General features: G+C 42.6%; 6 protein-coding genes across 7 annotated transcripts in view; 5 read left to right on the top strand and 1 right to left on the bottom strand.

The window, feature by feature from the left end:
- Nucleotides 1-23,664: 23,664 nt before the first annotated feature.
- On the top strand, nucleotides 23,665-24,796 carry ier3 (immediate early response 3). Its single transcript, XM_079161099.1, has one exon. The coding sequence runs from the start codon at nucleotides 23,745-23,747 to the stop codon at nucleotides 24,189-24,191; it is 447 nt and encodes a 148-aa protein (XP_079017225.1). The 5' UTR covers nucleotides 23,665-23,744; the 3' UTR covers nucleotides 24,192-24,796.
- A 12,569-nt stretch (nucleotides 24,797-37,365) lies between these two features.
- Nucleotides 37,366-60,675, top strand: ddr2l (discoidin domain receptor family, member 2, like). 2 transcript variants are annotated; one of them, XM_079161081.1, is made up of 19 exons: nucleotides 37,366-37,603; nucleotides 49,033-49,131; nucleotides 49,227-49,329; nucleotides 49,467-49,542; nucleotides 50,282-50,434; nucleotides 50,623-50,770; nucleotides 51,334-51,439; nucleotides 51,777-51,966; nucleotides 52,143-52,389; nucleotides 52,540-52,629; nucleotides 52,737-52,876; nucleotides 53,424-53,535; nucleotides 54,091-54,207; nucleotides 55,776-56,020; nucleotides 56,145-56,272; nucleotides 56,523-56,720; nucleotides 56,895-57,129; nucleotides 57,231-57,380; nucleotides 57,649-60,675. In XM_079161081.1, exons 2-19 carry the CDS (start codon nucleotides 49,071-49,073, stop codon nucleotides 57,781-57,783), a joined length of 2,634 nt encoding a protein of 877 aa, XP_079017207.1. In that variant the 5' UTR covers nucleotides 37,366-37,603; nucleotides 49,033-49,070; the 3' UTR covers nucleotides 57,784-60,675. The 2 variants fall into 2 exon arrangements, with proteins under 2 accessions (XP_079017207.1, XP_079017206.1); XM_079161080.1 differs by having other exon boundaries at nucleotides 52,734-52,876.
- Nucleotides 60,676-68,721: 8,046 nt separating this feature from the next.
- Nucleotides 68,722-72,191, top strand: lox (lysyl oxidase; the record flags this gene model as incomplete). Its single annotated transcript, XM_079161092.1, has 7 exons — nucleotides 68,722-69,244; nucleotides 69,655-69,763; nucleotides 70,189-70,320; nucleotides 70,409-70,565; nucleotides 70,887-70,982; nucleotides 71,781-71,896; nucleotides 72,077-72,191. 7 exons carry the CDS (start codon nucleotides 68,722-68,724, stop codon nucleotides 72,081-72,083), a joined length of 1,140 nt encoding a protein of 379 aa, XP_079017218.1. The 3' UTR covers nucleotides 72,084-72,191.
- A 6,044-nt stretch (nucleotides 72,192-78,235) lies between these two features.
- sncaip (synuclein, alpha interacting protein) lies at nucleotides 78,236-88,210 on the top strand (the record flags this gene model as incomplete). The annotated part of the gene is made up of 12 exons (XM_079161079.1): nucleotides 78,236-78,355; nucleotides 81,225-81,313; nucleotides 81,457-81,529; nucleotides 82,163-82,806; nucleotides 83,070-83,241; nucleotides 83,429-83,703; nucleotides 83,789-83,968; nucleotides 84,421-84,534; nucleotides 85,212-85,337; nucleotides 86,115-86,284; nucleotides 86,508-86,597; nucleotides 87,301-88,210. The coding sequence occupies exons 2-12, from the start codon at nucleotides 81,257-81,259 to the stop codon at nucleotides 88,208-88,210; spliced, it is 2,811 nt and encodes a 936-aa protein (XP_079017205.1). The 5' UTR covers nucleotides 78,236-78,355; nucleotides 81,225-81,256.
- An 11,389-nt stretch (nucleotides 88,211-99,599) lies between these two features.
- On the bottom strand, nucleotides 99,600-104,897 carry rnf214 (ring finger protein 214). The gene is made up of 6 exons (XM_079161088.1): nucleotides 104,573-104,897; nucleotides 103,143-103,372; nucleotides 102,848-102,981; nucleotides 102,512-102,740; nucleotides 100,843-101,052; nucleotides 99,600-100,731 (listed from the first exon to the last, which is right to left on the bottom strand). Exons 1-6 carry the CDS (start codon nucleotides 104,694-104,696, stop codon nucleotides 99,922-99,924), a joined length of 1,737 nt encoding a protein of 578 aa, XP_079017214.1. The 5' UTR covers nucleotides 104,697-104,897; the 3' UTR covers nucleotides 99,600-99,921.
- A 721-nt stretch (nucleotides 104,898-105,618) lies between these two features.
- Nucleotides 105,619-116,007, top strand: part of snx2 (sorting nexin 2) — a 22,664-nt gene continuing 12,275 nt past the window's right edge. The window contains exons 1-8 of the mRNA XM_079161089.1: nucleotides 105,619-105,789; nucleotides 109,816-109,915; nucleotides 110,346-110,506; nucleotides 111,251-111,317; nucleotides 111,976-112,019; nucleotides 112,655-112,796; nucleotides 114,344-114,422; nucleotides 115,312-115,387. Of these exons, the coding sequence (XP_079017215.1) occupies nucleotides 105,691-105,789; nucleotides 109,816-109,915; nucleotides 110,346-110,506; nucleotides 111,251-111,317; nucleotides 111,976-112,019; nucleotides 112,655-112,796; nucleotides 114,344-114,422; nucleotides 115,312-115,387 (768 nt within the window). The 5' untranslated portion in view covers nucleotides 105,619-105,690. The remainder of the gene's footprint in view (nucleotides 105,790-109,815; nucleotides 109,916-110,345; nucleotides 110,507-111,250; nucleotides 111,318-111,975; nucleotides 112,020-112,654; nucleotides 112,797-114,343; nucleotides 114,423-115,311; nucleotides 115,388-116,007) is intronic.

Genomic DNA, 116,007 nt, shown 5'->3' with positions numbered 1-116,007 from the left:
ATGTTAGAGCATGTTAGAGCATGTCGGTGCATGTTAGAGCATGTTAGAGCATGTCGGTGCATGTTAGAGCATGGCGGTGCATGTTAGAGCATGTTAGAGCATGTCGGTGCATGTTAGAGCATGTTAGAGCATGTTAGAGCATGTCGGTGCATGTTTGAGCATGTCGGTGCATGTTAGAGCATGTTAGAGCATGTCGGTGCATGTTAGAGCATGTCGGTGCATGTTAGAGCATGTTAGAGCATGTTAGAGCATGTTAGAGCATGTCGGTGCATGTTAGAGCATGTTAGAGCATGTCGGTGCATGTTAGAGCATGGCGGTGCATGTTAGAGCATGTCGGTGCATGTTAGAGCATGTTAGAGCATGTCGGTGCATGTTAGAGCATGTCGGTGCATGTTGGAGCATGTCGGTGCATGTTAGAGCATGTTAGAGCATGTCGGTGCATGTTAGAGCATGTCGGTGCATGTTAGAGCATGTTAGAGCATGTTAGAGCATGTTAGAGCATGTTAGAGCATGTCGGTGCACGTCGGTGCATGTTAGTGTGTTTAGTGTGCAGACTGAATCTGTTCTAAAAGGAGTACGAGATGAAACCCACCCAGCACGTTCTCCTGTTTCTGCTGGTCGATCTGGTTCTGGAGCTCCTTCAGCTGCCGGCTGTGCTGCAGCTTCAGAGCCTCTTTGTCCTGTTGGTCAGCCTGCAGCCGGACCTCCAGCCGCTCCGCCAGCTTCTCCCGCTTCCCCTCCGCCTTCAACGCCACGGACTTCAGGTACTCGCCGATGTCCGTCCCGTCCGTCCTCAGCGTGCTGCAGCTGGAGGCCAGGTCCTGGTTCTGGAGCTCCAGCCCGTCACACCGGAGCTGTCGGCTGCAGGGTGAAGGTTATTACTGTGTTATTATACGTGAGAATCTAATGTGGTCTTTATTGGAAATACTTTAAAATACAAAAGTAACTACAGAACACGACATATGTATAAACACATCAAAGTAAGGTGGATTATAGTGGTTCTAGGAACCAGATGCTCACAATAATCCTATAACATATATATATATATAAATATATATATATATATAAATATATATAAATATATATATATATATATATATTTATTTTTAACTAAATTAGTTGATACACAATGTGCAATGATCTGCAAAAGAGGAACTCAAACTAAAGTCAACAAATAAATACTAATATTATAAAAGACCAAGGCTGAGAGCTGGAAGTAGATCTGAAACATAATAAATTCACGAATTAATACAGAATAAATAATTAATTGGCAACTATTTTAATAATCTATTAATAGTTTTCAGTCACTTTTCAAACAACAATGCCACACACTCGCTGGCTGGAGGTGAAGATCTGCTTTCCTTTGTCGTGTATAAAATACATTATGATAATAATATCTACAAATCTGCTTTTTAATTGATAATGAAAACAGCTGATTGTTAGTTAGGAGTGACTAGAGGAGCACATTTTGGGATTTATTGTATTTACTTTCACAATGTATTTCAGTATTAATTAGTTAGAGTTAGTTAGTTAAATGAGGCTCAGACACAAGTGTGTATTAGCTATAAATACATAATAACTAACGGCTAAATATTTGTATTATAGACTGAAGAAATATTTTAATATTTTCAAAAAAAAATACATTTGAACCACATTTAAAGTGTCACAAACTGGTGCTTATGTTGCTAATGCTAACGGAGCTAACATCAACAGAAGCTGTATATATATTATAAAGCACAACAGTAGAGCGCATACTCCCATGTATCTCCATGTTTGAGTACTTCTGTGTTTAAGTACACTAGCACGTGTCTCACCTCTCCAGCAGCTGATCCAGATATTGAATCTGCATCAAATAAATCGACTTCTCTTTCTCGCCGGAACTCAGTTTTTTCGCCATAATTATATATTTGTCTTTTCCCCCGTAGAGCTCTCGGCTTCTTGTTGTTTATCTCCACTTATTTTAATTTAATTATTTTGGAGCATTTTGTAAAAGAAAAAAAGATATCTTGTTGACTGCTGTGGTTGCTAGGGAACGCTGCCTTCAGGGACTGCTGGGAAAGTTGGAACTTTTTCAAAAAGAAACGGATTGACTCGCCTGAAATCATGTGACCACGATGTGACCACGACAGCAGACAGCAGATCTCTGTCATGTGTTGGAAATAAAGCATCTGAAGAGAGACGTTGTGTTTTATATGTTATTGTCATGACAACGCAGCAGCCTTAAAGTCACAGCTCAGGGTAAAATAACGTCTCAACACTACAGCCTGAAACATTCACCCGAATACTTTAAGATAATAATGAATAAAATGATGATATAATGAATCGTTACCAACAAATAATTCAGTGTTCGTGTCCGTTGGCAGTTTATTTACGTTCAATTGTGGGAAAGTGGCAGAAATACGACTTTATAACAGTGATTTATAATGTTCATTGTTTAGAACATTTGTTAAATTTAGCTCTCCGTTAATTGATCGCTGGAGACATTAAGATGAGGTAATAACCCTAAACTGACATTGTTCATTACACAACGTGAACAATGGAAAGTGAATTATACTTTGTGCGCTGACCGATACGACGCTGGTATCCAAAAGTAAATAAGGGCGAGTTTAACCTGGTTTACCTTCTTAAATAAATGTACTTAGTTACTTTTCACCACTGAAATCTGTTCTCTGAATGAGTCTCTTAAAGAGACAGTAACACGTATATTTAGCTTTGACTGAGTTTTAATGTGTTGCTTCACCTTCTGCACGACACTGAGGTTTCAGACTGAACATGTTTTAATGTGAGTCATGCACACACACACACACACACACACACACACACTCAGACCACCCAATCCACAGCTCTATTAATACCGAGCCTACACACATGCAGAGGTGTTCCCTCAGTCTGTAGCTGCCAAACCAAAGGGTTTCTCTAATTACAGTGTTTAGCCCAACACACACACACACACACACACACACACACACACACACACACACACACACACATACACACACTTAGGGTTAGGTTTGTTTGCAGAAAAGCTCCAGGCCTCATTTTCATGACACTTGGTGGAAGGATGAAGCCTGAGCTAAAGAAGAAACCATTTCATTCTCTGCTTTCTCTTCTGCCCTTCTAGTTCTTTATTTATTTATTTGAAAAACAAAGAACTCCAACCTCCTTGTTCTTTAAGTGAAGCCAAAGCTTCACGTGTTAAAGCTGCATTCTCTCTAGTGTCCACCAGGGGGCGACTCCTCTGGTTGTATAGAAGTCTATGAGAAAATGACTCTACTTCTCTCTTGATTTATTACCTCAGTAAACATTGTAAACATGAGTTTATGGTCTCAATCTCTAGTTTCAAGTCTTCTTCAATACAGCATGATGTTCATTTAGTAAATGATGGTCCATTTAGAGTCAAACAGACCATAAAGCAGGGGATGCTTTAGGGGCGGGGCTACACGGTGATTGACAGGTCTCTACCAGGTGTTGTCCTGTCTGGGAGTTGTCCGTGTTTTCGTCTTGGGGCTTTAAATCTTTCAGTTTGTTTTCACTTCATGAAAGTTAATTGTAACATTTCGGTCCTAAACATTCAGCATTCTTTTGTGCTTAGCTCCGCCCTCTTCTTTCACTCCAGAAACCAAACTGGCGCCGGCATCAAAGTTCAGTCTAACCACCAGGAATCAGGAGCTGAGTCATCTTTTCACAATCACAGCGTCTCTGACCTGACTGAGAGTTGAACCCGAGGTTCACCTGTGTGAGGATACCTTCAGGTGCACCAAGTCATTTTCATAGCTGAGGTTTTCTCGTCCGCTGCACGCTACCTCCGCCTCCACACATGCTGAGGCTCAGCTGTCTGTGTGTCACCGGCTGTTTTTCTTGGCCTCCGCCGTCAGAGTTCAGCCCGGGAGGAAGAAGATGCCTTTACAAACACAAATAATGTGCTCTTTGCACGGAAAGGGGAGAGAGCGGTATGTTTCCTCAGCAGGGAGGGAATCAGACAGAGGGAGGGCGAGGAGGTCGAGGAGGTCGAGGAGGTCGAGGAGGAAGACGAGCCGAGACCTTCAGCGATCCACCACAGACAGAAAAATAAGGTTTTGATTCAACCAAAACCCAAACTGTAGTCCTGAGATGAGTTAAAGAAGCTCATTTCATTTACCAATGTCTTCACGTGACGACCAGATGGAATCTGTGTTTTACGGATCATCATTTATTCTCCACATCGTTTCAGCTTTTGTACATTACTTCAACAACATCGTGACATTTATACTTTTTTAAGTGTGGAACAAGAGATCACAACAACAGCATGAACGCAGAATACAAATATCATAAAGAACATCTATGATGTCACAAAGAGCAGCCAGTATTTTATTTTTAAACATTTCAACAATAAATTACAAATAAATCATAAAGCAAACGAGGGTTTGGTATCTTTCTAGTTTGACTTCGTGTCCTCGTCATGTTTGACTTTTCTGCTATTTGTTCGACTCCAAAAACAAATATTCTGCTGCTTTCAGGTTCACAAGAATGTGTCGATAAAAAGGAAATTTAAAGTCTCTCCACCACAGTTTTAGTCCCGGCAGTACGAAGAAGACGTCACGCAGGAAGATAACAATGAACAGACTTAATGAAAGGACTTTATTTGGGTCTCTGGGGTTCAGTTAAGGACTCAGACTTCATTATTCGTGACGTCTGAACCTAGAATGTGAAACACACGTCAGGCACAACGAACGTAACTATAAGCGTAATAGTCAGCAATCGTACGGCAAGAAACACAAAAGAAAACCAGTCTGGATGTTTATTAAAGTCCCCACGACGCCTCCCGTGTGTCACAGCTGACATTCACTCACACTAATTACTTACTGATGAACAGGAACGTTTGTGGTGTTAATACAATCGCGTCAGAACAAAGAGTCCTGCAGCAGAGGTCTGACGGTGTCCTCACACAACCTTTAGTTGCGTGTCTTGGATCCCAGCAGCAGCAGCAGGCCTCGGGCTGCAGAGACCAGGGGAGAGGCCCGGATCAAAATAGCTCCTTAAATGATGCCGCCAACCATCAGCTGTTTTGTTTCCTCTGTTGTCATGTCAGTCTGCAGTTACACCTGCAGACACGCCGAGTACTCCGGTGCCACTCAACGGATTCAAACACCCTGCTGCTGCTGCTGATGCCCTCAGAGAGTCCGTCACCTGCTGGTCTCTGCAGAGATTGGTTCAGAAAGCTTCTGTTCTTATTCTTTTTTGTTCTTATCGTCAATGAATCCAATGAAATGTTTGACTTCCTGTCTGTCTCTCAGCTCCGAGCCCATTGGTTCCTGTTGAAGACGCAAATATACAGTTTCATTATTCAAAAACAACTTGCTGAACATGAAAATGTTTTAGTTTTTGATGCATGAATGAACTCGACCATGAGCTCACATCACATCTTTATGTGCAAACTAAAAACCAACGGTGTGTCTGCACAGGCTGGTCTCATGTAGCATTCGTAGCAGTAGCTACAAAAACCAATGCGCCGCTGAATTAGATCCAAGAAACACTTTTCAGCCAGGAGGCCGAAAGTTTGTTCCTCATGTGAAACAAGAAGTCAATGTTGACGTTGTTGTCGTGTAACTTGTGTCGTTATTTTAAAAAAGACGACCATTTCCTGACTGAGCAGTTTCCTGTGAAGACAGAACTTTATTTTGAAAAGACGCGTGTTGCTGGACTTTTGCTGGAAAAATGCACGAAAAACAAGAAGCAACGTTGTGTAGGATATCATACGAACTGAATCCACGTTTGTGTGAGGGATCGAGTCAGAATACAGAGTGTGTGTTGTTGGAACAACAGTTAGGCTCACTGATGTTAATGGAGCTCAGCGAGACATCAGTCTGTGATACACATGTGAAGACAAACCCAACCCCAACATGCTACTGCATACATTCCACCTCCAGCTGTAATTATCATCTCCGTGAGGAGGGTAATGCGATCGGTCCTGTGTGTGTGTGTGTGTGTGTGTGTGTGTGAGTGTGTGTTCACCCGTGTGAACAGCTAACAGAACTACCAGTACACTCACTGCTGGTCATCGGCCCACTCGGCTGCTGCTGCTCGAGCAGACAGCTTTGTGAGGTTTCGGTGAGGATGTACGAGTTTTATACGACGACTTCGAGCCGATTAGCTGCATACGCCGCCGCTCGTTTTTGAGTTTGAATGAAGTGTATTTCGGGACGCCTTACAGCCCATTAATGGGTTTTATTCATTCAATCACAGCAGTGATCGTTGCAGACACACCTGTTGGAGGCCTGCAGTCTCCTGAGTTCACCACTCTAGTATTAGTGTTAGGTTCCGTATCAGACGTTTAACATCAGAACCATCGTGACAAAGAAACATAAAACGGTCAGGAGGTTACCGCAACATGTGACCCAATCACTGAACACTGAAGTCGTCTGAATTCAATCTTATCCAACAATGAAAACACACAAACACACAAACACAGTTGTGTGTGCAAATGACCTCAAGTTAACATGTCTAAAGGTGACTCATTACAGATCTAAAGACCTGTATTTATACTTTCTTGTTAGGAAATGAAGCGCCTACAGTATCCATGTCAGGATGAACCCGCATTCAGTCTTCATGATAAAACATTTCACTGTTGAAGAAGGGAGCAGCTCTTCAAAGCCTTGTGGGCGTTTAATACCTGATGAAATCATTATGAAGTTCTTCAATTTAAATTCCTGAATGAGAATAATTGGTTTTGGCTGAATTCCTTCAGCAGGGTGTCAGCTGCAGCGACCGTGGCTCCGTGAAACGTGTTCCCATGTTACGAAGCAGCAACAACTGTGAACTTCAAGCCCCGACGTGCGGTCCGCCTCGCGTTCCACGCAGTCCAGAGGCCGAGCCTTTTTCCCCCTCGGAGCAGGAATGAACCGGCACGCCGGTAATTCTGTTGCCATGACAAATAAACAAGACGGCAGCAGCTTTCTGCAGCATCACGCAACACGGAGACATCGTGGCAGCAGAGATGTTCCCAGAACAGGGATGACACCGCATTAAAAGGCTTTAGAGCTTAAACAAGTCTTTGTCTCCTGCTCTGACCTCAGGAATCTGACTCGTCTTTTGATATTTAAAGTCATTACTTTCTTTTTAGAGATGTCGGTCACATCCGCTCTGAACAACTGATGTCCTGTTTGCATCTCTGGATCAGTACAGAGAACTCACAGATCTTTCCTCTGGTACAGCTACCAGCAGGAGCCTGGTACTTTACATTACAGTCATTTAGCAGACGCTTTTGTGAATTCAGATACTATCACACCGTGGGCACGGCTACGGGAGCAATTTCAGGGTTAAGTGTCTCGCTCAAGGACACATCGACATGCGACGAGCAGAGCCGGAGCCGGGAATGGAACCTCCGATCCTCTGCTCTCCACTTAGCCACGTTTGTCTGGTCTGGACTTCCTGATGTATTTGCATGCAGGTAAGAAACCAGGTTCACTACAGCGAGGTTTAACAATTTACGAAAGTAGATGAAAGGTGTGGGGAGGTGAGCTTACTCAGTATTTGACCTGGTTGTTCGTGTCACTAACTCGTCTTGTCATTTCGGACCACGCCTACCTGGCAAACAGAAGACAAAATGATCAACACCGTGAGCTGTGAAATCCTGCCTCACAGTATTATGGACCACATAACATATCAGTAACGTATCTGTTACTTAAAGTAGACTTCTAAACTGTATTTTGTACCTGAAGCGACGCAGACGCAAACAGAGGGACAAAGAGTCACTGCAACGTATCCGGCTCAAGCTTCAGCTGTGTGAAGTGTCACGAGGCCTGTTGTGTGAACAAAGGAGTGAAAACACAACACAACGCTGACGTACAACAGCTTTGACTGGATGTCAGCGGAGTGCTTCACAATAAAGAGCAGAAGCTGCTTCTTTCACCAAAACTCCCACTGAAGCAACTGAACGAACTCCAATGGAAACCCCGTCTACGTCATCGTCAGACGGAGCAAGTGACGTAGAATAAAAGGGAAGAAAAGTCTGCTTAGGGCACGAGGGAGGAGGGGTCACCTTGCAGTGTAGTCCTGGTCCTCTAACTGAACCAGTCTCAGTGTAGTCCTGATCCTCTATCTGAACCAGTCTCAGTGTAGTCCTGATCCTCTATCAGACCTCCATCAGTAGAGAGACCATCAGAGAAGATGGTCTATTTCTATAGAGCTATATAGTATGTATAACTATATATTTCTATAGAGCTATATAGTATGTATAACTATATATTTCTATAGAGCTATATAGTATGTATAACTATATATTTCTATAGAGTTATATAGTATGTATAACTATATATTTCTATAGAGCTATATAGTATGTATAACTATATATTTCTATAGAGCTATATAGTATGTATAACTATATATTTCTATAGAGCTATATAGTATGTATAACTATATATTTCTATAGAGCTATATAGTATGTATAACTATATATTTCTATAGAGCTATATAGTATGTATAACTATATATTTCTATAGAGCTATATAGTATGTATAACTATATATTTCTATAGAGCTATATAGTATGTATAACTATATATTTCTATAGAGTTATATAGTATGTATAACTATATATTTCTATAGAGCTATATAGTATGTATAACTATATATTTCTATAGAGCTATATAGTATGTATAACTATATATTTCTATAGAGTTATATAGTATGTATAACTATATATTTCTATAGAGCTATATAGTATGTATAACTATATATTTCTATAGAGCTATATAGTATGTATAACTATATATTTCTATAGAGCTATATAGTATGTATAACTATATATTTCTATAGAGCTATATAGTATGTATAACTATATATTTCTATAGAGCTATATAGTATGTATAACTATATATTTCTATAGAGCTATATAGTATGTATAACTATATATTTCTATAGAGCTATATAGTATGTATAACTATATATTTCTATAGAGCTATAGAGTATGTATAACTATATATTTCTATAGAGTTTTATAGTATGTATAACTATATATTTCTATAGAGTTATATAGTATGTATAACTATATATTTCTATAGAGTTATATAGTATGTATAACTATATATTTCTATAGAGTTTTATAGTATGTATAACTATATATTTCTATAGAGTTTTATAGTATGTATAACTATATATTTCTATAGAGTTATATAGTATGTATAACTATATATTTCTATAGAGTTATATAGTATGTATAACTATATATTTCTATAGAGTTTTATAGTATGTATAACTATATATTTCTATAGAGCTATAGAGTATGTATAACTATATATTTCTATAGAGCTATAGAGTATGTATAACTATATATTTCTATAGAGCTATAGAGTATGTATAACTATATATTTCTATAGTTATAGAGTATGTATAACTATATATTTCTATAGAGCTATAGAGTATGTATAACTATATATTTCTATAGAGCTATATAGTATGTATAACTATATATTTCTATAGAGCTATAGAGTATGTATAACTATATATTTCTATAGAGCTATAGAGTATGTATAACTATATATTTCTATAGAGCTATATAGTATGTATAACTATATATTTCTATACTGTTTTTTGTACTGCAGAGCACCAGCGAGGTAGTGAAGTAAAGTCTGTTCTAAATGATATTCTTGAGTTGAACACGGTCTTCATCAGAACACAATGCAAAGGAATCCTGCAGCTGCTCGTGTTGTCAGCGTGTGTTTATCCGTGTTGGTAGCATGACGCTGTGCAGGCTGCTGTCATCCAGCATTCTCAACAAAAGCTGCGAAAAAAATAGCTATTTTCCACGTAATCTTGAACGACGACGTATAAAGAAAGCAAAAGCACACATGGAGGGAGAGGAGGTCCACAACACATCCATTCAGTCAGAAAGCCTCTGTTCATCCTCCACGAGGAAGAAGTTACTTTATTAAACATAACTAAGTATTTCACCATCTTTATTAAACATAACTAAGTATTTCATCTTCTTTATTAGACATAACTAAGTATTGCAGGATGTTTGCTCATCACTGCTGCAGGCTTGCTGCTTGCTGCACGCAGCCCAACGTGACTTTAACTTCGCTCACTGCAGCACGATATGTGAACGTGAGGATGATTTACTGTGTTGCATGCAGAGAGAGAAGCAGGCGGACCATCAAAGCAAATCCACAACATTCCAGAAGATTCTCTGAGAGTTTCTGTGGTCGAAGCCTGAGGAGAGAGGAAAAATAAAAGTGAAGTCCACACGCAAGGAGAGGAGAGGAAGCAAGGAGGCAAGGAGACAGAAGGGAGGAGCCGTAGAGAGGAGGGAAGGAGAAGAAACAAGGAAAGGAGAAGAGGTGAGAGGAGAGGAAAAACAAAACAAAAGTCTACGTGCAAAGAGAGGAGAGTATACAAGGAGAGGAGAAAAGAGGAAACAATACAAACAGAGGAAAGGAGATGAGAGGAGGCAATGTGAGGAGAGGAAACAAGGAGAGGTGAGGAAATATGGAGAGGAGTGGAAAAGAGAGAAAGGAAATGAGGGAAGGAAAGGAGAGGAGACAAGGAGAGGTTAGGAGACAGGGAGAGGTTAGGAGACAAGGAGAGGTTAGGAGACAGGGAGAGGCTAGGAGACAGGGAGAGGTTAGGAGACAGGGAGAGGTTAGGAGACAAGGAGAGGAGCTGGAGCTTCAGCCAGATTTCATTTCGTCTTATTGAAAGTAAAACGATGATGTCACTCAGAGACAGAAATCCTGCAGCTGTGAAACGTGATGCAGACAGAAGAGGAGTTTCCTTGGGTGTGTGTGTGTGTGTGTGTGTGTGTGTGTGTGTGTGTGTGTGTGTGTGTGTGTGTGTGTACTAAAACTAAAAATAGTTTTCAAACCACAACAACAACACATCCAGAGGTGGGCGGGGCTTACCTCCATATTTAAAGAGCATGTGAGCAGAATGAAGCCGTAGGTGAGGAGATGAAGACAGACTGTCAGAGGAAACCAAACCCGACGGAGAGAACACGAAATACAAGAAAAGGAGGAGAAGAAAGACGAGAAGACGAGAAGCAGCCGAGGAGCAAAGTGAACCAAAGAGACGCTTTAAGAAACTCCATCAGAAGATCATCAAACATCCACCATGTCCTCCTCCTCCTCCTCCTCCTCCTGCTGCTCCTGCTCCTGCAGGCTGCTCCCTGTGGCCCCGGGGCCTTTGGAAACAACTAGCACCTTCATCTCCTCCTCGTCTTCCTCCCCCCTGCGTCCCCCCTCTCCTCCCCGGGGGCGTCGCCCCGCCCGCCGGGTCCTGTACCCGGCCTCCCGGAGCAGGAGGCCCCCGCTGAGGGAGGCCCCCGACAGGGCCCGCCGCTGGCTGCTGCTCCTCTCCGCTCTCGTCTTCCTGCAGATCTACATGGAGGAGACGCACACCTGCACAGGTGGGTCTGCACACACCTGACCTGTCAGGTACACATGTGAGGAGACATTAGCTTTGTAGCTTAGCTTAATGTACATATATGTATTTATACTGAAGGAGGTTATATGTTAAATATACACACTAGTTCTGACCATGTGTACCAGTTTATTTTGGCACTCGACTCATTAGTTTTCGTCAAACTTTTTGTTATTTTAAGTTTAGTTTTAACTTCCTGTTTTAACACCAGAACTGGCAACGTTGACACCTGCTGATTGATTTTAGTCGTCGATATCAAACATCGTATCTTGCTGTTTTTTGTTTTGTCCAAAAGTCGAAATTTAAACTTTTTGTTCTGTGAACTCTGCAGAGCTCCAGCACCGGTATCCGGACGCGGCAGCGTCTCAGCCCCAGGACGGTGAGGGGGGCCTGGGCACGGTGCAGGGATGGACGGGGGGGGAGGAGCCCTGGAGGGTCCAGATGGTGGACGGAGCTTCAGAGACTCAGCTGGAGTGTGTGGTGGCGTGACGCCATCTTGTATCCCCCAAAGAAACTGGGGATGACCTCTGACCTTTGACTTCTGCGCTGGGTTCCTGTAATGATGCTGGTGATGAGGCCTTGTTGACATTTGAGTGACGTTTCACTCTGGAGGAGAATCTGAAGCGCTTACAGTGCAGCGGCCGGCTCAGCCGATACGCCGACGATGACGCGCTCTCTCTTCGTAGAGGACTGGAGACCGAAAGGAACTTTGTCATTTCTGCAAAGAATGCAAAACAGAAACACGTTCTGTTGTATTTTAAAGATGATTTTTTTTATTGAGCAACATCGTTTTGCAGTGAACGACACATGAAATGAGAATTGTTTAACGTCTATATCACTTCTGACTTGTAAACGTTCCAATAAATCGGTTGTTAACTGTGTTTGTGTGTGCAGCAGTAGTAGTAAGTACATTTAAGTCCTTCAGTACAATTCTGAGTTACTTTCACCCGAGCTTTCAATCCTGTGCTACTTTACAGCTCCACTCTTTTGCATTTCAGAGGAAATATTGCACTGATGAAGCTTTTACACATCAAATATATAATCAGTTACAATAAATGATGATAGATTATTATAAAGTACATGAAGCTAAAACAGCTGCATCAGTATTGATGATCTAATAATAGAAAGTATGTTAACGTAACACCGACAGGAAGAATCTTTACTTTTAATACTTTAAGTACATTTAGCTAACAATACTTTTTGAATGAAGGACTTGTAGTAGAACTCTTTTTAACTGTGATATTGCTTTTTTAATTCAAGGTGAAGGATGTGAATACTTCTGTCACCACTGGTCTGCAGTATAAACTCAGTAAAATAAGACGATGATCGCTTTCTGGTTCAGCCTCCTCTCTGCTCTGACACCCCACAGCGCCGCCTCCGTCATCCACCGATAAAGACTCTGGTGTTTCCTGGTGCAGTCTATGTGTGTGTGTGCGTGTGCGTGCGCGTGTGTGTGTGGAGGGGGTGTTTACTTTGTGCACAGGGGTCTTTGAAGTGAGGCAGTGACTCAGAGAGTGGAGGTAATCCCTCGTTCAGCAGGCTGAGAAAACAAACACACTAATCTGAGACTTTGGGATTGGCCGGATTCTCTGTGTGAGAAAGTGAGTGTGTGTCTGAACGTGCCTCGGTATGTGTGTTCACTGTGTGTTCACTGTGTGTTCACTGTGTGTTCACTGTGTGTCACTGGTACAGGTGTAATATGCCATGTTTAGTCAGATAAGATCAGACTTTATTGACGCTCGGGGTGGTAATTCATCAGAAAAAACACTCAAAATTAAATAAATACACCTGAATTAAAATGTAATATTTGTGCAAAACAGTAGGTTGAAATGTTGGTCAGAAAGCCGTATTGAAGTCGTGTAGGTGTGTGTAGAATATATCAGTCTCGATCTGAGTAGTATAAAGATGAGTCATGAATAAAATAATGTGCAAATATATAGCTATTATGTGTGTTACAATAAAACACATCACAACAGAAATATATTATTCATAATGTAATGTACGATAATATATTGCAAATACAGAAATTCATGGTTGTCAAAACGTTAAATCTGAAAATGAAATAAATCAATAAGTCAAAGAAGTAAAAGTGAGCTGAAAACTCAAAAACTAGAAAAATATAACATTTTGGAAAAGCATCCCGACAAAACAACAACAACAACAACAACAATAGCAGCAACATTTAGTTACAGGCTAACAATATAAAACAAACAGAATGTGACATCATACATTCAATTGGAAATAAAACACTTAAAAAAGATTGAATCCAAGAAGAGTTAGAGAGAATAAATTAAACTCATCTGAAACTATCAAATGATAAATTAAAGACATTAGATTTTAAATCTGCATCAACGATTGAAAACCACAGAAGAAGAAGAATGTTACGTATCGTACGAGAGACACATTTGATGGAAGGTGGAACAGACAGAAAAGTGACGGCAGAGATCCATGAAGCAGCAGAATGATGTGATGATGTGTAACGCTGCATCGTGTGAAGTCGTTCGTTACACCGAACAACAAACACGACGTCGCTGCAAAAGAAGAAGTGTGACGACACGTCCGTCACTGTCTGCCTACATGTCCCAGCATGCATTGGGCATGAGACTGTTAACAGGAATTCAATGGCCGTTAGAACACACAAGTCTGTTTACAACCTTCAGCAAAAGAGACATCAAGATATATTCTCAATTAAGTACTTTTCATATTATCAAAGACTACGTTTACTATATTAATACTCATTTCCCACCTTTATTCCCAATATGACAATATTCAACATTTGATATGGTTCATGTAAACATCATGTTTCATTATTGTGAATGGATGACCTTCAGAGTAAAACCTGTGTGATATGTTGATATTGTTCAGGTTCTAGGATCATTCTTTGGACATGTATACATATATATATATATATATATATATATATATATATATATATATATATATATATATATATATATATATATATATATATATATGTACATAGTGAATGAGCTGTATATATTTATATAACCCTAATCCTACTTAGCAAAGGGACAATTACCTTCATTTTATTCACCAGGTTCACTTTCAGATTTGAATTGAAGTAACCAGCTGTATATTTTAAAGGCAGCAGTAAACAGACTGATTGATTCTTCTGTAGGATTGTGGTGCAGATAAACTAAAACATCTTCAATCGTTCAGAGTTTAGTCGTCGATGGTTTTAAACGTACATCAGCCGATCCTCACCACCTCCTGGGAGAATCACGCTGCTGATAGAATATAATATAATATTAATAATACAAGAGCCATAAACAGACGAGCTAACCGACACGGTGGAGGGCGGAGGTGCTGTGATGGATTCCGTCACCGTGTCAGAGTGAGTCCTGAGGTGACTAAAGGTTAAACTGTTTGAGAGACAAGAAGGAGACGTAACGTCACCTCAGAGCGGAGTGACAGGTTGGTGGTTCTATAAATGTGTGAAAAAATGTCAGAACAATTAGGGCGCATACTCACTGAAGGTGTGTACAGGTGTGTGTGTGTGTAAATGTGGTTCACACGGAGCTGCATATAAACTCAGTGAAGGTTTCAGAGTATTTGTTTCAGCAAATTTTCTTTAAATGTTGCAAAAATATCAAATATAATTTAGTCTCTTTGATGATTGTTGTGTTCAGTTACAACTTTATTGATCAAACAACAAACAAAACACCTTCATTTTCTCAAACTCTGTATTGAGGATGTTGGGAAATCATGTCGACAGATGTGAAAGAAATACTCAGATCTCTCACGTCAGTAGAGGTACTTGTACCACAGAAATACTCTGTTACAAGGAAAAATGTAAATGAAGTTTTATAATTTAAAGTCCTCCCTTTCAGAGTATTTAATTATGTCTTCAAGGACGTCAGCTGGTCTCAATTTTGCAATGTATCATTTTCATGAGTACATGACGACCTCCTGTAAATACCATCAGATCTTTAGAGCTACATAACTGACATAATGATGTGACTGAGGCTCAGACCGGAGGAGACCGAGGATCAGAACGAGTGTGTTTTAGGAGCCTAAACTGTGATTGAAACTCACGCAGCTCAGCTTCACATTTTTAAACCTGCAGCTGGAGGGAGGAAACATTCCACAGTGTGAAACTGAATCAGTAGGTCAGCTCAGGTGTGTTTCCTCTCCGTCCACCTGAGCCGACAACATGTCAGCATGCCTACCGACATTTACTGTCTAATCTTTTTTTCGGCAGTTTACCCCACTTATAATATTACAAAGACTACTATTGATGGTGTTCCAAGATGATAGACATTGATAAACCCGTGCACAGGCCAGAAATGTGTTTCCATCCTGGTTTGTTTCCTGGTTTGAGTGTGAATGTATTTTCCCCATCGAGCACCTCAAACAAAAATAAAAAAAGATAAAAATGATCATTGCTTTCAGTGTGAGGAAAATAAACAAATAAAGAAATTACGTTTACTAATTTGTTGCAATTTAGAAATAACTATCGTGGATTAAATGATTTTTTTTTTTTTTTTTACAAAATGTTGAGGAAACATTGACAATTGAGCTAAATGCTAAATGTAACTGTGTGCAATGTGAGACAATAAAAGTTGATTGACATTTGTAAAATGTTCACTGACAACATGTTTCATTTGTTTTATTTATTATAAATAATTAATCTAGCGATCTTTAGAAAAATGTAATTATATCACTTTGTTTATTTCTGGCATTTTCACAGCGGTTCTGTGTATTTGTATGCGATTACCTCTCTTAAGTATTCGTTGCACTAGACTTTTCCCAGGTACCATTGAAATGGCATTTGAAGGTTTTATTGATTACTTTATTACAGCCAGGACATTACGATTCTGAGTGGTCTACTATTAAAAGGGCTGGACAAAAACATGTCCTCACTTTGAAGGTATAAAATATAGTCCTCACAACGATAGGAGCACAAGACCTTCACACACACACACACACACACACACACACAAATATTCATTAAAAACTGGTATCTTTTCCAGACAAACGCACACCTTATTCAGACTGAACTTTTACGCTGGTTTAAGGTTAAAAAATGCATTTTAGGTTTTATTAATGTTGTAATGTTCTACAGAGAGAAGTCCCGCCCACTCCGGTTGACCACCATGGAATCTTATTTCAGAATAAAATATGTACAGTAGAGAGATAAATAATTATTTCATTCAATTTGAATTCTGCCATGAATTACACGTATGATGTTTGTCAACATAAATGATCATTTTCAACATCAATAAAGTCACATTTTGTCATAAAAGTGTTGAAGTATTAGACTGTGAAAACAATTACAAAGACTTGACATCCAAAAGTGACGTTTCTCTCTCTGAATCTGAGAAATTCACAGCACAATTCAAACAAGATCAAAAGATATTCATTTCTTTCTGTACATATTCTTTCCGAAATAAGGTCCCTAGTACAACACCAGGAAGGGGCGGGACTTCACCTCTCTACTTCACTCTGAAGCTCATTAAGTCTTCTTTAAATGCAACGTGTTGTATCAATAAATGTCCCTTTTTATTCATCATTCATACCAATCAACACATTCTGCATCAAGACAGAGATCACAGCGACAGGTCTGATGGAGCGTCACTGCTGATGCAACATAATAGAGAACGAACAGAGGTCTTTATGTTTTAGTCTTGTTTCTTTTAGATGTGACGTCTCACAGGAAGATGTGTGTGTGAAGAGGTTCACGCTACAAATAAATAATAAATGTTAAATAAATAAAATCAGTCACTCTTCCCTCTGTGAGGTCGTCATGTCCTGAGTAACGTGTTTGTAAGAGAAGCACCTAAAGTGCGTTTTATTTCCACGACAGGAATCTTTTTGTCGGGTCAGTCCTCTCACTCAGAGGTTCTCTGGGTTTTTCCGGTTGAGTCTGTAGGATTCCAGGAAGAGATAGAAAACAGAGATGGGCGGTGATCCGTGGTCATCAGGCCGCTGACGTGGACGTCAGGAGGTCACCGGTTACTCAGAGGCAGGAAGTCGTCTGTTTAGTTGTGCCGAGAAAAGCAACACGTTTGTGGACGGTTGAAAGAAAAAACTACAGCTCTCTATTTAAACCAAACACAGATGGGGTTAGTCAGGAGGTTCCCCCCCTCCCAGGCCCCTCCCCCCCCCCCCCCCCCCCCCCCCCCCTCTCAGAGCTGCTCGACCAATCACAGCGAGATGGAAAATGATGAAACAGCAGAGCAAACTTTCTGCTGTGGAGCCAGAGAGGCCAGAACCCTCTGCTGCTCACATTTAACCCGTTAATGGACACAACAGTGATAGAAAGTTAGGGCTTCAAAAATATCCTTTGGTTTGAGAAAAGAAACGAATCATAATACAAAAGATGTCAAAATAGAATAAACTCATTTTTTAAGTCCTGTGTTTTATTTTTCAGAGGAACTTTTTCTAAAGTTTCTCTTATTTTTGATGCCAAATGTTATTTTGAATTTCAAATGAATGAAGGATTTTAAGAATTATACATAAACTGTTTTTTACATTCAGTAGATGCAAAATAATTATAATAATTATTAAAGGATTATAGATTTCTATAAATCATATTTATGTACGTTTTATACAACAATGTATCCTTTGATATTTAGTGTTTTCCAAGATTTCACAGGACATATATTTGATGGATATTTCTGCAATATATTTGATCTATATTGTCTTTTTGCGCTTTACTTATTTATTCTACTTTTACTGTTTATTGTACATGTTTAGTTTTTACTGATATCTCTTGCTGCACTTTGCTTATATTTATAACAAAGCTTAATCTACTTCCAAAGACACAAAGAGACGCTTTTGATTTATTCTTTAGGTTCTACAACCTCTCTGACCTTTTGCAACTTTCAACCAGTCCTCATGGTCTTCATCTGTGTGACGCATCCGCTGATGAAGACGGTTTGAAGCTCTAGAAAAAGCTAACAGTTGGGACTGTTTTGTTAAATCTAGTGGTCTAGTTAAAGAAGAAGAAGCTCCGCCTGAATTAAAATGAAATATTTATATATTTTAAACCTTTTTAAGTCTTTAAGTTCTCAACTTTATGACTTTTCTTTGTAAAACAAAAAACAGAAAAATCTTTCTTTACAACTCAATGCTTCGACAATGTGCACAGCGTCTGTCCTCAAAGTCAACAACAGCAACAAAATGAATGAACAGGAACAATACGAGCGTTATGAATGTTATGAACGGCGGCGACAGATCATCCAGAATGAACATGTGACCTGGTTGTGGGCGGGGCCTCTGCGTGGGCAGACAGAGGCCGGCCGGTCCTGCACGTAGGCCCCCGTTCACACGGCAACGGCCCCGCCGCCGCCAATCAAAAGAGTCTTTGATCACAATTATTACCGGCAGTGACCCGCGTCGCATCACGCCACACATCACCGGCCACGCTGCCTCTCGGGTCGTCATGGCGGTCAGAAGGACCAGAGACAGTTACAGTAAAACGAGAAGAAAGAAAAGCCAACGCAGACCATGTGGTCAGCAGGAATAAACATGACTCAGCGTGAACTCACTCTGCAGAAGGTCTTTGCAGCTCTTACAGTAAATGTGGAAAAGAGACGACAGAGTTCCACCAGACTGTGAACCGTGTGGAAGTGCTGAACGCCAGACGAGTGAGGTCACACTAAAGCAAACACTCAGCAGCCCGACGCCGAGGCTCTGCTGCTCGTTCACCTTCAGATATCAGCCTGAGCGTCCTTTAGCTTTCTGTAACTGCTGAACACCAATAACACGTCAAGAAGAATCACAAGTACGCAAACAGAACAAACGTAGAGAAAGCAGCAGAGACGTCGGCATCGTTCAAACCTTTGATGATCTATTGTGTTCGTTCCCTTTGCTGTCGGATTCCTCACAATTTTTTCTTCGCTGACACGACCGGTTTCACTGATTTCTGCATGAATCATTACACAACTCTCACTCGCTGGGCCTGTGTGTGCACGTTGTGGACTAATAATACAACAAAACATCTGCATTAAAACGTCTTCATAGCGCTGCAGAGGAAAGGCAGCTGTTGTGTAGTTTTTTATGTCACTTTTTAAAACTAAATTATTCATCCAGTGGACTTAATCAATACTCAATATTAATCACTTTCTGTGTCGTCTCTCATTACGGCGGCTCGCCTCACTGCCGGCCTTATTAGGAAACACTGGTACAGTAGACTGTGTGTGTGTGTGTGTGTGTGTGTGTGTGTGTGTGTGTGTGTGTGTGTGTGTGTGTGTGTGTGTGTGTGTGTGTGTGTGTGTGTGTGTGTGTGTGTGTGTGTGTAGATGAATTTACAGAGTCAGGAATCTTACACCCTGCTGTGAGAAAAATGTTGAGTGTTTGTGACACATCTTCCAGCCACGTTCTTCTTCTTTGGCCTCCCGGACGCCTCAGTCTAGGTTCCCACTGCAGGGTGTGTGTGTGTGTGCGTACATGTGTGTGTGTGTGTGTGTGTGATGTCATGCTGATGGCGTCCTCGGCCTGCAGCAGCTTCAGATGTTTCCGATTCTTCCTGCAGAAGCTCACAGTGAAACCAAAGCATTAGAAACACGCTGCAGGTATTTAAAACACGCAGCGTGTGAAACGCCGCAGGTTTCACTTCAGGCTTCAGAGTCTTTGTCGGGACTGAAAGTGACAGAAAACACGAGAGAGACGCAGAAACATCACGGAGCACAACGTCCAACAAATATGAAACAGACACTTTCTGAGAAACAGACACTTTCTGACCTCAATCAGTCGTCCTGTTTACCAGAGCTGTGACGTTCAAGATGTCACATTCATTCATGTCGGCGCTCCTCAAATCCTCTACGTCAGCTGTATTTCTATTCTTTTTGTTGTTTTAATTTATTCATTCTTTTATAAATTGCAAGGAAACAACGTTGGCTTTGTGTTTCTTAATCTATTTGTTCTTGTTTTTCTTGCATTCAGTCAAAGCGAGTGACGTATTTTAACGAGCTGAGTGGAATAATGATGAGAATAAAAATCCACTCAGGATCCTTAAACAAACGTGTGTTCTGTGTTTATTTTAGTTACGTTACTTCACATGTTAAAATACTAAAATAAAGAATGACACATTTCATTCTGAAGGATGTTGAGCAGAAAGGTGAAGGACGTCACGTTCAGGTTCATCATCTTTCTGCAGAGAATCTCTGTGAGAAATGAAAGAACTTCTTCTAAGTTCTGCTGCAGCAGAAGTAACTCAGGACAAACCGGTTCGTTGTATTTTAACTTCACATCACTGAAGTGCCGAATGACTCCGGCGCTCTGCTGATGGAAGAACATTTCACAGCTGGAAGCAGAACCTGAACTGTGCTGTGATGGTGTTCATCGTCCTGCTTCACGCACTAAGTCGTGCTTCTTCTATTCAGCATGTCTGGCATTGAGCTAACCCAGAAGCAGCCAGAAGGCTTCAGAAGGCTGAATATTTACTTCATGGATTAGTTTTAAAGTCGATCAAACCGGAGGTCAAAGAACAACAAAACAACTTCTTTCATTTCTCTCTAATGTTGTTTTCATGATCAAATAATCAGACCTGAGATCTGCCCTCAGTGGCTGTGAACAGACGTCTTGTAGATGAAACTGATAATAAATATTTCCAGGATGCCGGCTGAACAGAACAGAAGAAGAGATATGAAGGAAGAGGAAGTTCTTTGTGGTGCATGATTCATTTAATTGTCTTCCTCCTTCATCGTTCCATTGAAAACCGTTCGACATTCATCAGGTTTCCCCAGTAAGAGAAGAGAACTGAGCCCGATGTCACGTAGCGGCTCTGTGACCTCAGATACCGTGAACCTGAAGATGAGCCAAACTGTCCATGAATCAGAGGAAGAGACTCCCACAGAAGCCACGAGTGCTTTCACTGAACACGGTGTCAGATAACTTCAGACGCTTTCTACCAGAGGTTTTATAACTGTTGGTGCTTTTAAAACCTTGAGCTCCCAACTTCGCCGATTAGCTTAAAAAGCTCTTCTCTGAGTTGTTACTCAGTCACACTGAGCACACGTGTGACGTGTCATATATACATGATGTCATCATCTCCAAACATGTCCCCATGGATGTGCATGTGTCTGTAAGCAAACAGGAGCTGATCAGAGATCATTCTGCGCACTTTTAAAGGTACAACGTCGGCGCGATGACGTCTGTTTGCACAAACTCGGCTCCGTGTATTCTGGTGCAGAAGACCTTCACCGGTCAGCCCTGAGCTCTGATCCACCTTTGTGATGAACCGGATCAGCGGCTGGTGTTTCCTTGTATGAAGTCAGAGGTTCGGGGAGGATGTGTTCTCCTCTCCCAGCAGTGCATGATGGGAGCAGATGTGTCCTAACTTGATCTGAGGTGAAACTCGACAGGCAGAGATTCCCGAGAACAACCAGATCAACGCTTTGATCAATTACACGTCAGTTATTCCATCATTTCAGCTACAAACGTCACTGATTATGTTCACGACCAGCAGGATGTCGTTTAGTTTGACTCCAGACCATTGTGCAGAAGCCTAATGTGTGAAATGAAGACGCTGCGTTGGTTCTCACAATGTTTTTTAAGTTGAAGAAGAAGTGAAGCAGCTTCTTTAACGACTACTCTGAATAACACATATCTTCATATTTTGACCATTTCCTCTTCATCAGAACAGTTTTTAATAAACTCACGGCTGAAAAGAGATTTTAAGAAACACTGAAATAGAAAATCTTTCATGCAAAATGTGATTTAAAAAGCATCCAATCCATAATGATACTCGTATAAACAGCGTCTCTGACTCACACACAGCATTGAACTCAAGAGTCTTCCTCTTTGGTTTAGGACTTTTCTAAATGTAACTTCCTGTGATTTCACCATTCAGTGACCGCAGAGCTCGGTGACAGAAGTCACATGTTGGAAAACTACCAAAAGTCCGACATTAGAGCAGAGATCTGATCAGGATCCGATCACATGACATCAAACAGACAAAGTCAGTTCAAAGCGTTGTATTCTAGCTGTCCACTGTGTTGGACTCACGTTGTCTGAAATGACGTTTTAGAAAATAAACTTCTGAAGACTTGATTGTGAAAGTTGAATGTTTTATTCTTTGAAAATGTAAACTTTAAACTAAATGTACAGATTTCTGTTCTTTTGTGTTACAGTCATCACAACCTTTTCCTTTTCTTCAAGTTAAACTATCACAAACTTTCAGTGTCATTTAGAACAGAACAGAAGAAATAACGACTTTATTCGTCTCCATATTCCAACATATTCACGTCGTCTCTTCAGCCAAAGGTTCGACCTTCACCTGAACTTCCTCCACAGGTTTCACCGAGTTTCATCTCAGAGCGTTGGGCTCATGAGCACTTTGGTAAAAGATCAACTTCTTGGTTTTTACAAGAGACCGAACATGAGCCACATTACAAAATGCTGTAGATGTCGTTGAATTCAATGGAAATACGTTCGTTATCAGGTTTCATCAGTTTCAGGCATGAAATCTGTCAGTCGACCAGCTTTCAGAGGAAACTCTGTCTTTATTGTGACATCATCTTCGTGACACACAGACCTGCAGGTCATCAGACCACGACAAGAACCAAGGAAATGAAAAAGTCCAACAAAATGACTCGAATGTCTTTCTGTCTTTCTGTCTTTCTGTCTTTCTCCATGACATCGTGTTCCTGAAGTCTCGGTGCATCGACCGCTTCAGACAAAGAAACAGGACGACGTTCACTCTGCGTCTGTGTTCAGTAGAAACAACGCTTTCCAGCAGAGGAGCTCTCACATGTGACTGTTTGAGTGTTTACAGTCAACCAGCTGCTCCTCTGAGGGACTTCTTATTATCATGTTATTACCATCTGAATATCACGTGAAGGTGAAGTGTGCAGCAACACGGAGTTATTATTATTGGAGTTGTATATTAGTCCATGAAGGATGTTTGATTTGGTCAAAACAGACACACGCACAGACTCACAAAGTATTAAAAGTCATAATAAAGAAAAAGAAAACAACAATGAAACATGAATATTGAAGCACTATTATGATCTATTGTCATATGTTCATACTATGCATTACATTAGGAATGATCTTTCTCTTTGAATAGATGACATTCTTTATTAGACGTGTGTCCTCCTGAGTGTAATTATTGCACCAAACCCTGATGATTCAGATCCACCGCAGCCCGGCTGCTCCGGGATCCGGATCCGCGGCCTTCAGACCGCAAACATGCAAATATTCCGGTTCTTTTCCCTTCTTGAGCAACAAGGTGTCGGTCAGGGAGTGGCCTGCCGTTCGTATGGGCGTCTCTAACAAAGCACACAACCTGGACATGAAGATATAAAGTGAGCGCTGCGCTCAGTCGGACACTTATCTGACTTTCTGGAACCCGAGACAGAAACACTGAAACCGAGAGAAAAAGAAATGTACTCGCGATCAAACAGCGTGACTATGACGGTGCAGCAGGAGAGCTTCGGCTTCTCCAGGGTGGCGCCCCGCAACACGGAGCCCGAGGTCTTCACCTTCGAGCGGGTGCCGACTCAGGCCACCGCGCTGCTCTCTTACGCGCCGATCCGACCGAGGAAGCGCTGCACCCGGGTGATGTACCCGGCTAAAGTCCGCATGCACCTTCCGCCCCCGGAGAAGAGCCCGGCCAAGCGCTGGCTGCTCATCCTGTGTCTGGTGGTGCTGTGGCAGATCTACACCGAGGAGCCCTGCGCCGACACGCTGCCGGGCAGCGCAGACGGCCCGGTCTCCGTCAGCGACTACCAGTGCTTCCCCTTCCACCACCAGTCCGCGGAGGAGCCGCAGCAGCAGCTCGCGGACCTCGGCGCCGGATCCGAGCTCCTGTCGGCCACACCGAAGATCTGAGCACTGCACGGTGGCTCCTTCGGTTGAACAAAGCCCGGAGAGGAGACCGGGAGCAGCCGGTTCCAGCAGGGCGCCATGGAGAGCTATACACGGCGGCTCTGCTGGTCCACCACACACCGGGTAGCGACAGCTGAGACACCCGGGACTGATCTGCTCGTCTAGGAGTCCAGTGCCTCTGGGATCGACGGTGAAACGAGCTGGAGTTGATCCCGTGCAGCCGCTGGAGATCAGCGGTGCGCACCGCGAGGCACGGCCGGGCAGAGAGCTCCATGCGCCGGCTTCTTCTCCTCCCTGCCAGCGGGGAGGACACAGTCTGGAACCGGACACAAGAAAGAAAGAAAGAAAGAAAGAAAGAAAGAAAGAAAGAAAGAAAGAAAGAAAGAAAGAAAGAACTATGAACACAAACACTGAAACTTGAACTAAAGAAAACTTGAACTCGTACAGTGTGATTTACACACTGACTGCACTCTAACTGGATGTTTTACATGTTTTAAAAACTGTCACTTCAACGAGCTGAAACTGACACTGTCTGTTGTCTAAATGTCTTATTTAGTTATTTATTCTATTTGCTATTTATTGATTCATAATTTAAAGAATAAAAATGTCTAAAAGAAGTTCCTGTTTGCTGCCTCATTCTTCTAAATGTTGTGTTTGATGTTTCTGCAGAATTCATTGGATCATAATCAAGATATCTGCATCAGTTGCAATATATTATTATATATATATTATATATTTAAAACCTAAAGATGTCAAACACGTCTTGTTTGACACAACTATGCAACACTTTAATGAACTTTAATGAACTTTATGCTCTCAGGCTGGGTGCTTTTTATAGATTTGGCTCATCAATCTCTGCAGAAAGCATCACAGTCTTTACCCATCATGCACTTGCATCTTTCATTCTAGAGGTGACCTGTAACTGATCAGCTTCATGTGAAGATGTTTATGACTGCAACACTAGAAACACTGAAGCCGACAGAGAGTCACATCATGGATGCAGAGAACAAACGAGAGAAAGTTCATGAACGCTGAGTTTATACTGCAACGATGCTAATACTCACATATACAATATATAATATATATATATATATATAATACTCAGCATCAACTTCTGCACTCACTTTCCTTTTTTCCACTTTTCATCTTGTGAAACGTGAAGTTGCTGAGTCAGGAGCTCGCCGGTTGCATCACTGATGAGTAGTTCAGGCGTCCTGCAGACTGTTGTTCTAATGACGACTCCACTCTTCTGCATTACCTCACAGAGAGGGCGTGGCGGTGTGATGGAGGTTACCATGGATGCATCCTGTTGTCAGTATACATTAAACTGGACAGGTAAGGAGACAGGCGAGGAGACAGGCGAGGAGACAGGTAAGGAGACAGGCGAGGAGACAGGCGAGGAGACAGGCGAGGAGACAGGCGAGGAGACAGGCGAGGAGACAGGCGAGGAGACAGCTGTGGAAATGGTCTGAACTGAGACTCTCTCGTCCTGCAGGAGTCTCAGCATGGAGCTTTGCTCTTCAGATGTATTTTAGCAGCGTGTTCGTGTTTGTGTCTAACGTTCTGTTATTGTCACAGAGAAGCAATGAATACTTTGTTTTTATGAGTAAAAAGAGAACAATTAGAATATATGACATGCAATAGTAGAAGTTAAAGTAAAGGGATGAAATATAAGATATAAATGAATAAATTATATCGATGTTTAATGTTGAAGCTTCATGTGTTTTTATTCACTGTAATATTGAAGCTGATTAAATATATCAATGATTTACTGATGTTCTATAGTTTGTAAATTATCTTTTAAACGATGTTTTACAGAAAGATATCAACGTATCAATATCTGAACACACACACACACCAACATATGACCTGCATGGTTCAACTGGTCTGTCCAGAGTTCATGCAGGAATATTTATGATTATCATAAATATTGTTCTTTCTGTGGGACAACTTGAATACTGACTCACATCTTTAGATGCACGTTCTTCAGAGAACAACAAACTAAAGATGTTTATTTGATGTAAAACTTATTCAGGAACTAAACCAGAATCTGAAGCTACTTCCTGTTCTGATCAAACGTCTTTCTTTAAATTCCTCCTTCTGCATTAAATGTTCTGTAAAAAAACATCCTTCAACAGAAAGCTAACAAACCACTTTATGAAAGAAGAGATCTCAATAAACACAGAATGTATATTATGTGTTTGGTCTCCAAGAGGTTCTGGAAACATGATGAAGAGTCCTGATCTCCAGAGTTCAGATGTGACAGAATGCAGATCAGATCAGTCTGAACACGTCTGAGCTTCATCATCTCACTGGTTTCAACCACAACTACAGCGGAAAATCACCTCTGATCTCCTCCTGATCTCCTCCTGATCTCCTCCTGATCTCCTCCTGATCTCCTCCTGATCTCCTCCTGATCTCCTCCTGATCTCCTCCTGATCTCCTTCTTGTTGTCCTGTTTATTCTCTTTCTTGTTCTCCTTCTTAAACCCGTTCTCCATCTTGTTCTAGTTGTAGTCTCCTTCTTGTTCTCTTTAAACATCTTTTATTCTCTGACTGATGTTTGTGTGCAGGTTCTCTCCACCATCTCATCGAACTGCTTTCATCATATAAATCATAGATTAAAGTTATAATCGCTGCAGTGACCAACCTGAATATACATTTTTCTAAACACAATAAAATAAAATACGTGTGTTTCTGCAACTACGGTCAGTTTAAAGAGACAGTTCTCATCTCCTTTGAGTCTGTCTTTGTCTTTGTGTCTCCTCCCCGGATGTCTCACCGACGTAGTTTCCCCGCTGTGCGTTTGCGTTGGACGACACCCAAAGCATTGTGGGTAGACGTCCAGCCGAGGTCAGACGAGCAGAGTGAACTCTGATGTTAACATGAGAGCTGTTATCTGGTGAACCGCCGACCTCACCGATACCGCTCTGACTCACAGTCTGGTATCACGCTGACGGGTTTACGGCTCCAGAGAGGTTCAGCTGCTGAGAATGTGTTCAAATCCAATGACAGAGCTGCTCTCTCTTTGTATTGATGATAGATGAAATGCACGTGATTGAGACGGTGAAGTTGATGCTGCTCAGAATCGTCTGCATCAAACGGACCTTCTGACATCGGCCCTTTGCTTTTCACTTATCCTGGTTTTTGGGTTTAAATCATGTTTTATTGAGTGCATTATTTTACAGCTATGACGTGTAAACACAGACTTCATCACTGGTATGAATCACAATAAGACAGATTATCTATAAGGAAATGAATGGAAACCCAAGAATACCTGAACATGTTTAGAGGAAAAAGAAGCAATTTAAGTTAAACGAACATTAATGTCAAGCAAACGCCAGAGAAGCTGCACAACAGCTGGTTTGGTCCTTTAAGCATCACAACAAGCAGCTGGTTCTTCATGCTGTTACACTGACTATCAGGTTCAACCACAGGGAGATAACACACACACACACACACACACACACACACACACACACACACATGTGTAATACACAGTGTTTGTATTGGAGGAAGTCTTTTATTAATGCTAGAGGTGACCTCAACCACCTGATAACAATCGGAAGTTGTGGTTGTCGTCGCCGCCCGCACACACACACACACACACACACACACACACACACACTGTAAACCTCAGTGGAAACTCTCTGCTCAGCGTGCTAGCATGACGGTTTCTCTTAACACAGTACGCCGTCACTCTAAACACTTCATCCATGTTATCTCACTGGTAAACACACACACACACACACACACACACACACACACACACACACACACACACACAGGTTGTGTTTCCTTCATCTCTTAAACCTGGAGGTGTAACAGATGTGGAGGAGTCACAGGTTTTAGTGTTTGTTTGAAGCATTGTGACGTCCTTCAAAACCATAAAGTTGAGACGCTGCAAGTGTCGTTCAGAGCAGCGCTCAGCAGAGAAGCCCGTATGTTACTGTTATTTTACAGTACAACTATTGTAATTTAACAGCATCTTACTGTATATTGGATTACAGTATGTGATGGTAGAATGACTTTATATACCAGCATATTACCGTTTATTTACAAAGGACAATAAAAAAAATGCTACTTTTGAATTTAATTCCTGCACAAAAAAGTAGAAAACACAAGAATTCATATACAAAACAATATTACTGAAGTTTATTACTTGACCTCAATAATTATTCAGCTGACTTTGTAAGACAAACTCCATTAACTGTAAATTTACATGCAAAGCATGAATATTTAACTGTAAGTTAAAGTCATTATGAAATACAGTAAGATACTGTTATAAATGCACCGTAAAGTTACAGCTCTTCATCAGTGTGTCTGGTGTCATTATGAGCCGTAAAGCTATAAAATCAATCAATAAAAACTGCAGTTTTCTTCCTGTAGTCTCTTAAAGCAGCGATGCATAAAACTATTCTTTAGTCCATGTTGACTTTTGGAGTTTTATTGATTTCACGGCAACATTTATCCTTTTTATTTATAACATATTGAATGATTTTGTCTCCTCAGGCATTTAAAAATCTATCTAATGAAAACAATAACTAAAGGAGGAAGTTAACTCTTCTGATATAAAAACACATCAGTATGAAAATATGACGTTCTGTCTTCTTCACGTAAACAGATTCCAACAGAAGTCTTTTACTTTCACTCCGAAAAGAATCATTCTGTATTAAGTAACTCAAACCAAGCTAACGTACCGATGACACAAACATCTGTAATTCACTCAGCGCGCAATAAGAACGCCGTTCTTGCTCTTTCTGCGTGACGTTTGTACGTCGTCTTTGTGAAAGTTACGCTTTGACGTAAAGTAAAATATGAAAGAGACGTACGGTGGACGGGTGCAAAGAAACAGGACGTGTTACGTTAGTGACCAGTTTTCCCGTTGCGTTGTAGTTTCCGTACGTATTTCACTGAGTTTAGCAACTTATTTTAGGTCAAACTATGACGTTTACATTAATTCCCACAACATGAGGACTTTGCACTCGTCTCAGGTATTCGTGTGATTTAGGGAAACGGTCACATTTGCTGCTGCAACAAGCCTCTTATTGTTCTGCTCTGGATCTCTGCAGTTTCTTTGTTGACTCTGTAACACATGAAACAGAAAACACGGCTCGCGTCCAAACATTTAGACTAAATATTGATCCTGTGATAGAGGAGAGAGAAGTGAACAGGTTGAAAGTGATCGAGGGTGGAGAGGACAGAAATAAGGTTCTACTCTCTCCACACCTCCTCCGCCTCCTTTTCTTTCTCCACATACCAACACAGTGACTCATCTCTGGCAGGAGGGAGGGAGGGAGGGAGGGAGGGAGGGAGGGGCGCTGGGGGACCGCAGCTGAAACCTGAGAGAAGAAGAAGAAGAAGAAGAAGAAGAAGAGGAGGGAGTGAGAGTGGGGGAGGACAAAGCGGAGGAAATGGAGGAAGGAAGGAGGAAACGAATTTGCCGGGAGATTCCCCGGCTGCATCAGACTGGAAGCTGAAAAAGTCAGGATTGCCCAACAAGCTTAATCCACCGGTGATGTGAAAATCCCCCATAATCCATCTGTAATAAATCATGATGGTAACATGACGGCTCCTTAAGTAAACGTCCAAAATCACACTTCACTTCAGTTTCTCATCTCTTTGTAGAAGTTTTGTGTCTCATCGTGGTCATTTTAGCATCTCTCTGTCATTGTTTTGCGTCTCTTTTGGTCGTTTCGCATCTCTTTAAACGTTTTATGTCTCTTTGTGGTCGTTTTGTGTGTCTTTGTGGTCGTTTTGTGCGTCCTTTTTGCTAGTTTTTCATCTCTTTGTTGTCATTATGCATCTCTCTGTAGACCGTTTGTGTAACTTTGTGGTCGTTTTGTGTCTCTTTGTGGTCGTTTTGTGTGTCCTCGTGCTAGTTTTGCATCTCTCTGTGACTCCCCAACTAGAAGTGTTGGCAGTAACTTCAAACAGGGATTCAGGCCCAGGGGCCCCAACCCAGGGGCCCAGTAGGCCCTTCCAGTGATCCGTCCACGGATGGTGAATGAGTCGATTTGTTTCCTCATTGGTGTCTTTTATCTTTGTTCGTGATCTTTCACAAACCAAAACTAAGAAGTTTGTTTGTTTGCTAAACACGAGCAGACTTCAGCAGCAGCTCAGGAAACGATCACGTTTCTGATTTAAACTATTTCGCTCAATATTCAGATATTCTGTTCAGGTGATCGACGTTTCAGTGACGCAGTTTTGCCAAAATGTCAAAATGCTAATTGAACTTTCCAGATCACATTCCAGCGTTTAGCTGTTGCAGCAGCGTGACAGACATTCCTGCAGAGCGGCAGCGTGTGACTGAGAGCTATTTAAGGTTTCAGGTTTAAAATAACTTTTCCACTTCACCTGTGACCAACTCTCATTGTAACATAACTTATAATATAACAGTTCGTCAGTTCGTCTTGTTGCCACTCTTGTGTAGTTCAGCTGTGAGAAAATCCTGACATTTCTTTGTGTTTGATGAGTAATATATCTGTGAATGGCTTACGTTCCCCCGAGGCTCATTTAGCCTCAGAGCTATAAATCCAGCATTAGAGAAGTATGTGGAGTATTTGAAGTATTTGCGTGGCGGGGGAACACCCAGGGGCCCGGCCGGGTGGAGCCACGTTCAGGTGCACAGTCACACATCCGACGATTGTGAAGGCAATCTTTAAATTGTTACTAATATAAACTCACCTCCCACGCGTTCTCAAAGGGAACAGAGAGCCGCTCACCTCTGTGCTGCGTTCACACAGGAACAACGTGAGCGCTGAACATGCCGCGCATACCGGCCGGGACACAAACGCTGCAACAACCGTGAGACCTCGACGACGAGACAACCCAACAAAGGAAGGTGCAGCATGATGTCACTCACATGAAACATTGCTGCTGCTTCATGGCATCACACTTCTCACTGCAATCCAATGTGAAAGTGATGAACTTCAGGTCTGAAAAGTGAAGCCAAAGCTTCACGTGTTAAAGCTGCATTCTCTCTAGTGTCCACCAGGGGGCGACTCCTCTGGTTGTATAGAAGTCTATGAGAAAATGACTCTACTTCTCTCTTGATTTATTACCTCAGTAAACATTGTAAACATGAGTTTATGGTCTCAATCTCTAGTTTCAAGTCTTCTTCAATACAGCATGATGTTCATTTAGTAAATGATGGTCCATTTAGAGTCACACAGACCATAAAGCAGGGGATGCTTTAGGGGCGGGGCTACACAGTGATTGACAGGTCTCGACCACACTTTCATGTTTTGGGATCAGTAGATCCAAAACAACTGAACACTTTGATCAATAGACTTAGATTGATTGACGTAAAAAAAGTCTTTCTTTATTTCCATCGTCACCGTCGGGACAAACACGACGTCGGGTGTTTAAGTCAAAGAGAGCTGAAGTGGATCCTGAACTAGTTTGTGTAATATTTCTCATCACCTGTCGTCTCTCCTTCTCCAGCCGGCAGGAACGTCACACCTACGAGAGAGGAAAGTGGTGAAAGTCAATGGAAACAAAAGGGCTGACAGAGGAAGTCTTCCTCAATGTCTTCATCACTCTGAGGAATGCAGCTGATGAAAAAGGATTTTCTGCTCTGACGAAACAAAGACGAAAACTTCCGTTTCCTTCTGTCAGCTCAGCTTCTGTTTGCTCAGCAGGAAGCAGCTCAAATCTACACATTTAATACCGGTTCAATCTTAATATTATTATTATTATTATTATCATTTTAACTATTAGTAGTTGTTGTTGTTATGATATTAGTCCCATGAAGCTATAATTAAATTATTACATTGACATTGCTGAACTGATATTTACAGATTAGTAATTATTCATATTTAATAGGTTTTGAATAGAAGGATCTGTTGTTGTTTCATTGATGTAATTGTATTATAATCACATGCTCTGCCACCATTGTGACCTACTTTTAATGTCACATTAATTAATTGTCTGAAACGAGCTGCCGTCCCGTTAACCCTCTTCCTCCTCCTCCTCTTCCTCTTCCTCCTCTTCCTCTCCGAGCTTCGGAGGATCGGCAGGAATGTTGGCGGAGAGTCAGAGAGACGTTGAGACACGAGCAGCAGAATGAAGTCAGAGTCTTCAGCCTGCAGCGACGGAGACGGAGATCCAGTGGAAAACTACAGGAAGTTCATCAGTTCATCAGCAGAAGATGAAGGAGCTCACAGCGGCACAGAGAGAAATAAATGACATTAAATCCACAGAGTGACTTAAATATACGGCTGTGCAGCAGAACTCAATATTTCTACGTCAGTAAAAGTGTTGAAATGTGAAACTGAGTGAACGTGAGACGTTTGAAGACTAGTTCCACCAACAGGTGAGAGTCTGCAGACGACAAAGACAAGACATAAATACACTTTATTTATAACAAATAGAGAACTGATGCAGGGACAATACCAGTCAGGATTCCAGGTTTTTAATTCATTCATAATGTATGAATGAAACAGGACGGCTGATGAAGGCGCGTCACTTTAAATGTTGACGACGCAAGGAATCATGGGACGGCATTATCTCCTTTCCTAGGCTAAAGGAGATAAGAAAGGAAGCATTGAGCCCTTCCTTCACATCTAGAGAACTTGTAGTGTAACAGAGTACAGTCACCATGTTGTATTAGTACTTTTACTGCAGTAATACTTATTAATACGCTTCACTACATCAAGGAAACACAGTGTTTCACTGAACGTTTGAAGTGGAAGTAAATGTAACAGATGAACTTCTCCTGTTCGAGGTCTTTTGACGTCTCCAGAAGGATCCAGATGTTTTCAGCTGGACGTCCAAACTGACTCGTCTCGCTCTGTGTTTCACGTCGTAAACGTTTCTGATGAACTCGTCATCGTGTTTGCAGCTGATTCACCGAGTGAGTCCAGATAAACGTGCCTCTGACCTCCGGTCCTCTGGTGCTGTGAGTGAATCATTCGGTGTGTAACAGCTCGGTGAGGAAACACTGACCGCTGTCGCTCAGACATCCCATAAATAACCTGAATAACCTGAATAACCTCGTCTCCTCCGCCAGGCTGATGCAGGACCGCTGTAGAGATGTGGGATCACATGATTACATTTATAAATCTGGAATAAACACACGCGAGTCCTCCTGACGGCTGTTAGTTCTCACTGTGGAAAACACAGAAGCCTCATTTCTGCTGCGTCACTGTGGAGTAAACAGCTGATTAAGACCACATCAGTCCAGATCGGAGGTCTTTATTTACCTCTGTGGGTTCATGAAGCGCTGAAGGTCTTATTTCGTTATTGATGGGGGGGGGGGGGGGGGTCTGGTTCAGGTCAAACTCAACTCAACTGGTTTTGGTCTTCACCATCTTAGTTCTTTATTTAATACAATAATGCCTCATTTAATGCCTCATTTGCATGTTTAAACATAACATTTCAGAACACGTGTAACACTAAAATGAACAGACTTGATGTCAGTAATCAAAGGGTGAAGTTTCATGGTGATGTAGTGAATTGCTCACACTGATTTTTAAACGTATTACTTTCATGTGTTTCTCTGTAAATGTCCGTCTGTCTGTAACTTTGTGTCCTTTTGTTTCTTGAAGGTCTGTCATGAGAATGAAACTGTGACTCAATGTGACTTCCTGTCTAAATAAAGGTTGAATAACTAAAAAACCTTCTTCTTTAGTGTTTATTTAAATGAGCCGAAGCCAAATTCAGCCGGCGTGAAAGTGCTGCAGTGAGAAGAAGAAGAAGAAGAAGAAGAAGAAGAAGAAGAAGAAGAAGAAGAAGAAGAAGAAGAAGAATCAAGAGGCCGTCCTGTAAACTGCTGGTGAAAGGACGGAGTGATGACGTAGATGTTTCCAGTCTGTGGAGGAAGGAGCTGCTCTCACAGCCTCATTTGGGAAAGTTTCCATGAATGTTTGGATCGTGAGATGAAGCTGCTCTGGTTGTTTTCAGCTGTTTGACGTCGTTCTGAGACTCACTTTTAATAAATAAACTCCTTTAGTTATGAACTAATTCAGCACAAGCTGGAGAAATGTTGGCGCACGATTACAACAGAAAAAGGAAAGAGCTATTTAAGACTTTGCAAATAAGCAACAACTAATGAGTATATTTCGCCTACTTTTATTTTGAAATTGACGTGTTCCTTGAAGGAAGGAAGCTCTTATGAAGAAGTCCTCAGCTGGTTTAACATAGATGCCACAGGTGGGATTCGAACCTATGACCTTCAGTCTGGCGTCAGTTTCATAACCAGTTAAAACGTTCCTCACAGCAACTTTACGCCAATTCTTTGGCAATTCATGAACCCATTTGTTTGTTTATTTACTGATAAACGTTGTTGTATCAGGATATTCACTGCAACAGTTTTCCTGGAAATGTAACAAAGGTCAAAGTTCGGCGATGCGGTAAAGCAACGAGGTCACAGGGACGCCAGAGAGAGTGGGGAAATCCACAAGCGTTATACAATTTCAAAGTAAAAGCCTGTAAATGAAACGGGTTTATAACAGTGCGTTATGCAATTTCAAAGTAAAAGCATGGAAATAAAACGGGTTTAGAACAGTTTAAAGTGTCATTTTAATTCTTGTTCATTTACTTTTTTTGTGCAAACACAAACATAAAGAACTTTCCCTCCAATGTTTCCAACAGACACAAAACTCATCGAGTTAAAAATTCAACAAGACTTTAAAACAAATTCCCCGTGTTTTTAACGGTGTTTTTGTGTTTTTTAACGTCTCATGTGGAGTGTTGTGACACTGAACTTCCTCTGTGTGTCATCGGAATGAACATCACTGTGAAGAAACATCATCTCTTTGAGTAACGCTGGGCTTTTATTACGACATCACCTCCAGCAGTGACATCACTTCCTCTGTATGACTACACTAAACTGTATCTGAGTCAAACAGGCTACTGGACTTTAGCTTAGCACAGTTTGTTTCTTTATGTATTTATTTAAAAGGCTTCAGGTAGAATACAAGTTGTATGACAATGCAAACATTTGATTACAACACATTCATGTTCCCCAGAGGATGAACCCGACAGAAGTTAGTGATCCTCTGACTCTAGCGCCACCGTGAGGTTGACATTTGTGGGTTTGAAGTGAAATATCTTAACAACTGTTGGATGGATTGTGATGAACTGTAGTTCTTTATTCATGGTCCCCACAGGATGGACTGCAGTTCTTTATCCATGGTCCCCACAGGATGAACTGTGGTTCTTTATTCATGGTCCCCACAGGATGAACTGCAGTTCTTTATCCATGGTCCCCACAGGATGAACTGTGGTTCTTTATCCATGGTCCCCATAGGATGAACTGTGGTTCTTTATTCATGGTCCCCACAGGATGAACTGTAGTTCTTTATTCATGGTCCCCATAGGATGAACTGCAGTTCTTTATCCATGGTCCCCACAGGATGAACTGTGGTTCTTTATTCATGGTCCCCACAGGATGAACTGCAGTTCTTTATCCATGGTCCCCACAGGATGAACTGTCGTTCTTTATTCATGGTCCCCACAGGATGAACTGTAGTTCTTTATTCATGGTCCCCACAGGATGAACTGTCGTTCTTTATTCATGGTCCCCACAGGATGAACTGTAGTTCTTTATCCATGGTCCCCACAGGATGAACTGTAGTTCTTTATTCATAGTCCCCACAGGATGAACTGCAATAACTTTATTGATCCTTTCATTTCGGGTCATAATCAAGTCAACATGTCCACGTGTCGAACACTAAATACCTGCAGAACTAAAAACATTCAATCAGCCTCAGGTTGACTATACTGATTATTACCTTAGCTTAGCTTAGTGTGTGTGTGTGTGTGTGTGTGTGTGTGTTATGTAATGTGTGTGTGTGTTGTGTGTGTGTGTAATCCCCTCTCAGTACCATCTCTATTGTAGTGTACACAGAGCCTCATCACAGGGGCCTCTTGCATCATTACGGGGCCACAATGACCAAGAGGAGCTGCGGGCAGGAAGTGATGTCACGTGTGGGACGAAGAGACACACAGAGAAACGTTGCCCTCTGCTGGAGGATTCAATCTGCTGATGGAAAAATAAAAGGTTTCATTTTGGAAACAGCAGCAAGGGATGGAGAGACGTTTAGAGAAGAAGGCTGCAGGATGTGATGTGATCTCTCCTCAGAGGAAGGAGGGATCACATTAAAAGCAGCACTTCACCTTCATCACTTCACCTTCATCACTTCATCTTCATCACTTCACCTGCATCACTTCATCTTCATCACTTCATCTTCATCACTTCACCTTCATCACTTCATCTTCATCACTTCACCTTCATCACTTCTCTTGACTCTCTGGTGAGGAGAAAGAAGAGTTTGAGTTTCTGTAGCTTTTGAAACTTCCTGTGTTTTACTTTGAAACTCTGCTGCCCCCTTCTGTCTCAAACACACACACACACACACACACACACACACACACACACACACACCGCACACACATACACACACATACACACACACACACACACACACACTGTGACTGTAGACATTTAGAAGAGTTGGTCTCTGAAACTACACATTTAAAATAAAATAAATAAAGATGTTTGCTTAAAGATGTTGTCAATATTATTGTTCATATTATTGTTCATATTATTGTTCATATTATTGTTCATATTATTGTTCATATTATTGTTCATATTATTGTTCATATTATTGTTCATATTATTGTCTACAACACGAGATGATACTGAATCCTTAATGTTTCACCTTAAAAATTCCAAATTAATTTGGACTATCCAAAAAATAGTCCAAATAATGTAAAAAATTAAGTGATAATATAATATAACTTCTATAATACCTTTAAAATAAATATAACTTATATATGAATATATATATATATTATATACATTTTCTAAATATATATTTAATAAAATACATATATATATATATATATATTTTATATTTGTGAATATATATTTAAAACTATCTACACACATATATATATAAATATATTATTATTATTTATTATTATACGTATTTATATTTGTTATATTAGAGATTTAACAGAAGTTGAACATTAAGGTCTCAGCTCTCTTCTCAGGACTCTCCAGCAGAGTTCCTACAAGTTCTCAGATGTCAGACCCGCAGGGGGCTCATGTTGCCTTCCTCCTCCTCCTCCTCCTCCTCCTCCTCCTCCTCCTCCTCCTCTTCCTCCTCGGAAACGGGATGTGATGTAAATACACAGAAACTTTTTTTTTTCCCTGTTCCCGTCTCTTTGGAGTTTGCAGCTCTTCTTCCTCCTCTTCTTCTTCAGAACTTTGCTGAAGTTAAACTAGAAGAAGACGCGTTGAGAGAAGGAGAACTCTCAATCACCGCTCCTCTCCTCCGCCATGATCCTGTGAGCTCCTCCGTCTGTCTGACTAACGGATCCCCGACCCGCCGCACCGGAGCCCGACGAGGAAAACACGGATCCAACCGGAGAGACGCTCGCTGCCGTTCTGGACCCGGAGGACAGGTAGTCAGCTGACTGCGTGTGTGTGCGTGCGTGTGTGTGTGTGTGTGTGTGTGTGCGCGCGTAGGTGTGCGCGTGCGCGTGTGTGTTGTGTCGGGCCGCTGGAAACAACAGATCTGAGATCAGCTCTGAGGCCCAAAACGAGACTTCTTTGTTTCATTATTCAGAATCACTGCAGAGCTCAGATCAGTTCAGTGATCAGCGTCGTTTAGATTAATGCAGAATAAAAACGGTTCATCGATTCATTCTGATCATATCTTCAGTTGCAGCCACACATGCACACACACACACATGCACACTCACACACATGCACACACACACACACACACATGCACACTCACACACACGCACTCACACACACACACACACACACGCACACACACACACACACACACATGCATAAAGAATACTGTTAATCATATAAATAAAACTAGGAGCTACTCTGCTATTTATCACATAAACATCATATGATAATTATATTCTGCATGTTGGTTCTGTCCTCATGAGCTACAGCAGGTATCGTATTACTATTAGAGATGAATACACAGAAGATATTCGTAATAATTAGTGTTAGAAAGTCAAATAAATCAGTGACAAAGTCACTTCATTTTTATATTTTCACATTTTAGTCTCTCGTTAATTTTCATAAGATATAAAGTGTTTCCTCTTTCTTTTATCATAAAAATAAAATAACAATATTATTAATAATGCAGAACTTTAGTTTTACAATAAAATAATTAAAAGTGCAGTTTGCACCTTAAGTATCATTAAAAAATAAACCAGATGACGAAGAACTGGAAAATATTTTACATTGAAAAAAAGATTAAATATTTTGACAAATATGTGTTTCAATGCAGAATAAACGTGTCATTTAGAAGCTTGTGGAGCTCTGTGCTGTGAAAACATGAAGATGTGTTCAAGTGTCCACAGAGCCTCGGCTCAGTCTGACGGATGTAAACATTCTCAATATTAATAAGTGATGCAGAATGTGTCCATTAATGTGTCTCTGTGTCCTCTATACCACCAGCTGTGTTCATTAACTCCTCCTCCAGGTGTGTGTGTGTGTGTGTGAGAGTGTGTGTGAGAGAGAGTGTGTGTGAGTCAGTTTAACCCCGTTTACATGATTACCCAGTTCAGCTCAGAGTAGAGATGTTTAGTTGGTAAAAAAGTCTGAAGTGTTATCATCAGCTCGGTGTGTGTGTGTGTGTGTGTGTGTGTGTGTGTGTGTGTGTGTGTGTGTGTGTAGGTGTGTGTGTGTGTGTGTGTTAGGGATCATGTTTGGGTTATTTTTATGCTCAGTCGACTCAGTTTACACGACAGTCAGAGGTTCAAACCTTGAAACGTGAACTCCCTCTGAGTGAATCTTCTCTCAGTGGTTTCTGTAAATCTCACTTCGCTCACTTCATAAAGTTCATAAATTATTTTTGTGATGTGAATCTGCGATGTGTGTGTTTTTGTTTTATCGGTCTGAAGAATAAAACGTTTGCACCGTACGTTTCCTCAAAGGGATGGAAACGTTGAATCTGATGGTTTCTGAGGCAGAATTAGTTTCATAGTAACTATTGTTGGAAGGACGAGCATCATAACGAGGCAAACGGTCGGGTTTCGCAACATGTTGTCTGTATGTGACGGGACGAGACAACGTATCCTCGCACAACGGTCCCTACGATATCTGACGGAAAATTACTCCTAATTTTTCCGTGTGTTTTCCTACGAATGTCCAGCAACACGAGTCAATTTCTGCATGAATTCGTTACATGAATACAGACTTTTCAAAATAAACTTCTGTCTTCACAGGAAACTACTTGTTTAGGGTTAGCAAAATATCGTAAAATACTTCGTTAGGTTTAGGAAAAGGTCACGAAATACGTTGTTCGGTTTAGGAAAAGATCGTAAAATACTTTGTTCGGTTTAGGAAAAAGATCGTAAAATAGTTTGTTCAGTTTAGGAAAAGATCGTAAAATACTTTGTACAGTTTAGGAAAAGTTGGTGAAATACTTAGTTATGTTTAATAAAAAGATCGTGGATAAAGTGGATAAAATACGCAGTAAACTCGTCAGATATCTTTGAATTACGGTTGATTGTTTTTCGTATGTTGCTGCAGACGCTGGATGAGAAGCTGTTGATCGTGAGGATCAGCTGCTCTCCTCGTCGTACGTTCTTTTCTTTCATCGGGTCGATTCGTTGACAGGAATGTGAGTCGGCTTCATGTTGGTGATGAGAAGCAGTGAGAAGCTGATTTGTTGTCTCTTGAACAGACCGAGGTGATTTCACAACAGCAGCCGCTCAGTGTTTGGCTCAGACTGAGAGCTGAACTGACCCAACAAAGGAAGTCTTGATTCTCTCTGATGAAGCTTCTCCTCTTCATCAGTTTCAGGATGAATCCACAGCACATGAAGACAGCTGATTTAGATTTAAAACAAAACCTGAAACTCGTCTTTATTCTTCTCATACTGGTTTTATGTGATAACAGGAAAAGGAATGTTTGAAACAGGATCGTAGCGCTGGATGTTCAATACAAATCGAGTCACTTCCTTAGAGGCTTTTTACAACTTTAGCCTCGATATTTATAATATTTCTCTTCTACGTTTGATTTTTAATAAAGATAAAAACTTCACAAAGATGTCAAACTTAAAAGTCTTGTTACTTTCTGTCAAAGCAGGGCAACAATAAGACGATCAAAAAAACGTTGCGTTGTACCTGCGAACATAACTTAAACTTTAAAATGCATCATAAAGCTTTGTGTCATGTTTCTCTATTTCTTTCTCTTATATTTTAAGACAGAAGATGTCGTCTTCTTTAAACTTTGGCATGTTCTGATTGGCCCCACCCATTTTCCTCAACTCTGATTGGCTATCTGTCCGGTCAGAGGCGGGACCTTAGTGCAGACAAACCGTTTGACGACGCTTTGAATTTTGCAATTTCCTAATATAAATATGTGTAAATATTAGTGAAGGAGTTTGCTTGGCAGCTCAGTTAAAGGTACATTTCACCCTTCGTAGTGCTTTGAGAATGAGTTCATAAGTCAGTGATGATGAAGTGAATCCAACATCCGGCTTTGGCTCTGAAATCTGGAAGTATCTTCCTGAACTGTGCTGTTAAAGGAACAGTTCACTCGAACACAACATAAGCTCCTCAAAATGAAAGCACATCAGTGCAGACAGACATGCACAACACTTCATTTATGGGAAATACTTTAGTGAAAAGAGTTGTTTATATTTCTACGAGCCAATGGATGAACAAAAGTCACTTATGATGATGCAAGTTGTTCAAAGCTTTTCTTTTCTTCCCCGAGTCTGGACTCTGAGGACTAAAAGTTAACACCGTGACGTCATACTGAATCTCACTCTTCCAATGAAACGTAATTCGTCCCGTCCTGATGATCTGCACGCCATCCGATCTCCTCTAGAACTGTGTCCAGGTTGAGCCTGGAGACAGTAAAGGCATGTGTGTCTGAGGCGTGTCTGAGGCGTGTCTGAGGCGTGTCTGAGGTGTGTCTGAGGCGTGTCTGAGGCGTGTCTGAGGCGTGTCTGAGGCGTGTCTGAGGCGTGTCTGAGGCGTGTCTGAGGCGTGTCTGAGGCGTGTCTGAGGTGTGTCTGAGGTGTGTCCAGAGATGGAACTATTTAACAGATCGTATCTTGCACGTCTCCTTACAGAGAAGTCCTTCAGATGTTTAGATGAACGTTTCCAAAGATGTCTGACCTCAGGTCATCGTGTCTAATCACACTCTGATCACCCTGATGCTGCTCTCACGAGGCCTTTCTTCTATAAACAACACTTGAGCTGCAACACAAAAACTCAGGAAACAGTCAGAGTGCCTTCTGGAGAACTGCGTGTGTGGAAGCTGCAGATTACCGACGAGTGTAAATGAAACGAGTGTCGAGTTTCCGTCTGCCGAGTCGAGCCAGCGGATCATTAAACCATTAAGAAACCACAGAGGATCTGTGGAGGAGGAACACTGAACACCAATGGATCGCAGCCGCTGATAGCAGCACGAATTCTGCGTCAGTTGCAACCGTCTCAAGGTCGCCTTCACTCACGATCTAACACTCCCGTACGGTTTTACAGCTGAGTGCAGTTTGACCTTTTCTGACAGAATGCTTTGTTTAGCAATAGTTTACTGTAAGTAGTTGTGTTTGGATTCACATAAGCCGACGAATGGACAAAAGACACCTGGATAATGTTGCACAGAACGTTTTTATGATCGTTTTTTGCTTTCTTTTGTTGTGTGTTTGCACCGATATGCTTTCATTTTTATCCGGAAGCAAAACCTTTTCCAGGACTTCAGAGAGCGAGCGCTCGACACTGTTTACAGTTAACTGTTCCTTTTAAAGTTGACTTGTCTTTGTGGAAATCTGAGGGACATTTTTAAAGTCACAGGACTCATCAATCAAACAAATGTTAGTTCTGCTCAGTGATTCGTAGCTCGGCCTCATAGACGATCCAGAGACAGATGAGCCTCTCTGCTCCCTCCACCCACCGCTGACAGAGTTATGATGCCCTGCATACCTGTGTGTGTGTGTGTGTTTGTGTGTGTGTGTGTGTGTGTGTGTGTGTGTGTGTGTGTGTGTGTGTGTGTGTGCTGGGTTGAGCAGCACAGTCTTTGGTTGATTAACTTCAGAGTTACTGGACAGATTTAAAGTCTTAAATCCAGAAACAAAGTGACAAAGCAAAGTTTTTCAAATCAAAGACACAATTTATTTGCTCGTTCGTGTAACAGAGCACTTGATTTGATCTGCAGACAAGTTAAATGGAGAGGTTTATAAAACTCTGAATATTCCGGTCACATTCTTCTAACACAATAGGCTCCACCCTCTGAATCATCAAACCGGGCTAAACAGTTCCACGTTGTGGTTTCCAGGTGTGTTTGATAGCGTTCACCTCAGCTGTCAGTTCAAAGCTCTGCATGTTAAATCAAGCGCTCTTCACATTCTTCAGATACCAGCAGCTCTTTTTAAACCATCTGCTGCTCTTCTCCGGTTCAGACCTCGTCACCATCACCTGCTCTCAGGTTACATTTGCGTTTTGGGCATTTGTCTGGTGCACACTCCGAGTGCTTCAGGAGCCAAAGCTGAAACGTCCACCTGAGAGATTTAAACAAATGATTCAACAGCTCTTTAAATAAATGAGTTTTCTCCTCTGATTCCACATGTCAGATTGAGTTTACATGTCATGGTTTGAAGCACTCAGCCTGTTTAAAACATATTGCTTCACATATTCTGTTGCTCTTCAGCAGTTTGAACGTCGAGGTCTTGACATCTTGTGACCTGCAAGTCACCAAATCAGTGCTGACTCCCCAAAATGCATCGACATGGTTGGTAAACTCCCTCTGTGGTGGGCTGAACGTCATGTTGAGGTTTTTATGTTGTACTGATGGTTGTTAGTGTTTTATCAGCTGACCTTCTGCCCAGTCCAGCCCGGTCACCAGAACAAATGTGGCCGTTCACGTTGAATGTTTCAGATCAGCCTCGTATCACGCTTCAAGATGCCCACAATGAAACCTTGTTAATGTTGTGAAACAATTGGTGAGGTTTAGGCACCAAAAGTACTCGGTTAAAGTTCGAAAGAAGATCGTTGTTTGTGTTCAAATAATAACGTAGCACAAAGTAACACAATGAACAAAGTAACACAATGAACAACGTAACGTAACGACATAAGAAGCAACAATGCAACAACCTAAGACGTAACAGCGTAATGTAACAAAGTAAGAACTAACAAAGTAAAGTATCAACGCAATGTTACAAGTAAGAAGTAAGAAAGTAGCGTAACATAACAAGTAACAAAGAAAGAAGTAACATGTAACAACGAATGGAGTAACAATTTAACTTAACGTGACATAACAACTTAACGTAACAACATAATGTAACTAGCTTAAACTTACGTAACATAAGAAGCGTAACCTCAGCATTTACTTGTGGTTTGACGTGGGACACGAACGCTGGTCTCCTTGGTAAAAGTTAGTTTGACCCGTCCACCACCACTCTTTCCCGCCCTTAGTGTACTCTCGCTTGTTATACTCGTTATACCACAAAACAAAAGTAAAATACGTTACTGTTAAAATAAAAACGTCGCCATTTAACACATCAGTGGTTGCAGAGGCGTAAAATGCCAACATTGTTTCCTGGAGACTGAACATCACATTCACCAGAAGTGTTGCTTGAGCAACACTGTTACTAACAGTGTTACATTCACCAGAAGTGTTGCATACTGTAGCGAGGGAACTTGATACAAACCTGGTGAAGAACATTCACTGCCACATTGAACGCTCCTTTGATTTGCTGGTGCTGCCACATGTTGTTTTTGAGAAGATAGTAATGTGCAAAGATATTCTAAATATTGCTATTTTATCTCTGTTTCAGTTTGCTGTTGACCAGCTGGGAGTCTTTAGTCTGACAGCCTGTGTGTGTGTGTGTGTGTGTGTGTGTGTGTGTGTGTGTGTGTGTGTGTGTGTGTGTGTGTGTGTGTGTGTGTGTGTGTGTGTGTGTGTGTGTGTGTGTGTGTGTGTGTGTGTGTGTGTGTGTGTGTGTGTGTGTACATGTGTGTTGTACAGGTACAGGTGAGAAGATGAAATACATACAGGAAGTCCGGTTTGAGTCCTTTTATACAAGTGTCTCCTGCCTGGATAAAATCCAGATGTTATTCAAACGTTGGCTTATTTCACTTGAGCTGCAACTAACAGAGAGAAAGACACAATCAGTGGTTTCGTCCACGGATCACTTGATCACTTACATACGTTCAAATGAAACGTTGCACAGACGTGAAGGTCTGCCTGACGTAAATCTACGTAAATACCCGAGAGGGGCTGTGAGGCTGCAGCTGATTGTTGAAGTAGATGTCTGTGCATAACGAGGCTTTCGGGTGGTGCAGGTCTTCTTCTATTCTCTGCTCTGCCATCTTGCCCATAAAGTCTTTAAACATATGATGTTTCAATCATGTTAGTCCTCTTGAGTTTTGCAGGAAATTGCAGAAGTCCCACTGTAGTGTTTCAGCCTTACATTGTTGAAACTTTAGTGATATCTGACGATCAGACACCGAAACACTGAGCAGCAGTTTACAATATGTGGAAAGTAATCACAGCCACAATCATTTTATCCTCCATCTCTGTCACTGTGTGTGAACCATTCATGCTTTAATAATGCATACGATGGACCAACATTTTCCCCAAATCCAGCCCGACGTCTGGTAAACTTTGTGATTGACAATATCAATGGCATCAGTCGGTTTCATTTGTTGTGTTACAGATGTATATTTCCACACTATGGTGTGTTCTGTGTTGCTCTCAGTGAACTCTGTCTCATTCACCCCTCAACCAGAGAGATTCCTGTGTTTAACAGTAAGAGACAGAAAGAGAGACTTGGAGAAAGACATGTGGATTCCTGTGTGTTAGAGAGAGAGAGAGAGAGAGAGAGAGAGAGAGAGAGAGAGAGAGAGAGAGAGAGAGAGAGAGAGAGAGAGAGAGAGAGAGAGAGAGAGAGAGAGAGATCGGGGTTGCGTTGAATGTTAGGAATGTTGAGGCTTTTGGCTCCAGTTTGTTCTGACGGAGGGAGGAGGAGATAAAGGAGGAGAGAGGAGGGACAGAGCGAGAGGGAAAGGAGAATAGAGGGAGGGAGGAGATAAGGAGGGAGGAAGGGAGACAGAGATAAAGAAGGAGAAGACAAAGGGACAGGAAGCAAAGAAAAAGTACATTATGTTCATGTGTTGTTTTACTACAGTAACTGAAGTTTCTAGTGCTGCCATTGGTTGACAGTCATCACACCAACATTACACTTCATTTTCATCTGATTTTGCATCTCTCCACATGTTGTCATTCTGTGCATGAGGCTGTAAGAGTTGGTGCAGCCTCTGCAAAAACCAGACACAGGTCAAATGTGCTGGTAATAGATGAGACTGTGTGTTTATCCGCTCAAACGGAAGATGCAACATTAGCATGTCCAGCTAACTACTTACATTAACCTCCTGTTAGCGTGAGGCCAGAGACATGGCTCAAGCTAACTCTATTGTGATCACTGGAGCCTCCAGCTACATACATCAGAGTTTAGTGTAGCGCTGGCATGATAGAATGATTTATGGCGACTTTATTTAAAGGGACAGTGTGTATGTTTTAGTGGCATCTCGTTGTTTGTGGCAGGTTGTAGTGTAGCTGTCAGCTCAGCCTCTCGCTCTCCAAGCGTGTCGGAGAAATAAGTAATGTAAACAGCCGCGATGGCTGATTGAATTAGGTTTCACATTTGTTTACGTGTTCACAGATGCATTGATAAAGTTTTGGCTTTTTAATCTCAAATATTTTATTGCACGTAGAGTAAAGAGAGTAGTGTCTCTGCTCGCGCTTCTTGTTTCAGAATGCAACCCTCCTTTCAGATAATGTAAAACGCCAAAGGTTCGTCCGTTCTGGGCTGCTGTACAAACATGGCGGTGCAAAATGGCGGACGGTAGAGTGACTTTAGCTTTTGTTCTGTGACGTATTCCCCAGTGAAACAGAATATTTGAGCGGAGAGGGATTTAAATGAAATCCTTCACATTTGATGACGAATAAAAACATGAAAATGTGAAATACTCACCCACGAATTTTATGTGTCTCAGGCTTTTATTGTGAAAGGTGAGAATGCTGCCTTTGTCAAGGTTGAAAGGACTAATAAAGTTTTGGTTCAGACTACAGAGACTCAGTGTTGTTAGTGTACCTTTTGAATAGGTCTGTTCTGCACGTGATTGGTTGAGACCTTTTTATTTGCGGTGAGAAAGCTAAAACAAATCTGGGGAAAAAAAGAATGACGTTGTTATTCTCTGTGTAATATTCACGTTCTGAGTGAAAGTATTCATGACAAAAACAACATTTGCTTAAACCTATTTATTAACCTATGTATTCATGTCTTGCAGCAGTCCAACAGGAAACAGTTTGTAAAGACGTTGGATTTATTTTTGTGATAAAACTGATTCTTGGTGTTGATCTTCAGGTCGTCTTCTTAGACTGGAACAGAGAAAAACGTCTTTTCCTTTGTCTCCTTCTTGATCACTTCTTTCTGTCTCTCTCTCCATGTGTTTTTTTTCTTTCTGGTCATGTGATTTAGCTGTAGAGATGAGCAACAGTGCAGGAATCTGAACTGCAGCCAACACATTACATAAAGCGCTCTCTCTCTCTCCCTCCCGGTCGTTGCCAGTAAATAAAAAAGTGAACGGCTTCGTTCTCCTGCAGCTCAAGTGAATGAACTCACTTCCTGAAGGCAGAACAAAGATCTACGTCAGGAGAGAAAGATTGTTTCAAGAGCTCCCAGCTGAGACGATCACTGGAGAACGGTCTGATTCATTCGTTTGTTCGGCGGTTTTATTGCAGGAAAATCATTAAATATGAACCTAACTTCAGCCCTGCAAACATCAGTGTGACTGACTAACCTTCTGTCTTCTTCTGAGCTGAATCGTCCGGGTTGTTTTTCTTCTGTTGATCGTGTTCTGACGTGATGAGACGAAGAGTATCGTGGATTAAAATGCATGTTGATATTTACTGTGTTTCATCCTGTACAGTGTGATGAAACACGGATGTGTCTGAGCGCAACGCATCCTCAAACAACAGCTCGTATGATATTTTACCAAAAATTACTTTTCTCATTTTTTCTGCGCTTTCCTACAAAATTCCAGCAAAACGTGTCAATTTCCAATTGTTACATGTTACAAACTTCCGTCTTCACAGGTAACAAGTTAGGTTTCGGCAAAAACTACGTAGTTAGGTTTCGGAAAAGATTGTGAAATACTTAGTGAAGTTTCGGAAAAGATTGTCGTTTGGGTTAAAATAACTAAGGAAGGGACGTCGCTGAAGTACGCAAGTTCCGTGGCAAACATTATCTGGAATATCTACGAATTACCGCTCATTATATTTTGTAGCTTTTGCTACGAATGCTGGCTGAGACCAGCCTGTTGTCTGCTCTTCAACATGGAGAAGCTAAAGAGGAAGGATGCTGTTGGTGGTACATCACTGATCGTATGTTGAGCAAATCCTGAAAGACGACAAGCTGTGATTGGTCGGGGTCCAGAGTTACAGTTCACCACGTTTTCAGACGCTCGATCGTCTCTAAAGACCAAAATATTTTGAAGTGCCATCCAAGGTTTTAACAGTTTTGAATCTCTGTCGTTGTTTAGTTTCACTTTTATAGAAAAGTGTTAGTCTGTCTTTGTTTGGGTAAGCTATAATGTCTCACTAGCATGTAGCTACGTAGGGCAACAGAATACATGGTTGGACAAATTCAAGAGTTTCTAAGAGTTTCTATTGTATTTTGTCACCATAACAGACCCTCATGGTAAAGTAACGTCAACCAAACCCGGCAGTTCATGTGGTGCTTTCTGTTTTCTGTAACTGTAGCATTAAAGCATTAAAGCATGGTGGAGTTAGCTAGCTAGCTAGCTAGCCAGCAGCTAAATGAGTGAACAGCTTCAGCCACACATGTTTCACCAGATGTTGAAACGTGCTGGTGGTTTAACTTAAAGTCCATTTCCAGGCACTTCAGCTAAACTCTGAGGTTTAGTTTCTCTTAAAGCTCTGCACGTCTCTGTCTGCTTTCTCCTTCCCTCCATTGTTCTGTTCTCCCCCTCTTTCCTCTCTTTCCCCTCCTTCCTCTCCGTCCTCTCTTTGTGTTTCCTCTCTTCAGCCTCACCCAGATGTCTCTCTCTCTCTCTCTCTCTCTCTCTCTCTCTCTTCCAGCTGTTTCCTCCTGTGACTCGATGTTTGACACAGAAACTTTATTCCTGTGTGTCAGTGTTGCATAACCTCTGTGAGTGGGCTGCTGTTTGTGTCCAGTATTTACGCTCTGCTCTACCAGCACTAACATTGTGAAATCACTCACACACACACTGAAGTTAGGAGTCACTCGGGCTGATCCTGGGTCAGCCGTCATGCAGCAAATGTTCAAATAAGGATGTTTATGTAGGTTCTGTGTATCCGTAGAGTTCTAAATGAGCAGTGACCTCGTGTTAAAACTGTCAGCTGTTTGCAGTTAAGCTTCAGGTTGGTTCCACGTAGCACGATGACAAAAGATCAGAAATGTGTCAAATTAATGACGGAATGATGAAAAATGTTTTGAGTTGTACACAAAGACTTTGGGCAGAGTGGATCTAATTGGATGACATCTGTCCTTTCACTTTCATTTTCACATGAATATTAGTTTTTTTATTTCTTGAGGCTACTTTGGACATGAGATGACGATGAGACAGAAGGTGATAGAAATACTTCTGGTAAACCTCGTTAGAAATCAGTCAGAGATCAAACGACCACATAATAAGTATAAACATGTTCTGAACAAATTGTGGAAGATGATTTGAACGCAGCCTAACTAAGTTGCCGTGATAATTCACTCTGAAATGTCCTGATAATGAAAATAATGTCAAACGTTCATTGTTTTTGTGCGTCAGACCACATCAGTCATGTTGATTCTCTGTCTGTCTCTCAGAGATGTAGCATGTGTGTTGGTGTGATCGGTGGACCATCATGCACCTCTTCGTGCTGCTGATCCTTCAAGCCACAGCAGCCTTCGGACAGATCGACCCCGGTACACACACACACACACACACCTACACACACACACACACACACACACATGTTACAGAGTGAAGTTGTAGATGTTTGGATGTTTGGTGTCTGCAGCACACTGTCGCTATGCCCTGGGCATGGAGGATGGACGGATTAAAGACGATGACATCACAGCATCCAGCCAATGGTACGAGACCACGGGACCACAGTATTCCAGGTCAGTGCTGTGATTGGTTAAAGGAATACCTCACGCTTAACATGACCACCTGTACATGACTCACTTCGTGTTACCTTGAATTATTGAAGATAACTTTGTGTGTGTGTGTGTGTGTGTGTGTGTGTGTGTGTCTGCAGGCTGAACCGTGAGGAGGGAGATGGAGCCTGGTGTCCTGAGGGTCAGCTGGAGCCTTCAGACAGTCAGTACCTGCAGGTTTGTGTCTTCTCACGTGTTCAGTGTGTCTCAGCGCTCGTCTGGGTTCAACAGTCTGAGGATTCTCATCGTCCTGTTCTTCGCACACGGATCTTCATCAGTCCAACTGCCTCTGACTTAAATCAGGGTAACGTTCGGATGTATCAGGAGAAGGAAAGTCAGTGAAACAGAAAGTAGTGATTTGAGTTCACAGTGAAGGACTGTAGGAGAATCTGAAGACTTTATTGATCCCTGAGGGGAAGTTGGTACATTACAGTTGCTCTTATATTTAAACATAAAGAAAGAATAATAAATAAAGGAATATTTATCATGCTACATGTATGAATAAAAAGTATGAATGCAGTATTAATGGAAGTATTGCACAAGTTATTGTACAGTTTAAAATTCAGTTCATAATTCAACTTCAAGCTCGTATGGGAGTTAAAAAGTGCAAGAAGTATGAACGATGATTGATTTCCTCTCATCAGCAAACTTCAGACCTACATGTACAATGTACATATTCATAAATACACTGAGGAGCATCTGTTTAATGAGACGAGTGAAACCGACGGAGGCAGCCGTGAACCAGCAGCTCCTGTGTTCTGAGAGGTTAAACTGCTGTTTCTTTGAATGGAGTCTGGTTTTTTATATGTTGGCGTGATACTTGTGACTTCAGATAAATGGACCTCATGGTCACATTAGTATCTGTCGGTGCTGCGTGTCACCTGATGGGACAGAACCCTGTTGCTGTGTTGTTCAGGTGGACCTGGGCAGGCTGACCTTCCTGACGGTGGTCGGGACTCAGGGACGATACGCCAGGTACTCCGGGAACGAGTTCGCCCGAGCGTACCGCCTCAACTACAGCCGGGACGGCCTGCTGTGGAAGTCCTGGAGGAACCGGCTGGGCAACACGGTGAGCAACACAAAAGGCAACATTACAGGATTAAAGAGCTTTGATCTGAGGCTGTTAACAGAGCAGCGTTCCTTCACTCCATCGGGATGTAAATGCAGCTCATCAACATGTTTGGTTAAGCAGCTCCAAACACAGAACCCAGCTGATTAGCACTCTGTGTGAACTACTCTGCTCTTGTCCGTCTCCAGGTGATGGAGGGCAACAAGAACGCCTACACCTCCATCATCAACGACCTTCACCCTCCCATCGTCTCCCGCTACGTCCGGCTGATCCCGGTCACCAAACTGTCCACCACGGTGTGCATGAGGGTGGAGCTGTACGGCTGTCAGTGGGAAGGTAGGACACTTTACCTTACTGTCTGACGGGGAACTGAAGACGTCATTTTACACACGTTGATTTTTCTGAGTTTCTGCACTGTGAATAAAAAGCATCAACCAATCACGTTGTGAGAATCGTACATATTCAAAACGTACACTATTAGTGTGCAGCAACACGGAGGCTCCGGAGTCTGAACTAAGACAACTTTATCGTTCCTTTCAAACTCGACAAAGGCAGCCAGGACCTTCTGTTCTTACCTTTCACAATAAAAGCCCAAGACATATACACTGTAACTGTTTAGAGACAACTTATATTCCCTCAAAAGCATTTCACTAAAAATTAATTAAAAATCCTACAGTATCTTAGGCTTAACAACAGTTTACTAGACAGTGTTGCAACCGTCTCAAACTCACATGGCTGCAGCTGTGAATAGTTTTGAGAGTTTTTATTTCGTCACATGCTCGGTGTGTGAGGCCCCTTTCATGGTGACGGTGATCTCTGCTGCAGTCGGTGAACCGCGTCTTCATTAAATGTGGACAGAAGCTCTATAAAAACCTGACATGATGTCCTTCAACCTGCAGACGGTCTGATCTCCTACGGCGCTCCGGAGGGTCAGCTCATGATGCCGCCCGGTTATCCCATCGCCAGCCTCAACGACTCCACGTATGACGGAGCACATGAGAGGAGGCGAGTCCCACACACACACACACACTCACACTTACACACACACACACACTCACACACACACACACTCACACTCACCTATGCGCATGGACTTTAACACTCACAAAGTGCAAGTCCCCACTTGGCTAAAATTTAAAAAAATACACCAGAGGGTTTTGGACGTGATTTTAGCTTGATTTAAGGCATGACCATCAGGGGACCTCCAAAATGTCCCCTGTTTGCGACTCTGTCCCCTGTTAGTGGCTGTGTAACGATGCCTAAGCCCACTGTTGGATAGGTAGCCAAGCACACACACACACACACACACGACTGTTTCCTGACGGGCCTTCTCGTCCAATAGGAGGCTGTTCGGCGGTCTGGGTCAGCTGACGGACGGTGTGATCGGCCTGGACGACTTCCTGCTGACGCGTCAGTACCACGTGTGGCCCGGCTACGACTACCTGGGCTGGAGGAACGACTCGCTGGGCAGTCTGGGATACGTGGAGATGGAGTTTGTGTTCGACAGGCAGAGGAACTTCACCTCCATGAAGGTTTTCACTTCTTTCTTTACGGCAGCGCAGCAGCGTCCTGTGAATGATTGGGTTATTTTAACCCACAGGAAGCTGTCCGACGTCACACAGACTCTTAATATTCGTGTCTTCTTTCTTTCTTCTTATGATTATGGCAGCAGTAACTTCACTAAAACAACTAAACTCTCCTCCGTCAGGTTCACAGTAACAACATGTTCTCCCGCGGAGTGAAGATCTTCTCCTCCGTCTCCTGTTGGTTTAAGCCCCGCCTCATCGCCGGCTGGGAGGCGGAGCCTGTGGCGTTCAATACGGTGCTGGACGACAGGAACCCGAGCGCCCGCTACGTCACCGTGCCGCTCAACCGCCGCGCCGGCAAATCCCTCCGCTGCCGCTTTTACTTCGCCGACGTCTGGATGATGTTCAGCGAGATCTCCTTTCAGTCGGGTAACACACACACACACACACACATTGATATATACACACACACAAATATATGTACATGCACACATTCATATCTTTATATATATATTTACACACACAGATTCCATTTCCCTCCACACCAATGAATAAAACTCTCCTTTGTTTGTCCCTCAGAGGACACCGTACTCCCGACCCTCATGACTCTGGGGACGACCTCGTCTCCACTTAAGAGAGAGAGCACCACGGCAACCCCACCTGAGACAGGTCTGACCTCTGACCTCACATGAGATGAAACACCTGAAAGGTTTTCTGTGTTTTAACACCGAGAAACAAACCGCGGCATTAAGTCCTCTCCTCTTCCTCCACAGCAGCCAGTCCATCAGCCAGCGATCCGCCCGACGACGGGAACACGCCCGTCCTGATTGGCTGCCTGGTGACCATCATCCTGCTGCTCGTCATCATCATCTTCCTCATCCTCTGGTGCCAGTACGTCTGCAAGGTGCTGGAGAAGGTGAGCAGACGAAGAGATTCACGACGCGTTTTATTACAGAAACAGCTGTTTGACAACAATCACATCTCAAATGATCAACTTTTCTGATTGGATCAACAAATCAAAAAGCTTTATGAGGAATAAAGTTTAGATCATTGTTCAATCGATCAAGTGTTATTCAAACAGCACCTTTCAAAGAAATCAAATATATACAGTACATTACAGTCATTTAGCAGACGCTGTTATCCAAAGCGACTTACAATCAGTCACCAGACGTCATGAGTGCATCTCCTTTATTAAACAAGCATCTAAGAGCAGAAACCAGAGCAAACGTGCAGAAACAAAGGAATATGAATACAATAAGTGCTGATTGGACGGCAACATGATTGACAAGAAGGACATGAAGAGACAAAGCGCACCAAATACAGAAAATTACAAAAAAATAATGCAACACAGAATGAATTGATCATGGTAAAAAAAGTATAACGTTAATAATGTCCTCTCCTCTCCTCCTCCTCTACTCTCCTCCTCTCCTCTCCTCCTCTCCTCTCCTCCTCTCCTCCTCCAGGCTCCTCGTCGGATCCTTGACGAGGACGTGACGGTTCGGCTGTCGTCCTGCAGCGACACCATCATCCTCCAGACCCCCCCTGTGCCCCCCCGCTCTGGCCACGCCCCCACAGGTAGACCGTTTGATGCATAAATAGAAGGCCGTCGCCATCTTGGTTTTTCACTCAATGGCTGTAGAATAATGACACCATCAGGATGAAGCCTCGCCTTCATTATGACGCCAGTTTAAAAGTTCATGTTTCATGTTGTTGACATATTAGTGTCAAAGGTTTTTACAGAGTTTAGTTTCACTCCATAAATCAGAAAATACAAATTTATTTCCTCCATGTTTGTATTAATAAAGGTATAGATGAGTGTGTGAGTGATGTGTGAACCTTCAGCACATAGAGAGGAGTGAACGTGTAGAGTTTGGTGTGTGTAAGAGCTGCTGAAGGAGATTCATCATCAGAGTCTGAGAACAAACTCATTGAGAGAAAACGTCCTTTAAAGAGACGTTTAGTTCATTACAGACATTTAGAGACTCTACAGGTGAAGAGTTAACACATGAACTCATAGAGATCACCATGAAGCTTCACCACTTCATCACTCACACTCAGAGGAGGAGTTACTGTGTTAGAAGCTTTCTGGGATGTTGAGGCGTTATGTAATGGTTCTGTTTATTGTCTCAGGCCTCACCAACACCGACCCTCACTACGAGAGAGTCTTCCTGTTGGACCCTCAGTACCAGAACCCGGCGGCGCTGAGGAACAAGCTGCCGGAGCTGTCGCAGAGCGCCGAGGCGTCAGGTAGACCCCCCCCCCCCCCCCCCCCCCCCCCACCGGAGCTCTTCACCGTTCTTTAACCTCACAGTCGCAGCAGAAAGAGAGAAACGAGAACAGGTTGACGTCATTGAGTCCATGTTTTATTGACCGTCTGTGGAGGTTTGGTGATGGTTATCAGAGACCTTTCTCATCTACGCAAACTCAAAGTAAATGTGAATCAGTGATGCTTTCAGAATGCTTTGTTTAAACTGTAGAAGCCGTCACACTGCTGCAGTCTGCCCCCTGCTGGCCGACCTCACAAACCTCCATCTTCAGCTCTTCACAGCTCTCTTGTGTTTTCTTTCTTCTTTTTCTTGGTCTTCAGTATTTTCTCGATGATGCAGAATGTGCACGCTCATTCACTCTGCAGCTCTTCTCGTCCCTCTCTCTGTCTCTGTCCATGTTTCCTCCTCTTCCTCCTCCTCCTCCTCCAGCTCTCCTCCTCCTCAGTAACCCTCTCTACGACCTCCTCCTGCTGACTTCCTGTCACATGACGTCAGGCTGGCTGCGTGGTAAGAGCTGAAAGGTGTGACTTCAGGACGTTCACACATCAGATCAGATCCGGTCGCCCGGACTGACCGACGAGGACGTTCTGCGTTCGTGAATTGCTTTTTCATTCCTGTGCATGAACACTTTATTCTCCCTCCGCCATTTACTCTTCACTGACATTTGTAAACTCCAGAATCTACAGACATTTATTCAACAGAAGCTATAATTCAGTCTTTATATCCATTATGTTTCCTGATAATAACTAATATGTGTATTAGAGCCACGCTGGTCACACATGTATCGGTGTGTGTGTGTGTGTGTGTGTGTTGGTTAATAAGCAGAACAGAATTGCAAAACATTCTTTTTTGGAAACGTCTGGTTTTTAATGAAATATCTACATCGGTGTATAGAGGCCCATTTCCAGCAACTATCACTCCAGAGTTCTAATCGCCTTAGAAGACTAACTGATGATTAGAAAACCCTTGAAAACAGTTCTGCTGGTGAGAGAAGCTATAAACTGGCCTTCCTTTGAGCTAGTTGAGTATCTGGAGCATCACATGTGTGGGTTGGATTCTACTCTCAACATGGCCAGAAAAAGAGAACTTTCATGTGAAACTCGCCGTCTGTTCTTGTTCTTAGAAATGAAGCTATTCCATGAGAGAAATTGCGAAGAAACTGAAAATTGACACGAAATTGTCTGGATGAACGGTAGTGTAAATATCTATTTTCTTCACAAATATCAATCACGGCCTTGAAAAGGAATCCGTCTCTGCGAACGTTTCTTTTGCTTAGTGATGGTGCAACATGTGAACGGCCTCTTTACCTTGATTGTGCAAAATCAAGAGATGAACGATTCTTAATCCGTAGCGGAAACAAGATTCCTAACTGAAGTAGCTGTTGGTAGAATTGCGCCCCCTACCTGCCGGTTAAGAGTAGCGAGAAGTCGGCAGTCAGTGACGATATGAAACCAAATCAAAAATCACAGACTCACACACAACAGAATACATCATCTCCTCGGGGAGACATCTAGCCAATCAAACACCTCCTCCTTGTCTCTCCGTCAGCGTGCGGAGGAGGCTACGCCGAGCCCGACGTCACCCAGTGCACGCCGCACCAGTGCTTCCACAGCAACGCGCCGCACTACGCCGAGACGGACATCGTGCGCCTGCAGGGCGTCACGGGCAGCAACATGTACGCCGTGCCCGCCCTCACCGTCGACTCGCTCACCAGGAAGGACATCTCCGCCGCGGAGTTCCCGCGGCAACGGCTGATCTTCAGGGAGAAGCTGGGGGAGGGGCAGTTTGGAGAGGTGAGGAGGAGGAGGCGGGGCCACGGCCGATCAGGGAGCGGTGCTTGTGTTTGATCCATCTTTATAACGCCGTGCTCTGGTGCTGTGATTCCCTTAATTTAAATGGTTGGTTTTATTCATACAGGTCCACCTGTGCGAGGCCGAGGGACTCCCAGAATTCCTTGGGGAGGGGTCTCCTCTCCCTGACAGGGATGGGCGGTCGGTACTGGTGGCCGTTAAACAGCTGAGGGCCGACGCCACCAGCCAAGCCAGGTACACCGTGTGACCTCAGTAACAATGTGTGTCATCCTCCATTGAAGTTTTGTCCATTTTCTGGGGAAACCCTCAACGGATCGGATCTGCAAATCTCCTGTGGAGACTAAAGTGACCGAGTATTGTGTAAACAGGGACCTGTGCACACTGTCCAAATGAATTTACGTAATTTCAACGAGACAATCCAAAACTGAAAGTACCTCAAATGAAACCTAAACAACGTGTCCGCTCTTCCTCCTCCGTCCGTCAGGAACGACTTCCTGAAGGAGATAAAGATCATGTCCCGTCTGAACGACCCCAACATCATCCGGCTGCTCTGCGTGTGCGTGTCGTCCGACCCGCTGTGCATGGTGACCGAGTACATGGAGAATGGAGACCTCAACATGTTCCTGTCGCAGCGGGAGATCGAGAGCACGCTGACGCACGCCAACAACATCCCTTCAGTCAGGTTAGTATACAAAACACTGTACTTTATACATGCTAACATGCTAACGACACATGCAAACAGCAGGGGACGGCATGATCGCTCTCCAAACACGTGCACAAGCTACGATCAACTCGTGAATACTAAGTTCTCACCTTCATCTCCTTCTTCTTCCTTCCTTGTCCCCTTCCCTCGCAGTCTGTCCGACCTCCTCCACATGTCGGTGCAGATCTCGTCGGGGATGAAGTACCTGGCGTCCCTGAACTTCGTGCACCGCGACCTGGCCACCAGGAACTGCCTGCTGGACCGCCGCCTCACCATCAAGATCGCCGACTTCGGGATGAGCCGGAACCTGTACAGCAGCGACTACTACCGCATCCAGGGCCGGGCGGTGCTGCCCATCCGGTGGATGGCCTGGGAGAGCATCCTGCTGGTGAGGGAGGGGGAGTTAACGCGAGACGGGACTAAAGACCTCGACCTCGACCTGCTCCTAATCATGTTATTTCTATGTGACCTCTTGCCTCTCCTCTCCAGGGTAAGTTCACCACGGCCAGTGACGTGTGGGCGTTCGGCGTCACCCTGTGGGAGATCTTCACTCTGTGCAAGGAGCAGCCCTACAGCCTGCTGTCCGACGAACAGGTCATAGAGAACACTGGCGAGTTCTTCAGGAACCAAGGCCGACAGGTGAGACCATCGACGCCAAGTGGAGCATCCAGGAGTGCCTGATTTAGATCGCCGTTGGGCCTTGACTTGTGAAAGCAGCTCCAGTTCCTGAATGCTCACGACATTTCAGTCATGTGAACTGGGTCCAGTTTAGGACGACCAGTTGTCCTTGATGCAGCCCTTCTGTTCGTTGAGATTGTCCTGACTACGTTGGTACATCTGAGGAATGTGTTTTCGTTCTGGTTCTTTACTAACAACCTTCTTTAACTCTCCTGTATTTCCCGACTAGATCTTCCTCTACGGCCCTCCGCTCTGCCCGCCTTCGCTCTTCGAGCTGATGATGCGTTGTTGGAGTCGCGACATACCCGACCGGCCCACTTTTGAGGGACTCTACCAAGCCCTGAAGCCCCACGTCAACCAGTGAGCCGAGGCCACTGCGATGTACTTACTTGTGTAGGACGACAGACTAAGACACGAGAAGACTAAGGACTGGAATTATGCTACAAGAGTAAGACGCGTTCAGAGGGAATGAAGAAACTGGCAGAACTGTGGTGAGAAGGTGGGTTTGTTTTGTGGTAACAGTCTGAGATGGAGGTAGAAGGAGAGAAGGCCGGTCAACTCAGAGGAAACCCAAACCCGTCAGTCGTTAGTGAACAAAGATTTCTAAGCTTTTTAAAGCTTTCTATCATTTCTGATTTCACAGTTTCATCCGTCTCTTTAAATCCCCTTTGACCAAAACGTCTCGTCGGACCTTTTGACATATCTTTTTATTACGTTGTTTTGGTGCCAAAGGTGCCGCAAGCTTTATATTCTTCTTCTGTTAAACTGGACAGACTCTTCAGTGTTGGTAGTGTCCCCTGTCCCTGTGTTTTTATTATTTGTATTGTTAATGTAAAGCACTGTCTGTGTCTCTCAGTTATTCGTGTTCATATATTAACCCACACTGGAGCTAGGGTTAGGGTCAAATTGTAGTTTAGCTTTATTTTTTAGATTTTTATTCTATTTTCTTGTTTTACAGTATTTCACTTCTGTTGAGTCTGTTTGTGTGGATATGAATGTTGTCCAGCTGAGATCGACGTCGTGTTGAAACCTGTGCGGTTCACAGACTGAAGGTCAGTCAGTGGGTATTAATGGAGAACGTCGGTTTGAGGCACAATGAAACCAAAGAACAAAAGAAATGTGTTGTGCCTATTTTTTGTTGCCAAAGAGTGTAAGTGACAACACAATGACATGATTATATTACATTTCTAGAACTCAATATACCATTATCATCTGCCAGTGGATGCTTTCATTCAAAGTGCCTTAAAGTTGTAGCATGAGTGGGAATCAAGCCAGCGTTAACGCGGCAGGGCTCCTGCTAACGGAGAGAGAGTACCTCATGCATAGTTCCAATGTCGAGGTATCACTTTACCCGTGTGTCTGTGTTTGTGCTGGGGCCTAAAAGATTTAAGGACTTCTACAAGACAACTAGTGTGTCCAGCTGTCCTGTATTAGCTGGGACGTGCCATATTATGGGCTTAATTCATTTTTCCCATTCCAAACCTCCCAATGTCCGTATTTTGACTGCTACTCTGGGCTGACGGCACTCTTACAGATCATATATATATATATATATATATATATATATATATATATATATATATATATATATATATATACTGTATGTATATAAATCTACACTACCGTTCAAAAGTTTGGGGTCACTTAGAAATGTCCTTATTTCTCAAAGAAAAGCACTGTTTCCTTCAATGAAGATAACATTACATTAATCAGAAATACACTCTAACATTGTTAATGTGGTTAATGACTATTCTAGGTGGAAACGTCTGGTTTTTAATGAAATATCTACATCGGTGTATAGAGGCCCATTTCCAGCAACTATCACTCCAGAGTTCTAATCGCCTTAGAAGACTAACTGATGATTAGAAAACCCTTGAAAACAGTTCTGCTGGTGAGAGAAGCTATAAAACTGGCCTTCCTTTGAGCTAGTTGAGTATCTGGAGCATCACATTTGTGGGTTGTATTATACTCTCAACATGGCCAGAAAAAGAGAACTTTCATGTGAAACTCGCCGTCTGTTCTTGTTCTTAGAAATGAAGCTATTCCATGAGAGAAATTGCGAAGAAACTGAAAATTGACACGAAATTGTCTGAGTGACCCCAAACTTTTGAACGGTAGTGTATATATATATATACTGTATATATATATATATATATATGTATATATACAGTGTGTATATACATCACCTGTTATCCAGTCACACGCCCCATTATGCGCATTAGTTGTATGTTCAGTGTAAATGTGCCGATAACTGCGAGATCCATCTTCAACCAAGTAAAAGTGAAAGTAAAGGTGATTGGTCAACATTGCAACTGGATAAACGAATATGCGATTGAGGTTTAAGGCTAATCTTTATCAACATTGTTGTCCAATGTGTAAAAGTTGTTGAGCACATTTACATTTTTTAAATTTCATAATTTTACGTCCTATTCTTTTAATGTTTCAGTCACTCATTAGTGTGAGTGTGTATTACATGTGTGCAGTATTTTAAATCCCTTCCTTTGAACAAATTGTTCAAAATGTAAAATGGCGTAAATCAACATGACCTTTACAGGAAAGAGGGAGGAAGACCAAATGTGTTGCGTTAGAGTGCATCCTTCAGTGTTTATGTTGGTGCCGTAGTGTTTGTATTATCTGTACTGTATCGTAACACTTCTACCAGTGTGTGTGTGTGTGTGTGTGTGTGTGTGTGTGTGTGTGTGTGTGTGTGTCTTAGAGAAAATGGGTTTTGTGTTTGAGTGTTTTTGACATTCCTTTGAGCGTTGGGAGCGTTGGGATTGAAGTGGTGAACCAGAGTTGTTCTGTGTTACTGAACGATATGATTAAATGAGGGCGAAGGGACTTTTTCAAAGCAATGGGACAGAAAAGTAAGGAAACCACTAAACTCAAACTCCCAGAGTCCTTTGCTACAGTGAGCCGTTGTATTTTGTTCTGGTTCCATTAGAGAGATAGAGTCTTTTAGTTTGATAGTGTTCTGTATAAGTGATCTAAAATATCTGTGTGTGAATGCAGATCAGGTGTGATCATTATTGATTATCTATCAGAATTTATAGCTTTTTCTCTGATTACTTCTATTCTGGGAAGGTGTCTTTTGTTTCCAACAGTAACATTTCTAACAGATGTGTCCTGCTTCAGACTTGTACTGTACATAGGCTAGTAGCTGTGTATATTAATATATTGGGAGTCGTCCCAAGTCTTTCTCACTCTGTACCCTCTCGTGTTGGTTTTTCCTCCAATAAACAGTACATGTTGTCAAACAGAAGAGTACACGCTGGGTCTTACTTTACATTTAAAACTGGTCATGTCCCCGTCTCTTTGATGGAGGGAGTGGCTGTGAAGAGTCCACTGAATAGATTATTGATTCTTCTGTTAACTATACAAGATGTTCCGGCCCCCCTGACACCTATGAAGTCATACAAATCAGTGACAATCTTTAACCTGACTAAAGGTTAAAGTTTTTTGTTGTTGTATTCTCTATTCTAATGCGGTTGTAAGCACATAGTAGCTGCAAGTATAACACCTCACAGATTGTACTGGTAAGTTGTATTTCTTCTCTGTAATGAGCTGTCATATTTGACACATTCAGAATTCTAATACAATTTTGCAGCAGAAGTGTCGCATCCATATGTGAAGCTATTAAAAAGACTCAACTACTAAACTCAAAAAGTGACTGTTTAGAGTGATTGGTTAGATGTCAATCACTGCACTAGTGGAGGAAACGCAGGCCGAGTGACCTCACCTCCATCTATTCCTGCTGTTTTTACTGTTGCAACTCTCTCCATTTCCACCACGATGAAAGAATCAGTGGAACACAAAGTGTGCATGTGGTGGGTGTTTATGTGCTGGGTATCAGCAGGGGGCGGCAGAGAGACGGAAACCTCTGAATCCTGCAGAGAACTTCCACCCAAAAGCACAATTTACAAGACCTTGAACAGCAAACAGCAACAGCACCACTGATGCATTTCATAGATGACAGAACCTCGACTGGTTTCTCAGAGATAACGCACATTTCCTTTACTGGAGCTCAGTTGCATTGAGAACATCTTGAATGTTTCTTTCGGGATTTAAACGGTTCCGGTTAGTTAGCAGGTCTCTCGTTGTGGATTCACTTTTAAGGTGGATTTCTTTTCCAGGATAAACAATGGCTTATGTGTTCCAGTTTAACAACAGGGTTCACAGGAGGGCAGGAATGTTACCCATGACATCGGTGATAAAGCTTTACAGCCAATAAACAGGGACACAATTAAAAGGCTACTCATCCTTTTTCAGCCACTAGGGGGCAGACAAGCTCAACACACAGCTCAAGATGTTAGCAACCAGCTGGCTGCATGATGACTCATCAGGAGTCTTTATATGTGTGTCACAGTATTCTCTCTCTTGTAGCTCTGTGTTTGGTCTCCACCACCTCCTGAGGGAAACATCTGTCTCTTTAGCTGTTAAATGCTCCTCTATGTTCCCCAGCTGTGTGTGTCTGCTGTTTGCTGCTGAGCAGGTAGTGCACGGCGGCTTCATCACAGCTTGTTTTGATCAAGTGCAGAATGCAGAAGGGACAAAAAACTGCAGTTCCTCAAAATGGCCAATCGAGGCCGGCTCCAAAAGCGAGTGAATCCCCACAGACCCTCATGTTAAAGGGACCAATGAGTACGGTACAAAATAATCATGAGGCATTCCCAGGCCATGACGAGATATATATTCCCTCTAGCGTGTTCAGGGCCTCTTACCCATTGAACGAACCCTCTAAAGGGAGGCGTCCAGGAAGATCCTGATCCAGATGATGAACCACCTCAGCTGGTCCCTTTCAACCTAAAGGATCAGTGTCTCTACTCTGAGCTCCTCTCCCCATCTCTAAGGCCGGGCCCGGGTCACCCTACGAAGGATACTCGTTATTTTGGCCGCAACTCAGAGGTACCGACTCTCATCCCGACCGTTTGATGTGACAAAAAGTGTTTTTTTTTTCAGTGGAGTGATGCCAGAAGAGGACCAGCCAAACCCAACCTGGCTGTAATCGTTGGTGCTGCTGTTGTCCTCCTGGAGGAGAGAGAGGAGGAAGTTTGGTCGGTTTATTTTGTATCTCTTCGGTGTGAACTCACATCACGTCCACAAATGCATCCTGAGTGACCGAGGAGAGTCCAGAGGTCCGAATATGAACACATGAAGGGACAGATTTACGTTTTCAGAGACAAGGATAGAATCATGACTACAATGACCTGATGATGGTGGTTTAGTGTGAATCGACTTACAGCAGGCTCTGGACATCTTCTGTACCCATGCGTGACTTTCCACCACTACAACACTCTCTGTTGTTAGTAAGATGGAGATACAGAGAAAACGGATCCATGGAGAAACAATTTAGTTTTACTATATTCCTATATATACTATATAGGAATAAAGCTGGAGATCTTCGGCCATGTTTTGGCCGTAGAGACATGTTCCCCATGGTATAGCTGTTAGCAGCTGAGCATGTCACAAAGTCTTCCCCTCTGTCCCTCTTTTCAGACCTACACAGTCTCACAGCAGTTCATGAAATAGTCAGAAAATATAAATGAAGGTTCTTTTATGTCCTTTTGATGTTCTCTCACACTGCCTTTGTTTAGTGTCTCAAATCAACTTCAGGTGTGTTGATTGATAAGCGATGACTCCTCCTCCTCCTGTGTGTGTGACTCTTCAGCAGCACTTCATCTGGTCGAGCGGCCTGTTTTTCACAAAGAGGTGAGAGAAACCTGACGAAACACCTTTTTAACTGCTGGCAAAGACGCATCAGAACCTTTTCAGATTCAGCCACAGCAAGTCATGTGAACAATGTTTTCATCAGTTTAGAACATTTACTTCTGATGTTGGTGCTCGTGGTGTTTTTACGAGCCGTCAATTTCATGCCGGTTTTTGAGGAAGGAAGCTGGTCTCCATCACCATAGCAACATCTGGTCACACAAGGACAAAATGAGGTGAGCAGGTTGCAGGCGAGGATGTCTCGAACATTAAAGGTTTAAAAAAGAAACTGGATAGTAATCATTGCACCAAGACTGAACAGAGAAGAGCACCAAACACAAGCGGCTAAAAACTTGCAGCTCTTTCCTCCACGTCGACTGATTGACGGGTGATACACAGCGAAACAGGAACAGAAATGTGAGCCTCCTCTCTCTGATGTTTAATGGAAGGTGTGTGGAGGCCAGGGGTCCGCTGGCTGATGCGGATTCAGGTTTTGTTGTGGTTTTAATGAGTCTGGCTTCTGCTACAACTGCTTTACAGGCAGGAATGAGCTGTTCTGCAGATGGATGGATGAGGTGACTAGTCACGCTTGCATTGAAATGTTATATGTAACTGATACAGAGGAAGGGTTGCATTCTTTAAGTCTTTACTCAAACTGTCTGCAGAACCTACATCCCAGAACCCCCTCTGTTTTTATCCTTTATTTAGGTCTTTCACAAAAAGTCTGGGTGAGGATTTGGCCATTGAGTTTGAAAAGTCAGTCTGGTCTCATCCAGCATTCGTAGCTAAACCTTCAAAATATAATGTACTGTAATTCATAGACATCCCAAGAAATAATTCTGTATGTTATCCACATAATCATGAACGAGGAAGTATAAAGACTGCAAAAACACACACATAAGTGGATCAGGCCACTGAGGGGCCGCTGTTCGAACCCCATGTGAGAATCGACGTTGATTTATTTGTCACATAACTTGCCTACTTCAGTAACACTACTTCCGTGGTTGTTTTAACCAGGCAGTGAGAGTGAAGCCAAAGCTTCACGTGTTAAAGCTGCATTCTCTCTAGTGTCCACCAGGGGGCGACTCCTCTGGTTGTATAGAAGTCTATGAGAAAATGACTCTACTTCTCTCTTGATTTATTACCTCAGTAAACATTGTAAACATGAGTTTATGGTCTCAATCTCTAGTTTCAAGTCATGATCAGCCAACTACAAGGAAAGACTCTTCACGACGTAAGATCCAAGTGGCGGATCGCGTAGCACGGATGCTTTTGAATATTTTACTATTTTGCTCGACAGAGTTGGAATCCAGGTTGATGCGATCTTTGTATTTCTTCATACGTGGCTGTGATGTAGTGCTCACTTATACAATTGTAATCCCTGCAATATAGATGAGATGTGGTTTAGAGATCTCCAGCAATATGTTTGTGAATGTGTGACGAATCTGGCAACAGAGGCAGAAAACAGCTGCTGCTGTTACACGAACACAACACAGGCACGGAAGAGAAACCAGTAGGTTTGAAACCAGTAGGACCGGCAGCCACTGCATGCCCAGTGTACGGGAATAGTCACGTGATGTTTGTTATCAGGCGTTTGAGTCTGGACGGAGATCATGCTGAACAATGCTGAAACGGCGTGTGGGCGCAGATAGTTTTTGTTTGTTAAAACTCGTATTAAAACGTATTCGTGTGGATGTAGCCTCAGGGAGCCGCAGCAAAGGGGCCAAAGAGCCGCATGCGGCTCCGGAGCCGCGGGTTGCCGGCCCCTGGGCTAAACCAACCAAAGATCAATGGATTCACAGCTTTACTGTTTTGTCTGTGACTGGCTCACCTTTCAACCGGATGCTGTGACGTCCTTCGATGGAAAAGGTGAAGCAAGTCAAATATTCTCGATTCTGAGCGCGCTTTCCATTGACAACAATGGATTTGAGGGCAGAAAATAAATGTGGATGACCCCTTTAAATGGCTGCCGATATGTTTTGTGGATGGTAGCCTTCTTTACAAACATACATACATTGATGCTCACACTGCCCCTCTTAAACTAACAATGAACTTTATCGTATAGTTTCCTTGCATTGGCTTCTACACACACTCGCACACTGAGTGTGTTGATGATGTTGTCGGTGCTGGTAGGCAGTGCTATTGTGTTTCCATGGCTCTTTATGTGTCCTGTGTGCAGGAGGCCCCTGCAGGCGGCCGGCCCTCATTATGAAGCCGCTTAAAGCGCTCGGGTCGGGCCGACACCTGCTTCTCATTGGAAACAGCAGCGGCCGTCTTTTTTGGGTTCCTGAAAGGGAAGTGCAGAGCGCTGCGATAAAGTCCACCTGCCTTTGATCTTTACACAAATGTCGTAAAAAAAAAAAAGAAGCTGTTCACTTTTTCCCTTTAACATGACGGAATCGGTTTAACCATGCACACGTGTGGCTGCTGCTGTGAGCTAGCTCGCTGCTAGCTGCTGCTGAGACAATGCAGCGTTACAATTTCTCGTGCAACACAGAACACAAGCGTAACCCGGTGTCATCATTGACTGAATTTAATTTAAAGGACTCAGCAGTATCTACATTTGCTTTGTTTCCTGTTAAACGGTCTCAAAGGAACAGGAACTGAGAACAAATAAACTCAGCTAGGAAAAGTCCTCACAAATGAAAATCACCACAGCTGAATGTGGAAGCCAATTGATGGTTTAAATCTGCAGTTCCACTAACGGCCACTAGATGATGACATTGAGAAGCTCCCACTGTATCGGTCAATACAAATATTTCGTGGGCATCCCAAAAGCTAATGTCAATTTTCAAGGCTTAAAGGGAAAATTCAACATTTCCCAAACTGCGGTTATTCGCTAGAATACAGTCAGGACTTGGTTAGTGTAGCTTAGACGTCAAAAAGGTCTCTCATTTATAGGTTGATGTAACTGTCAATTAAGATAATTCAGTAATTTCAGAGGACTTTTCATTAGTTCAAGGGAATTAATTACTAAACCGAGTTGGCGATAATAAAGATATTTTGCACACAAAGTACTGATTGATATCTTGAGTTTGTGTTGTGTTTTTTGCAGTAAATTGAAAATGTGTACTTTCCTTCTCCGAGCTCGATAAAAGCAATGACGGATGAGCAAATAAAATTTCAGTCATCACGATGGATGAAGCAGCTGGTAGTTAACAGAGGCTCCTGATGTTCCCTCAGGGAACAATGCAGAGGTTCATTACAGAACTGTGGATACAAACTATGCTTCAGTAAAGTGCATGTCCTGTACATTAAGCTGGACTGGTTCCTGACATCTAAGTTTGTCTTTTTTTCCTCTCATAGAGAAGTTGTTCAAATAATTTTGTCTAAAAATAAATCTCGCTCCAGATCTGCACCCTGGATACACTTAACAGAAGTCTTTAATTGAATTAATCAGCATTTAGACCACAGCCATGCTAACGGCTCTATGAGGCTGGACTCATTTTGGTGCTTTGAGCTAAACACTAGCGTCAACATGCAAGGATCCTCACAATGACAATGCTAACGTGCTAATATTTAGCATGTTCACCAACGCTTTCCCCCCCAAGAGTGCTCCACCTAGACCCGCATCACTGTGGTGCGAATGGTGGATTATCTGGCAATAGCATCGTACATTTACTTTGGGTGAAAGCGTCTGCTAAATGACTGTAATGTAATAGTGTAGCATTATGTACAAAATGTACATTTTATTTAGCAAATTCCTTTATTTATATTTTTGCTTTTATTTCTCCATGCTTATATAAGAGCAACTGAAGCATACACATTCCCCCCCCCCCCCCCCCCCCCCCCCCCCCGGGCATCAATAATGATGAAGTTGTTGCATTTCACTCATGTAGCGGCTGGCTGGTTAGCTAGCTTGCTTACTTTAATGCTACACCGGAGACAGAAAATGAGTCGAACAAAGTTGTCACTCATCTGGAACGAGTCTGTGGTTGAAGCGTTACGTTTTTCTTCTAGCTCACTCATTTAGCAGCTGGCTGGTTAGCTAGCTAGCCGAGTCATTTCACTTTCATGCTACACTGGTGAAATGAGAAGTTTGCTTCTGTCAGAGATGTTCTTAGGTTAAGTCAACAAACCTTGGTTAAGTTCGGGTTAACATTAACCCTTCATGGCCGGGTTAGAGGGGAGGTGGATGGGTTAGTCACGCGAGTCATTAGCGTCCTCATGTGACTTGGATTAGTTGCTCTTATGAGTTATAAGAGCGCGGTTGAGGTTAACTTGACTGGCTAAGTGGTTTTGTAGCCTAAACCTAACATCCTGGGAAGATACGTACGTTTATTTTAAAAAGACACTGAACTTGTAATGAGTAGAAACTGCACGTTTACTGTGAAGATGGAAGTTTATTCTGAAAGTGAATGAGAACGTGTGGGACATGAAGTTCTGTAGCTTACTGTTAACTCATTTGAAGTGACGTTTGGGAACATAACCTGAGTGAAGAGCCTACGAGTTGAAGGGTGTGTGTGTGTGTGTGTGTGTGTGTGCGTGTGTGTGTGTGCGTGTGTGTGTGCGTGTGTGTGTGCATGTGTGTGTGTGTATGTGCAGCATGTGGGTGGCAGGTTGTGTGTTTTACAGAAAGCTCTCTGTTTGAAGGCATCCTGAGCGCTCAGTGGGGGGTTATTCTCCAATAAAACCAAACAAAAGCAGCTTGAATGGATCGTACTGTACCGCGGAACAAGTCCATGTACAGTAGCTGCTGTAAAGATGTAATGAATAACCTGAAGTAACTGGAACACATTAAACAGGTTCAACCTCTTGGTACCCTGACAAGCCTTTTTTTAATCCCTCTAGATGTTCGGACAGGTCTTCACTGCTCTGACCACAGAGGTAATTAGACAGAAGTTACTCTGATTATACCTCTGTGGGCAGAAAACAAAGGGTCAGAACTTATATTGTATTTTATAAGAAAATAGCTGCTTTAGCTTCAGTCTTATCTAGAGCAGCATGATGAGGATTTAAAGGACCACACAGCTGTTGTTAGCACATTTAGCTATGTAGAAGTCCTATTTACACCGCAGCTGTTGCATTTGATTCAAATGTTTCATGTGTTTTGCTTCGACTGAAGTGTAAACTGTATTTTTTTATGTAATTGTGTGAAGTCTGGAAAATACAAAACAAAAGCCTCAGCAGCTGCTGCAGTGGTGCATTTATTTAAGATGATCCAGTTTTCAGGTTCGTCTGAAAGGATCGATGTTTTGCTGTGTCGGCTTCTTGTCTTTTAAACATCCTTTCTTAAAATCCCTGAGAGGCCGAATCAGTGTTTCTCGTGTCATAAAATCACTTTAAAACACACTTTTATTCATTAGCTTTCACCTTCATACGTGTTTCTTTTGAGCATTTTGAAAAGTTTCATTTCATGCACCGATGACACAGAAATGAATCACTTCTTTCTTCTGTTTGTACTGATTTAAAGGTTCAAGGTCGTCAAATGAGTCAAAACCTGCCCTACCCCCTCTCTCTCTCTCCCTCCCTCCTTCCCTCCTTCCTCCCTCCCTCAGCAGTAGCCTTGTAGCTGCTGAGCTTCATCACTTGAGAGGAACTCTTCAGGCTGCGCGTGTGGAACACGTCTTCATTAAAAACACATTTATTTGGGATCATGAAGGAGCTCTCGCTGCTGTCTCTTTCACATCTATGTTTCCTCTGTGGGTTTCTGGACGGGGCTCGCGCTCAGGAGGCTGCGGGTGATGGAGAGGATGCGCTCCGGCGGGGGTTGACATGGCAACACAACGGGCAGGTTTTTAGCATCCTGAGCCGCGGCTCTCAGTACCGGCCGTCCGGCAGGAGGCAAGCTGGGTCGCCCCGCCGCGGTAACCCGGTGGTCGTCCTCAGCAGCGCCAACGACACCGTCCCGGTCGCGTCCCGGGGCTCCCCGCGGGTCCCCGCCGCCAGCGACACTGCGCAATTGCGCGCGGCGATGCGTCAACAGCGGCACCCGACGCCCGGGAGCCACGGAGACTCTGCCCCGGTCAGACGGGAGGACATGATGGTCGGAGACGATCCGTACAACCCGTACAAGTCTTCTAACTATAACCCCTATTACAACTACTACAACTCGTACTACAGACCCAGACCCAGGACCCAGCACCGGCACGGATACGGAACCAGCTACCACCAGCACGGTCCGAGACAAACCTGTCCTCTCTGAATGTTTGTGATCTCCACAGGATGAACCAAACCAACGTCACTTTGATTTAATATTAGTCATCAACGCGTCGCTGTAAATACACCTTACTTTAATTATTGTAATCTAAACAATATTTAATAATCAGTAAAAAGTTTATCTTCATTCATAGTTTATTCTCCATTTAAAGTCGGATTTTGAGGCAATAATGCCCCCCCCCCCCCCCCCACACACACACACACACACACACACACACACACACACACACCTCACACAGACTTCATAGCATTTTGTGTCTCTTTGTAGTTGTTTTGTGTCTCTTTGTAGTTGTTTTGTGTCTCTTTGTAGTTGTTTTGTGTCTCTTTGAAAACTGTTTAAATATGAATCTGAACGTGTTGCTGGTCTTAGGTCTCCCTGATCTGGTTCCTGATCCGTACTACATCCAGACCGGAACCTACATCCAGAGGATGTCGATGTACAACCTCCACTGCGCTGCTGAGGAGAACTGCCTCGCCTCGTAAGACAACAGCACACTTCTTAATGACATCACTCCAATCAATCAGTGGACTTTAATAAAACACATATAACCTCAGACCACTGATACTTTATTACTTTAATACTTTAATATTTTAATATTTTATTTAGGTTTTTACATTTGGTTACATTCAGGTCCAGCTGATATACAAATATTTAAAGTTGCTCGTAATTTATATTTTGTGTCTCCTTTCTTGTCTCCTCCCCTCCTCTTCCCTTCTTGTCTCCTCCTTCTCTCCTCCCCTCTTCCTCCTCCTGTTCCCTAATTGTCTCCTCCTCCTCTCTTTGTCATCTCTCCTCTTTCCTCATCCTCCTTGTCTCTTCTCCTCTTCTCTTCTCTTTGTCACCTCTCCTCCCTCCTCCATCTTCTTCTCTCCCCTCCTCCTCCTCCTCCTCCTCTTCCTCCAGCTCCTCCTCGTCCTCCAGTGACTACGACACCAGAGTGTTGCTGCGGTTCCCTCAGCGGGTGAAGAATCAGGGAACAGCCGACTTCCTGCCCAGTAAACCTCGATATTCGTGGGAGTGGCACAGCTGTCACCAGTACGTAGCTCCTCCTCCTTCACGTCTGTGCAGAGTGACCCGATGGATGACCTCTTGTTGTTGTTGTTGTTGTTGTTGTTGTTGTCAGACACTTCCACAGCATGGACGAGTTCAGTCTGTACGAGCTGCTGGACGCCGACACTCAGACACAAGTAGCCGAAGGTCACAAGGCCAGCTTCTGTCTGGAGGACACTTCCTGTGACCCGGGGTACCACCGCCGCTACGCCTGCACCTCCCACACTCAGGTACACACACACACACACACACACACACACACAGTGTATACTAACAGGAAATAGGTCTACTCAAGTAAAGTACTACTGACACTTAGAAACGTGTACTTAAGTGCAGTACTTTGGTAAATGTACTTAGTTACATTCCACCACTGGCTGAGACCAAAAACAGGAACGATCAATCAGAAACGCACAGAAAAAAGAAATAACTGAAATAAGATTGTGAACTTTAAGATATTATAATGTTTAATGTGTGTGTGTGTGTGTGTGTGTGTGTGTGTGTGTGTGTGTGTGTGTGTGTGTGTGTGTGTGTGTGTGTGTGTGTGTGTTCAGGGCTTGAGTCCAGGTTGCTATGACACCTACAACGCTGACATCGACTGTCAGTGGATCGACATCACCGACGTCTCTCCTGGAAAATACGTCCTCAAGGTCTTCTGGGGAAATGATGTCCTGTGTTTTTGTTACATTCCCCTCTAAAACACATTTTGGGTTTTAAGCTATTCTATGTATTTTTTCCATTACTCACGAGAGCATCACATGTGGATCAGTCCGCCGCTGAAAATAGTCCCCAAGAGACGCATTTCCTCTTGTTTGAGTAACGTCATGATGACTACGTCCACTTCTCATATGCAGTCTGTGGTTTTGAGGAAGGCTAATCTCATCCAGCGTTCAGATGAGATAGCAGCCCGCTGTCTGTTCCCCGTGTGAAATGAGAAGTCAACGTTGATTTATTTAACTCGCCTCCTTCAGTAATCGCACTTCCGTATTTGTTTTTAAACCCAAACAACGATCTTTTCCTAACTCAAGTAGTTTAGTTTCCTAAACCAAACTGAGTAGTTTCCTGTGAAGACGGGAGTTTATTTTGAAAAGACTGTATTCATGTAACGAGCAGAAATTGACACGTGTTGCTGGTTTTAGTAGGAAAACACACGATGAAAATGAAAAATGTTCCATAATATATCATACGAACCGTCGTATAAGGAAGTAGTATATCCTAGTTGAATCCGCATGCAGTACATACTGTAAGGGCAGCTGCAGTGTGTAGTAAACGTTTTTTTAAAAAGTATGCAATTTGGAACCCAGCTTATTTATTTATAGTCTTAGAGATTTAAATCTACTCGAGGAACCAATGGTCAGAAGAGAGTGTTGATGATCAGAAATAGAATGAGACCAAACTGATGGAGAGGTGACCTTGGCGTCCCGGTGACGCTGACTTTGTCCCGGCAGGTGACGGTGAATCCTCAGCAGAAGGTCCCGGAGTCCAACTTCAACAACAACATCGTCCGCTGTGACGTCCAGTACTCCGGCACCGCCGCTCACGTCTCCGGATGCACCACCACATCGTGAGTTCATTCATTATTACTAATATTTGAGGCTTATTGCACCTTTTTCTATTTTTGCAAAGACATACGGAGTGTTGCTGATTGACAGGTGTGTGTTTCTACCTGGGATCTATCGTCTGTCCGTCTCTGATGATCAACACTTCTCTCAATGCTTTTACTTTCTTCTTTGGTTTCTTGCAGCCAATGAGATGATTTCTGCAACACGAGCCGAAGAACCAAGACAAACGGAGTGAATGCTGCAGAAGAATGAAGCTTAAAGTTACATTAACTGACATTAGCTTCTTTTAAATTACGGACAAATATCACCGTCTGTGAGACGAGATGCAGAGTAAAGGTTGCACCAGTTATTTGTAAATCTGTCTCTGTGTTTGTGTGTAAAGTACTTTCTATGATCTCAGTAGCTACAAACTAAATTAAATTAGTGATTTGAAGTTTAAAACTCAAAGAGGAACTTCGTGTCTAAGTGACTAACGGGGACGGCAATGTTTGAAATTGGTCCGATATTGATGGAGAGCGCTGCGGTCGCCACATTTACAATGTAACGTCACGTCTACTTAAAGGGTTTGTTGTTGCCACCGACGGGCTCAGAGTGTTCGTATTAGTGTCTGACAACATCAAGGAGAAGATCCCTCGACAGAGGAAGTCTCAGTTCTGTTGTCGGAAGTTGCAAACACGAGTGAGTTTTGTTGCGTTTAGTACAGAATGCGTAGCTCAGTGTTATCTATGACAGATGTTCACTGTGTGGATGAGGTCTTTGAATTCGATGGCGTCCCCGTATTTATTCATTTGAGCCAGAATATACGGATGAAAATCCCCAAGCAGCTGCTGCAAGGCGGCAAAGCTCTGGAGGCTGGTGGGGGTTTTTTTCTTGTGGCTGCTGTGACCTCATACACCACAGAAGAAGAACGCGGCAGAGATCTGGACCTGCTGCTGCCCGATATCCAGGTTTGGGATCGAGACTTCTCTTTAACTCAGATTCAGTAACAAACAGACCCGACCGAGGAAAAGGTCGAGAACAAGGTTTTATTTCTCTGTCGGGTTCTTTCCGTATTGTTGTCAGACACTCGTAATAACCTCATGTTAAATGACGGTAACGTAGTTAATTGACTATTTAACCACGATCATGATTTTGGCGATTTTAATTGCCGTGATCGACTTGCGATACTTACATTTAAAATGCTTCGCCCAACGAAAACTCTCCTTCACGTCAAATCAGGTTCTTCCTAAACTGACAGCCGGCCACCAGGGGGCGATCAACATGTTTTATCAACAACTTTACTGAATGTTGAAGCTATCGTCCAGAGTAGAAAAGTAAAATACTGTATATTAGTCTTTTACGTTGTTGAATAGCAGACGGGCAAAATGAAAATGCACTGAAACGCGGTGAAGAAGAACCTTGTTTTAAGTTATATTCTGATGCAAAGACGTGTACGTTAGCAGGAATGTAGCACAACGCGGAGGTAAAAGCAGTGATCTGTTTATTTAAATATGAAAGCGCAATATTCATATTTTGTCGCTAAAATCGATGAATAATCAAGAATAATCTCCATATTTATCAAAATAATCCTGATTATCATTTTGGCCATAATCGTTTTTGCCATCGCAGCTCAATTAAAAAAGAAAATGTTTGTCCCCATTAGTCACTTAGACACATGAATAGAAAATATAATATGTAAAATAGGGTCCAGGTTCGAAAAATAGCAAAGTTCCCCTTTAAGAAAAGTCTCATCAAACGTATGAAACTGTAACATCAGCAGCTGTGACTTCACTTCCACAAAGTAAACTCACCCGTCAACGCTTCGTTCATGTAGTGATATCGCTGCTTTATTTATGTCCGTATACTCGGAAAGGTTTGGAACAAATGTTGAATATTTGATCGCAAAACTTTACAGACAAAGTTATGCACATCGTCGGCATAAGGTTTTATAATTTGGAGACTTGTTCATATCAATAATAAACGTGTCCGTATTAGCTCTTATACTCTAAACAGGTTATGTAATAGCATGCTAACTTTAGATAGCTCGTTAGTGAGCTACGCAGCAATTAAACTCCAAGTAAAGAAAACACTTCATAACTAAGCTGAGGCTAAGATTACATTTACAAACAGGTGCAACTGTTCTCCTTTTACTGCTTACTTAACGTTTGGCTTTGTGCGTCTATTTCATGTTCGTGTTTCTTTTTGTTCAGTTTGCTGTCAGTCAGCAGAAAGCGTTTTTGTGATGGCGACATAAAAGGTTTTTCTTGAGATCGAAAAATAATTATTTAAATGAAAATATTACATTTTTCCCGATATAGAGAACTCATTGTTGTTTTTCTTATTTTCTGATCTTAATCTCCATTAAAAACATTTTCTCTTGAACACAGAATAATAATTACATTAATTACATGCATGTCCTCTCTGGGCTTCCGTAGGTTTATTTTATATAATATGTGATGTAACTGATGTTTTACTGACATTTCAATATTCATTTAATTATGTTTTTTTTCTGTTTATTATTGGTGCTGTAAAGTAGATATTTCATGTTTTGGTGCTGAAGGTGGTTTTCACTTTGTCATTTTGTCCCCAAACTGAATTGAACCAATAACGAAAAGCTAACTTCTGACCTACAAACTAACGCGTGTTTACCGAGTACACAGTGTGTGTACTTGTACAACCTGTAACCACACACACACCTGCAGAGCTGTATTATCAACCTGCATCACTGCTTCACACACATTAATAAAGCTTGCTTGAACTGAACATGTTGATGTATTCATGTTCATATTCAGTGCGCACAAAGTAGATTTAGTGTTAAATTACTTTTTACTTCATTACACCTCAAAGGTACAGATTGTACTTTGTACTGAACTACGTCACAGAGGTAAACTGCACACCTTTTATTGCAGCTGACCGGAAGAAGCCCCTCCTCCTCCTCCTCCTCCTCCTCCTCCTCTTTCCTTCAGGACCTTTTGGCTCGTCTCTCCTGCGGGAGATTCTCAGAAACAACCAGGTATCAGACGGTTCTTTCTATCTTGTTTGGACTTTATATCACTTATGAAATATTATAATTAAAAACCTCGGAGCTTCAGAGCCCGCAGGTGATTTTTAAAGCACTTTATTGTCTTTTGTTGTAAGTGAAAGTGAAAACGGGCGCGTGCGGTGAAGGACACAGAGCGGTCACTTCATTATTATTATGTATTTATATTTCATTATATAAGTGTATATATAGAATAAGGTCACGCTCTGATTCACGCTCCATCTCAGATTACATTCAATGATGTGCCAATGAGATCTTGAAAGTGTAATTAATGACCAGCAGAGGACGCCACTGAGCGTCACCAGAGATTAAAATACAACTTTATTAATTCATAAATTCACAAACAAGCCAGCAGAATAAACATTCGGTCAGATTATATCTCACTTTAGTTTTTTAGTTGGTTCTACAGTTTACTTATTAAATACTTATTCTTGTTTGTTATTCATCTGTTTGCTGTAGAACAGTAGATCCTCTCTGTGGATCATCTTCATTTATCATAATAAATCATTAACATGTGCTCCACCTCTACCAGCTGTAATATTAAAGTATCAGTAATTATATACAATAATATAATATTCATTACTCTGCATAATGAGCACTTTTAGTTTTTGTACTTTAAGTTACATTTTTGATGCTATTTTACTTTATTTTAACTAAAATATTGAACTCATGACTTGTCATTTTAACGAGTATTTCTACACGACTGCTATACGTGTAAAAATACTAAAATATAAATGTAATCATCGCAGTCTTTCAGTCCTGCAGTAAATCTTCTCTGCATGAAGATAAAGTTTGTGTAGAAATTATTTCAACAGGAACATCTTTTAACATCTTTTAACATCTTTTAACTGTTGGATGATGAAAGAAGACATTTAGAATAATCGTGTTTATCTCATGATGGGGTCATCGATCAGCAGCCTGACTCACTCAAAGTGCAACAAGACATATTCAAATGAACTCATTCATGATTTGGGAGTGCAGCTCAAAAGCTCAATAATAGCGTTAACGCGTTTTACAGTCTCTGACCGTAGAAGTTATTTTCTGAAGCAGATTTAAATGTTTAAAAACAATTTTGGAAAAAGTACTGATCAAGCTGTTAATACGATGTTAAAGTTACTGTGAGAAGCCTTTATCTGGTCCTGAACCAGTCTCAGTGTAGTCCTGATCCTCTATATGAACCAGTCTCAGTGTAGTCCTGATCCTCGATCAGACCTCCATCAGTAAGGAGACCATCAGAGAGAAGATGGTCTGTTTCTATAGAGTTGTTCTTGAAGCTCGTCATCGGAGCCACCGGGTCGGATTCTGGTGAAACCAGATGAGATCATGCAGGTTCACCAGAACCTCCTTCAGCTCAGGCTCCAGCAGAGACCGGTCCACCGTGGACAGACCCAGATCCTCCAGCAGAGACCGGTCCACCGTGGACAGACCCAGATCCGGAGCTCTGGAGGGAGGAGGAGAGCTCAGCTCCCGGCAGAAGCGTCTCCTCCTCCTCCTCCTCCTCCAGGATTAGAGCTTCTCCTCTCTGCTGGAGACCCAGGACGTATTGCTGGACCCGGAAGGGAGGCACGGGAGAACCAGGACTGAGAGGGGCAGACTGTCAGACCTGCTGCAGTAACATGAGAGGTTTTCTAAAGAGACTCTACCACCTTAGTCCACAGGGGGCGACAGAATCAACACTACATATAAGTTCCTTGTAGTAACTTTAATATCACAAACTTTCATCCATACATGGATCAACGTCATGCGGCAGCAACTGTTTACTCATAAATGAATGTAACTGTAAATTAAGACATTCTGTGATCTGTCTGCTAACAAGTGAATCTGCAGAAGTCTAATGTTAAGAACTTCACTAGAACAAAACCCAAAGTCTCTATTTCAACAGACATGTTTGTGTTTCTGCATATATTTCTGTCGACTTGAGCTTTAGTGTTGAATACAGCGCTACATTTAGCAGGATATCTGAGGTGCTTTTGCTCTTTGGGTGTGTGTTCTTTAGCGACATGATGTTTTGAGATCAACCCCGTCATTGAGCCTGGTCTGAACAGTGTGAGAAGGTTCCACTAGATGGCCCCGCTGAGGTCCAACTGGGCCGATGAGCGTTAAACCAGTCTGGACCACAGCAGAAGTCCACAGTCTGTTATTATGGAAACATGTATTTATAGACTCGTCTCTGCTCCTCACAGAACCAACACTTATGTCAGTGAATGTGTGACGCTAGAGGTCTGATTCTGGAGGAAGAACGAGGCCCTCAGAGTCTGAGTCTAATGTTTAGATATAAAATACAATTAATAAAGCATCATAAACAGTAACTGTGATTAGGAGTTAAAGAGGTTTTCTCTACAGTTAAATAAACCCAGAGTTCTCCAACTTGATCTAAAATGAGTAAAAGAGCAAATACGCTTTATTTTAATGTATTAAGACGTTTAAGAATATCAATTATAATCATCAGTGGTATATTTTTATATCATTTTTATTGTCCTGGCCGGTTTTAACAAACTAAAAACATATAAATAGTGGTTAAAAATAAAGATATAATTGATAACGTTGAGTAATAAAATAAAACGTTTTGATTAATCTGTGTTTCACATCAGGATTCATGTTTCTAATGAGAATTAATCCTCTGAACAGAAGTTGTGTTTTTATTCTCAGGATAACGGACCGACTTCCTCTGCAGAGATCGTCTATTGAGACGATGAGCCACCTGGAACAGAAAAATATAAATAGAATATATAAATAAAATCAGAGACTGAAGTTAAACCTTCAACATAACTTATTATCAAATATGGAGATTAAGTTTACCTTAATGTGAATATTCATAAAATAAAGATTTAATAAATTAATCTATAAAAACGACTCCACATATATGAACTACAACATTAATATGCTCATTAAAGATAACAGATAATATGTTATACTATAACAGTTTCAAAGGGGCCATTCTCGCATCATGAGTACTTTTACTTTTGTCACTTAAAGTACATTTAGTACTTTTGGAGTATTTTAAGAGTATTTCTACTGAGTACTTCTTCCACCATTTCCTTTGTAATTGTATAATGACCAACAGGATCTTTATTTGTCCTCACAGTGGTGGTAATGGGCTTCCATATATAACATACTGTACACACACTCATAAAAACACACACACACAATACACTCTTATTTGCAGGTGTAAAACTAAAACTGTAGTTCTTCCCTTCTGTATAAACAGATGTGGTCCTCACTAAACGTGGTGGGAGTGAGACCTCCTCCCGTTCCCCCCTCCTCCATCTTTGCTTCCCATATGTCAAAGTCTTTGTGCTTTTCAAGACGGAGAGAAAACACACACAGCTGGATCCAAGGATCGGTCCGAGAGCTAGCATCTCAGCTAGCATCTCAGCTAGCTTTGTAGCCCATCCTCAAGCTAGCCCCTGCTCCTCGGCCGCCTGTGACTTCCATACAAAAGGTACACAACTGTCCGTTAACCGGGAGCAAACAGCTCCTTCTCCACCGGAGGCTGGCTGTCGTTTTATTTTATTTAATCGTTTTTTAACCTGAGCTTTTCTGTTCTGACCTAATTTTTCCAGCTGGCCAAGTCAGTTAGCTTCCACGTTAGCTTCTCTGGGTGCTAATGCCATCTAAGCTAATTAGCGAGCTAATGCTATCTAAGCTAATTAGCCTCCCGCTGCTTCACGTGCAGGTATTAACGGATTAAAATGAGCCGTTCGAGGACAACTCTCGATGTTTTCTCCGGTTAAACACATTTTATATGATTCTATAAACTACTATTAGCCTGTTTGCTCCTCATTGTCATCTAGTGACTAATATGATATAAAGTCTTATTTTTAATTATGTGGAAATGAAGGAAAAATCACACGCACGTTAATGTTAAATGTTGTTTTAATCCACTTTATATCATTGTATTTCTCTCAATGTAATGTATCTGTATATTTGTCATAAAAACAAGATATAAATATATATGATGTATTATATATAAGATATTCATTAAAATATTAACCTTAAATAGTAACATGGCAGCACGGAGACTGTGCTTATTATAACATTAAAGTTAAATTACTAATAAAACATCTTTAATTTGTGCATTTCCACTGTTTAGCAGGTCGTTTATAGCTTTTGTTTAAATACAAGTTAAGAGTTTAGTGATGTAGTTAATATAAATATCACATTATTGACATATACATAGTTTACATAGTTTTATATATGTATGTGTATATATATATATATATATATATATATATATACACATATATATAATATGTAGTAGAGAGAGAGTCAGAATACTTTCTATTTCTCTGTCAAAGTTGAGACTAAAGTAATCAGATGTTTTCATCAGGTCTGTTTTAAACATGTGACACAGAAATGAGTTCTTATTGCCGGTTATTAATAACTGTATTAAAACAGTGTAATAAGTGAACCCACAGCAGCACTAATGAGATGATAGCTCGATGATAAATAGAGAAAACACCAGAATACAACCAATCACAGCTCATAACAACTCTTCTGTCATATTCTCTGAAGACTTCCTGTTTCGCTTTCAGATAAAACAACATTCAATTTGATTTTAAAGTTAAATTGTTAAGTATATTATGTTCATAAAACTCTTATTGTGCTTTCAGTAATGTTTGTAATCAGGATGTTATGAACACTTAATGTCTTCTCTTTGCTCTCGTGGGATCTTTTCATTGTGGATAAAATAACCTGTTTCTCTAATTAATCCTCAGACTTCACTGTAAAGAAGTTAAAATAAAACCTTCCTCTCAAAGAGATGACGTGAACTGTTGACGGAGAGGTTTAGACCGTCAACAACAACAACAACAACGTTTTATTTTCTGTTCCCTTCACCTCCATTGACATTGAGCGTAGACGGACGTGTTAGCTAACAAGCTAGTTCATCCTCCAACCTGGCAACCCGAGCACTAACTGATGCTAAATCCATATAATATATAACATTTAACAGACCAGGAGACACTGGTGTGTTTAATTCCACTGTTTAGGAAAAGAGGATAAACTCCTGAAACTCCTTGACTTTGCTCCAAAACATTTGTTTCAGACTCGTCAGCTGTTCACATAAACACAGAATGAGTCTTATTTTTAGTCTTTCAGGCCTGAACTGTTGTTTTCCTCAAAAGCTGCAATCAGAGGGTTTTATTTTGGCGGGGCTTTAGTCCTGCGGTCTCCACTCAGCTCTGTGAACATCCGGAGGCTGTGAGAGGAAGTTTGTTTTATAAAAACATGAAGAAGAGTCTTCATGATGCGTGTCATCGCTGTGGCTGTTATTTGTGTGTGTGTATATATATATATATATATATATATATATATATATATATTCTGTTTAGAGCTCGTGTTAGAAGTTAAACAGCTTTAATATCTGTTTTATATTCATGTGTAAACATCTCCTTCAAACTACTGGATTCATTCAAGTTTATCACCAAAACTACATTTTCCAGACTACATGTGAACACATCATGATAACGTTATAATGTAGCTTCAGCCAGTACTCATGTTCACTGAGCAGAGCCTGAAGGCATCATGATGTCACTGAAGTGAACCTCCGTTGGTTAGCTGTTAGCGGTGCTGCTAACGTTACTAGCTCTCCTCCTGTTGGTCTAAACACTGATTGGTTGTTTACAATGAAACATGATCAGAGATCAGAGAGGAGGAGGGAAGGATGGAAGGGAGGGGGAGGGAAAGAGGGGGAGGAGGAGGAAGGAAGGGAGTTGGGGAGGAAGGAAAGGAGGAGGGGGAAGGGAGGAGAAGAAAGGAAGGAAGCGAGGAGGAAGAAGGGAAGAGGAGGGAAGGAAGGGAGGAGGAGGGGGAGGGAAGGAAAGAAAGACGGTACAAAGAGAAGCTGTTGTGTCTTCAGCGATTATCACGTTATCTCTTGATCGATTCTGTTCAAGGTCAGAAACTTTAAAGAACTCACAGACTGTTTATAAGAAGCGGACGTAGTCATCGTGAGCCATGTTTTATTTCTGCAACCAGTGAACAGGAAGTGACCATATATGGACTGAGGAGGAGTGACGTAGAGACCTGTCAATCACCGTGTAGCCCCGCCCTAAAGCATCCCCTGCTTTATGGTCTGTTTGACTCTAAATGGACCATCATTTACTAAATGAACATCATGCTGTATTGAAGAAGACTTGAAACTAGAGATTGAGACCATAAACTCATGTTTACAATGTTTACTGAGGTAATAAATCAAGAGAGAAGTAGAGTCATTTTCTCATAGACTTCTATACAACCAGAGGAGTCGCCCCCTGGTGGACACTAGAGAGAATGCAGCTTTAACACATGAAGCGTGTTGTCGTCTGCAGCTGCTGGTGAGGCTGATGATGGTGGTGTGAAGATGGAGGCTCCTGAATACCTGGACCTGGACGAGATCGACTTCTCTGATGATTCAGTGGTCAGTCGTCATTTAAACATAAATGTTAGATTCTAACCGTCGTGGAGGAGGAAGTAGAGTTTTAGTTTCAATCTGTACTTAAAGTAAAACAACTGTAATGTAAATATAACTGCTCCTCTCTCTCTCTCTCTCTCTCTCTGCAGTATTCTGTGACGTCTCTGAAGAGCATCCCAGAGTTGTCCAGGAGGAGTGATGGCCCGGCTGAGGACAGGCCAGGTAACCACGTCTTATTGTGAAAGGGTTTTAATTTCACCTTTATGTAACCAGGAGAATAAAAGACTCAACAGCGTCCTGACCGAAACAATGTCAAATCAAACATATAATCAATTTAAAATAGAATAAAATAAAATTACAGAATGATTCGACCTCTTTAACTGCTTTTTTAGTAGGAAGTAGTTCATAAGTAAGAAGGAAGCAATAAAATAATATGAGTTAAAGACCAACTAGCAGGATCCTGTTGAGCCAGTCTGTCTGCTAAACTGTTGTATCGTCTAAAGATACCGTGAATTATTTTATTGAGTTTCCTTTTAGTGAATTTGAGTTGCAGTGAATATGTCTCGGGCTTTTATTGTGAAAGGTCAGAACAGAAGGAGTGGATATCTGGTCTGAGCTGTCGTTGTCAGGGTTGAAAGTATCAATAAAGTTTGATGTCTTGGTTCAGAACAAGGAGCCTTCAGTGAACTTATTGATTATTTGTCCAACGTGATTGGTTGATGCTTTTCTTTGCGGTGAGAAAGCTCAGAAGACGAACGACTAAAACTAAAGTGTTTAAAAAGTTAGACCAGATTTAGTTGTTTTACTTTAAACTCGTCTTATTAAACCTGTTGGTCCGCCTCCTCTTCCCTGCAGCTCCGGCCATCAACTGGAGTCGCAGCGTCTCCTCCCTCGGCGGCGGCGGCGGAGGGATCAAACCCACGGGACTCGCCGAGGCTCACGGGAACAAGTTCCGGCCCGTGAAGAGGGTCTCGCCTCTCAAGCACCAGCCGGAGACCACCGACTCGGACTCGGACGGCAAAGTCCAGGTGGAGCCGGCGGAGGAGGCCGGTAAGGATGAGCCCGACTCGGACAAACCGACCCAGGCCTCCAGCTCCAAGGAGGCCAAGGGGCCGAGCGGAGGAGGAGGAGGAGGAGGAGGAGATGGAGGAGGTGATGGAGGAGGTAACAACCCCCAGGCTCTGTTCGGGGAGCTGGAGCACTACGACCTGGACATGGACGAGATCCTGGACGTGCCGTACATCAAGTCCAGTCAGCAGATGTCCACGCTGCCCCGCGTCGCCCACGATAAGCGCTCGGTGACGGGGAGCAACCTGGGCGGAGGAGGAGGAGGAGGAGGAGGAGGAGGAGGCTCCAGCAACCTGGGAGGAGGAGGCACCCTGGAGAGGAGCCGAGGAGGAGGAGGAGGAGGAGGAGGAGGAGGGATGAAGAGCTTGGCGTTGCCCCACGGAGAGCCTCTGAGCCTGGGCAGCAGCAGCAGCAGCAACTCACAGACTCAGGTACTCTTTAAGACTCTTAATCTGAAAAGGAAATATACATCAGGCCTTCAGAATAAAAGCATGACATTTGTAATTCTGTTGACACATTTACTTTGTACATTTCACACACGTTTGGTAAAATCATGTCGTGCACAAGTAGTCGATTCTACAGTAATTAACGACCTCAGTAATGTTAATAATAATAATAATATGCTTTTTTGCACGTCGTGTGATCAATATAATGAATCTTTGAATGAGCCGTGATGCTCGCGTGTTTCCTGCAGTTCTGCGTTCTGTCTCCGGTGAAGTGGTCCGACCTCAGGAAGTCCAAGTCCATGGATCCAGACCTGCACCTCCTCCACCGCTCACCAGCAGCAGGAGGAGGCTTCCAGTCAGAGCTGCTCCCATCGGGACACCTCAGCTGCTCCTCCTCCCTCTCCTCCTTCTCCGATGCAGGTTAGGACCTGTGTGTGTGTGTGTGTGTGTGTGTGTGTGTGTGTGTGTGTGTGTGTGTGTGTGTGTGTGTGTGTGTGTGTGTGTGTGTGTGTGTGTGTGTGTGTGTGTGTGTGTGTGTGTGTGTGTGTGTGTGTGTGTGTGTGTGTGTGTGTGTGTTCATGATTTAACTTGTTTAAACTGCTTCCAGACAAGCTGCTGTCGGCTCGGGTCTACCCAGAGTCTCAGAGCCAGAGGCCGGGCGTGGAGCCTCCAGGAGGCCCGGGGACGAAGTTCCCCGTGCCGGGCAGGCAGGACGCCTCCAAGCCCTGGGCGTCTGGAGGAGGAGGAGGAGGAGGAGGCAGCAGCAGCGTTGGTCTGCCAAGGGGGTTCGGAGGAGGAGGACCAGGAGGGGAGGTGGACGAGGAGACCAAGAAGAACCAGAACATCATCAACATCGTCAGAGAGGGACAGATCTCTCTGCTGGTGAGTGGGAGGTCCTCATCTTCACATTTGATGTTCGTTTGTTCCTCTTCTTCATCTCCTCCTCCTCTTCCTCCTCCTCCTGCAGCCTCACCTGGCTGCCGACAACCTGGAGCTGATCCTGGACCAGGACGGGAACAACCTGCTGCACGTCTCGGCCTGTCAGGGTCACGCCGACTGCCTGCAGCACCTCACCTCTCTGATGGGGGAGGACAGCCTGAACGAACGCAACAACCAGCAGCTCACCCCCGCCGGGCTGGGAGTCAAGGTGTGTGTGTGTGTGTTATTTACCTTATTTTATCTGCTTCATTTAATCCTCCATCGTGCACCTGCGGGTGGAAATGTTCCAAACTGGAAGACTTGTGTGTCAGGACGTGCAGACGTTTTGATTGGCTGTTGGCAGCCGGTCGGTGAGGTCATTTGACATCAGCGTTGTTGAGCAGCGGGACGTTCACCAGTCGGCGCTGTTGTGTTTGTGCTGCTGTGGAAACCAAGACTGTTGATTGGCTGCCAGACAGGAAGTGTGTTATCTGGAGACAAGCCGGGCAGCCGAGTCCTGATTGGCTCTTATCAACAGGCCTCTTGTTTATTCACTCTGATTAATGGAACGTGTGTGTGTGTGTGTGTGTGTGTGTGTGTGTGTGTGTGTGTGTGTGTGTGTGTGTGTGTGTGTGTGTGTGTGTGTGTGTGTGTGTGTGTGTGTGTGTGTGTGTGTTACAGAACGGTCATCTGGAGTGTGTGAGGTGGATGGTGAGTGAGACGGAGGCCATCGCTGAGCTGAGCTGCACCAGAGAACATCCCAGTCTGATCCACTACGCTGCTCGCTATGGACAGGTAACACACACACACACACACACACACACACACACACACACACACACACACACACACAAATACAAATACACACCAACAAGCTGGAATATCCAGCGGTCCTGGAGAGGTCTGTGAGCTATGTTACGTTCCCCTTTAGTGCGCTCTGTCTGAAACTTTTTAACATAAATTTAAAATCTGCAGCACTATTAAATCCAGACTAAATGTTACAAATCATAAAACTCTTTTATTAATGTGAAGACAAGGCAGCACCCTCAGGACAAAGAAGCTTCATGTGTTAAAGCTGCATTCTCTCTAGTGTCCACCAGGGGGCGACTCCTCTGGTTGTATAGAAGTCTATGAGAAAATGACTCTACTTCTCTCTTGATTTATTACCTCAGTAAACATTGTAAACATGAGTTTATGGTCTCAATCTCTAGTTTCAAGTCTTCTTCAATACAGCATGATGTTCATTTAGTAAATGATGGTCCATTTAGAGTCAAACAGACCATAAAGCAGGGGATGCTTTAGGGGCGGGGCTACACGGTGATTGACAGGTCTCTACCAGAGACGTATACGGCGTCTCTACGTCACTCCTCCTCAGTCCACGTATGGTCACTTCCTGTTCCCTGGTTGTGAAAACAACACTTTTGAAGTGTGGTTGTGTGACTTCAGGGTAAAACGTCTCTCTCTCTCTGCAGGAGAAGGTGCTGCTGTGGTTGCTTCAGTTCATGCAGGAACAGGCGATCTCTCTGGACGAAGTCGACCAGAACGGAAACACTGCGGTCCACGTGGCGGCTCAGTACGGACACCTCACCTGTATACAGGTGAGTGACTCTGAACCTGCTGCTTGATGTAAAACCTTTTTTTTTTCCAGGCTCTGCTCCCGCTTATCGTGATGGAGCTTTTTTAGTTTATTGTATAAATGTTTCCTGCAGAGTGTTTTTAATCCTCAGGCGGATGTTATCAGTCCCGTCTGCTTCCTGTCGGCTAAGCCGGGGCCGACAGTCGGTTTATTATTCTAATAAAAGCAGATCTTTCTCATATTTATTTTTTTTTTTGTAGCTGGAAAAAAGTGAGGAAAAAAAAAATGATTTTTTTTCTTTTTTTGCTAGCAAAAGAGATTAGAAGTGCGCATGCGCTTCAGTGACGATCTCCTCACAGGTCCCTTCATCCCCTCGCCAGTCTTTCCATGAAAATGACATGCAATTCTACATATTAATACTTATAATGATATATAACATCTAACATTTACAAAAGTCACCAGTAATAGTTACCTTGTGTAGAATTGCATGTCGTATTTTTTCCGGCAAAAAAAAAACATCCTAATCTTTTTTTTTCTTTTTTCCGGAACAAATACGACATGCAAAAAAAAATAATACATAAATCTTTTTTTTTCTTTCTGCATGTCGTATTTGTAAATTTGTAAAAATTTGTAAAAAAAAAAAAAAAAAAAAATCCATAATCTTTTTGTTTTTTCTGGGTGGATATATATATAATTTTTTTTTGGGTGGATTTTATTTCATTTTGCTGCGGGAATGGGCTTCCATAGGGACCTGTGCTGCGAGTTTTTAAAGAAGTGATCCTTCTCTTTGTGTCTTTAGACTCTGGTGGAGTACGGCTCCAACGTGACGGTGCAGAACCAGCAGGGGGAGCGGCCTTCCCAGAGTGCCGAGCGGCAGGGACACACCACCTGCGCTCGCTACCTGGTGGTCGTGGAGACCTGCATGTCGTTGGCCTCGCAGGTCGTTAAGCTCACCAAACAGCTCAACGAGTAAGTTGCTGTTCTTACACTTCATGTTTTTATTCTTTAAATGATTTCAGTAACTGAAGCGTTGGTCATTTGGTGAGAAGCTTGTGAAATCCAGCGCTACATGAGGCTCAAATAAACAGATTTAGTTGTGAATGAACTGCGATGAGCGGATCAAAAGGATGCTAACGCTATGCTAACATTGTAGCTGCTCCAGCAATCGTTAACGCTGTTGTTTGTCACGCAGACAGGCAGCGGAGAGGACGACTCTACAGAAACAGATGCAGAGACTGATGGACCCCAACAAGGCTGAGGGGACGCCTTCCAGATCCCCCAGGTAACACACACACACACACATACACACACACACACACACACACACACACACATGCATAGAAACTCTCTATCCTGGTTTCTTACAACTACATGTCCCATGAGTCTGGAGTTCTGTAATGTTTGAAATGTGGATATTTTCGTACCACGATCATCTATTGTGACGCTTACAAAACCCTGAAGTTCAGTCAAAGTTTCTCTGGTTTGTTGTCACATGACGTCATAGTTTCACAACTTAATGTTTTTACACAATCTGGTTAAAGTAAACGCTTTATTAGAGGAGAGATTTATCATGAGAACATGAAGAATAGAATGTTTTTATGAAATATAAACACAGTTTTAAGCTTTGATTCGGTTCCTTTTTTTATAACTGAAGCGTTGGTAACACACGATGTGTTCAAGGACCGTCGGAAAGATGAAAATCTGACTACAATGACCCCCCCGGCTGTGTAGTTATATAGAAAACATGCTTTTCCATCCCGCCGGTGGGTTTTTGGGGTTCAGAAGGTTTAAATTCACCACCTGAACCAGCGTGTACGAGTATGGTGCTAGTACTACAGCAGCTTTAACGTTAGTTCTCCCTGTAAAAGCCTGTTCTACTATTATATAAATAGTATTATTATTATATAGTTTGTTTGTTATTAACAGCGTCCCCGTAGAACATGTAGAAGTAAAGGCTCGTGTCTGTCTGTCTCTCTGGACTCCAGCTCCCATCAGCCCTCGGGGGAGGCGTGGCCAGAGATGATGTTGACGGCGGAGGAGACTCCAGGCGACGGCTGGTTGGTCCGTCAGGGAGGGGTGGGCCCGGCGGGCGGACCGGGGCCCTCGGCGGTCTCGGGGGCCTCGGGGCCCTCGGGGGCCCGCAGGACGGGGCTGGTGGAGCGGAGGGAGCTCAAACTGGCGAGACTCAAACAGATCATGCAGCGCTCGCTCAGCGAATCGGATTCGGACGGTTATCCGCCGGAGGAAGGTAAAAGTCAGGGAGCGTCGGCCTCCGGCACGCTGCGCCCCGATAGGCCGTCCCACCTGCCAATCACAGAGGAGGAGCCGGAGTCAAACCACCTCAACCCGGTGAGGAAGACCCTCCCCTCGTCCTCGTCCTGCTCCTCCACGGCCGAGAGGAAGCTGGCGTTTTCTCTCAGCGGGTCGAAGTCGGCGGACAGCGTCGGCCACAACCCCTCCCCCACCTCCAGCGACCCGGAGGCGGCCGACGGTAAAACGCCGGACGACCTCCACGACGGAGCCCAGAAAGCCGCCGCCACGAGCCCCAAGAGCGCCCTGAAGTCCCCGTCGTCCCGCAGGAAGACGGCCCAGAACCTCAAGCTGAGGGTCACCTTCGACGAGCAGGTGCACAAGAGCTCCGGTCAGGAGGCGGAGCCGACCAAAGAGCGGCACCACGGGAAGGAGAAGGAGAGGACTCCGACGGGGAGCGGCGAGAGCAAGCGTCCGTTCGGGGCGTTCCGCTCCATCATGGAGACGCTGAGCGGAAACACAAACCACAACAACAACAACAGTCAGCCGGCCTCCGCCTGTCACGGCTCACCTGGCAGGAAGTCAGAGAGCAGAGGGGCGGGAGGGGGCGGGGCCAAGGTCAAGAGCAAAACCAGTAACGTTTAACCGAAACCAGAGCCGACTGGAGGACACGGAGCTAACGGAGCTAACAGACGCAGAATACATGAGCAGCTCACATCTATACGGAAGAAGAAGAACAAATACATCAAATATAAACAAACAGAGTAAACACTGTGATCAGGTGTGATCTAATCAATCAATCAATCAATCAATCAATCAATCACGCTTTATTTATAGAACACCTTTCAAATGATTGACGAGACGAAAATGGAGAGAAGACGAAGAGACCAATGTACCAAATGAAGTTTTATAAATACTAATTAATTAATTAGTAAATAAATAAAATACTAAATAAATTGATCATTATGAAAACGTAAAAAATAAGTAAAATTAGAGCGTAATAAAATAGAGAATAAGACTATAGCATAAAAACACACTTTATAGAATCAGACATAATTATAAGTAGTATTGTTAAAAACCATAAAACACTACGTAGAAGCCAGACTGAATATATATATATATATATATATAAGATAAGCGTGATATGTTTTCTCCTTCATGTCGTAGTTATAACTCCGGCTGCACGACTTTGATTGAGTTTTATTAATTGTTTTCTTTTTTAGCGTTTTTTAATCGTTCTAAAAGCGTCTCTTTGTGTTTCTCCGACTTTATTCGCTCTGAACTATTTGATGTAAAACTTGCATTTAGTTTCATAAATGAGCTTCACGCCTAAATGAAAAGACGACATTTATTAAATGTGTCGGAGCCAAAAACAGCAACACGACCGTCACACTTTAGTTCTTCTGTCGTTGAAGCTTCTCATGTTTCTGCGTCTGATGAACGACTGAAAGACTGAAATGTTCAGAGAAACGTTTTTTATTGACCGACTGAAGGAAACGTTTGTTCCTGAAGAAACTTCACGTAACTCATAACTTTTCACCTTTTTTATTAGTTTTTATCACATTAAGTTTGTTTATTTTGTTTAAATCTGTCTGCCACTTTGTTACTGAACTCCACTAAAGATGAAGTATTAATATTTATGTTTATGCACAGTTTTATGATTTAAGAAAAAGAAGTGGTTAAAAATCATGCACGTGGTTAACGTGCACCAGCACAACAGATCGTTTTAAACCACTGTGTATATATATATATGTGTATTATTTAATTAGTTGAGCATCTTATCCCACTCTTTATTATCTATGCAGTGTTGTTGGCATGAAGTAGAGTTTAGCTGAGTCACGTTGAGACGACGAGCTTTAAGGAAGCGACGTCTACGCTTCAAGGAGGCGACACGAGGAGGCAGGAATCAATGTTTGCATTGAGCTACAGCAGCAGATTCCATTCTGTCTGTTTGCTCTTCATCATCACACGTTTACACGTTGCTCTTCATCATCACACGTTTACACGTTCATTTAAGTTCAGTGTGTCAGAAGAGACGTTTTATAAAAGATCAAATATCACATTCGCCTCTCGGTGAGACGTTCAGGGCCTCCCTGCAGTATTAATACACTTCTTATATTTAATAATAATAATTCAGTGATGAATACATGCTCCTGTTAAACCTCCACAATAAAAAGCCCTTTGTTATTGTTTTCTATTTAAAAGCTTTTATTTTGAAGCAGCAAAATGAGGAAATGGTGTTTTTGTATCAGCTGTTTCCTGTGACGCTGTGGAGACTCTGAAGCCTCACTGGCTCCCCCATGAGGCCGCGGTGTGCATCACACCACGGCTTACCAGAAACACTTTATCATGAAGATCTACGTCTAGTTTCATGGAAATCTGTTTCATCTCTGTAAAAGAAAACTCTTTGGACTTTTGGGGAAAGTTGATGAGAAGATTTATTCATTTCTTCTGTTTCAATGTGACGTTTATCATATTTTAGGTTCACAAACTCTTTGGCTGCTGTTGATGGTTATATGTATGTATACATACGTATACATATATATATATATATATATATATATATATATATATATGGGTATGTATACATATATATATACACATATATATGATGGATGACATGCCTCCAAAAAAAACGTGAAGCCAAAACGTCTCGATCGGCCCCGTGTGCTGGCTCGCTGCAATAAAGGTCATAAGCTCCGCCCCCTTCCATGTTAGCGGATGGCACATGGGCCAAACTAAAAAAATCAAAACTACATCTCGACCGTTAAAATCTCAAGATGGCGGCGCCCGTATCTGAGATATTTTGGCTTCACTTCACTCTTCACTTTTATGTACAGTGAGAGGAAGTAGAGACGTCTGTTTCAATAAAACTTTATTGAGGTAATCGTCAATGGAACCGGTTGAAGATGCGATGATGACGGACGCTCGGAGATCTCAAACCTCCGGCTTCTGTTCTTCTAACATGTTGAACTGATCCTTTAACCAACTCGAGTCCCAGATAAACCAGTAAACAGTTAAAGAGTTGATTCACTGTGGAGCAACAGATAAACCAGTAAACAGTTAGAGTCCAGCCTGAACTACGGAGTTATACTTTTTCACATGTTTCCTGTTAAAGGAAAAAACTAAATGGTGCTAAATTGGTAAACTTTCAGTTAATTCATTTCTAATTAATTTCTTGTGTCGAGCTGAACATTTTTAATTTGTCCTAAATTAAATAATAAATCAACATATTTAAAGAATACATTTTCCAATAACAAGTAAATATGAATAAATATTTACTTCTAAACTCAAACATAATATTTTACTTTCCAAGAGAAATGAATAATAAACGACGGACTTAATAAAGTCTCACCAGATGTTTTTAGGTGTTTTTTTTGTCGCCCGATTGAAAACTTGAAATGATCGCTCGCTGTCTTCAGTCTGTTGGTTGTTTCTGTTTTATTTTATTTGAAGCGTCGTCGTTCTGACAGACGGAGACAAAACTGAACTCTTGTTTTATTTTTAATGAACTCAAAACAACAAAATGAGACAAACATCAGTGAACTGATCTGAGCTCAGTTTTTTATTACGGTTCTGTTTATTGAAGCTGTTGTAAATACGAATAAAGTGTTGAATAAGAGCTTCATGATTGTTATTCACGTTGACTTTTCTCTTCTGTCTTATTAATATTTGACATTAAAGCATCATACAGGTGATTTCATTCTCTCTCCTGTTCACCAGCTGTTTATTACACAATATTCAAATTTAACCTGTTTGCCTAAAATCACGTTATACTTTACTTTTTTGTAAAAAAAACATGCTCATTATTTTTCTCCCTCTAGGAAAACATTGATCTTTATTTTGTTTATTTATTTATTTATATATTTAGTTAGTTAATTAGTAAAAATGAAATACTTTTTTAGGTTTAGGAAAAGAACGTAAAATACTTTGTTAGGTTTAGGAAAAGAATGTAAAATACTTAGGTTTAGAAAAAGATCGTAAAATACTTTGTTAGGTTTAGGAAAAGAACGTAAAAAAAATTTGTTAGGTTTAGAAAAAGATCGTAAAATACTTTGTTAGGTTTAGGAAAAGAACGTAAAATACTTTGTTAGGTTTAGAAAAAGATCGTAAAATACTTTGTTAGGTTTAGAAAAAGAACGTAAAATACTTTGTTAGGTTTAGAAAAAGATCGTAAAATGCTTAGTTTTGAAAAAGATCGTAAAATACTTAGTTATGTTTAGGAAAAGATCGTCGTTTGGGTTAAAATAACTACTAAAATACGCAAATTACGTGACAATAATGTAAATGTTGAACGAACAGCGGTCTCTTGGCTGAAAGATCGCTTGCGGTCTTTATAATTCCTTGTTCATGATTACGTGGATAACAATGAGAAATTATTTCGTGGGATATCTACGATGTACAGCTCATTGTTTTTCATAGATAAAGCTACGAACGCCGGATGAGTCCGGCCTGCTCGGTGACAGAAATATAAACGCAATTTTACCGCGATGACTCGCAAAAAACAACGAGAGCTGAACGAAGAAGAACTCAGATTTGAGACTTGATTGAAGTTTTATGATCTTTCAGAAACAACTGAAGCTCTTTACTTCATCAGAAGGGCCCCTGCAGGTCCCTGGACCCCACTTTTGACCAACCGCCGATCAAGATGGATGCCGTGTGTGAGCAGCCCTCTCCGGTAATTTAACGACCGATACATAACAGAGCGTATATATTTATTTCCTGTGCACTTCGGCGGCATCAAAAACAGTCACTTAACGTTCCAGGATTTATGGTGTTTGGGTAGCAAATTGGCCTTTTGATGGTTTCCCACGCCGGATCGGCCTCCCTCCCCCACGGGAGACTAATGGGGGGGGGGTTCGCTCTAATGGCGCCCCTCAATCATCTGCCACGAAATATGAAGCGCGACGCTCTACAATTAGCAAAACAACACAGAGAGGACGTGAAATGTGAAGAACGCCAGATTCATCAGGATCCTCGTGGGTTCATGTCACGAAAAACAAGAGCGATTTGTTTTCTTGTCCTCCCTCCTTTTCTTTCGGGGTGTGTGTGTGTGTGTGTGTGTGTGTGTGTGGTGGGGGGGGGGGGGGAGTTAAACTGATAAATTAGACCTCATTTATTGGACAACAGTTTGAGTCGATACCCAGGGGCCTCCGCTCTGCAGCACGGACGAGGCTCCAGAGCCGCTAATTGGTTCTCTGTGTGTTTGGATGGAGGGGTGTTTGGAGAAGGGGGGGGGGGGGGGGCAGACGGGACGTTTGGTCGGCGCTGATGCTCACACACACACACACACACACACACACACACATAGAGGCGGTTGTCTCGGCGGCGGACGTCTGCGGCACACGCCACGAAAACGGACGAGACAAGCGCTTGATTTGACAGCCGGGTGGAGGCGGTTGTGTGTGTGTGGGGGGGGGGGGAGTGTTGGGAGGTGTCATGTATAGATTTTTGTGTCCGTTGTTTTGGCTTATTTGTGTGCTTCTTTTACTCAGTCAATCAAATTTAATTGACACCGCTGGGCTGGGGCCTGGGGGCCCCGCGGCATGCTGGGATGACAGGCCCTTTAATGCCAACGAGAGGAGCGAGGAGGAGGTTCTTCTGCACCGTGAAGGATGAATTCCTCCAGCCGTCAACGGCATTAATTGATGTAACAACAGCGATGATGGATACTAATAAATACAACCTTTAAGAAAAAGAAAGAAAAGGTAATTAGACGGCGTCCGGCTGATAAACACCATTCGTCTTCCTCGGGACGCCTTCAGACGACGGACGCGAGGCGTTCGTCTACATGCAGATCAAGCTGAACGTTTGCGTTTTATTCTTTCCGTTGTTCCTCATCGGGACCCAAAAACGTACAAACACCAGATTCTTCTGAACCTGTCGGCGTCACACAGAGTGGATTTCACCAACCTTTCACAGAGCGTCCAGTTAAAGGTTGAACACCTGGAGAGATAAATACACTCGAGTCCAGCTTAAAGTTAGACCAGAACCCAGTCCGTCTTCAGGACTGAACCCAAATTGTACTGAAGCCAGTGAACAGGAAGTGACCATATCTGGACTGAGTGACGTAGAGACGGCGTATACGTCTCTGGTATAGACCTGTCAATCACTGTGTAGCCCCGCCCCTAAAGCATCCCCTGCTTTATGGTCTGTGTGACTCTAAATGGACCATCATTTACTAAATGAACATCATGCTGTATTGAAGAAGACTTGAAACTAGAGATTGAGACCATAAACTCATGTTTACAATGTTTACTGAGGGAATGAACAGTCATGTGACGCTGTTGCATCCAAACTTGGTTTTGTTGCCGTCGAGTCCTTTTTTAAGTTGAGGAAATTGAAAACGCCCTTTTTTTCAGGTTAAAGCAACAAAACATCAGCTCGCTGACCAGAGACCAGAAGAATATTTTAATACTGACTGTCGTCTGTTACTGTTACTCAGTTATTATCCTTCTGAGAAGATTCATGTAGAGAAGGGGGTTCTGGGTAATATGAGGATGAAGAGGTGAATTTAATCTATAATTGTAGAGACAGAATGGTGAAATAAAAATTACATTGAAATAAAAGTTCAATAAAGTTCAATAAAATAATAAATAAAAGAAGAATTGGATGCTCGTCTCTTTGCTGTGACATCACCAGGATGTGTTCTGTGTCCTGGTGTAAGTGACACGTTGCTCTGAGCTGCTGTCTGCTGGTCCGTAGTTCCTCCGCACCGCCACCGGAGGGCAGCATTGCAGCAAGTTAACCACCAGAGAAACGAACAGCATCCGTTTGGCCTTTAGCTTCTCCGTCACGCGGTCGATTTTGTTGATTCCGAGCATGAAAACAGCAGCGGCGCCTTGTTAAAGTGTTTGTTTGGCCTTCGGACTGTTTGTCCCCGGAGGACGGACTCGCTGGAGGAGCACACGTCGTGAATAACCGGCAGTAAACTGGTTGTTTTAATTTGCGTCTGTAATTGACAGTTGGGCTCAGTTTCCCGGTGACCCCGGAGACGAGGCCGACCGTTGATGATGTGCTGCAAAATGTCAGAAATACACGAGCGTTAAACTCAAAGAGATGATGGATTTTCTTTTTTTATCTTATAAGTTGTTTTCAGCAGAGATGTTCTTTGATAAACTGCTGCGTCTCCTCATACAGACAGGAAGTCTCCTTTCTGTGGTTTTAAACTGACTGAACTAAAACAGAAACACTTTGAATCACTTTTTATTTCTTTAAAATAGCAGCAGCATCAGAAAACACACAAGAACTATCAGATGTGACTTGTTTTACACTATAATCTACTCTAGATATTGAATGGCATCCTGGTGTAATTTAGTTAAAGTCTGACTTAAGTGTGACACTATTGAAGAATTACCTGCATTTAATTTTCAAGACAAGATGAAGAATTTTTTCATATTAAGAAAATAAGGTTTTGATTTTACGCTAAATTAAATCGTTTTTTTTCTCAGACCAGTTGCCGAGAATAAATGTTTCTGCAACACACATGTACGTTTAATGTGCAATCAGTCAGAGCGAGTGGCGTACGAGAAATAAACGTTATTGAAAGTTATGTGGTTTAGTAATGAGTAACACGAGAGAGAAAGTCCACTACGGGCTGCAAGGAGGTCCATCAAACACACGAGACAGCTGTCAGTGTCCCGTGTGAAAGCAAAAGTAAACGTTGAGTTTACGCTTGTTATGTGATGTTGTTACACCTGTTACGCACCGTTACATAAGAAAGTCTGCTGAGGACGGTTGATATTTATTCACGTCAGTTTCGCTGTTACAGTTGTCATATTTTGTTACGTCGGTATGTCACGTTACATTGTTACGTTACATTGTTACGTTACATTGTTACGTTACATTGTTACGTTACATTGTTACGTTACATTGTTACGTTACATTGTTACGTTACATTGTTACGTTGTTACATTACGTTGTTTCATTACGTTATGTTGTTACATTACGTTATGTTGTTACATTACGCTGTTAAGTTGTTACATTATGTTGTTAATATTTTAACATAAATTATGATCTTTTTTCTAACGTTACAAAACGTGTCATTGTGTGTTTCTGCAGGCGTCAAACGCGGCTGATATGAAAGATATTTTTGGTTCAGAAAGGCCAACATTCAACGTTTCCCGTGTTTACAGAATCAAACGATGCCGACATGTCTTCTGGTGACTGGGACCAGTTTTCTTTACTTGCCGGAGGCAAACTGGTGATTTAGTGAGGAAGCTAAAACCTGTTCTAGTTTTGTGAAAGACATTGATTCTGTCACAGCATTGCCAGAAGAATATCAAATCATTTTTTACCTAAAATTGCATTAAAATCATTGTTTTCAAGTTTTAGAAAAAATGTTGTATCCTGTAACCAGAAATAATGAAATCAAGAAAAAGAAAAGTTGATGAAGAAGACTTTTAAAACAACACTTGAACTAAGTAGATTTTTATTGGAAACAGGTTGAAATAATCTTCCAACACTGAGAAACTTTTTTTCACTCACAGAAGAAATGACTTGATGAGAATGATTCTTTGTTCTGCAGCGAACACGGAGCCAATAAACCACGTTAAGTGTTTTGTGAGGAGACGACAGCGGAGACTCTGATCGGTCATTCTCAGTCTGTTATCTCCTCCTGAATGAAATAATAGTGAAATAAAACTCTCTCATTTCGCTGAGGGGTCCCCCGGGAGCCTGTGGAGGGGCCCCTCGAGGGTCCCCAGACCCCACTTTGGGAGCGCTCGGTGGGGGCCCACGTTTACAGGCTTGCGGTAATGATGCTTGTTTGTCCAGCGGTCTGTAAATCACACCGACATTAGAGCTGTCACAGGATCCACTGGAGACAGAGCAGACCATCACTAACACCCCCCCCCCCCCCCCGCCCCGCCCCCCCAACCCACCGGATCTATAACGGCAGCCAAACACACAAAAACAAAGAGTACGGCGAGTCTGCAGAGCTCATAAAAGTAGTTTTAAACCGATACAGACCATCTTTAACCTCTGGACGTACAACAGCAGAACGTTTAGGATTCAAATGTGAAAGGAGTTTTAAAACTTAAAACTTTAACAGATTTAATTCATTTAAATACGTTCATCTCGGGACGGATGAAGATTCAAACTAACACCAATTAACACCACTGATTTTAAAGTGGCGTGAAAACAAATTAGCATGTTTAAATTGGCTAATCAGCGACTTTCAAAGGACTTCAACTGATGTGAAGAAGAACATTATCAGCCACAGAGAAATATCTCTTACAACATTTCATGATTCATAATTCATCTTCCCCTCTGTAATAATGTTGGTGGACATTTGAACATTTGAATGCTTCGTAGACAGGCGGGATTGACAGGTCTCTACCTTTAACTCTTCCACTGTGTGTTTTCATTTAAGTCACCCAAAAATGTTTTATTCAGCGCTCAGTTGTACTGAGCTCCATCCTCTCATGTCACGTCTGGTTGCTGAAAAAAACAAGATGGCAACCGCCAAAGATACGTTGTTACGTTGTTACGCTGTTATGTTGTTAGGTCGTCACGTTAGGTCGTCACGTTACGTTGTTACGTCGTTAAGTTGTTACGTCATTAAGTTAGGTTGTCAAGTTAGGTCGTCAAGTTAGGTCGTCACGTTAGGTCGTCAAGTTAGGTCGTCACGTTACGTTGTTACGTCGTTAAGTTGTTACGTCGTTAAGTTGTTACGTCGTTAAGTTAGGTCGTCAAGTTAGGTCGTCAAGTTAGGTCGTCAAGTTAGGTCGTCACGTTACGTTGTTACGTCGTTACGTTGTTACGTCGTTAAGTTGTTACGTCGTTAAGTTGTTACGTCGTTAAGTTGTTACGTCGTCAAGTTAGGTCGTCAAGTTAGGTCGTCAAGTTACGTTGTTACGTCGTTAAGTTGTTACGTCGTTAAGTTGTTACGTCGTTAAGTTAGGTCGTTAAGTTAGGTCGTCACGTTTTGCTGTTACGTTACGCTGTTACGTTACACTGTTCATACCATGAACAGACTTTGACGCAGTTCAACCATCCAATACATTCCTTACTTCAGGGGCCTGAAAGTGAGATCCAAACCCTGTAAGACCCGACTAAACCGGATTGGGTTTGACAAATTTGAGACCCAATCCCAAATCCTTTATTTATATAATAATAATGAGAATGAGAATCATAATAGTAATAGTAATAAAATAATGAAAAATAATAATTAATAATGATGATGGTGATGATTGTAATAATAATAATAATGATAATAATAATAATAAAAACTCCCCTTTCTCTCTCTCTCTCTCTCTCTTTTAGGGACTGAACCCTCCCTCAAAGTGGCCCTGATTCCTCGACCCTCCTCCCTCCTCCCTCCTCGTCTCCTCCCCCCTCTGCGGCGTTCTGTCTTCATTCTCACAGCGTTCTTCATTCATTACAGCAGCTTCGCCGGGAGACGAGCAGCTCTTATTGGCACTGCTGCCTGTAAAATCGGCCGAGAGACTAACCTTTAAAGTGAGGGAGAGAGAGGGAGGGTTTGTTAGAGGAGAGATGGACGTAGAGGAAGCAACACACACACACACAGTGCTGTAAATGTGTCTATCTGTGTGAAATAATGACAGTGTGTGTGTGTGTGTGTGTGTGTGTTGTGATATTTATTGGGAAGCGACGGCTCCTTTAACCTCGCCCATCGAACGCCCAGCGCTCCCATTAAGCTGACTGGGACGTCCACAGGGAGGCAGAGAGAGTGAGTGTTTGTCTTTGAAGGGAGAATCTTTAAAAGGCAAGAGGTTGTTTTCTTGGAGTGTTTATGTGCCGATACCTCCGACTGAGTGTATTTATAGTGAAAGGTGTACTGTAAGTACAACAGGGCCTCAATTTAGCTCATCACAAGAAAAAAAACACACTTCTATTATATAACTTTTTAGAATTGATCATATCTTAGTAAGAAGCCTCCTGTTTGCTCTAACACTGAATTCAAAATTTCATTTTAGCAACATTTCCTGTTTTTCCAAGAGTGACATGAGAAGTTCCATATTTATACTGCATTCACGTGGTGTCAGAATAATAGGAAAAATGTGCTCCCGACAGGAAAAACCTCCGGTTCTGCCGAGTGAAACGTCTTAAACCTGCATTCTCTCTAGTGTCCACCAGGGGGCGACTCCTCTGGTTGTATAGAAGTCTATGAGAAAATGACTCTACTTCTCTCTTGATTTATTACCTCAGTAAACATTGTAAACATGAGTTTATGGTCTCAATCTCTAGTTTCAAGTCTTCTTCAATACAGCATGATGTTCATTTAGTACATGATGGTCCATTTAGAGTCAAACAGACCATAAAGCAGGGGATGCTTTAGGGGCGGGGCTACACGGTGATTGACAGGTCTCGTATTTTAGTCGTTTTTTTATTGTTGAAATGCAAATACTGGAAACAGCTATCAACGTAGGATCATCATGGGAGCACGTAAATTATCTCATGAGTGTATAAACTGGAGTCAGGACGTTGTTAGCCTAGCTTAGCATAGCGACCGTAAGCAGGGGGCGAAACAGCTAGCATGGCTCTGTCCAAAGTCGGCCAACACCTCTAAAGCTCACCGATTAATGTCACCTGTGTTTTTAACATTTATTAAGAAAGACTTGATTTCCATTCTGACTGTAGCATGTTCACGCTAGCATTAGCATGTTGCGCTACCATGCTAAATGTTACTGGAATGCTAACTATAGTTGGGTTAATAACCATGAGCACATTAGCATGTTAATTGTAGCTGTGTTAGCATGCTATCATGGTAAATGTTACATGATCAGTTTCCCTGTACGTCAGTAAAGGTACATATACCACACTGTGAAAAAATACTTAATATATGTATATGAAAATAACTATATTAAATATAAGTCAAAGTTCTGCATTGACAATGTTCCTTCAACACAATCAGATCAGTATTATCAGGAAAATGTGTTAGAGAGGTAAAAGTATTTGAGTAACTCTACTTACATTAAATTACACTACTGTACATGATGAATAGCATGCTAACTGTTAGCATGTCACAATGTAGCATTAGACAACATTTAAAATGTCAAGACGTGGAAGTTAACATCGTGTTTTTATTCATTCTTTGATGTCAAACAATATTATTTTGGCAAAGCATGTTGTTTGGCTGCATCTGATGAGACGACAACCAACAATAAACACTGAAAACATTGAGAAAAATAGATTTTTGTTGAACAAACAAACAAATAAAAATTGTAATAAAAACCCATCAGTCAAACTAAGACATTGAAGCATCACTCAGGTTATTGTTGAAACTGTTGCTCTCCACGTCTCGGTTGTATTTTTAGAAACAGAGTCATCTTTGGAGCGGTCTGGTTCAGAGTCCGGTAGTCTGGTTCAGAGTCCGGTAGAGGGTTGTCGGGTCACTTCCCCGGGCAGAAGGGGCACGAGTTGTTCTTGCTGGACTGCAGCCAGACCCGGATGCAGTCTTTGTGGATGGTGTGCGAGCAGCTCAGCGGGTGGCGGCTCTCCGGATCCACGTGGTTCTGGCACATCAGGCAGAGTTTACGGACCCCGACCGCCGGACCTCCACCACCACCGGCTGCCACCGCCGCCGCCGCCGCTGCCGCTGCCGCCGCCGCCGGCCTCTGGATGGGGCCCGGCGGAGCGGGCCGGCTGATGGGCCCCGGCGCCGACCGCTCGCTCTGCGCCAGCTTGAAGCCCACCTGCTCGATCACCTCCTCCATGGACATGCCGGTCAGCGTGCCGCGGGAGCTCTTCACCTGCTGCAGCAGCGACTTCAGTTGGTCCTTGGTGCATTGTGGGAAACGAGTCCTGAGCCTCTCCAAGACCTTGTCGAGTTTGCCGGCGGCGGTGGCGGCGGGAGGCGGGGAAGCAGCCACGGGGTGGATGGGCTGAACCGGAGGCGACGGAGAGAGACTGGGAGGAGGAGTCACCCTCATGTGGGGCTGGAACTGAGGCGGAGGCATGTGGAGGGGCTGGTGCTGGGGGGGGAGGGGGAGGGGGAGGGGGGGCTGGAACTGGTGACGGGGCGGAGGGAGGTGCTGGTAGCGGTGACGGTACTGGGGGGGGTAAGGGGGCTGGTAGGGGGGCTGGTAGTGGAGCGGGGGTCTCTGGGGAGGGAAGGGTCGGTTCATTGGGAATGGAGGAGGGGGGGGCATGAACTGAGGGTGGACCGGGGGCTGCATCACCTGATTGAACATCAGGTCGGCCTGCGGGAGGAAAGAAGAGTCGATAAAGAGACGAAGTGAAGCTTCTCAAACGTTGCTGCTGCTCATCTCTCATCAGCCTGAGCCACAAAAAATAAGCCTTTTACGTCTTACCATGGGGACCTGAGGCAGAGACGGGACGTTGATCCTGGGGAGGGACTCTAACTCCCGACCCTGCTGGAGCTGCTGCAGGACCTCCTGGAAGCGGCTCTGGAGCTCGGCCCGGTTCCTCCGGACCAGGCCTTCCTTCTTCTCCCACTTCTGCCGCTCGTGGTGGAACTCCTGCGGGGACTCCACGCGGACGGTGTTCAGGTACTGACCCACCTGGGACAAGGCAACACACACAAGGTCAACGTCAGAGCGGCTGCTGGACGGTTATTCGTGTTTTATATCGAACACTGGCACAGATTAACGTTAACCATCACAGTGTAGGGCTGCAACTAATGATTATTTTAATAATCGATTAATCTGTCGATTATTTTTTTTTTTTTAAATCATTCATTTCCAACCCTTTAATCAGAAACAGAGCTGACAGTGCACAGTCACAGAGCAACACATCTTCACAAAGTGCACAAACAGGTTGAACATCCCTGAGCTGTTAAAGTCATTATTTAAAACAATAAATGGACTAATATCAGGAGTGGGGTTCAGCGGGTTTACCCACGCCTCTCAGTGAAGGCTAGACACGCGCTGATTCACTCAGTGAACGGCTTTCAGGCCGATAAGCCACGCCCCCTCTCCGGGGCGTCCAGCGCGATGCACGCGAATGAACACAAATAGTCCCCGGAGACACCGGCCGCGTTCACCGCGTTTGATGTTCACACACCAAACGCGGTGAAGAGGTCCCCGGCGATCGCGTTTCGCGGCGCCGGCGCGAATGACGCGAAAATAATACAAATCGCGTAAATCAACTTCCGGTGCTGTCATGGCAACGTTTATACGCCGGTCAGCGTCAGCTACAGAACCGGAGTCCTGTTCCGTTATTCCTGCTGCTGTGAACACTCACACATCTCCGCCACTTATTGAGTGGCGTAATAATCGCGCGACACAACGATTCGATAATGAAATTCGTTGCCAACTCTTTTAATAATCGATTTTTATCGATTCGTTGTTGCAGCCCTATCACAGTGTAAATAAAGTTGTACTGACTCAGTAGAACAAGTGTTTCTAGTCTCTGATCATGTTTCATTGTAAACAACCAATCAGTGTTTGAACCAACAGGAGGAGAGCTAGTAGCGTTAGCAGCACCGCTAACGGCTAACCAACGGAGGTTCACTTCAGTGACATCATGATGCCTTCAGGCTCTGCTCAGTGAACATGAGTACTGGCTGAAGCTACATTATAACATTATCGTGATGTGTTCACATGTCATCTGTAAAATGTAGTTTTGGTGATAAACTTGAATAAATCCAGTAGTTTGAAGGTGATGTTTACACGTGAATATAAAACAGATATTTGAGATGAATTATGATGTTTAACTTCTAACACGAGCTCTGAACACATTATTATACTTCATTAAAAATAATGATTTTAAAATACAATCTTTTATTTCCTTCTTTGAATTGTGTGTTTTTATGAAGAAAGAAAACACTATAAATGACTAAAACAAAGTAAAAGTCTAACATGTGGTATTTTTGATGGTTTACTGACTTCAGAGCATTGAAATGACTGTCTGGGGGGTGTCTGGGTCCTTGTAGACCAGCTGCTCTAATCAAACATCAAAGGGATCTGCTGATCTGGATCAGTGGAGATCAGCACTGACCGCTCCTCCGGGCCTCCGTACCTCTCTGAGCCAGCCCTCGATGCGAGCCATGGCGACGTCCCTCTGCTTCTCCACGGCAGCGATCTCGTCCCTCAAGGCCCTCAGCTCGGCCTCCCGCGCCTCCTTCCTCGCGCGCTCCATCTCCCGCCTCAGCTCCTCCAGCTCCTCCTGCCACCTCCGCTGCTCCTCCCTCTGCTCCTCCGTGAGCGCCACAAGCCTCCGGTCGCTCTCCTCCAGCTCCTTGTCCAGCCTGGAGGGGAAGAGGAGAGATTAGATATTGTTTATATATTGAGAGAAACAACTAGCAAGCGAGAGGAGAGAAAGCTAGTAAACAAGAGGAGTGTTTGTGGTCTTCACCTGTTCTTCTCCTCCTCTGCTCGGTTCTTCTCTGAGGTCATTTCCTGTTTCTTGACTAAGAAGTTCTTCCTGGTGGCTTTGGAGTTGTTCAGCTGCAGTTTAACTCGCAGAGACTCCAGTTTGTCCAGAAGAGCCTGAAAACACCGTGGAATACACTTTGTTACACTGCCCCTTTAAACACTGTGTGTGTGTGTGTGTGTGTGTGTGTGTGTGTGTGTGTGTGTGTGTGTGTGTGTGTGTGTGTGTGTGTGTGTGTGTGTGTGTGTGTGTGTGTGTGTGTGTGTCGGTCTCTCACCTGGTGCTGCCGTGTGGCCTCCTCCTTCTTCTTCTGCACTAGCTGTTTGTGTTTCTCGTGTGCCTGCTCCTCCTCTTCCTGCTTCTTCATCAGACCGTCGTACTGCTCCGCGAGGCCGGAGCCGTACTCCAACATGGCCGCCACCTGGCTCTCCCAGTCCGGCTCCGTGTTGACGGCCGACTCCGAGGTCGTGCTGTCCGTCTGCACGGCCTGGACCGTCTGCAGCAGGTCTGGGAGAGGAAACACAAAACAGTGAGTAAGAGGAGAGAAACAGCTAGTAAACAAGAGAGAAAACTAGTAAACAAGAGGAGAGAAACTAGTAAACAAGAGAGAAACAGCTAGTAAACAAGAGAGAAAACTAGTAAACAAGAGGAGAGAAACTAGTAAACAAGAGAGAAAACTAGTAAACAAGAGGAGAGAAACTAGTAAACAAGAGAGAAAACTAGTAAACAAGAGGAGAGAAACTAGTAAACAAGAGAAGAGAAACTAGTAAACAAGAGGAGAGAAACAACTAGTAAACAAGAGAGTAAACTAGTAAACAAGAGGAGAGAAACTAGTAAACAAGAGAGAAAACTAGTAAACAAGAGGAGAGAAACTAGTAAACAAGAGAGAAAACTAGTAAACAAGAGGAGAGAAACTAGTAAACAAGAGAAGAGAAACTAGTAAACAAGAGAGAAACAACTAGTAAACAAGAGAGTAAACTAGTAAACAAGAGGAGAGAAACTAGTAAACAAGAGGAGAGAAGACTAGTAAACAACAGGAGAGAAACTAGTAAACAACAGGAGAGAAACTAGTAAACAAGAGGAGAGAAACTAGTAAACAAGAGGAGAGAAACTAGTAAACAACAGGAGAGAAACTAGTAAACAACAGGAGAGAAACTAGTAAACAAGAGGAGAGAAACTAGTAAACAAGAGGAGAGAAGACTAGTAAACAACAGAGTAAACAAAGAAAAAGCCACACAGTGACTAAAAGAGCAAACAGAATGATTTAAAGACTCTTTTCTGGATTCTCCTCCAGGAACAGCTGCTGATAGTGTTTTATACTAGAAAGTGATTTTAAAGACTTCTCTTCATCTGGACGGAGACGTCACACAGAAATACAATCAAGTATGTTATGATGTCATAATATATGACCCGTGGGGGAAAGTCACTAAATACCAGATAAAGTATTTAAAATGAGCTCCACCTTCACCAGCTGCAGCATTAAAGTCATGAACACATTTTAATCCAGTGATATAATATATATTATCCTGAAACACGTCTGCATGAAGACTACTTTTAGTATATGTTGATGCCATTGCTTAGTAAACATTAGAGAGGAGGACTTTTACTTTTAACCTAGTATTTTCAGTGTGGTGCGAGTACTTTTACTTCACGAAATACTTCCTCCTCCAGCAGCTACTCCCTTTCTAGACACTGGCGTGTTTTTACCTTCCATCGTCATGTTTGCTATCGCTAGCTCCAGGTCCCCCTCCTCTTCCTCTTCCTCTTCCTCCTGGTTCAAACGTCGGACGTCTTCTGATGCTATGCTAGCTATCTCCCCGCTAGCAGCCATGCTAACATCGGTACAGAAACGGAAATTAAATTTAAAACCCTTCACAGGTTTGAGTTGTCTGAAGCCGGTCAGAGCCGATGTAGACACCGTGAGTTAGCTAACAAGCTAGCTAGCGACGACAGCAGTAACTTCCGGCGCCTTAAATGTTATTTAAAATAACATTATTAACTTTATTAGCTGTGGTTTTAACGCCAGTGATTCGCTAACGACGCGGAAGTAACGGTGAATATGATCCCGGATGGAACGAAGCAAAGATCGTCTATGATTGGTTGTTTTTTTCTTCAAAAAAACTTTATTGAACAGGAAAAATAGCAACAGACACAATACACCAGTGGTGGAGGAAGTATTCAGAATCCTTTATTTCAGTAAAACTACTAATATACTCTGTAAAAAAATACTGTTACAAGTAAAAGTCCTTCATTGGAAATATTTTTTATATTTTTCAGAAAAATGAAATGTGTTAAAAGTTAAAGTACTCAATTCATAAAAATGTCCCCTCTAAACTGTATGGAATAGAAGTAGAATAACATTACAATATTCATTCATTAATTGTACAATGTATTTATTCTATTTATGTTATTCTATATTAATTAACTCAATTAGAACTATTTCAAATCATTTCAAATCTCTTTGAGAAGGTTTAAAAAAAAAAAAAAAAAAAAAAGACAACTGTGTGAAAACCTTAAAGTTCTCCTGAGGTCAACCTATCAGGTCCAGTAAAACCTGTCAGAGTGAGACCTCTTATCTCCTCTCTCCTCCTCTCTCTCCCCCCTCTCTGACTCCGATCAGGACTCCTGTAGGTCACATGACACAGCTGGGAAAACCTCCTGACTCCCCCCCCCCCCCCCCTCCTCCCTCTCGGTCTGTCAGTCGGCGGTCTGTCGGTGTTTGTGTGTGTACGCGCGCGTGTGTGTCCGTGTATATGTGTCCGTGTTAGCTGTATAAGCTAAGTTAGCCATCATCGTCACGATCCAGCCCCAGGAACGACGCGACCATGGCGGACACAGCCAGGGACCCTCCGCCGGAGCACACCGACTTCCACGAGCTGGAGGACGGGGAGGACCTGTTCCCGGAGCAGACCGGCACCCTGGAGGTGAGAGGGAGGCGGAGGAGGTGATGTAGGGAGGCCGAAGGGAGCTCCTGCAGGCAGGGCGTGATGCCTCCTGCTCGGAACCGATGTAAACTTAGAGGAGGTGGGGCAGGCGGGGAGGAGAACCTTAAAGCGGTGGTTTTTTGAATGCAGTCTCGTGTGTGTTATTCATCGCTTTGCTTTGTCATCTCTGTGCTAACCGCCGTTTTTACGACCACTGGAGGTGTAACAACAGTAACGGTGGCCTCCACAGCCACAGTCACGGGAGCTGACGAGGGTCATGTTTGCGCTGAGGAAAAAAAAAACGCAGAATAGGTGTGTTTGCTCGCGGTCAGCTGACCGTCACACAGGTGTGGATGGTGATGCGTTCAGGGACTGGGGGAAAATGGGAACAAGCGCAGTTCGGCAGATTAAAGATTCTTTTGTGAATTATTTAAAGACAGTGTTTGAAGTTCTGGTGTTGAATTGATCTTAAATGTTAATTTAATGGTAGAAGTTGTGTCCTGATGGTGACGCGTTACTAACTTAGAAGACTTAGAAACAATTAAATGTGGCCAAAGATCACAACAGCTTCTGTGTTTTAATTCTTAGTTATCTGTTAATGAAACTACACACGTCAGGCTTCACAAAGGTCTTTATTTTGGTTGCATTTAGATTGTGCTGCCGTTCATACTATTGTGTCCACCCTCTGTTTGTGGAGAGAGTTGGTAAAAATAATGAATAAAGTGAAACATGTTTATTTTTACCGCTTTGTTCTAATATTACTATCCAGACATTTGTTTCAGAATACGGACAGAAAAACTTTTAAAACTCAATATTATTATTATTATTATTATAAACAGTTAGTAGACATTCTAGTTGTGGATGAGAGCAAAACCTAAAAACTTAGTTTTTATTGAACTTTAAAACCTAAAAACTATCTTTTGTTAATATAGTGAGATCTCTTTAAATAATATCTCAGATTATCATAAAAGTTAAGTTTCTTCTTTGGTGGTGTTGTAACTTCAACACACACACACACACACACACACAGACAGGGCTGTTTTTTTCTGTTTTTGTCATGTCAGCACTCTGGATTTCATTCCTGGTGATGTTTGTCATCCTTGAGTGTCACAACAGCCCTCTTCAATGACGTGTGTGTGTGTGTGTGTGTGTGTGTGTGTGTGTGTGTGTGTGTGTGTGTGTGTTCATAACTGACATGCTGCTTCACAAAGACCAATAAAAACAAGGATGTTACACACACACACACACACTGTGTGGAGGTTTTCTAAGGTGGACCGGGGGTTAAGTGTTTAAAGACCTTTGACTCGTCCTGTTTCCTCCTTCAGTGTCTCCGTTTTAAACTCTGTTTTAATGAAGTATTATAATGTGTTCAGAGCTCGTGTTAGCAAGTTAAACATCATAATTCATCTCTAATATCTGTTTTATATTCATGTGTAAACATCTCCTTCAAACTACTGGATTTATTCAAGTTTATCACCAAAACTACATTTTACAGATGACATGTGAACACATCACGATGATGTTATAATTCACCTTCAGCCAGTACTCATGTTCACTGAGCAGAGCATGAAGGCATCATAGTGTAACTGAAGTGAACCTCTGTTGGTTAGCCGTTAGCGGTGCTGCTAACGTTACAAGCTCTCCTCCTGTTGCTTTAAACACTGATTGGTTGTTTACAATGAAACATGATCAGAGACTAGAAACACATGTTCTACTGAATAGTGAACTTTATTCACTATTCAGTGTTCAGTTAAACTGTTTTTTGAGACGTGTACTTGTAGTTTTTTGTTGCTTTTTATACATTAAGGTGTTTCCATTATTTTGTCCACCCTCACTGATCCGTAAACGTCTCTGTCGTGATTTAGTAGATTACAGTTCCTGTGTTTCTGTCGACGTCAGCGGCTTCATTCAGCTTCTTGTGTCCTCGTGTTCCCTTTGCTCACAGATACTTCCTGAGTCCTAGCCATGCTAGCAGCTAGCTAACGGCTAGCATGGCTAACAGTGCGTTGAACACATTGGGGCTTCTTCATTGTTTCCTTCTTCTTCTGAGAGTTTTGATTCGTAGCTGTGAGCAGTTCATAATCGTGGACTCGGTGGTCAGTTAGACTTCATGTTACTGGTTCTTGTATCTTTTCCCAGTTTGACTAAATTAATAGAGCATTGCATTGTGGGTAACTTTGGACCAGTAAGAGTTTCATAATGTTTGTAATCTGATATTTAAAAGTTTCATCTTGTCCTAAATGTTTACTTGTTGAATCCACATCAGAGTGTGTGTGTGTGTGTGTGTGCGCGCGTGCGCGTGCGTGTGTGTGTGTTTGTGCGTACGTGTGTTGTGTGTGTGTGTGTGTGTGCGCGTGCGTGTGTGTTTCCTGTCACCTCTCTGTGTGTGTTTTGCTGAGTAAGGAGTCAGGAAGCTCCTTTGTATCATCACTCGTTTCCTCTTCTCCCGCCATCCTCCCTCCTCCTTTTTCTATCCGCTCAGCTAAAATTCTCTCCATCTTCCTCTTCCTCTTCCTCATCTCTTCCTCTTCATCATCGGGGTCAGAGAGTTTGTCCGTCCAGGTGATAAACCTCCACCTGAAGATCAACAACAGATCCAGATGTTTCTGTTTGTTAAAGTTGAGCAGTTACCAAATAAAGCTTCTAAATGTTAATATTAACCACAGATTAAAATGTTTAAATCTCCTTTTTGTTTAATTTATAGTCAGTTCATGAATGCATGAATTTAGTTGAACTCTACAGAGAAAAACTGGACTCGTACTGTAATTATAAAATGAGTTATGAGGTCATAGTGCTGTCTTGCAAAGTTTTAAAGTGGAAAAGAAAAAGGTTTAAGTGAACGTTCTATTTAGAGGTTAAATCATGGATTCTGGTGTGTCAAAGAAAGGTAAAGAGGAGAACATGTTATAAATATGTTCACTTTAACTGATATTGATACTTTAAGGAGTCTAACGTACGTCCACAGCAGAACATTACTTTGTTTCCCTCAAACATGGACTGCAACATGTAATGACCACTGATCACCACAGGGGCCGCCAAAGACAACAAAGATCCACCACATTGTTCCTTCTTAATAAAGAAAGACCTGTGACTGAAATACAACATACTGTGAGTTATGTTGAGGAAGTTAAACTGTTTGTATCCTCATTTACATTTCCAGATGTTCAGAACATCTGCTGTACAACGAGCTCCAACCGTTGGCTTCAGTTTATCAGAGAGTTAGAATCACTTCTTTGAGGTTGTAGCTCTCAACGAACATTCATAAAACTGTGTGTGTGTGTGTGTGTGTGTGTGTGTGTGTGTGTGTGTGTGTGTGTGTGTGTGTGTGTGTGTGTGTGTGTGTGTGTGTGTGTGTGTGTGTGTGTGTGTGTAATAAAGTTGCAACACATCCTGCTCATGTGACTCAGTAACTGTCGATGTGCAGAGAGAGATCGTTTTAAGTTGATTCAGTCCTTCTGCAGCGTTTGTGTTTGCAGCTGTTGTCTGGGTTTGCTGCCTTGCTGAAGGGCACGTCAGGGCAGACGTGGTTGCAGGAGATTGATTATAAATAATCCAGTTTGTGTTTTGCGAAGTGATCGAGCAGGAATGTGAGCTTGAACATGATTTAATTGGCCCAACGCGGTGCGTTGTGTTGCCCAATAAAGTTGCACAGTGTTGCAGTAAAAGTTGAACCCCGACCTGGTCGACCCTGTTTGTTTGTTGTTCTGTTTGTCTGTGGAAACACACTTATTACAATGAATGAGGAATCCAGACCATACTGGAGCTTTACTGGGTGACTCATTGATATGCAAATGACTGTTTTAAGGGTTATTTATTCCTTTAAAACATAAATGTAAAAGCTTTGTGCATAATAAAAAGATCCATTCACTGTTTGTTTTTTTACTTGTAAGATTGAATTGTCTGGTCGACCTTTTTCCTGCTGCACAAGGAGTGACGTATTTCCTGTGTGTGTGTGTGTGTGTGTGTGTGTGTGTGTGTGTGTGTGTGTGTGTGTGTGTGTGTGCGCGCGTGTGTGTGTGTGTGCAGTCAGAACCAGCCAGTCTAGCTGCTGAAGACATCAGCACCAACTCAAATGGACCCAAACAGGATTCACTGTTCGATGACGATCCAGAGGATCTGTTCGCAGGTACACACACACACACACACACACCTACACACGCATACAAACCTACACACACACATACACACCTACACACACACCTACAAACACAAAACCTAACTTAATAAAATCATGGAAAGAATTTCTACACGATTAAACTGCTTTCTTTAAGAATGAAGCATTTATGTTGGTCCAACTTAATTTACTTGGGTCGGCTCAACTTAACTTATTACAGTTGGTTCAACTTATTTACTAGTGTTGAGTCCGACTTAACTTAATCAGGTTGGTCGAACTCATTTTACAGTCGTAAATTAAGTTGATAAGCTTTTCAGTGCAGCGTGCCGTTTTTGGGATTCAGAGAAGTCTTCAGCCTTTTAGTTACATCCTGATTTATAGAAATCAACTTCTATGATGATTATATTTGAAATGTTTCCTCTTGTCTCTCCGTCCGTCCCAGAGGCCACAGAGGAGGTTTCGTTGGACAGTCCAGAGAGAGACGTCCTGCTGTCGGACGGCCCGTCGCCGGCCATCACCCCCATCACCCCCCCCTGCTCCGTCATCACGCCTCGCATCGGCCTCGCCCACGACGACATGTTCACACACTCGTCCTTCGACGAGGTGACGCCACACACACACACACACACACACACACACACACACACACACACACACACACACACACACACACACACACACACACACAATGTGCACGCTTCAGCTAGAAAACTAATTCTAAAAGAGACAAACTGTTTTTGTGTTTTTTGTCATTTTAAGTGACTCCACACGTTGTAATATTTTGGGCTGTGATGGAAGAAATACTCAGATTTACTAAAGTTAAAGTACTAATACCACAATGTAGAAAAATACTCTGTTACAAGTAAAACTCCTGCATTTAAATGCTGCTAAAAGTATGCACTTCAAAATGTATTCAAAAGCTCCCAGCTGATCACGTCTGAATCAGCTGTCAGTCAACTTTAACAGCTGGAGAGACTTTTGATAAGTTTGTTTCTGTTCACATGATCACTGTACTAATAATACTCACTAATAATACTAATAACTAGTAAAGACACACAGTGATCATGACTGTAGAGGTGTTTCTCTCTGTTACCTCTTTAACAAAGTTATTGAGGAAACATCAGATCATGAAAACACAAATCTTTCTAATAAATGAAGAACGTTGTTTGTGGTTCTTTTGTTGTTCAGACTACAATGAACATCTATTTTTAGTTGCTAAGTCAACAAGCCGCTCAGAGTTGTACTGAAGTACAGTATTTGATTGAATGTATTGTTTCCACCACTGCAGCAGGAATAAAAGGGCTGGAAACCTAAAGTAAAAGTGTCTTTTGTTCCCGTTTTGTGCAGATTGAAGAAGAGGAAGGCAGCGATTCGTTCGACATGCACATATCAGTGTCTGACCCCGAGAAAGTGGGTGAGTACGTGCTGTTAGCACATCGCTGTAGTCCTGGAGCATCCTGGTGTATTCCAGCAACGATCAGCGAGAATGTGAGGAAAGTTGAGTTTTCTTGAATCTGATGATTTTGCTAATTTCCCAGGAATAGTTCCTACAACCTGCCACTACATTTCCCATCAGCCCCCCTTTTTTTTTCTTCTTCCGATGGACATGATGGACGTTTATATTTCACCTCAGCTTTCCGCCGTCAGCACAAAGTTAAATGCAGAGTCGACGTTCTGCTCAGTCATCATCCCTCCAGATGATTGTGCTGATGGTGTTATTGATGCATGAGGCTGTGCAGCCCGTTCAGCGCCCCCTGCAGGCCCTGACGGGTCACTGCAGGCCCTGACGGGTCACTGCAGGCCCTGACGGGTCACTGCAGGCCCTGACGGGTCACCGCAGGCCCTGACGGGTCACTACAGGCCATGCAGCCGTTAACCACTCACTTGATCATCCCTTTATGTAAATATGCACAAAAGAGACGGCAAATAAAACAGTTAAACAGCTCGCTGCCAGAAAACACAAGTAACCAGTTTAACCACTTTGATATCTAGTAAGTATTTATACTGTTTAGATAGTGTGTGTGTGTGTGTGTGTGTGTGTGTGCTGAAAGCTGTTTTGTGTGTGTGTTCAGGTGACGGGATGCACGCCTACATGGCCTACAAAGTGTCGATCAAGGTGAGGAAACAGAACCGTTGAACACCTCTTCTGATCTTAGACCAGATCACGTAACGTTGAGCTCAGTCCTCTGTACGGTGGCCATGATGGGACATCTGAGTGACGTCACACTCAGCGTGTCTCAGTCTGGACTCTGTGAGACTCGGCTTCTCTCTGAGCTGAATAACTTGCGTTGTAACAGTATGTTAGCGTGGCTAATGTTAGCATTAATATATCACAATGTATGGTGAGATGTGTTTATAATGTATTGTGGTGTTATTTGAGCTGATAAGTAAACATAACGACTGAAGCTAAACCAGTAGAAACAACAGGAGCAGAAGGAACATTCTGTTCATTGTGTTTGACCAGTTCTGTCATCCACGATGTCTTCTACTGTTTAACGTTTGAGAAGTGAAAAGCTGCTGCAGGATCTCAGTTTATTCACTGTCCTCTGTCTCTTTATGACGTCTCTTTACGTCTCTTTACGTCTCTTTACGTCTCTTTACGTCTCTTTACGTCTCTTTACGTCTCTTTATATCTTACGTCTCTTTACGTTTATTTACGTCTCTTTACATCTCTTAATGTCTCTCTTTGTCTCTTTACATCTCTTAATGTCTCTCTTTGTCTCTCTTTGTCTCTCGTCCTCTCTCATCCAGACCTCCATGTCTCTCTTTACGAGTCATGAGTTTTCAGTAAAAAGGCGTTTCAGTGATTTTCTGGGTCTGCACAGCAAACTGGCCTCCAAGTATCTTCACATAGGCTACATCGTCCCCCCCGCGCCGGAGAAAAGCATTGTGGGTAAGCAAAGCCACCGCTGCACACACGAGCTGACCTCCCCAACGACTGATAACTGTTGTCCAAACTGAGGTTCAGGGAGTCCGTTTGGGTCGTTCGGTTACTTTCAGAGGGTCACAAATAAAACAGACTTTAGTTAACTTCAGTAACACTAAACAACAGCAAAAATCAATATAAACAGTAAATATTAATAGTAAATATGAATGAATATAACAACGTACGCTGCTGCTGAGAAGTTTATAATCAGCTGTTATATTTATCTTTTTCCTCAGACAACAAATACTTTATTTAAATGTGAAACAGTTTGTGTCACATGACGTGAGAATCCTGATGAACGTGATCATAACATAGAGAGTGAGTTTGATTATTGATCAGTTAATATTGATTGAAGAGATTTAACCTGTGATGAGTTCAGCTGATGTTCCAACAGTAACTCTAGACTAACCTTCTGTTTCTATTGGGATAAAATTAACTCCAGCTTTTTCTAGGCTGCTTTTATTGTGAAACTCTGAAACAGGAAGCTGTTCCTGTTTGAATCTAAGCTTCCTGCTGATTTCTTCTCTTCTTCTCTTGTGGTCTGACGGGTCTTTGTCTCTTTGAACAGAGTTTAGTTCTCCGTCTACTAAACTAAATATCATCTATTAGTAAAGAAACTTCCTACAAAATAAAAGATGTCTGACGGACACGATCAAGCTGTTGTTTAAATGTGAACGTGATGCATAATTACTAGTGCTGGACAACGATTAAACATTTTTAGCGCAATTAATCACATTGTTATGCGCAAAATTCAACAATGAATTCAAAAGCAGTGTATTGTGCACTTTTATTTTGAAAGTACTGCTATATGAACAAAAGGTCAATAACATTTGGTTCAAACACTTTAAACTCATCAGGTTCTTGTTAACAGCAGGATTCTCTTCACACAGCAGCAGTTATAACACAGTTATAATGATTCTGATCATAGATATTCAGCGTGTTCACAACTTTATCTTCATGTGTGTCAGAGATGAATTTAAATATACATCTTAAACTGCAAACCTATCTACGTCATGTTTTTATGTTTGTTAAATTCTCAGAAGTGATAACTAAATGATATGATTATTATACATATTACAAACAAAACACTTTAAAAACTTACATTTAAATGAATCATTTCTTTTTTGCTTTTCTTGGTATTTTGGTCAGACACGATGCAACGCTGATTACCGTAATATGTGTGGTGTTTGTTATAAATGTACGTTGGTACATAGAGGGGGATAAGAAGCTGTACATGGAGGGACTTAGGACCCAGGGGAATGTAGGTGACAGTAAGAGACGGAAGAGACGCCACACAAACAGCTGTTCACCGCTCGCTGCCGGTCGGCCGGTTCTGGTGTTAAAAATGTCCGCTTAATAATAATTTTTAAAAACTGCGTTAACGCGCGATAACATAATTGTCTGCGTTAATTAATTAAATCGTTAACGTGATAATTACTCGTTAACTTGCCCAGCACTAATAATTAGCTGTTTGTTAATCGGTTATGTGTTAATGAGCGTCTCCTCGTCTGCAGGGATGACGAAGGTGAAGGTGGGGAAGGAGGACCAGTCGTCCAACGAGTTCGTGGAGAAGAGGAGGTCGGCTCTGGAGAGGTACGATTCTAAAGATGATGGTCGGCACGAACAAAATGAACACTTAGATAATGAATCCTTTAGTTATTTTAGATCCATCTCCTCCCTCTCAGGCCGTTTATAATCCAGTTAATGTTTCTACACAATAAAGTGAACTCTTTATTAGAGGAGAGATTCATAATGAGAACATGAAGAATAGAATGTTTCTGACCAGACGTCACAATGTGAAGCTTTGATTGGTTGCTTTTCATGGCGGAAGTGTTTGTCACACACGATGTGTTCAAGGACCGTCGGAAAGTTAACAATCAGACGATAATGGTGGTTTAATAAGAACACTGGGCATTACAAACAGAAGGAGGGAAAGAACATAATTTGGATTAAAAAAATGGTGTGTGTGTGTGTGTGTGTGTGTGTGTGTGTGTGTGTGTGTGTGTTGTGGTAAAGATCAACCTGGTCAGAACTTTACAGGCCGAAAGGTTAAACCACAAATATTAGATACATCATTATCACAACACACATGTTCATGTACGTCTGTGTACACGTGTGTGTGTGTGTTGAATACCGAGGAGGTGGGCGGGGCTGGCATTCCGCTGGCCTTTACTGAAGGTGTTTGATTGACAGGAAGGTCAGCCAGTGACAGCTGATGGAGCTCAGAGCTGCAGAACTCCACACTGATGGACACACACACACACACACACACACATTAATTTAATTTAATTTTTCATGAATGTTTGGTATTGTGTAATTGTGTAACATTTGTAAACCTTTTTTTTTTGGAAAGTTTTAGCAACACTTAAAACTACAATATGAAGGATGTTGACATTGTGACACCAACCAATCAGAAGCTGGTTTCCTACAACGACCAGCAGCAGAACGAGGATGTAACTGAGTGAATCTGTGTGTCCTGCAGGTATCTGATGAGGACGGTGAAGCATCCCATCCTGCTGAAGGATCCCGACGTGCTGCAGTTTCTGGAGAGCTCGGAGGTAAAAACAACAACAACTGCATTTTACCTGAAGAACCTGAACGCCTCGTCTCTTTAAAAGCTTTAGAAGTACTTAGTTACTTTGACACCAGTGGAGGGGTCAGGAGGTCGTGGGTGTTGATCCTCATGGTCCTCTGTGATGTCCTGGATGTGATCTAAACCAGCAGAGATGTCTCACTCTGATCCCAAAGACACAGACGACGCTTCTGCACTAAAACTCTCTCTGACTGTTTCTCCTCTTCCAGCAGCGAAGGTCGAAGCTACGAAGCCTCTTTAAAAAAAACTGCCTCTGGGTTTAAGGGCCCGCCGCGTTTCCTGTTTCCTCGCTTTATTGTCCACTCCGACTAAACCCCCTGTAAACACTGCCCCCCCCCCCTCCTCCTCCTCTTCATCACCCCTCTCTAACGTTTGTGGGATTGCGTCGGGTCCAGAATAAATGGCCCGGTGTCACCGATTTAACAGATGAATCACTCGGACGCTTGACCGAGCGTGTCGGTCCGTCCGGCCTCGCTTAATGAAACACAACCCCCCCCCCCCCCCCCCCCCCCCCCCCCACCCCGGCAGCGAGGGGCCCCGGGGACCCGAGCCGTCCCGGTAAATGAGATTGGAGATTGGGGAGGA

The sequence above is a fragment of the Pholis gunnellus genome (genome assembly GCF_910591455.1).
Source record: "Pholis gunnellus genome assembly, chromosome: 6".
Taxonomy (NCBI): Eukaryota; Metazoa; Chordata; class Actinopteri; order Perciformes; family Pholidae; genus Pholis; species Pholis gunnellus.
This window is presented reverse-complemented; position numbering and strand designations above follow the sequence as displayed.

Excerpts from the sequence above, each read along its gene's own strand:
- ier3 (XM_079161099.1), top strand. The coding sequence starts at position 23,745 with ATGTACTCGCGATCAAACAGCGTGACTATGACGGTGCAGCAGGAGAGC.
- ddr2l (XM_079161080.1), top strand. The coding sequence starts at position 49,071 with ATGCACCTCTTCGTGCTGCTGATCCTTCAAGCCACAGCAGCCTTCGGA. Across the intron at positions 51,440-51,776 it reads GACGGAGCACATGAGAGGAG|GAGGCTGTTCGGCGGTCTGG; the intron begins GCGAGTCCCACA and ends CTCGTCCAATAG. Across the intron at positions 57,381-57,648 it reads TCAGGAACCAAGGCCGACAG|ATCTTCCTCTACGGCCCTCC; the intron begins GTGAGACCATCG and ends TTTCCCGACTAG.
- rnf214 (XM_079161088.1), bottom strand. The coding sequence starts at position 104,696 with ATGGCTGCTAGCGGGGAGATAGCTAGCATAGCATCAGAAGACGTCCGA. Across the intron at positions 101,053-102,511 it reads TCGAGGGCTGGCTCAGAGAG|GTGGGTCAGTACCTGAACAC; the intron begins GTACGGAGGCCC and ends GCCTTGTCCCAG. Across the intron at positions 100,732-100,842 it reads CTCTGCCTCAGGTCCCCATG|GCCGACCTGATGTTCAATCA; the intron begins GTAAGACGTAAA and ends TTCCTCCCGCAG.